General features: G+C 44.5%; 2 protein-coding genes across 2 annotated transcripts in view; one reads left to right on the top strand and one right to left on the bottom strand.

The window, feature by feature from the left end:
* LOC147623672 (arogenate dehydratase/prephenate dehydratase 6, chloroplastic-like) overlaps window positions 1–10,490 on the top strand; it is a 40,774-nt gene extending 30,284 nt beyond the window's left edge. The window contains exons 2-11 of the mRNA XM_086820260.1: window positions 3,470–3,537; window positions 3,607–3,699; window positions 3,946–4,146; window positions 4,648–4,728; window positions 4,872–4,967; window positions 5,098–5,175; window positions 5,459–5,548; window positions 8,852–8,925; window positions 9,071–9,152; window positions 10,103–10,490. Of these exons, the coding sequence (XP_086676386.1) occupies window positions 3,470–3,537; window positions 3,607–3,699; window positions 3,946–4,146; window positions 4,648–4,728; window positions 4,872–4,967; window positions 5,098–5,175; window positions 5,459–5,548; window positions 8,852–8,925; window positions 9,071–9,152; window positions 10,103–10,180 (941 nt within the window). The 3' untranslated portion in view covers window positions 10,181–10,490. The remainder of the gene's footprint in view (window positions 1–3,469; window positions 3,538–3,606; window positions 3,700–3,945; window positions 4,147–4,647; window positions 4,729–4,871; window positions 4,968–5,097; window positions 5,176–5,458; window positions 5,549–8,851; window positions 8,926–9,070; window positions 9,153–10,102) is intronic.
* A 13,307-nt stretch (window positions 10,491–23,797) lies between these two features.
* LOC147623671 (uncharacterized) lies at window positions 23,798–119,866 on the bottom strand. Its single transcript, XM_086820259.1, has 10 exons — window positions 118,180–119,866; window positions 117,855–118,034; window positions 117,607–117,744; window positions 74,961–75,029; window positions 43,867–43,908; window positions 43,671–43,766; window positions 42,144–42,251; window positions 25,203–25,295; window positions 25,016–25,095; window positions 23,798–24,889 (listed from the first exon to the last, which is right to left on the bottom strand). Exons 1-10 carry the CDS (start codon window positions 119,356–119,358, stop codon window positions 24,040–24,042), a joined length of 2,835 nt encoding a protein of 944 aa, XP_086676385.1. The 5' UTR covers window positions 119,359–119,866; the 3' UTR covers window positions 23,798–24,039.
* Between the last annotated feature and the right edge of the window lie 24,313 nt (window positions 119,867–144,179).

The raw sequence follows: 144,179 nt of genomic DNA, 5'->3' as shown, positions 1-144,179 counted from the left end.
CATTCGTGGATCACGGTCACTAATGATAGACGAAGGCAAACCATGATACTTGAAGATGTTCGCCATGAACAACTTCACTATATGATCAACTTTGATCGTCTTACGCACGGGAATGAAATGAGCCTGCTTTACTGAACCTGCATATGATAGTCCAAATGCCATCATTCCCTGTTTGTGTCCTTGGAAGATCAAATATAAAATCCATGGCAATGCTCTCCCATGGTCTATCTGGAATAGGTAAAGGTTGAAGTAACCTTGGTGTCTTTTGACGGTCAAACTTCACCTTCTGACATACGATGCATTGCCTAACAAAAGCATCAACATCTCTTCTCAAAGTCGGCCAATAAAAGAAAGTCTCAACTGCTTTTACTGTGGCGTCAATACCTCTATGACTTGCATACGGTGGAGCATGACTTTCAATCATAACCTTGAGTCGTAATTGCCTGGTAACACACAGTCTACCATGCATCAACAAAAAATCATATCCTTGAGAGTATAATGATCATGCCGCTGACCCTGAGACATCTGATCATAGAGCATTCCAAAATCCTCATCATGGACATACTGCTCTTTCATCTCATCAAGCTCATGATGATAAGCAAGTGAAACTGCTGAGACCTGTGGCTTGCGTGACAAAGCATCTGCCACAACATTCTTTTTGCCTTCCACATGTACAATCTGAAAGTGCAACATAGACAAAAGTTGGCCCAGCTCATATGCTTCTTAGAAAGTTTAGTTTGCGTGAGGAAATAACGCAAGGTCTGATGATCTGTCTGCACAGTGAAATCAGCCCCAAGCAAATAGTGTTTCCATGTAGAAAGAGCATGAATTACAGCCAACATCTCTTTCTCATAAACCTGCGAATGCTTCTCGGCATTCTGTAATATATGACTCTCATAGGCTATCACATGTCCTCCTTGCATGAGAACTGCCCCAATGCTGTTTCCACATGCATCACACTGGACAACAAAAGCCTTTCGGAGATCCGGTAGTACCAAAACGGGATCTGAAGTAAGCTTTTCTTTAAGCTTTTTAAAGGCTGCAATTTCCTGATCAGCCCATCTAAACGGAGTTGCCTTCTTTGTTAAGGCATGAAGGGGCGAAGCAATCTCAGCAAAATACCGTATGTACCGCCTGTAATAGGAACACAATCCCAAAAAGTTGCGTCCATAAATATCCTAGTGACCCTTTAAAGTTTATTAAACTTTCTAAGGGCCACCCAAGATTTGTTAACCTTAGAAAGTTAAAAACCTTGGTCCCCTTTCACACTTAGGGCTGTTCACACATATTACTTTTGTCCGGACACCCAAGTATGCATCTTTAAAAAATTTATCTGGCATTTATCTTGCTTACCAACCACCATGCTCACACTTATGCTGTTCCACTTTCACAGGGTCATGACAGAAGCAACCCCCCTCCCAAAGAAGGTGGTTGAAAGGAGGTGTTGATGGAAGAGTCAGAGAACAGCCAATAGTTCGTGGTGGAGTAAACGCGCAACCAATAGGTGACAGAAAATCCAGCAAACAGGAGGCAAAAACCTCGGCTCTGGAGCGGCGGAGACGCCGGTGGCCGGCGGCAGGCGGCGAAAACTGGCTCTAGGACGTCGGTGACATCGGTGGCGGGCGGCGGCGTCAAAGCCGGTGGAGGTGGCTTTGGGCGGCGGCGACACCAGCGGCTAGTGGCGGAGGCGGTGGCGGCCAGCGAAGGTGGAGGCGGGCGGCAGAGGCGGTTCTGGGCGGTGGCGATGCTCACAGTGGCAAGTGGCTCTAGGCAGCGGCGCTTCTTCACAAGGGGTGGAGCAGCGGAGGTCGGTGCTGCAAAGGGGGCTGCTGGTAGAGGGGAGGTAGAAAGGTGATGTAAAAGATAAGGCTCTTGCTTTTCTCGAGGGAGTTCTTCCACGCTCTTCTTCTATGAGCCTCCAAGTGTTTTTCTATGATCCACCAAGAGGGTGCTTGAGGGGATGCTTGCTTTTACCATGCTTTGCTTTTGTTTATCACTTGGCTTTTGCTTTTGTTTTAATAATAATTAAAGTTCTTGATTTTAACTTCAGGGCCTTGCTTTTTGGCCCCGGAGATGCTTTTTGAAAAAGCAGCTTATAGCTTTTTGACTCCGTTAGACGAGTTCTTTCCAACACTGCCCTTAGTTTTTTGGTCAACAAAGTTTGACTTTTGCTTTTTCTTGCTTTTTGACCCAGACAAGTGCTTTTTCCAATTCCAACTTTAGGAACCCTGTTTCCATGTGTCCATCATCCTATCTATGCGTCCGGGCATGAGTTCTATTATGTGAAAGAGCAGGGAGGACCAAATAGTTACATAGTGTTCAAGGAACAATCTTATCAGGTGGAGGAGAGGACTACGTTCGCACTGTCCTTCAAACGAAGAAGTAGCCCGACAGACAGAACCACCACTGACAATGACAACTCGACAAGAGGTGGATTCATCAGATGATGAAGAAGAGAAGTGTGCAACACCTCATAAGGGGCCATCTTCTAAATGGGCGAAGTAACTCTTGGATGGGAAAGCTCCGTCGGCAATCATAGAAGAGTTAGTAGCTGTTCGCAGATCCAAGAGATTAGAGGAGCAGAAGAGGGCCTTCGCTCACATTGTCAATATAGCCTTGATGCTTGAGATAATGAAAGTACAAGAGCTAGCCAACTTAGAGGAAGCATTAGGAGATCCAAACTGGAGGGGATCCATGGAGTCCGAGTTTGACTCAATTTTGAAGAAGTGCACTTGGGATCTTGTGGATCGTCTTGTAAAATGGAAGGTTATTGGCACCACATGGGTTTGGAAGGCCAAGTACAAGTATGATGGTACATTGGATAAGTACAAGGCAAGGCATGTGGCAAAGGGTTTTGCATAGGTCGAAGGGTTCAACTTTCAGGAGACATTCGCCCCCACAACTAGATTGACCACTATTTGTACAGTACTTGCCTTGGCCGCTCACGAGAAGTGGCCAATATTGCAGACGGATGTGAAGTCAACTTTTTTGAATGGCCATCTCAAGTAGGTGGTTTATGTGGCGCAACCACCTAGGTACTACTCGGTTCGGAAAACAAAGTTTGTAGAGTCTAGACTCTAGAAGGCATTGTACAGGCTGAAACAAGCCCCTCAAGCATGGTATTAGCGGATAGATGGTTTCTTGTAAGTATTGGTCTTTCTATCACTTCTTTGGAGGTGAAGAGCAAACTGATTGTGGCTAGTCAATGGGTGAGAATATTATCTTTCTTAATAGTCAATGCCATTTGTTAGTGGTGGGATTTGAACTCATGTGTGTTTACTCCAATGCATAGTGAGCTAAAATTCTATAAGATATTAATTGCAGCTCTAATGTGAAAAAGGTTTCTTGCATGAAATTTATATGACCTCTACCTTAAATTTATTTGGCATACACCCTAGCTTACTTTCTTTTGAATTTACATTCTGAATGAACTGCTTCATTCTAAAAGTTTTCTCTTGAAAATATTTAGGACCGCTGTCCACGGCGGATTTGGCACCACAACCTACCCATGGATCTCAATTGCGTGTAGCATACCAGGTATGATGGGCTTCAATTGTTTGCATGCAACAAGTAACAACAAAGAAGATGAGAGCTTTTTTGTTGCAGGGTGTGCCAGGTGCTTACAGTGAGGCAGCGGCAAGTAGAGCTTATCCAAATTGTGAGGCTGTTCCATGTGAACAGTTTGAAGCTGCATTTCAGGTGAAGAGGCATTCACCATGAGATTGTGTTTGGTAATGCTTCATTTCAAAAAGGCAAAACCTTTCATATAGATATTAGGCAGCGAAAGGGCATTATCTAAGGTTGAATTACTTCATTTCAAAAAGGGCAAACCTTTCATATAGATATTAGGCAGCGAAAGGGCATTATCTAAGGTTGAATTGATGACAGAAAATGAGTGCCAAATATTACTCTCTTACTGTGGGCACATTTCCCAACTTTTTGCAGGCTGTGGAGCTTTGGGTGGTAGATAGGGCTGTTCTACCCATCGAAAACTCTCTTGGTGGAAGCATTCACAGGAATTTTGACTTGCTACTGCGGCATAGACTCCATATTGTTGGGGAGGTCCAGCTTTCTGTGCATCATTGTCTCCTTGGTTTACCGGGTGTTAAAAAGGAACAACTTCGAAGGGTCTTAAGCCATTCTCAGGTTGGGAGAAGTTATCTATCATTTTTGAAGTTTAAAAACCTACACAAGCCTACACCCATGCCACTGTGCACATGGCCTCGTGCCCGCATGTGGACCCCTCTCTCTCTCTCTCTCACCCAGTGGTCGGAGGAGATGCTCCACCCGACAGCTTCTGATGGGAGAGATCCCCCGAAGATATAGGAGTGCCCCTCCAGTGGAGAGGCTCTTAACAGTTACAGATGTCTCAAGGAGCCACTTTGATCCCCTCACATCGAATCATTGTAGCATTGCACCACTGGCATTTTGGTCTCATAGACTCTTTGGTCTTTTGTAGACATTAATAGAACTCTCTCTCTCTCTCTCTCTCACACACACACACACACAATGCTTGCCTGTGTGCATGCAGGCACACACTCACTTGGTCCTCACTTCTAACTTGTCAGTTTTCCTCTATGTTTTAGAGGAATCTAATCAAAGGGCTTTGCATTGAAATCTATTCGCTTGTTTTGGCTTGATTTTCAGGCTCTTGCTCAGTGTGAGACTACGCTCTTGAAACTCAATGTTATTAGAGAAGCCGTCGATGATACAGCAGGGGCTGCACAGGTGCCTGCCTTTTGGCTAAATACCTAGTTTGATATTTTCCAGGGGCTCCCTTCAACATTTTGGTACTGCATGCCAATTTCATGAGGTGGCAAGCCAAAAAGAGCTTCATGATCATCGAGCAACTTTGTTTTCTTCCTTTTCAGTTTATAGCTGCCCATAACTTGTGGGATACAGGGGCAGTTGCGAGTGCAAGAGCAGCCGAGATCTATGGGTTGGAGGTTCTTGCGGATGGCATTCAGGTCTCTAATGATTTATTTGTAGACTAATCATGCTAGTTTTTCTTGCTTCTAACTAATTAAGCTTGTTATCACGTCTAAGACGGATCATCATCTCATTCATATGCCTGTGATGCATTGCACTGTATTATAGGATGATTTGGATAACGTCACAAGGTTCCTTATGCTGGCAAGGGAACCGATAATTCCACGTGTTGATAGGCCCTTCAAGGTGAACAGTAAGTCAATTTTGTCAACCAAATTTGATGGACATTATATAAACACGCGCGCGCGGGTGTGTAAGTGCATGTGTTTTTACGTGTTTTAAGATCAATGGTGGTGCTCATTTCCATTGGTTAAACTAAATATGTTATATGTGACAAACCATCGTAACTATTGGCAACAACCAGTGGTGAGGGTAGCTGAAAGGTCCTGTTGCATACAATGTGTGTAGGGACCTTGCTTTGTCTACTGACTAAAAGAAGACCTTATCTAACATGTGCTATTTTATGCAGACAAGTATAACTTTCACACTTGAAGAGGGTCCGGGCGTCCTTTTCAAAGCGCTAGGAGTGTTCGCCTTACGCGAAATAAATCTGACAAAGGTGATTACTACATGTGCTTTAGTTCTGGCATCAGTTTAGAGTTATGTCCTTAGTTTGATGGGTGTTTTTAAAAGGTGCTATCTTTCTCCATATTGCCCAATTCTCTTGTTGTTTATAAGTTAGATTGAATCCTTATCTCATCTGGGTGGTGTGAAGTGGTTAAAATTGGTTCGTAATGGTGGGAGGTTTCATGTTCTCCCCCATTAAGGCTGCAGATGTCATGATAGCTCCTGAAAAGCACCTAGCAAGGGAACAGGTTTTGAGTATGATGTGTGAGCTGATATGGCCTTGTTTTCTCTTGTTTTATGTCTTGAATCCATTTTGAGGGCTAAGTCCCTTGGTTAGAGAAGTCATTTGGCTTGCATCAAACCTAGTTAGGGGGGGAATGGTTAAGCTCTTGCATGCAGACTTGGTTGCACATTCGTACTCATTAGTACTCACTAGTACTCATTCGTACTCTTGCATGCAGACTTGGTTGCACAAGAATATGAAGCATAGACTGTACTAGAGAGAGGCAAGAATATGAAGCATAGAATGTACTAGAGAGAGGCAAGAATATGAAGCATAGACTGTACTAGAGAGAAACTTGGGTGACCGAGTCAGGCCCTGCTCTCTCATACTTAAAAACAGGAGGACATGTTCTCTGACTCTCTTATTGCCGGATTGATACTGCTCCCACTCCAGACAGCTTGTCAGAGCCTTGGTCTCTGGGGACTAGTCAGAGATGGGAGATCATCAGCAGCATTGTTGCATGGCATATGTGGCAGGCCTTTTGCAGCAAGGCCATCAAGGTCGCCTTCACCCCTCCTGCTGAGTCCATCCGTTCCATATGGACTGACATCATTCATACCCTCCACGGCCAGTGGGGGAAAAGCTACAGGAAAGTTCGGATTGCATGCGTATACGACGAGAGGCGTTTCTGTGCATATGGCGCCCAGTTCCCTTTCTCTCTGATTGGGATGGTGAGATCACTTGGCATTACAGGCCGCCATTATGGCTCTCCCCCCCAACCCCAGCCCCCCACCCCTTGGATGAGGTAGGTTCCCTCCATGAGGGGCCTGCCATGGAGGGAACCACCCTCCCCAGTTCCTACTTTGCCTCCTTGGAGGGTTCTAAGCATGTACATTCAGCCTTTGGCTGTTTGTTTTTTAACGAATAGAAGGATCTTTTTTACAAAAAACAAAGAAAAAGAACGTTCCAACCCACAATTGATCTTTTTACAAAAAAAAAGAAAGAAAGTTCCAACCCACAATTGATTGGGACATGAGTTTCTTGTGTATCATGAAGAATTTCCCAAGCTTGGTCATCATCTAAGGTGAACCTGGTAGCTCTTTGACTCCCATCATCTCTAGTATGTAGGTGACAAGGGCAACCCTAGTTAGTTTGCTCTGCTTTGTTCTTTGTCACATCAGTTTGCTAGCAGTTCTTATAGCATGATTTTAAATACTAGTTCTCATATCGTTGCCGCTCTTTGTATGGATGAGTTTTCTCAAGACTGTTTGCAGACTGTACCAAGGAAGATGCAACGGGTATGAAGAAAGAAGGTAACTACAAGACAAGCAACATGGAGACGTGGACAAGCAACAAGGAGACGTCTATTCATCCGACACTCCTAGATAGCTGCATCATCCAGCCGATTGGCGGACCAAATACAAAGTCCAATGGATACCGAAGACCATGGGTTGTTGCCTAGAGTTGTTCCAGATGGGTACTGAAGGAAGGCCACCGTTTCTGATCCTAAAAGAGAAGACCCTCCGAGAATTGATGCGACAGTTTACTAGAAGGATCCAGCATTGCTGACGGCTTGTCCAAAAAGCAGTGCCAACCCCGTCAACAAGTTAAGCAAGAGGAGCACGTGCATCCTACACGTGGATGCCATGTGGACATGATTGTACAGAGACAAGTGCAGGACCTAAGGTCGGACAATGTGCATTTTGTGCGTACAGGGGCAAGTTGCTAGTGCATTGCCAAGGGTAGTCAAATCAAGTTGTGCAAGTCCTAACATCATCCAGTCGTGCTGGCAGCACACCGAATATGTAACCTACTTTCAATGTAATCAAGTACACGATGTCTGTTCGCTTATTAGATAAAGTTCAGTGCTTGGACAACCCCGGTCAGTGTCTTGTTTAGAGGGCTGCGGACAGCCCCATGGGCAGCCAAACAGGCTCCCAGGACAGCCGGCAAAGTGGGTAAGGGCAGACCGCCCATGGGAAGCCCCTCGCGACCTTTTTGGGGCAACAACTAGCCCTAGTCAGCCAGGTTGGCTCGGCCTGCTTGCCAGCCTTATGGGGTGCTAAATAAAGGCTCATTGGGTCCTCTTCCTCATATCTCATCCTTGTGCAAGCATAACACCTTTAGGCAGTCCAGGACAGCCCGATTGAAGGCAAACACATAGGAGAAGAGGTCCAGTTCAGCAGCCAAAGGGCGACAGCTGAAAGCTAACACTAAGGTCTAGAAGCAAAACGCAGGCATCCATAGAGGGCCAGATTCAGGAGTCCTCTGGGCGGCTGGTGTGGACTTTAGTAGTGTGTTCCTACAGAGGAAAAAACAGATCTCAGTCTAGTCCAGAAGTGGCCAGATTCAGCCCTGATTGTACTCATTGCAGAAAATAGAGTAATAAAGCATACACCGTGAGCCCTCCAGTGGGTTATTCAAACCCTATCATGTACTGTGCAGTCTCTCTAGCTTCCGCATTTGACACGATTCCGTCTCTCCATATATCAGACATCAGCAATGTGATCCTCTGGCTACTCTCACTGTATGTATTAGGTTAAAACTTTCATCATTACATCTGGGTGGGCTAAATCAGACATCCATTAAGGCAAGGTACAAGTCATTTAACCCCATGCATGATGGGTATGACAAAATAAATATTAGATTTCCAGGTTGATACAAGGCTTATCCTTTTTATAGGAGTGTTTTTTGGTCACCTCATGATTGATCTTAGCTGTCTCAAAGAGGAAACAGTGCATGATTGGACATACTAAATCGTGATCTTTTTCTGGTTAGGTGATGATTAGATTGATCCTATGAGTTCATGTGAGTACTTGTGGCAAATGGAGGAGGAATTTATGTTGGATTTTTCATGTTAACATGGCAAAGTGTCATGTCAAAATTGTTTACTAATCACTTGTAGCATGGGGAGACTCCTATAAATCATCCTATGAAGCACCCTCTTCTTTTCACTCTAATCATGTTTCGATTTCTTGTAACATTTTCTCTCAACTTTGATTGTGGTCAGTGTTTTCCAAGTTATGGTTTGTGCTTTGGTTTGAACCTCCGTATGTTTTGGACTCTTATCAGATTGAAAGTAGACCCCTACGAAAACGCCCTCTACGTGTGGTGGATGATAGTGATAATGGGGCTGCAAAGTCAGTGTAAGCATAAAGTTTTCAAAAATATTTCACCCAACCTGATGGCATACTATAAACGTGCACCCTTGTGACTCTTCAATTAGAATTGCTCATAAATGCCATCATTGAATATAAGCCTTCATTAATAGGTTCTATTGGTTCCTTACAGGTACTTTGATTATCTTTTTTTTGTGGACTTCGAAGCTTCGATGGCAGATCAGCGTGCTCAAAATGCTCTTCGCCACCTTCAGGTTATTTTAATTTCTGGGTTTCAAGAAAGTGTTCTCTTTGTTGGCGGGCCCTTACCCGAGTCATTATCGCATCACACTGCCCAACAAGGTTAAAGAGTCCAACCGCGACACCTTCACCTACACACACACACACACACACACAAACATACATACATACATGTACATTCATGTGTGCGCATGTATGTATACACATACACACATACCTACATATATATGTGTGCACATACATACATACATACATACATACATACATACATATATATACACACACACATATATACATATATACATACATACATATATATGTGTGTGTGTGTGTGTGTGCACATGTGTATGTACATTGTATATATATGTATGTACATGTATGTGTGTGTGTATATGTGTGTTTGTGTGTGTGTGTGTACATATTATACCCAAACACACACACACACACACACACACGTGTGACACATATATATGCATATATAAAAATACATACACACACACACACATAGAGGCCTAACATTCACTCCACCATCAGATCGGTTCTGGCCTCGGTTCTGGCCGAGGCAGGTATCAACATTAGTTGATTTCTCTCTCTCTCTCTCTCTCTCTCTCTCTCTCTCTTTATGTGTGTGTGTATATATATATATATATATATATGTATGTACGCGTGTGCGCACATGCACACACACACACACATGCGTGGATGCACATGCATGCACACATATTATGTATGTACGTTCGTACCTCATATGTATTTGTGGGTATGTATATGTATATATGTACACACATACGTATGTAGGAATGTATGTATGGGTATATGCATACATACATACATATGTAGGTTTGTGTGCTCACACACAAAGTGAATATATGTATAATTAAAGAAAGAAAGAAGTAATGTTTGCTCTTCACGTCTCTTTGATTGTGGCAATGTTCATTGAAATGATTTTGTTTTATTTCCTTAGGAGTTTGCCACCTTTTTAAGAGTGTTGGGGAGCTACCCAATGGACATAACTCCAAGTAAGCCATTTCAAGCTCCATAATGAAGTTATAGGATCCAGAAACTTGGGTGAGTACAGCCCTGACCAGTGGAATAGGATGCTTCATGCCAACTAAAGAGTTCTCAGGAGGCATGACACTGCAGCTGTTGCCTTAACTCTTATAACCCCAAGCTGTAAAGTTACAAGATATAAAATACATTTTTAGCTTCACCATTTTCTTTTGGCAAAAAGCTATTTAACTTTTGTAGTGTATTATCATGAAATCTTATTGTGCGGACTACATTGTATGCCTATCTTGTATAAATTTATGTCATCAGGTTTTATGTAATTTTGGAGCTGCATTCTTCCAAGCCCACAAATTTGCCATGATCATTTTGTGTGTGTGTGTGTGTGTGGGTCGGTGGGTGCGTGGGGGTAGGGGGGGGTGAGAATTTTATCGAAACTGTGCAGACATGTGCCTTGAAGAGGCCCCTTTGTCTCAAGTTTTCTCCTCAGCAAGGAGAAATTAGCAGCATCTATTGAATGTGCAGCTATTTATTGAGCATGTGTGCATGCATGCATGCAAGAGCAAGATGTGTATGCACGTGTACAATTTCTCCTTTACCTTTCATGTTCATCATGGACATTGAGATAGTTGGACTTGGAAAGTTGCAAAAAACTTGTCTTTGTTGGATGCTTTAGTAACCTCTCTCTCTCTCTCTCTCGACCCTATAATGGTAAGGTGGTTGACTATATTGAGTAATTTGGTGGATCTGATTCCCACCTAATGCATGTTTTCTTTGGAATTCAGATGATATTGTGCCGATATCATCTTTTAAAAAGTCATTTAGGGGGGCCATGGAGATTCCGGTGACTGGAAAGATTTGGGGGATCAACTTCTTTTCAAGGAGTGAGAGAGAATGCATAAGTTTGACTTCGTAGGTGGCTGATTGTTACACCTATTTGGAATGGTTTTTTTTCAAGCGCTCCTTCCACCATAAGGAGAGTTACGGATGACCGCTTTTTGGCCCTCCTTATGTGGAGCCCCTTTTTAGGGACGAGACGTTTTTAGGGAGGACCGGAGTAGGATTCTCCCCATGTGCATCTAAAATCACTCTCTTTGTTACTATTTGGCCTTCCTAGCACTTTATCACATGATGGAACCCTTGCTAGGACATTGGACTAGTGGAAGAAGGCATGGGGACAAGGACAATAAGGTTTGCACATGGTAAAGCACCAGTTTTGGTCAAAAAGTAGAGAAAAGCAAAAAGTCAAATTGAGTTGACCACGAGCCAGGAGTATCATTGGCGATTGAGCAAGACCGAAAACCAAAAGTTGCTTTTTCAAAAAGCAACTCTAGGGCCAAAAAGCAAGGTCTTTAAGTTGGAAAAAGAAAAGCACAAAAGCGCTTGAGAAAAGCTAGTCTTATTTGAATAGTATTTTATTGTAAAAAATTGAAGAAGAGGAAAACAAAGAAAGAAAGAGTAAAACAAAAGCATGGCTAGCTTTTGGGCAAAAGCAAGACCCCTTCTCAGGTATAAAACAAGCATAAACATCTCTTCATCATCATCATCAAAGCGTGGAGTTTATTTCATTGCCGCTTCTTGTTGTTCGGAACGTCGTCGTCAACTTCCTATGCCATGTTATCATCAACTGACCGCACGTTGTATAGATCCGTACGAAACTGTCCCGTTGTTGTTTGTGTTGACTGTCGTTGCCATACTGGTATTTGCGTCAACTGGTTTGTCCCGTTGTTGTTTGCGTCGACTAGGTTGTTGCCATACTGCTGCTTGCCCCGACTGTCTGCTGTTGCGTTGCTATTTTGCATCGACAAGTTGCCACCGTGCTGCCATGCAGTTGCTCTGTACCGACATGCTATTGCCGTATTATCACGTTGACCTGTTTTGGTCCATACACCCCTGTACGGCCTTTTTAGGTTGTTTTTACTTCGAATTGGGTGCCTAATCTGTTGTTGAACATCATAAATTTTATCATCTACACTTATCATTTGTGTACCTGGTTTTCAAGCTTGGGGTACGTTGGATTTGGTACTAGCCCGGTTAGGGATCTTGTGGGCCATTCCCATGGTGTGCGCGGCAACGGGATCTCGTGCCTCGACATCAACTACGACATTGACATATTTGTTTGCTTTTGAATTCATTGATGTTTTAATCCTGGCTTTCGAGCCTGTGGATTGTTCTTGAATAAATTCTTGACAGGGGTTGGGGTTCCCCGCTCAATGTGTGTCATGTGCAAGGTTCTCTAAACATTACTCTCTCCCTCTCTCTATCTTCTCTCTCTATTTTTCTATATGTTGGATACATGGTGGAATTTGTTATAGCACGCCCTGCTGGGTTTACAATGGTATCAAAGCAAGATTTCTCTCGAGAAATCTTTTTTGGGGTGAGAGCCATGTCGAGAGTAGAGGACAACTAAAGGCCTAATGAAGGAAACAATTATGGGGCCGATCCAAGATTTCAGGATAAGAAGAACTATGATGGCAACCAGGGTCGTCGATCCATTACTCATGAGACCGTGGCCATGTCGCTAGAAGAGTACAATGATTTTTAGCAATTCAGGCGTTTGCTCAGGGATGAATTCCTTGCTTGGAGAGCCAAAAGGGAACATGACAAAAGAAGGGTTTGAAGACTTCATCAAGGATAGAGCCACCGACTTGAAGCTGCCAAAGCCTATCTTCATGTGAAAGGAATCACCATCGCGGAAGGATCTAGAGTCATGGAGGCTATTCTTGGGCCTGCTCTCTCAGATGCAGCCTCTTCGAGACAAGCAAGAGAAAGGAAGGCAAAGGAGCCTACAACAACCAGTAAAGTGGACTTCAAGCTAGGAGACGAGAGTGTCAAGTTCAATGCTTTCTATGGTAAGCGAGATACACAAAAAGCCTTATCTTTTATTAAGAAATTTGATGCTGCTTCTAGAGGAGAGGACTTGACTGAAAAGTCCAAGCTTCGCATGGTTCGCATGCACTCGAAGGATGCCGCCTTGAATTGGTGGCTAAAGGTGGTACAAGAAGGAACTGAGCTGAAAACATGAACTGACTGCAAGGTTATGTTCAACAAGAAGTTTCTACCTGCAACCTTTGAAGCGGCGGATGTGCAAAAAGAGTGGGATGAGGTAAAGCAGAAAGTCAATGAGAATGTGGCAACAACTTTTCAGTTGTTTCATTGAACTTTACTGCTTATAATCCTATTCCACTGCTAATGGAAATGCGTAAGTTTGTGAATGGACTTCAACCTCTAAGCTTATGCAAGGAGTGTATATGGCTGGTCTGAAATCTCTGGAGGAAGCCCAAGATAAAGCTTTGCAGGCTGCAGCTTTACACATGCCTTGGATAGTAGACAAGACGAAGAATGACAATTGGGAACCACCTCAAAAGAAGAAGTTTAAAGTCGGATCCTAATCGAGAATTGAGCCTCAAGAGAAGAAGGATAGGAGTGGGGATAAACCCCCACTCTTTCGAAGAAAATTGTCCCACAAGCAACTTGAAGAATTCAATGGGGCGATGGAAAGAATCTTTTGACCACATAGGAAGTTTGCTGCTACTTTCTTTGATGATATTATTGTGCATTCTAAAAATGAGGAAGAGCATTGAAAGCACTAGGATATTGTGTTTCAAGAACTGCGGATGCACAAGTAGTGTCCAAGGAAGGGGTCAAGATGGATCCAGACAAGTTCAAGGCTATTATGGAATGGCCAGAGTTGACTAGTGTGCATGCAATTCGAAGTTTCCTTGGCTTATGCTGTTATTATAGGAAGTTCATCAAGTGGTTTGCAGTGGTGGCTAGTCCATTGCATGATTTGACAAACAAAGCTGTGGGGTTTTGGTGGACCAAAGCTTAAAAAGAATCCTTTGAAGGATTGAAATTTCATGATAGCAAAGGACTAGTGTTGATTATTCTAGATTTGTCAAAGCCTTTTGTGGTTGAATGTGATGCCTCAGGAGATTGCATTGGAGCAGTCTTGAACCAAGAGGGCCATGTTGTGGCCTATGAAAGTCTAAGTCTTCAAGGAGCCCAAAAGACCGCACCCACGTATGAGAAAGAGTTGATGGCTATCTTTCATGCATTGAAGATTTGGAAGCACTATCTTATGGGTGTTGAGTGTGTTATCAAGACAGATCATCAGAGTCTTAGGTACTTTATGTCTCAACCTAAGATGCCAGAAAAGCATACGATTGGACTAATTATTTGGCCCAATTTCATTTCCAAATCATGCATACCCATGAAAAAGATAAGGAGGTAGAGGATGCATTATCTCGAAGACCCATGAGCCATGTGGTTTCTATTGGGTATCATATGGATTTTACTTTGATGAAAGATGTTTATGCTACTAATGAGGATTTAAAGGATATTTGGAATAGATTGTAGAATGGAGATTTAGTGACCTCCTATGTCATCAAGGAGGGTTTCCTTATGATGCAAACCCAGTTATGTGTGACAAAGGATTTGAGACCAAAAGTGATGGAAGAATGCCATGCTCCACCCTACATGGGGCATAGAGGCATCTTGACTACAACTCAAGCTTTGGAGAGATATTTCTATTGGCCTAGCATGAGAAAGGACATTGAGCAATAAGCTCGAGAATGTTTGGTTTTTCATAAGGTTAAATTTGATTGATGGACAAAGTGAGATTGCAAACCTCACTGTCTTGGATATGCTAAAGTGTTATGGATCGATGGGAGAAGTATTTGCCTTTGGTTGAGTATGCTTACAACAACACCGTTCATTCATCTATAGGCAAATCTCCTTTTGGAGATTATCTATGGCAAATTGTTGTTGCATGTACTTATAGAACCAAGGAAGAGATCTTCCATGCGCATATGTTTGTTTGAGACTTGGATACAACTTTTGCATAGGTTCGAAAGGCTAGTGAGACTTCTCAAGCAAGCAAAAGAAAGCTATGGATAAGCATAGAAGGTCTCATTTGAAGAAGGGAATTGGGTCTTGTTGAGATTGGAGAAAGTAAGACTTAGGAAGTCTAAAGTCAAGGAGCACAAGGACCCAAAGCTTGCTCCTAGGTATTATGGACCTTTTCAAATTACAAAGAAGATCAATGATGTATGTTATCGGTTGGACCTTCCAGGTCATTGGAGGATACATAATGCCTTCCATGTGAGTTTATTGAAACCATATACAGAACCACCCCCAGAGAAGCCCGTATTGGAAGATCCACTAGAGGTGAGTAAGAAGAGATTTTGCAAGTAGAAGAGATTGTATTTCATTTTGTGAGAAAAAGAGGAAATACAGTGGTCAGAAAGTTCCTCTTGAAATTCAAGAATTATTCACCATTGGATGCGAAATTGAGGAGTACTTCAAGGACTATCTAGAGATACTTTGAGCTTATGAGGAAGCGTTTGGTTCAGATGTATTTGAACCACATGCATAGACGTCTTAAGAACAAGACACATTCAAGATGGAGGGATTGTACCTCTAGCCCTCTTCATTGTATATATATACTGGAAGGTAATTGATCATTATTTTGCTTATGTAATGGTTAATTGGACATGCTCTAGTTTGGGTCGGTTCCATTCCAGATGACCCAAGGAGCAAGATTTGTATTTGGGTGTAGTGATGCCAGTTAACCCATTGGGTGGCTTTTGTGCCAGATGCCTTGGATTTCACAGTCGGGCGATCATAGTGACCAGATGGCCCAGATGACTATGCTGGATTTGATAGTTGGGCGGTTAGTGCGACCAGATGGCCCAGATGACTATTTGACAAAATTGAGCAGTCCGAGAGACCAGATGGCCCTGATGACTGTATTGATCATAGGGACCAAATGCCCCATATGAGTGGTTATGATTGATTGAGTGGTTTCCTTGGGGAGCCAGATAGCTCAGGAGCAGTTTCCAAAGGGACCAAATGCTTGACCATGACATGACAATCTATGAACAGGAGGATCTTTAAATATGCATAGCATATTGATGTATGTTTGAATTTCTTTGACTTTTGTGTGTTGTTCTTCATGCGTGGACAATGCTTGGATTTATGGCATGTGATATTCCACTAGGTTCCAGACTACCTGGCCAAGTACCTGGAATACCTAGTAGACGCGAATGATGCATACATGTTTGTTGACTACATTCTGTCTAATTTTTGCAGCAGGTAAGTATGGATTTGTTTTTTCTAACACATGTGATAGGTCATGAAGAAAAACCATAAAAAACAAGCCATTCATCGCCAAAGATAAGGCATTAAATGTTGCCCGATGCGAGCAGAGGACATCACAGATATGGGGAATGTCCAGATGCACAAGCTCACGAGATGGGGCTAGTGCTTGGAACATATACACATGCTTGGTACACTTGTACTCCGTAGTTGAGGACAACTGTGATATAAGAGGGAGGGAATGTAACTATTTCGCCTTCCTAGCACTTTATCACATGATGGAACCCTTGCCAGGAAACTGGACTGATGGAAGAAGGCATGGGGCAGGGACCATAAGGTTTGCACATGGAAAAGCACCAGTTTTGGTCAAAAAGCAAAGAACAACAAAAAGTCAAACTGAGTTGACCACCAGCCAGGAGCATCACTGCATCACTGGCAAGCAAAAGTTGCTTTCTCAAAAAGCAACTCTAGGGCCAAAAAGCAAGGCCCTAAAGCTGGAAAAAGCAAAGTACAAAAGTACTCGAGAAAAGATGGCCTTATTTGAAAAGTATTTATTGTAAAAAGTGAAAAAGGAAAAAACAAAGCAAAAAAAAGTAAAACAAAAACAAAGTTAAAAAAAAAGGTAAAACAAAAGCATGGCTAGCTTGGGCAAAAAGCAGGATCCCCTCTCAGGTATAAAACAAGCATGAACCTCTCTTCATCATCATCATCAAAGTGTGGAGTTTGTCATTACCGCCTACTGATGTTCACATCGTTGTCGACTTCCTGTGCCACATCATCATCAGCCGATCGTATGGAACTGTGCCTCGCTACTACTATCTGCGCGCCAACTACCATTACCGTACTGTTTATGCCAACTGGTCTTCTATTGTCGCTATTGTCTATGACAGTAGACCAGTAATGCTGTCTACATCAACTGGTCTACAGTCGCTGCTGTCTATGACAGTAGACCAGTAATGTTGTCTACGTTGACTGTAGACTAGTCGACGTAGACAACATTACTGGTCTACTGTCGTAATGTTGTCTACACCGACTGGTCTACTGCCATAATGCTATCTGCGCCAATTGGGGGGGCTGCCGTACGGCTGCCTACACCGACTATCTGCTGTCGCGTTGCTATATGTTGTATATGATTTCACCCACCAACTTTTGTACCACCAACTGGTCTACTGCTGTCTGCACCACCAACATATACAAAAGGCTATATACAAAAGCCAAAAATCAACCCACAATTAAGTATCGGTGCCAAGGCCAAATAGAAGACCAAAGTGTCAAAATGTGTGGGGGTCAAAAAGCCAAAGTCGCATGATCCTCGGGATTAAATGGAAATGATGGTGAAGTACCGTCGAAGACGAGGCTAACCATGCAACCACCTAGATCAAAGAGAAATCCAAGCCATGCAAACTCCAAGACAATGGTTGCATGACGACCTGGATCAAATGGAAAATCTAGAGAATCATTGTTAATGATGAGTCTAGCTATACATCCTTTTGTGTCAAATGGATAGCCATGGTACACATCGCGAACCCTTGAAATTAATATAGTAATAGCTCTTGGGTCAAAGGAAAAGCTCGCAAACCCATCCTCTTGACTATAGTGTAAATTTGACATCCAAGGTATCCCATAACTCATGGTCGAAATGTCGAGTAGTCTTGGCACAAATGAAGCACATTGTAGGCCAAAACTAAGATGTGCATTCACAAGATTTGCCACATAGTCAAGTACCATACATCCCAAGTGGCATATAATGCATCCAAAGATAAATGTCTTGGCTCCAAAGAACATAAGGTTGTGTCAATATCCATGGGAGAAAAATGAACATGACTATCATGCAAGAAGAAATGTGGACCAATGTCATCATCGCTCGAACCATCCAAAACATGGTCCACTGCATCATCCTATGTATGAGCATGATCCACACCATATCCTCATGTGCAAGACCATATATATGTGTATGATCATCCAAAGAAAAAGCATGATCAATAGGATCATCATCATTGAATGCTGATAAGGTAGCCACACATGAGAGAGAAGTATCATCCATCAAGTAATATACCATGTTGCCCTCATAGTCTCTAAAGTCATCATCATAGGCATGGCCTATCTCCATTAATGGTGTCTATATGTGATCCATATCCTCTGATAGGTCAACCGCCGTCATAATCATTGGATCTAAGAAAATATCTAAATCAAATACAAAGCACTCAAGATCCATGTGCATAATCCTGCCTCTCCTACGAGGCCTCACCTTAGTAAAGGCATCACTACCCTCATGTATAATGCCTGGCCGCTCAAACACATGAACTATACCCACACGAATGTTGCCAGAAAAGCTATGAGAACTAGGAGTAGTGGATGAATGATGAATGTCTCCACATGTGAACACCCTAGAAGAGTAGCCCAATACATTTAACACAAGAAAGTCAAGCCTATGCTCCTCATGGTTGAACATATGCTCATAGGTATCCCATGAACCCACATGTGAAGTATCATCAAACCATGTGTAACAAGTGATGTATCCATGTGTAACAATGGATGCATCACTAATCACATACTCTTGGGCATCCAGCATCATCAGTGGAATGCTCATAATTCTCTAATAGAACCTCATGATCATCTAATGCATCCAAATGATCCTTAGGAAGGTAGGTAGGCATAGGCGTATCATCATCCGTGCATCCATAAGTGGAATGCTCAAGATCCTCTAATAGAACCTCGTGATCATCTACTAATGCATCCAAATGATCCTAGGAAGGTAGGTAGGCATGGATGTATGATCACCCACGATGGACAGTGCCATCCCTGCCCTTGAGATCATGTCCACATGATCTAACTCACACTCAATACTGCATACATCGTCATGTGCATGTGAGTTAATATCATCATGTGCATGTGTATCATCATGTGCACATTTATCAATATCATCACGTGCATATTTGTGCAATACATCATCATCATCATCCATAGGGTAAAAAATAAGGAACACATATTATGGTCAAAGTAGAGATGGGTTGGCGAATCTTTCTTTGATATATCTATCAGGTAGAGTTTGTAGGAAACTTTGGTGAATGTTTGAAAATTTAAAGGATGTATACTCACTTTTAGTGTAAGTTTGGTAATTTTTCCTCTAAAATTTACCCAAAAAATTACTACCTTGGGCTAGTATATTAAAAAAGTCACCATTTTTTGGGTATAAAATAGCCTAAGGCTTTTGGAAGACCCTTGAAAATTAGCCTTTAGCCTTTAGGCTAAATTTTACCCCTAATTTATTCATCTACATCACAATACGATGAATGGATCTATCTAGGTGAATGGGGATCAATGAGATGATGCTAATAGATCTCATGGATGAGTCATAGAAACTATCAAGGCCCATGCGAACACACCACTATGATAGCGACATGTGTAAGCATGTACAACACATGTCCTTCAAGGACTCAATCTTGTCACAACATGACTCATAGACTACTCCCCCACGAATGAAAATCATGATCATCATCTGCCATGCAACCATGTACAGCAACACTAGTGATATCACAACCATGCATCATCCATCCAACCCAAACTTCTGATAGGTAATGCACATGGTAAACACGTGGCAACGTCGCCCACATCCTAAAACACCTCCAGAATGCATAAAAATCCTTAGCCTCAGTCAAATCTCTCAACACACTATCAAACTCCCTATTGATGGGGAACCGATGTCCTCATAACTACCACATCGACATACATGTGTAAGTGGGTGTCCATCAAAGGTAGAAGTGTGAAAGAATCTAGAAATGAGCTCAATATCAATGCCGATACATGAACAATGTCCACAAAGCACGACATGTGAACACCCCTCACAAAATACCCCAAGTGTGCTTATAGAAACCTATTCACTCACAGTGGGGATAACTTTAAGGCCACTAACGATATTAATTAATGGAGAGATGAGGGTTTCTATGGAAATACATATTAATGGAGGGTGGGGGGGTTCTATACATACGTTTCAAAGGCCTATTTATACTCAAAATGGGGATAACTTTAGGGCCATTATATTTCCTTGAACATATCTATGTTTATTTCTACTATTAATTGCTAGAATAGCTCATTACAAGTGCTAACAAAAACCAAGATGTTAGTTGAGCTATGGAAGAGCTTACCATTTTTGTAGGAGGCAATGAAGGGAAATTGGGCTTGCAAATGTTTTGTTTGAAGTCTTGGGCGGCAGATAGTATAGGATGTGTAGATTTGTAAGAATACCTTGGTGTTGTTAAAGATACCTATTAGAGAGGGGAGATGCTATTGTAAATTTTGACGTCGTGAGAAGAAAATCTATCTTTATATAGGCTATAATCTCACTAAGCATGGGAAACAAGAAAAGACAATGAGAAAACTACTAAGCTTCTTCTAAATATGTTTGATCACTAAGATCTTTAAGCCTAGCCATATTTCCTAAATCAAGCATGCTAATACTCATTAAGTTTTGCTAAGATCCTAGCCCTAGTGGGCTCTAATACCAACTTGGAGTTTACAAAGCCCAGGGTGAAGAACTTCATGATTGAAAAATTAAGATAATTATTTTGGAATCATTAAAATATTAAGACACTAATCAAGCTCGAAATACACTTATGTTCCATTGTATTATGAAACACTAATCAAGCTCATAACACACTTATGAGCCTCTAAGCATATAAATAGGCCCTTGGCCTTATCCTCCAACTTGACCTCATTAACTCCATCCTTGTTAATTGAATTCACACCAACCCATGTGACCCATGACCTCATCTAGTACACCTCATCCATAATATCATTTGGAAATTGCCTTTTTACAATCATCACAATTCTAAACTTCAAAAAATCAATGTTTAATCTTCACACACAATTTGTCATTGCCATTGAACCCAAATTCCAATATCTTGGAGTCTGGACTATGTAGATGTGGCACTAGATGTCTAAATAATAACCATGACACATTTTTTTATAGGTTCATAGGGCTGCTTGTAGGCTAGACTTTTCAAACCCAAGAATAATATTATAAAGCTCATTAAATGTGTTTATAGTGTCCTATAAATGTCCCACCTAAAGGTGCCAAAATTTTTCTCTAATCGAATTCAATTTTATGTATTGGGCACTTCTCAGCATGCCATTGGGCTTCCAAATTTGATCTAATCTAATGCATTTTTTTCCAAATTTGATCTAATCTCATCAAAATTTGGAGAATGAAGTTGGATGACTCTCACCTATTATTGTTCCCACCAATTGTTAGATTTGTTAAATCTTGTAAATTGGTTTCAACTTCTATGGAAAATTCCTCTTGGTAAGTTTTTATTGCTAATGCACTTTCCATTGTTATAGCCTCTACCAACACTATTGCTTTGTCTTGACTTGTCCTTTGAGAAGTTACCAAAATAGGTTGTCTGGTATTAATTATGAGAACCATCATCTCACTTGAACCCTCACTTTTCTAGATAAAACCTACTGGGGGCAAGAATTTTGATCATTTGCTCCCAAGTTTATAGCTAGAAGTAGGTTTTCATGGTTGCCATGAACAAAATATTCATGTTGTTGCTTTTTCTACCTAGTGACTCTAGCAAACTAACACATGAAGACTAACATACATACAAACCAGGATAGATGCTAAATTTTACACTTTGTGTGGTGCAAAACCCTATGAAGACTAACATACATACAAACCAGGATAGATGCTAAATTTTACACTTTGTGTGGTGAGGAGTTACCTAGAACCTTATGGTAATTGGTGTCTTATCCAAAGGGCTAAGAGCGTGAATGCTGAAAGCCTGTTGTTGATGATGAATCATTTTTGCCCAAAACAAAGGTTGAAATGATATACCGATGTGCTAAGACTCAATGCTCTCATTGATTGGCATCCAGATATGTGAATATGGCTGATCTGGATGCTTTGTTGAAAACCAAATCAATGATTATGTTGATGACAAGGCTGAGACATAGATAAAACATGGGTGGATTGGTGGGACAGTTGGCCGGCGGGCTGATGTGGTTCTCAATAGCAAGCTCTAACTAGATGACACTTGATTCCTAATGAACATCCTGCATGGTTAAGTACTTGTATTCGTAGCTCAATGTGATCCTAAGACCCATCCCCTTATGTTTGATTCAAATGCTCGATCTCTTAGTTCTTTTGCTTTGTATTCGTGCGACCCACCATACCCCCGTGTTCCCACGTTCAGAACCTGATGGCCTTATTATTAAATAATGTTATTCATCTTTTATGCCTCAATGGGTATTAGCTCTAAAAGGAAAACTATTATTCATATTTTATATGCCACATTGGGTATTTGCTCTAAAAGGTTTAACTCGCTAAGAATACATAGAAAAAAAGGACGACTTGTATGTGACCAAATACTCAGGAGTGCACATTTCACCTAGGTACCATACAAACTTTTGAAAACGAGACAAGGTATTGAAATAAGATGCCATCATTTTCCACTATAGGAGTGGGCAGATTATTAGAACCTTGTGCCTCCTTTTCGGGAGGCAAGTGCGCTAACTAGGTACCATATAAACTATCGATTTAAACACCCTTAGCACTATGCTACTCATTCTCAACTATTTACATACATGTTCCCACATTCAACCCATGGACTTGGCAAGGAGAAATATGGCCTTAATTTAGAATGTCCTCATATATTGTGCCTCATTGGGTATTTTCTCTTAAAGGTCACCTTACTAATGATACATAGCAAAGAGGGTAAGAGGGCAACTTGTTCAATGATTAATGATCTAAGTATTTACTAGGTGTGAACACTTTACCTAGGTACCATACAAACTATTTTCAAACATTACAAGGAGAAACCTCTTGAAGCAAAGTTAAAGGGAAATGAAAAACAAAATTAGATCTAGGTCCTGAAATGGAAGCCTCTTTCTTAACCCCCAATATTTTAGCTCAATTTTAAGTTTAAATATTTCTTGTTTTTTCACACAACCTCCAAAAAGCTAGGTGCCAGTTCCTGTGGATCAAATAAAGCCTATAAACCAAGGACCTGTAGAACCACAACCACATAAAGGAGAGCCAGGGCACCAAGGGATCAACACAGCACGACATTCTCATGCATTTTTAAATCCCATTGCCTTCACAAAGAGCCAGTTCATAGCCCCCCAAGGGCAACATATGCGAACAATTTAACGAGGTGTGGCATCCAAAATGTGTGGATGCTATAGGCATCCTCCATTTCTTACAGATTGTATATGTTATGTATCCACTTTGATCTTATAAGCCATTCTGACCACCTGTTTAAAGCAGTGCAGCTTACCCTTTTTTTTTTGCGAGGAAGTAGTTACATACCCTTTTGTTCTTTTCCCACCGGTTTATTGAGGTTTTTTTTTTTTTTGGGGGGGGGGAGAGAGAGAGAGAGAGAGAGAGAGAGAGAGAGAGAGAGAGAGAGAGAGAGAGAGAGAGAGAGGGTTTCGGCCTTCATTCAGCTTACCTTGCCTTTGTGTACAGCCTGAAGCTTTACACCACCTCCTTAACCATGTACTTCATCATTACGAGGGACTAGTTGCCAGTTCTAGTGTCATATAAAAGCACAGGTGAATATGAAAGAGCCATACTTATGGACGGTATACCAAAAAAATTTAATGGTGCTGACTTATGGCCACAGTGCATTGGCCCCAAATAAAAAAATAAAAATCCACTCCAACATGATTGTATTTTTCAACTAAATCTAAACACGTTTGATTTGACAAAAGCCAAACTATTAAGTCTCTGCACCAGTAGCAAAAAGATTGTTTTTGTCGAGCGAGGAATACAGAAAACTTGCAGTTGCACATGCTTCAATCCCTATCCGGGATATACGAGTTCAGATGTTCATGAGCAGCCAATGCAAGAGACTGCTTCTCTTCATGTGTACGTGGCTCTAAGCCTTTCCGAAACCTCTTCTGATACAACTTCAGAGGAAAATAGCCTGCAATGACCTTCTTTTCTCCATAAAGTCGGCCATGCAATGCATGTGCCGCTTTACAGGTAGATTCTTCCCGGGTGAACTCTATGTACACCCTTCCTAGATCAGAGTCGACTGCTTGGGAACTATGGTTCCCTGCGACATCAAGGGCTACATCCTCCACTTCCAAACCTGCTGAGAAACTTGGTATGCCACCATTATCTGCTATTGGTTCTCCTGACTCCATGCCATGCTCTGTTCCCGTGCTTTGCTCCTCTCTATCTGCTGTAGTTTCTGCCAACTCCGCACCATGTGGTGTTGTAACATTTCTTAGCTCTCCATTACCATTGTCATCTTCTGCCACCTTGGGTTGTGGAGCTTCACTTCCAAGAGTAGTTTCTTCTGACTCCAACTTCGCAGGTGCTACTACGCTTGGCAAAACCCCTAGCTCACTAGCAGAAAAGTTTAAAGCACTTGATGCTTGAGCAGGGATAAACTCTGCTTGTGCTTGATTGGATTCCGCAAGCCCTTTCGTACAATCCCCTCCAGCTTGAAGAAACTCACCTCCAATACTAGCAATATACTCGGCAAATTTCTTGTCTTCCTCTGTCGTGTAGACCCGTTCAGCTTGAAGCAGGCTTTCAGCATTTTCTTGGTCCTCAAATCCCATCCCTTCCGTCTCAATGCCCTCATCAGACCTCCCATCTGGCTTCACAACATGCATAGACTTCACCGTTCCAAACCTAAACAGCAGCACTCCATCTCATAAATCAAAACAGCTTCCTCTGCTTGCTCACTCCCTCTTATGGAGGTATGCATGTGCACAAAAAACATAAATAATCCAAAGAAAAAACATGCCTACTGTGTACCTTGCACATTCTAAACGCACATCCTCTTCAATTTCCAGAAATTCTGCCTCTGACATGGTGAGAGCTTCTGCTTCAGAAATCTAAATCCAAAACGAAAAAGACCAAAAAATGAGTAAGAATTTCAATGTATTGAGTCTAGATTATGAAACGAGAAGAAGTGTCACATGTGTGAGCTTCTGAGTGTTACCACGTTTTGAAGTTCCAATATCCGCGTTGGAGACTGCATTAGTGTCCTTGCGTACTCTGGAATACCATAAAATGGAGTCTCTTTCCCATCAGGCTGTAAAATATCATACACACACTCAGTGAAGTGAGAGAGAGAGAGAGAGAGAGAGAGAGAGAGAGAGAGAGAGCTAGCTAGCTGATAACACACAGACTTTATCACTATTGTATGCTTTTGACAAGGACTTCTCAAAACCAAGATGTTGGCATTCAAACTTCCTTGTTATTTTTAATAGAATCATCATTTGTCAAGTCATCAAAGAAGAGTGTCTCCTTTGTCACTCTTATGTGCATTCAATAACGAATCATTTGGATTTTTCTTAATTTCAAGAGTTAAGTCCAGCTAAAATAAGGATTACACCAAGGCAGGTTGGGTTGGTCATGGCAGACAATGGTACTATTATTGGATGAGGGCACCACACAGCAGGTTGGACTCACATAGTACTTGGGTCCTATTCTTTGGGTAGCTAGTTTTTTTCCTTTCATGTTTGCTGGCATACAGTTATCACCGATCACATGTATTACTTTTGGCGTCATAGACCCTTTGGGTCTTTTGTAGACGTAGCAAAACAGGAAGTCGAGAAGGAGTGGACAGTAGTGGGCAAGAAACGGCGAGCCTCCGCCCCACCCATCATAGTGGAAGAGAAGTGGAACATTATACACAAGACACTCAAAGAAGAGAAGCAGAGGAAGACTAAAGCCTTACACATTCGCGTCACAGGTATGGCAGAGGGTAGCTCTCACCCAAAGTAAATGCCTTAGAGCTATGCAAGAAACAAAAGGTGGAAGGTTCCCCATTTGCGGATGTATGGAAAGCAGAAAAGGATACAAACCGACCACGTCCACTTGTCCTCCGTTTCCATGACTTGGGGAGTCACCAACATTTTAGATACCAAGGTAGCCTTGAAGGGGAAGAAAATCTACTCGGACAAGGATTTGACCCCGAGACAGGTGGCACACAGGAAGGCCTCAATGGAGAAGGTCATGGCAGCCCATAAGGAAGGGAAGTGTGCAGTATACTGAGATGGGAGAGTCATCATTACGGAGAGGCGCCCCACCCTAAAATAGGGGCACGAGATCTATAAGACTACACGCATCAAGATGGCAACCTGGAACTGTAAAGGAAAAACATGCACATTGCAGAAGTGACACGCGCGTTGATGGCTGAAAAGAATATGCCACATTATTTTTGGGCAGAAGCAGTAGCAACTGCTGTGTACATTATGAACAGGACACCCACTGCAGCTGTTCATGGTATGACTCCTGAACAAAAGTTTACAGGCATAAGACTGGATGTGTCTCACTTGAAAGTGTTTGGATATATTGCATATGTACATGTTCTTGATGAAGTAAGAACAAAGTTGGATCCAATGGCAGAGAAATACATCTTCATTGGTTATGCTGAGTAGCTGGTATGTAGCAGTAGTGAAGGCAACAGAAGATGCACATGTAAGAAGTACTGATGTTGCACCACATGTAGAGCAGCAATCACAGGTGCTGAGTGGACCTGGGGAGTCCTCGAGCACTGGATCCAATGTTAGCCCATGGTCAGGCAGGTTGAGGAATGATGCATGTACACATGCATCACGGAAAGGGAAGGAAAAGATAGATCAAACATTTGTGCCTGATCTGTCAGCAGGTCACTCATATGTGAATGGTGACTCTAGTGGCTATGAGCAGAGCCTTGATAAGAAGCTTGGCATTCCGTCTGTGGTTACTTCTGGTGTAAGGAGAACCACGATTGTTTTGAGGACACCTGGCAGTGATCCAGGTGTACGAGGTGTTGAGATATCGAGCTCGTCTAGTGAGGCGGTGGCCACTGATGACCCGCCTGGGGGATAGGCCCCACACTTACACCACTGGCATGGTTGGTGAGATCTTCGGTGATATGCGGCCAGTGGGATGACAGGCTGTGTGACAGCCATTCTAGAGACTGGCATAGTTATAGCGCCAGCTCATTTAGTCGGGTTCACACTATAGAGAACCCGTGTATGTATTTGGTTGAGTACCTTTCATATTGTGTGTACTCTTATTCTTGTATATGGTGTGTTGAGTGTTGAGTAGAGAAGAAGAAGATTTTCAGCCTCTTACCTTGTGTGTTCTCTATTAGGGTTTTGTGAGTGTGTGTGTGCGCTTGCAAGAGCTCAAGCTCTCTTCCCCCCTGCATCTTTTCATGGTATCAGAGCCTGGCTATTCAGTCCTACGGACTAAAAATTTTGGAGCCGAAATCGCGTTTCGGGCACGTCTGGACCTCCGTTTTTCAGAAAGCAGGCTATTTCGAGCACTGCGGGTAAGTCATCGATTCTCTGCAGAACTCTGTTTTAAGAACTGCAGGAAGACAGATTGACTGTGCAGACACTGTGGGTGCTGCAAAGAGGTCTACAGTTGCCATTGGGTGTATGTATGCACATTGAAGTCACTGGTTGTGACATTTGAGAGTACTACAGCACCGCTGTGCAGAAAATACAGCATTTGTGCAGGAAAAACCAGAGTGCAGGTTCTGGTAAAATTGTGTGTTTGACAAGATGTCTAATGATGTCATAACACAGATTGTGGCTGAGAAGCTTGACAAGAATAACTTCCATGCTTGGAGGTTCAGGTTGACGAATTTCCTGATGGGAAAAGGCTATTGGGACTACATAGAAGGTGAGCATGAAGAGGCACCGGAGATACCGGATATAAATCCGACTGCTGCAGATGTGAAAGAGTTTAAAGACTGGAACCAAGGAGCCAGGAAGGTTATGTATTGGCTTTCCATTAGTATACAGGACACCATGATTGGGCACATTTAGGATGCCAAGTCCCCCAAGGAGGCGTGGGACACCTTGGTAAAGCTTTATGAAACAAACACCAAGGCACGTAAGATACAGTTGAAGAATGAACTTCATACTGTGGAGAAAAAGAGCATGTCTGTGAATGACTATGCGTTGAAGATAAAGGGTATTGTGGAATCCCTTGCATCTATTGGTGTGTCAGTAGATGATGATGATAAGGTGGAGGTCTGTCTACGTGGTCTCGGGCCACAATACAAGGCGTTCAAGACGTCTATTCAGACTCGGGAAAACATTCCCAACTTTACAGATTTGGTGTCTATGCTGATTATCGAAGAGAAGAACTTGGGTGAAGACCAACAGTCTTCACAAAGCAAAAACAGTTCAGAGCAACAGGCCTTCTACACGAGTTCAGGAAGAGGACAAGGTAGAGGAGGCCGTGGACGCGGTCAAGGAGGTGGCCGAACAGGTAATCAGAATTATGGCCAGCAGCAACAACAGTCCCAGAATCAACAACAACAACCACACGCAGGAGGAAGAGGCAAATTCAGAGGCAGGGGGAGTCAAAGAGGCCGTGGAAATTGGCAAAGGCAATATAATGATACACGTGAATGCTATTATTGTGGTAAGCCTGGACATGTGCAGTCAGAATGTTATAAGAAGCAGGTTGACATGCAAAATGGGAAAGTGCAGCAAAACAACTATGCATCCTCAAGCAAAAATAATGAGGATAATGAAAGGTTGTTTGTTATGCAGCATGTTGTGAATGCCATGTCTGAAAATGTTGATGCAGCACAAAAAGATAATGTATGGTATGTGGATTCAGGCGCTTCGAACCACATGACGAGTCATGGGGAGTGGTTCAAGGAGATGAAAAACCCGGAAAGACCAGGTTTTGTGGAAATAGGGAATGACACTGCTCATCCAATTGCCCACGTCGTTGGAGATGTGCCATTGTCTATGCAGGATGGCAAAGTGAAGTACCTTGCAGATGTACTTCATGTACCGAACATAACAAAGAATCTGGTTTCGGTTGGCCAGATGATTGAGCAGGGGTTGCAGGTTCGGTTTAACCCTGATGGATGTTATGTTGAAGATTTTAAAGACAAGTGCAGGTTGGTTGCAAAAGGCAACAGAGTGGGCAAAATGTTCACGTTGGATGTAGACATGCCTGAAATGAGTGCTGCGATGTTTGCAAATGGTTCAGGAGTTGTTGCAGACACAGACATATGGCATAAAAGAATTGGACATGTAAATGTGCAAAGATTGAAGTCTATGCAGACAAAAGGAATTGTGACAGGGCTGCCAAAATTTAAAGTGGAAGGTATGCAGAAAATATGTGAAGCATGCCAATTTGGAAGCAAACAAAGCATGTGTTTCCACGTAACAGATATGTGAGCAGAAATGCACTAGATGTTGTGCATTCAGATGTATGGGGTCCTACGAAGACCGTGTCTATGGGAGGCTGCAGGTACTATGTCACTTTCATTGATGACCACACAAGGAAAGTGTGGGTATATTTCATGAAGGAGAAGAGTGAGGTGTTTACTCACTTTCAGAATTTCAGAGTTTTGGTTGAAAAGCAAACAGGAAAATATGTAAAGTGCCTAAGGTCAGATGGAGGGGGAGAGTACTTCTCCAATGAGTTCTCTGAATTTTTGAAGAAGAATGGTATTCGGAGACAGTTTACATGCAGATACACTCCGCAGCAAAATGGAGTTGCTGAGCGGAAAAACAGGCACATTGCTGAGATTGCGCGAGCATTGATGGAAGAGAAGAATATGCCGCATTGCTATTGGGCTGAGGCTGTTTCTACAGCAGTATACATCATGAACAGGACCCCAACTGCAACCATACATGATGTAACTCCAGAGGAGAGGTTTACTGGCAGAAAACCAGATTTGTCTCATCTGAAAGTCTTTGGATGCATTGCATATGTGCATGTGCCAGATGAGCTGAGAACTAAGCTGGATCCGAAAGCTGAAAAATGTGTGTTTATTGGATATTCCCTTGAGCAAAAGGGATACAGGTGTTATAACCCTGCTACACGTGAGTTGAGGGTAAGCAGGGATGTTGTCTTTGATGAGATAAGCAGCTGGTATGCTGCTGAAAAAGAAGCTATTGGGGCTGATGTGAGTGGAAGTGTGGTTGCACACAATGCAGGTCAGCAATCACACTCTTTGAGTGGACCAGGAGAGTCCTCATCTAGTGGGTCTGTTGATAGACCATGGAGTGGCAGGTTGCGTCATAATACCAGTCCTGCAAATGTGATTAGTACATCACGTAAAGGAAAAGAGAAAGTGGTTGAGCCCCTTGGTATGCCTGACATTTCTGCAGGGCATTCTCATGTTGATGGAGAGTCTAGTGGCTCAGATATGAGCCTTGATGAGGAGCTTGGGATCCCAGCTATGAGAACACCTGGTGTAAAGAAGGCTATGGAAGCCATGAATGAGAAGCTGCGAAGATCTGGGAGAGTGAGAAATCCTGTGCAGAGATTTACCTATGATGGTTATGTGGCACATCACTATGCATATATGGCAAAGGTTGTGCAGGTTGTTGAGCCCACATGCATTGATGAGGCTATTGGAAATGTGTGTTGGGAGAAAGCTATGGATGAGGAGATGGATGCACTATATGGAAATGAAACTTGGGATTTAGTGCAATTGCCAGAAGGCAAGAAAGCCATTGGATGCAAGTGGGTGTACAAAGTTAAACATAACAGTGATGGAAGCATAAACAGGTACAAGGCTAGATTGGTAGCCAAAGGATATGCGCAGACATATGGGATTGATTATGAGGAAACTTTCAGCCCAGTTGCCAAGATGGCAACGGTGAGAGTTGTGATAGCAGTGGCTGCGTCAAAGCAATGGTCTTTACATCAGATGGATGTAAAGAATGCATTCTTGCATGGGGATTTGCAAGAAGAGGTGTATATGTTGCAGCCACCTGGTTATGAGGATGTGGGTCACCCCGAGCATGTTTGCAGGTTGAAGAAAGCCTTGTATGGCTTAAAGCAAGCACCAAGAGCATGGTCTGACAAGATCTCTGAATATCTTGTCACTATTGGCTTTCATGTAGCCAATGCAGATTTCTCATTGTATGTGAGACATGGTGATAGAGGGGTTGTGCTTGTTGTTATCTATGTAGATGACTTGATCATTACGGGGGACCATGATGCAGAGATCTTTGATGTAAAGATCTTGCTAAGACAGAAGTTTGAGATGAAGGATCTGGGGGAGCTCAGATATTTCTTGGGCATTGAGGTGATTAGGTCACCACATGGTATTGGATTACTGCAGAGACAGTATGGCTTGGACATGTTGTCCAAGTATGGTATGACAGGCTGTAAGCCTATTTCTGTGCCATTGGATCAGAATGGCAAGTTGAGTGCAGATTCAGGAGAGATCTTGGAGGATCCTACTATGTACAGGAGCATAGTAGGAAGTTTGATCTACATGACGATCACCAGACCAGATTTGAGCTATGCTGTTGGGTTGGTGAGTCAGTTTATGCAGGTTCCACGGAAACCGCATTTGGATGCTGTGAGATGCATACTGAGGTATGTGAAGTCTACTTTACATTGTGGACTATTCTATGAGACTGGGACAGAGATATGTGTACATGGGTACACAGATGCTGATTGGGCTGGTAGTATCTCAGAGAGAAGATCTACCACTGGATTCATGTTTTCTTTGGGCAGTGCTGCTGTGACTTGGAGCAGCAAGAAGCAGCCTACGGTTGCTCTATCGAGTACAGAGGCCGAGTACAGAGGCCGAGTACAGAGGAGCTGCTATGGCAGCATGTGAGGTAGCTTGGTTGAGAAAGCTACTTGCAGATTTGGGTCTATCAGTGGATAGACAAGTTGTCATTTTCTGTGACAACATTAGTAGTATACAGTTGGCCACAAATCCAGTCTTTCATGCTCGTACGAAGCACATAGAGGTCCACTACCACTTCGTCAGAGAGAAGGTCTTGGCAGGAGATCTTGACCTTGTTTATGTCAGCACAGGAGATCAGGTAGCTGGCATCTTCACCAAAGCATTGGGTACAGAGAAGCTCCGCAGATTCAGGGCTTCACTTGGTGTACATGAGATGGAGTTGAGCTCGAGGGGGAGTGTTGAGATATCGAGCTCGTCTAGTGAGGCGGTGGCCACTGATGACCCGCCTGGGGGATAGGCCCCACACTTACACCACTGGCATGGTTGGTGAGATCTTCGGTGATATGCGGCCAGTGGAATGACAGGCTGTGTGACAGCCATTCTAGAGACTGGCATAGTTATAGCGCCAGCTCATTTAGTCGGGTTCACACTATAGAGAACCCGTGTATGTATTTGGTTGAGTACCTTTCATATTGTGTGTACTCTTATTCTTGTATATGGTGTGTTGAGTGTTGAGTAGAGAAGAAGAAGATTTTCAGCCTCTTACCTTGTGTGTTCTCTATTAGGGTTTTGTGAGTGTGTGTGTGTGCTTGCAAGAGCTCAAGCTCTCTTCCCCCCTGCATCTTTTCACGAGGATTAGATACCCTGTGACAGGTTGAGATATGATGGATATACAACCCATCATTATGCTTATATGGTAAAAGCAATACAGGAGGTTGAGCCCACTTGCTTTGAGTAGGCAATTGGAAATAAGAAATGGGAAGATGCCATGGATGAGGAGATGGCAGCATTGAATGCAAATGCAGCATGGGAGTTAGTGCCTTTGCCTAAGGAAAAGAAGGCAATTGGATGTAAGTGGGTGTATAAAGCCAAGCACAATGCTGATGGTTCAGTGAGCAGGTACAAGGCAAGATTGGTTGCCAAGGGCTATGCGCAGACTTATAGCATAGACTATGAGGAGACATTCAGCCCAGTTGCAAGAATGGTAACCGTGAGAGCTGTCATTGCTATGGCTGCAACGAAGGGTTAGTCTTTACATCAAATGGATGTAAAGAATGCTTTCTTGCATGGTGATTTGCAAGAAGAAGTATACATGATGCAGCCCAGGTTATGAGAGTGATGCACATCCAGATTTTGTGCAGGTTATGCAAAGCCTTGTATGGCTTGAAGTAGGCACCCAAAGCATGGTCAAACAAGATCGAGAAGTATCTTGTTACCATTGGATTTCAGATATCCAATGCAGATTTTTCATTATATATGAAAAAGACAGATAGAGGGATCATGCTCATGGTTAGTTAGTACGAAAGGTACGATACGGTACGGTACTAATTGGTACCTTAAAATTTTTGAGGTACGGTACGATATTAGTACGTTTTTTGGAGGATCCCACTACATACAGGTGCATAGAGGGTAGTTTGATCTACATGACCATTACAAGACCAGACTTGAGCTATGCTGTTGGACTTGTGAGTCAGCTTATGCAAGCCCCTAGGAAGCCACACTTGGATGCGGCTAGACGGATCCTCAGGTATATAAAGTCCACAAATGATTATGGACTTTTCTATGAGGCTGGTACAGAGATACAGTTGCATGGGTACACAGATACTGATTGGGCTGGTAGTATTGCAGACAAGAGATCTACCAGTGGTTTTATGTTCTCATTTGGGAGTGTTGCTGTGAGTTAGAGCAGTAAGAAGCAGCCAATAGTTGCCTTGTCGAGTAAAGGCAGAGTACAGGGGTGCTGCTATGGTAGCTTGTGAGGTAGCTTGGTTTCAAAAGCTACTTGGTGACATGGGAGAGCCCATGGATAGGGCAGTTGTCATATATTGTGACAACATGAATAGCATATAGTTGGCCAGTAACCCAGTATATCATGCTAAAACGAAGTACATTGAGGTGCATTATCACTTTGTGAGGGAGAAGGTTCTAGCAAGAGATGTAGATCTGGTATATGTCAGCACAGAGGATCAGGTGGCTGACATCTTCACGAAGGCATTGGGCACAGAGAAGCTTCACAGGTTTAGGAGCTTACTTGGAGTGCAGTGTGTAGAGTTGAGCTCGAGGGGGAGTGTTGAGATATCGAGCTCAACTAGTGCTATGACGGACATTGATGACCCGCCTGGGTGATCGCTTCCACATCTACACCACTGGCATGGTTGGTGAGATTATGGGTAATATGCCGCCAGTGGGATGACAGGCTCTGTGACAACCATTTTGGATTACTAGAGACTGGCATAGTTATAGTCCCAGCTCATTTAGTCGGGTTCACATTATGGACCGACCCTTGTATGTTGTAGTAGTTGAGTACTAACCCATATAGTGTGTACTCTTATCTTTATGTTATGTTGGTTGAGTAGAGAAGAAGAAGATAGAAGAAAATTCAACTATTCACCTCTCTTGTGTCTTGCTCTCTCTGGTGTGTGTGTGTTACTTGCTAGGGTTTGAAGCTCTCCCTCTCCCCCACACTCTCTTTACGGGATTGCCTTGTCTCGCCGGTGGGAGTCGGCTTATTGGGGGCATACCGGCAAGACAGGAGTACGGGGGTCAGAAGGAGCAGGAGCCCTGTTTAGGTTGCACCTTCAAGGTATGATTAGCATAGTCAGGCGAGATGAGGATGACAAATATATGTGGGTTAGGCTACAGCTTACACCCACCAGATACATACATGTGGTGGTTTGCTACTTTGCACTAGATACTTCGCGATATGCTATACAAGATAGTCAGGACAAACTAACCACTCAAGCAGTGGAGAGGAAGGAGTCCCCTTATCATCATTGCCGGATGAGATCTCAGCCATGTTGGGATGAGGTGAAGCTCTCCTCATTGGGGACTTCAACGCTAGGACCAAGAGTGAGCACTCTCAGTTACATAGCTTTGAGGACCCTATTAGACTACAGGCACTTGACCAAGAGGGCACAGGATTGCAGCGGACTTCTCAGAACCCTAGAACTATCACTAGATATGGGAGGCACCCCGTGGAGTTGGGTTCTTGGCATGGTCACGTTATAATGAGATGGCAGTGGCCCCTATTAAGCGGACTCACAAGATTTCCATATAGTGGAGGATCCAGCACGGTGGATTATATTATGGGACCCCCTGAGCTTCCTTCACTCATCTCTTAGTTCACCATCCCCACATGCCCTCTTGGATCCTTCACCATTGACTATTGTAACATGCAGCGGAATTATGCGTGGATGAAAGGACCTCTCGCACAGAGTCTCACACCGCCTTCTGTATCCCGAGTTTCGTGAGTCTTTAGCAATCCACTTTAGTACTTTAAACTTTAAGAGAAAGAAAGAAAGTTGTATTAACGTCTTCAAAAGGCCAAAATGACCTATGAGACCAAAAGGTTACATCATATCCATGAGGTACATCATCCTGGGTACAAAATAGTAATAAAGAAACATAGCAAAAATCTAGAACTTTAAAATTTGATCTAGGTACGTGAGCAAAGAGCTCTCATATCACCCTAATACATCCCTCATGGGCCGCTGTGACATGGTGCTCAAGGTGGCAAAACTGAGATGGCGCGAGAAGGCCCTGCGATGATGGAAGATGATGGCCCGGATCCTCCTGTGGTGGCATGGCCGTGGGCGAGGGCGAGGGCCATGCGGTCTGGGACGTCGAGCTCTGCATAACTCAGTGGCTCTGTCGAGTGTCACACCTCTCGGCCGAGCTCCTGCACTAGCCTGTGGTCTGGGTATGATGGGTGGATCAGCCCTCGGAGTGCTGGTATGGAAGAAGTCGGTGAGAGCTCTCTGTGCTAGTCCTCGAGCAAGTACAGCTGATCTGGATCTCACTAAGGACAACCCCGTGTCTACGGAGCTCTAGAAGAAAAAGGCCCAGGCATCTCTAATCCAAGAAGTCCACGATCCTGGAAAAGTGGTCCGAACCCAGCTCGGAAGAGGCAGTGGAACCTCCCCTGAATCTCATAGTATACATGGCATTGGCATATGTAATGATCTTCTGTCTCGGGCTCTATGTGACAGAGCTGGCATATCCTGTCCTCTGGTGCGGCCGCCCTAGGCCCATATCTGGCAGTCTCCACTCTCAGTTGGTGGGAGAGAGAGAGAGAGAGAGAGAGAGAGAGAGAGAGAGAGAGATACACAGTATTGGGTCCCAAGTACTCACTGAACGACCCCTTCCTATTGCTAGGAGTATTTGCTTTATTTCTTTGAAGAGAATGAATGTAGCACTGACTTTGACGTGAGGACGCAAGACCTTTGGAAGACCAAACAATGGGCTAACTGCACATTGCTGTAGAAACCACAAAGATGACCAATTCGATGCCAATGCACTCTTCCAAGGGGCTGTAGGAGGGCTGCAAACTGTGGCTGAGAAAGGGGCTGATTGGGTACTGTTCTAGGACTGAATATGCAAGCGAAAGATGGCTGTATAAGCAGGCTGAGGATGATGCGTTTTTTGCAAGAGAGGAGCAGATGGATGAAGCTGTGTTTTCCGCAAGAGGAGCAGAGAGGGAGATGCGTTTCAGCTTTAGTGATGATCTTCGATCGATCGATCGATTGATTGCATGAATGAACAAGCGCAAGGTATATATATGCATGAGGGGGCTGGTATCAGATGGAGAACCGTTGTTTCTTTTATTATACATTGGGGCATGGTAAGAAGGATTGTCAGAAATGGCAAGTGGAGCAAGCCTCCAAGCAACCTTCTTCCATAGTTGTCACAGCATCTCCCGCTTCTCCAGCACCACCTACTACCACCAATGTAGTTCAACTCTTACCTTCTATGCATCCCATGCCACCCGTGGTATTTGATGCTAAGTAGGAGGGCGAGGGTGAGGCCACACAGAAAAGCCTAATGCGGCTTATGGCTTTGCCAAGGGTCGCCAGTTTGTAGTCCTTTTTTGACATGGGCAGTTCTGAGGACGCCATCTCTCCCCAGTTGGCTACCAAAATGAGTTGTACCTTAGTGCCCTATCATTTGGATGTGACGGGTTTACACCTGGTCTTCGCATCCACATATCTCAAAAGGCACATAAGTTGTCTTTTTAGGTTCAAAAGGTCTCATTCCAACGAGATTTGATTGTCGCACCTCTTTTGGGGTGTGACATGATCTTAGGAATCCAGTGGTTTCGCCAATATGAACCCATTCCCAATTGGGACCATGACACTTTTACTATCTGTAAAGGTTTTCCTAAGCCTGTCATGATTCGTAGGGATAGGAGCATTCTTGGCATTCCATTGATTTCTCATCTCCAGGCCCGACAAGCTATCTGCAAGGGAGCGGAAGAAGCATTGATTTATGTTCGTGCTCAAACAGCTTCTACCTTATTGATAGTAGCTGTCTCATTTTCATCTTCAGTCCCTCAGTTGGCAGATCTCCTTTCACGACATCAGGATATTATGCTTAAGGACGATCTCCCACCCTCTTGTCCCGAGGAACCTCCTAGCAAGTTTTCCTACCGTCTTTCCAAGACTTTAGAGGGCGAGCTAGAAAAGCAGTTATTTGAAAGGGATTATTCGGTTTATGACAGAGAGCTTTTGGGTGTGATCACAACGCTCAAACATTGGAAGCCTTTTCTTTATGGACGGGTTTCCATAGTCAAAATAGACCAACAAGCACTTAAGTGGCTCCAGACGGTGCCAAGTGCCCAGTGGAGTGATTGGCAAGCCAGAGGGAGTTAGATCTTCCAACTGTTTGGAGGAATGATTGAGTACATCACTGGTAAGGATAACCCAGTTGTTGCAGATGTTCTTAGTAGAAAGACCAGCATTAGACCATGCAGGAGTCTACCATTCTCCAGATCTCTGGAAAAGACTTGGATAGCATGAAAGATCAGTATGTCGATTCCGTAGAGTTCGGTTCTCAATACAGTTTGGTCCTCACTTCTCAGTCTGGCCATTATTTAGTGCAGAATGGTTGGTTGTTCTACAAGAACCATCTTTGTGTCCTTCGAGAAAAGTGCACAGCCCTTCTTCCTGATGCCCATGACTCCTTAGGTGGAGGCCATAGAAGTATCAATAGTACCCTAGAGAAATTGGAAAGGTCCTTTTATTGGCCCAAAATAAAGCGTGGTGTTTATTCACATGTTTAAGCCTGTAAGATTTGTCAAAAAGTCAAGGTTCCACGTATGAAAAAGGTTGGTTTACTTCCTATTCACGACGAACCTTTTATCGACATTTCTATGAACTTTGTAGGACCTCTACGAGCATCCATCGGATCCCGCAACACTTAGTGTTCTACCATCGTGGATCGCTTTAGTAAGTTCTGCATGCTCATCCCATGCAAGCACACAGCCACAACCAAGGACGTAGCCGGTGTGTGAAAATGGCACTTTTCCAGCTCAGGTATTGTAGCACCCTTGTCACCAGAGCTTGCACCACTACATCACTCGGGACAACAGCCCTCTCTGCTCTTCACCTCCCCTCAGGTACCGCAGCACCCTTGTCACCAGAGCCTGCATCACTTCACGTTCCGTTGCTCACTACCACCTTGGAGTGCCTGTGTATCCACCGACACAAGCCTTTGACACCGACCACCTCACGGAGTGCCTTTGCCTCACATCGACACGAGTCTTCGTCACCGACCGTGCTTCAGCTTCGACATCATCTTTGCTTCTGCATCGGTCTTCTACTTAGAGTCACCTCACGTCAGAGGGCCTCTTGTACATATTTTCACTCACCATCATATATATAGTCACTCACCCATTTCATGCTGTGTTGTTTTGCTCTGATCTCTTGTACATCTAGTCCTTTCGTCCTTTTGCCCTCACATGGTATCAGAGCTATCATGAGCAAAGGGATTGAAGACCTCGAGAGCACACATCATGGATTGTCTACCCCCCAAATTTCTCACCAGAAGTTGATTCTCCAAACTTTGATCTGGACCACAAAAGGAATGGGACTTCTTACTCAGTGGGGAGCCTCGTTCAAGATCTTACTTTGGGAGATGATCAACCCATCTACATCAACTCACCTTCACCACCTCTGTCTTCACGATCTCCCTCTTTGACTTTATCAAACTTTGCTTCCAGTGGGGGATACATTCGTTCTACCAGAGTGTTAGTGTGGGACTATGGCATCCTTCATTTTTCTCATCTTCTCTCATGGTCCCCTTTTTGGCCTGAGAGGGGGTGTGTGAAAATGGCACTTTTCCAAACCTAAAAAGGGGATTTTACTGTATTTATTAGGTTTTATTCTTGTTTTTTGGTCTTGCTACTGGCCGACATCCCCCCTGCACTGGGCCGACCAGCAACCCACCTACTATATATAGTATAGCCTCATCACCACATCATTGACCACATTAGGTACCACATCATCGTCTACACCTGCGGCTGGCGCTTGCACTACATCTGCTTCATCATCTTCGCCTCTCAGCTCCAGCACATCAGCGTTTTACATCAGACCACACCTTGGGACAGCATCCCACTCTCTGCTACAGTACAATACTTCAGCGTTTTACATCAGGCCACACCTTGGGACAGCAGCCCTCTCTGCTACAGTAGAGCACACAAGCGTTTTACATCAGCTCACACCTTGGGACAGCAGCCCACTCTCAGCTACAGTACAACACTTCATCGTTTTAATATCAATTCACTCTCTGCTACATCACATCTGCGTTTTTCTTCTACAGTTCACCTCGGGACAGCAACCCTCTTTGCTGACCATCTCACATCATCGGGACGGCAGCCCTCTCTGCTTATCTTCATTGACACCACTCGGGACGCCGGCCCTCTCTGCTCCTCACCACCACTCAGGTATTGTAGCACCCTTGTCATCGGAGCTTGCACCACTACACCACTCGGGACAGTAGCCCTCTCTGCTCTTCACCTCCTCTCAGGTACCGCACCACCCTTGTCACCAGAGCCTGCATCACTTCACCCTCCGCTGCTCACTACCACCTCGGAGTGCCTCTGCATCCACCGACACGAGCCTTCAACACTGACCACCTCACGGAGTGCCTTTTCCTCACATCGACGCGAGTCTTCGTCACCGACCGTGCTTCAGCTCTGACATCGTCTTTGCTTCTGCACCAGTCTTCTACTCAGAGTCATCTCACATCAGAAGGCCTCTTGTACATATTTTCACTCACCATCATATATACACTCACTCACCTATTTCATGCTGTGTTGTTTTGCTCTGATCTCTCGTACATCTGGTTCTTTCGTCCTTTTGTTCTCACAGCCCGCCTTTTTCTCAAACATTGGTACCCTATTTGTGGTTTGCCTAGAACCATCACATCAGACAGGGATTCCAAGTACACCTCGCATTTTTGGAGGGCATTATTCAAGAGCTTTCGTACCAAGTTGCAGTTGTCTAGTGCATTCCATCTACAAACAGACGGCCAGACATAAATCTACAACCAGTCAGCCTTCGATGTTCTTAAGTCATACTGTCATAACTAGTAATCCAAATATGAATATTATCTTCCATTGGTCCAAGCCATCTCAAACGATACTCATTCATCCAGTGTGTGTCGGACATACTCTGTATGAGCCAGCTTTTGGTCGCCGTTTCTCTTCTCTTTTGACAAGAATGGTGTCTCCATCTCTAGAGGCTAACAAGATGACGAAACTATTCTTTGAAATCATTTAGTCAGTTAAAGACCACTCGAGCAAAGCTCATGAAGCTTACAACAGACATGCAAATAAGTCTAGACGAGATGTCGAATTCAAGGAAGAGAATTGGGTCTATTTGTGTATCATGAAACAGAGATTAAAACAAGTGGGCAAGCGTTGTCCCAAGCTTTCTTTCTGTAGTTTTGGACCTTTTCCTATAGTTCAAAAGCTAAGTGATGTCTCCAAAAAGTTAAAGTTGCCTAATAGTTGGACTATGCATGATGTTTTCCATGTTTCTTGGCAAAAACTATATGTTGGTCCGGAAGTTTTGATGTTTCAGATGAGTAGCATCCAGACGTGGTTGATGAAGCAGAAGTCATTGAGCGTGAGCAGATCCTTCTTCATCATTGGAAGCATGGTTCCGGTGGAAGACTCTGACAGTTCTATACGAAGTTCTGAGATCGAGGTACCCATGAAACAGTTTGGCTAGGCAAGGAGTTCTTTCAGGAATACCCTCGGTTGTTGGCGGACTACTTGGAAGCCATGAACCTGCTGCCAAGCTAAGTAGGAGGGAATGTCACATGCACCCTACACTGTAGTGTATGGTGACAAGCTGGCTAATCATCAATGCATCTTGTATGTCATTAGGAACCCCTTTTCGGATATGATTTTGGCGTATGCCGTGGACCCATTGTAAGCCCCAGTCCGGGACATGTTAGGCACGAGCTACGTAAGTCTTTCCTTAGCCATAGAAGGAAGGTCAGTGAGTGAGTCAGTCCAGTCCCTTAACCCACTTGAAGAGAATCATGCATGTAGCAGTCAGTAGAACCCATAGGGTTTGCATTTAGATCATGGTCTGCATTGCATAGCATTCACTTCATATGCATATACACCATTGTTAGACTAGTCATTTAGCCACGTTCGACCCCTAGGGTCCATTCGGCATGTAGTCGGCAGCCTTAAAGCATTATAAACAGCATTATTAGCTTATTTATCAAGTCATGTATCATTAGAGCCAGCTGACTTGCTCTTGAGCAAACTGACCATAGTGGACAAATAATGTCATTTAATGCTTTCACACATCAATGGATAGCTCCCTCTCCACACTCACACCCCTGTAGCCTCTACACCCACTTTGTATCCACGATGATGAGCATGGTGATCCTCCATGATGAGGATGAAAATGATGATCCATACATATTTACATTTACCTAAGGAATAGTGTTAATTTTTCTTTTTTGTTATGTTGTCTTTTATTTTTCCATGATGAGATTCCATGGACACATTATACATCTTTTGTCTCATACACCCGTTAGGTCTTTTGCAAGATGTTAATATATCGTCTACTTCTTCTTCTTCTTCTTCTTCTCACAAACAAACATTTCCCAAATCTCCATTGGCAGGCCTTTCAAGCAAGTTTTCTGTTCTTATTCATTTCATTAAGCAGTCCAATACAACACAATGGTCAGCACTCTTTTTCATTTAGATCTTTACAGAAACAAAGAGAAAACAACACAAGAAACCCATAATCAAACTCCAGACAGGTGAACAAGGGGGGTTCATGTGCAGGTACTGTGCTCACATGAGGAAGGGAAAGAGGCGGCTGGAGTGCAAAGTAGTAAAATATACAATTCACAAGACCAATGGAGCTCACATCAAAGCCTCGTTACAAAAAGAAAAGCCCAATTCAGATTATCCTGCATGATGATCCAAACTATTTGTCAAGAAGAGCTTGCCTCTGAGCTCGCATTTGGTGTTGCCTGGACCACCGTGAGTACTTTATTCCCCAATCGCATCCCATTGAGTCCCACACATGCTTTGATAGTGACAGAAGGATCCAGATACTGCAACGCAGGGATCAGCATGGTGTCAAATTCATTATCAAGATCCACAGCAGTTGCATGGTGGACTGTCTAGTGCATTAAATTTTGCATTCAAATATATGTCTAAACTATAACTGGTGTTTCAAGCATGAGGCAAAAGAAAACACAAACCTCTTTTCCAAGACGAGGGACATGTAAGTGAGTAGGATCTTTGAATTTTACAAAAAGTCTTACAAAAGCCCTTTTCAGAAAGCTTCAAGCATGAATCTAGTAGAGTTTTGTTGATGTATATATATATGCCTAGATGAATCCAAGAACATGCCCAAATTCACCTTTTAGGAACATGCATGTTATATACTCATAGTAGTCAACCCACAAGACTATATAACTATCAACTCCATTATCCATAGTATGGACTAGATACTACGACATCCTCACTAACGTCATCAGTGCCCAATAGTGGGTGTAGAACTCTGTATCAAGATATGCTCTCTCTTTCACACACACACACACACACACACACACACACATAAGGGCATATATTCACACAAAGCCCTTCGTACTGAGTTTCTGTCAAAACTCCGGAGATGCAGGGAAGACTCAGCCATAATGAAGCCTAGCACTAAGGGAAGTAGCAAATAGAAAGAATTAGTACATCAAATAATCATGACTGTGGAGTAGTTTTTTGGATCTAATGGGTCCCCAAGCTTTTGGGTCAGTACAATGGTATCACATTATGTATGGTAAAGAGGGTGGCAGAGGCAGGTTGGGGGATGTCTCAGAGATCTATGGGGATGGGGTTGGGGATGTGGTAGAGCTTTTGGGCAAGGGTGTGCCAAATGAACAAATCTATGATGGGGCTGGGTGGCCTGCATTCAAGAATTATCTGCCAAGCTTCACTACTATTGTCACTCAAAGATCAGTAGAAGCCATCCTCAAAAATGTCTTCTTCTTACAACAGCTTAGGCATTGTAACATCCTGCACTCTTGGCGCTCAGTGATTTGTCCCGTTACTTTCTAGTGTAAGCTGCAGGTGTGTGATCTTGGACTCGTCATCATACCAACTATGTTGAGGCATGGATCCACAAGGAGGTTTAGCGGTAAAGTGACGTGTGGAGGAAGAGGTGGTCCAGGCTGTAGGCTTTATCATGTAGAATGGTGGTGAGCTTGGATGTGAGAGAGAGTATATATAAAGCCTATTGGTAATAGAACCAACACTCAACTTCCTTATGGCATCCAACAAGCATACATCGCTCACTAGGTTTACAAAATAAACCATAGGAGTAAAGTATTTAAAAAAACAAAACAAGAACATCCATTAGCATGTATTCATATGGCATAAACATGTGCAGAAGTGTGTTAAATGAACACATTCAATGCTTCAAGCAACATGCAAATGCTACAAATATTTTGATGTTTTCACTAGAAGCAGGTCCGCACCTCTAAAAAAGCCAATGCCTCCTTTTGGTTATTTTTCACGGTGACTTCCCAATGGTAGGCTTTTAACTGCCCAAAGGCAGTGACAATCTCCTTGACCTAATAATGACAATGATTGTGCATTTAGTGACAACAACTGCTTCAAGAATAAGTTGTTCCCAGTTGATACACATCATCCAGAGTACAAAGATAGTCCTACCTTATCAGAAGACAGCGTTTTGCAGATTCCTCCCACAAAAACCTGCACACAAAAAAAAATCAACAATTTTCATTATTACCATAAACAACTAATTATAAAAGAAATGGCAGACAAGTTAACGAAATAGCATGACCTTCTGCATGTATGTTTAACAATCAAGCATGAAACCTGTAACATGCGTGCAGAAGCCATTTTGATGTAGTCGTGCTTAGTACATGCAATTACTTGAACTTGAAGCGTTTAGGGCTAGAGGAGACAAAACACCCAACTGGGTCCCAACTACCCACTTAATAGCCCCCACTGCTATATTTGCTTGTATTACAAGATTAAATGTAACCTGTGCTTGCAACATAGACGGTGTCCCCTGTTGTGACTCCATTAGGGCAAACTGCATTTTGATCTTGGAATACTTTAACACCGGATACTACTAGTTCTGGACACCGGATGGCTGATCTTTGCTGTTGGAGAAAGATCTTGCTGCATATTTGAAGAAGAATCCATCTGTGAGGATCTTCTCTCACACAAAATGATACTGAACCTCGATGTGCTTAGCCCAGACATGGAAAACAGGATACTTGGCCATCCCCAAGCTGCTTTGGCTATCACTCTATTTAGTAGTGGCCTCATCCTGATCATATCCAACATCACCAAAAAGTCATGCTTCACAAGTAGCTGCAGATGCTAGCCAAGCATCTAGAGTCTAAATATCCTTCTCAATCTGAATTATTGTAACCCTCAAGAAGGGATTCTCTCCTCTAAGCAAAGCCAAATGTTGACATTTAGATACCTGAGAACACTCTTGAAAGATTCACCTGGGATCAAGAGGAAAACTGACTCTGCACACACCACCACCCTTCCCCCTTTTCTGCATGACTGATATCCCCCTTTTCTGCATGACTGATATCTAGCCTGGTGTTGGCTATGCATACCAAAGAGCCAATCAACCTGTATAAAGTATCATCAACCACAGAAGAAACATCTTGTGCTGAAGGTTTCTGACCTAGATTCCATGATTACCTGTAATGATGAGATAATCTACATGCAGAATAATCAAAGCAATTTTACTCCCCTCTATAAAGAGAGATTACAATCTGAAGGACTCCAAGTGTATCTTACACAAGAGAAGAACAAATGGATGCGATGATACTAGGCATGTGATGCGAGCTGTACAAAGCTTTCCTAAGTCAATAGAATTCTCCTATCCCTGAACCTAGAAACTTGGTGGCTGCTCCGATCATACAGGCTTACAGCATGTAGCCCTTTGTCAGCAAACTGTATCCAATCGAGATATACTTCTTCAATTATGGCTCAAGCTTTGTCTTGGTCTTACTTCTTTGCTTGGTCGCCATTGCGCTTTCCACCCTCCTTTGGCACAAATGCACTTTCATATCCTTCCTCCCCACTTCTAATTTGCCTCTTGTTGAATCACCTCTTCAAAAGTGAGAGAGGTAGTGCCAGATTGAAGTGAAGATTGACATAACAAAGCTCATAATGCTTTTGGAAAGCCTGTTCAAAAGCCTTATAGCCATTGATTCTAGTCACAAATCCTAGTCACAACTTTGCAAACTGCTACAAGCTGATGCCGCAAATCCTTCCTTCACAAGGTACTTGTTAGCCTTTGGCCTTGGTGTGAACAGCCTTACACACGGGCACTTTTTACCCTGTGCTAACAGGGTTTTTTTCCTGTGTGAACACACTCTAGTGTGTTGGGTGCTTCAAGGTTGTTAGAGGCGTCAGAGGCGTTTGGTACGAGGCGGGTATGGTACGCGCCTCGAAAGACTCGTATTTTTTAGAGATGTTAGAGGCGTCTGTTTATATATATATATATATATATATAGTGATAGATAGATATAATATATACAGTGAAAGTTGAGAGAGAGAGAGAGAGAGAGAGAGAGACTAGAGTGTGTATGTATGAGCCTTGAGGGAGGGAGAGAGAGGGTGTGTATGAGAGGGAGAGAAAGTGTGTGTGTGAAAGAAAGAAAGCTGTATTAAACGTCTGCAAAAGGCCAAAATGACCTATGAGACGAAAATAGTCCATCATCATCATCTGGATACATCATCAAGATTCAAGGGTACAAAGTAAAATGAAATGAACTGAAATGAACCGGTAGTGTATAGAGAGAGCTCCAAAAGTGGGTATAAAAAACATCATCATCCTAGTGTGTTTGAAGTTTGAACTTTGAACTTTGGGTCTTGAGAAAGGCTTAAGGGAGGGAGGGAGAGAATGAGGGAGAGAGAGAGAGTGTGTATGAGAGGGGCTGCCTTGGGCCCTTAAAGCCCCCGTCTAAAGACTCAAGCCAGCAAAAAAATAAAAAATAAAAAATATATATATATATATTTTAAATTTATTTTTTAATTTTTTTTTGGACACCTCGATCAGGCAGTCCTACGCCTCGTACGCCTCGAACGCCTCTAACTGTTAAGAGGCGCGCCTCGTAACAACTATGGGGCGCTTTAGCCTTGCGACTATTAGTACTTTGTACTCTACACATTATCATCAACATAGAGTACTTTCAGCTATCACATCACATCTCTCTCTCTGAGCTTCATATGTGCGCGCGCGCGCGCGCAAAGCATCTCCTCCCCTATCCAGCATTGGTAACAAAGCGTGGATTACAACTACCCGCCATTCAAAACTAGAACTTTCTGCCAGACGCCCGCCTACCCATTCAGATCAGGTCGCCACAGCTGCCCGCCTGCCTATTCAGATCTACTACAGCCGCCATGAAGAACACCATCGTCGCCTGCTCCAAAAGCTTCGCCCAGCATCGAATCAAAATTGATTTTGGGGATTTCCACATCGGCGCCACCATAGCAACGCCCATCCACCGACTGAGCCGCTTGCTCCACCCACCGCCATTGTTGCAGAGCAAAATTTCCAAACCAAAATTTTTTTTGCACAGCTATGTTCCTCATCCTTTGCCGAGTCTCCCAAGCCAAAGCACACCTGAATCGGAGCCCGTTTAGGGCTTCGAATCCCCTTTGCAAATTTTCAACTTCTCCAAAAACAAAGCTGAAGGTTAAATTTGGCATTCCTCGTGCTCTCTCTAAGTGCACTCGGCATCAAAATACAACATTCTGACACCCGTCTTTGGGGTCTGTTTTGGTCATCAAGCCTCTATTCATATAATTTTTCTATCCCTACACTTTGTCATCTCAACACATTTGCAGGTCCTTGTCATCAGTGAATAATTGGGCATCAAAGAAGCCTTCCTTTCAGTGGACATTGAGAGTTTGCAGTGCATTGTGCAACGAGCTTGGGACAGACTATCAATTACCTTTGAGCCATGTCTAATAATGATGTATTTGGGATGCTCTCTACCGAGGACAAGCTTGATGGGACTAACTATCCCATGTGGGCATAAAAGATGAAGCATGTATTGGTCGCAAAGAATTTGTGGGTATATGTATCTGGTGCTGAGTTAAGGCCTGCCGGTGCATCTGCAACTAGCACATCAAGGGGATCCACTGTTGGAACGAGTCATTCTGGTTCCAATGGAAGTGCACCACTTGCACATGTTCCCTCTACACAAGAACAACTCAGATGGGATGCTAAAGATGCGTAGGCTCATGCCTTGATTTCTCCCTCATGTAAACAGCAAGTCATACGTCATATCCGTTCATGTACTTCTTCTAAAAGTGCATGGGATATAATTGCCTCTTTATCTCAAATCCACAATGAAGCTCGTATAGCTTATCTACGGAAAAAGCTTGGCTTGGAGCATATGACTAATAGTGATTCTATGGATGGATTTCTCACCCGTGTTAAGGATTTGCAAGAGGAGTTGATCAATATTGATGAGGTGATACCTAACAGTTCACTTGTCTCTACAGTTCTCAATGGGTTGCCTGAATCATATCAAGAATTCGCTACCACTCTTCGCATCTTGGCGAAGAGAAATACAGATTTGTACACGTTTGATAATTTGGTAGCTCTCTTGTTACAGGAAGAGCAATCTCATTCCGGCCGAAACAACATGATTGCTGTAGATCAGGCTTTTGCTGCCTCCTATCATGGCAAAGCAAAATATGGGACTAGTTCTAGTGCTAAACCTAAGGGCAAAGCACAAGCCCATTCAGATCCTCCAAGTCTAGAGAGGAGAAGACTCACAAGAAGAAGAGATGTAACTATTGTCGGAAACCTAGTCATGTAATTGAGGAATGCAGGAAGCGTAAAGAGAGTGAGAAAAAGAAGAAGTAGCAAGGTCTTGCTGCAACTCCAGGTAACAATGCCGAGGAAGCAAATTTTGCACATGATGGCTATGCCTTAACAGTCACATGCAGTGATTTACCTGCCTCTTGTTTGTCATTATCGGATGCTCATTGGTATTTTGATTTAAGTGCTACAAAGCACATCACTTCGTGCAAGAAGTTGTTTGCTACCTTGAGAGATGCACCGTCAAGTGGTACAATTTTGTGTGCTAATAATACATCATATGCCATTAAAGGCATTGGCAATGTGGAGTTGACGTCATGTAGTGAGGACACGTTTACTCTTGCAGATACTTTGTATGTACCTGGAATTCGCCAAAATCTTATTTCTATCTCAGCACTTACAAAAGTTGATCTCAAAATCTAGTTTTCTAATCATTACTGCTCCATTTATGACAGAATAGATTCTGATGCACTTACGCTCTTCGGTACATTGTGCAACGGCCTTTACAAGCTTGACACGTATGACAAGAGTAGTGATTCTCATGATGATGCTATGGTTGCTTCCACATCACAGGTTATGAGTGACACCGAGCTATGGCATGCTTGGTTTGGTCACCTTCATTTCCCTTCTCTTATGCATTTACAACATCAGTCTATGGTCCATGAGTTGCCACCTATGCACCTCCCACACAAGCATGTATGCGAGGAATGTATATTGGGAAAGATGCATCGTCAGTCCTTTCCAAAAGATGACACTGTGTGGGCTACTCGGCCATTGCAGCTTGTACATAGTGATCTATGTGGCCCTATGAGGGCACCATCTGTTGTTGCTGGACATTTGTACTTTATGACTTTCATTGACGATTACACTCGTTTCTGTTGGGTGTGGTTTAAAAGCTAAATCAGATGCATTTTCAGCTTTCCATCAGTTTCTTCCTATGGCTGAAAATACTTGTAGCCATAAGATCATGACATTGCGTACAGATGGAGGGGGGGAATATTTGTCACATGAGTTTACAGCTTTTATGCAGTCACATCGTATTTCTCATCAGTGTACTACTCCTTATACACCAAAGCAGAATGGTGTGGCTCATAGTTTTTCCATACGACAACCATACGGTAAACGCATATGGGTATGGAAGTACAAAAAAAGTACGGTTCACACCTACGTTGGATACCATACGACACCCTAAATTTAAGGAAAAACATGCTACATATGACACAAAAACCAAAGAAACTTAAAACTGCAAAGATTTTGGGATTAGAAAAAACATAAATGATGTAGAGCCAGAATCCAAACTCCGGACTTTATATTATTGTAACTTGTTTACATCATACGTGTATGATCAATGATGTATCATGTAACATGTTATATAAGTAGGGACTAGGGAGTGTGGAGTGGGCAAATGCCAAAACTTGTCACCTATAGGCTGTGCCATGTGGACAAACATGAGTGGAAGCAAGCAAAAACATGGATGATGGAGTGCTCACTGCTCAGTGGGCATAGTTACCAGTAGTTTCAAAAACGCTTGATTTGAAACGCGTTTCAAAAACGTTTCAGAAGTTTCATATTTTTTTGAAATGGCAAAAAAAAGTTTCAAACAAAAATGCATATATATAAAGACTAACTCCTGAGCAGTGAGGAAAAACATAAGTAGCAAGTGGACAAAACATAAGTAGAGAGTGGAAGAATACTAAGTAACCCTACTTTGCTCGCTGAAGCTCGCGCTCCCCCCCTCCTCGCGCTACTGCACACCTCCCCCCTCTTCCGCCTTCGCGTTTGCTCTCCCCTCCCTCCCCCCCCCCCCGCCTGCTTTCGCGTTCGCCCCCCCTCCCCCGCCTGGCTGTCCTGTGCGCCCCAGCGCTGCAGCGCCCGCCGCCAACTGCTGCTGCTCCTCTCCTTCGCGCCCTCCCATCTTCCTTCAGCGCCCCGCCCCCCCATTCGCCGCCGGTGCCATATCTTCCCCCCCGCCCCCTGTTTCGCGTTGCTTCCACCTCCCCCCAAGGGCCCCCCTTTTTTGTCTTCGCCGCCTTACCTTTCCCCCCTTTTTTTTCCGATTTTTCCGTCCCCTAGGTTTTTCCCCCCCTTTTTTTCGTTTTTGCCTTCCTCCCTCCCTCTCCGCCCCTGTGTGCAGCTCGGCTCCTGCAGGACTCTCCGCTTCGCTCCGCCTTCGACCTAGCTTCAGACTCTGATGGAGGCTCCTCCCGCCCCACCTCAGAGGGACTCTCCCGCAGCCCCCTCGCCCGCCCCTGAGGATACCCCCATCAGGCTTTCTCTTTCGCAAGAAGAGGAAGCAAGCCTCACCGCAGAGGTGGAACGCCTCCAGGCACATTCCACCATCTGCCGTATAGTCGGCACTCGCCCCAGCAGAGGGGAGATTCGGGATCTTCTCCACGCCCGCCTTCTTGCAGATGTGGGCAAGATCCTGGACGTTCAGCTACTGGGCCGTGGTCACTACCAGATCGAGTTCGAGACTGCCCAGAGCGTGGCCAAGGTCTTAGCCATGAGTCCCCTAGACATCAGGGGTGCTCGGGCATTCTTAAGACCTTGGCAGCATGGCTTTGACCCAGCAGCGGCCGAGCAGGGAGAGCGCCTCTTCCATGTTACAATTTGCTTCCCTGGACTCCGCCGTGAGTACTTGCCGCTCCTTTCTAGGCTGGGAGCATTGGTGGGTTCGGTGCTAGAGACGGGCCCCACAGCAGCTTCAGTGGTGGCCAGAGCAGGTGGGCTACCTTCCGTCAGAGTTTTGGTTCCGGACATCTCCTCCCTTCCGAAGGTCATTCAGCTACCGAGGATAGGGGGGGGATGGATTGATCAGAGAGTGGAGTTCTCGGGGCTCCCGAACCAGTGCTTTATTTGCAGGCAGGTCGGCCATCTGGCCAAAGCCTATCCTCGCAGGAGACCCCGACCCTCACCGCAGCAGCAGGCCCTTGATGGCCCGCCCATAGATGCGGCTCGGCAGGCACCCTCAGGGACACCTGCTCAGGCCATAGAGACCTCGGAGTGGCAGCCTAGACAGGGGCGCCGTCGAGGGAGACAACCACAGCAGCACGCCCAGAGACCAATGCAGCCGCAGCCTCAGTCTCAGCACCACTGGGTTCCCGTGAGGAACAGCTTTGCTCCCCTACAGGAGGAGACCCCTGCGACGACTGAGGACCAGGAGATGCCAGCACCCCCTCCTTCACCCTCCCCACCTCCATCCCCCCCTACCGCCTCGCTTCCACGTTCGCCGCCTCCCGCCCCCGCTCCGGTTTCGGCAGCGGCTCCTTCTCCACCCCCCTCGCCCCCCCCCCCCCCCCCCCCCCCCCCCTCGCCCGCCTCAACTCCCCGGGAGGCTCTGGCAGTCCCCTGGCGTTCACCTGCAGTCCGGAGGGCTCTGAGCTCCGATCTTGATCGAGCACCGCAGAGGAGACTTACCATGCCGATTCCGGCTTCACGGATATCATCTATCCGCAGTCGGCTGAGTCGCCAAGGCACTAGACAGCGCTCGGAGGCTTTTGATTACTCCTCCACACGGCTTTTTGGAGCAGAGGGCCCCCATGAGCCAGCACCCATCCGAGTTCATGTAGTGATACCTCCGGCCCGCGGGGAGGAGGCACTTGACTCAGCGGTGGCCTTCTCGTTCCCTCTCTGTGGCCCATGCGACCGGGAGTGGACTCTGGAGCTCGCTCTTAGCACTTTGAAGACTCAGGCAGTTGAGTTTTCCCACCATGTGAGCGATCTGGAGGTGACAGATGTGATAGGCCGACTCTGGGAGTTGGCTCATTTTTTCTTGGATCCCGGGAGTGTGGATGCCTCAGGGACTCGCCATTTGGTCGTTCGCATAGTGGCAGACTTAGCACGCGACCCTGGATATGTATGCATATACACGAGGTTGCTCTGACTGAGCGAGAGGCAGTCGCCATGGGACACAGCCACTAGCGCCTGATCCGTGATTCTTGCAGCACACCGGGTGGGCAGATTCGTAGCCGCTCGGATGGGGACTATTCTCCATCCAAGCCGCTTGCGAAGGCCCGCCGTACGGCTGAGACAGCATCCACCTCAGCAGGTCATCCATGAGGATCATCTCATGGAATGTACAGGGCCTCGGCGGAGCACATTACATACGCTATCGTGGTTGCTTGAGGCAGGAGCTGCAGAGATGCCTGGTTGGTGGCAGTATTGATATTTTGATGATGCAGGAGCACCACTTGGGTGAGAGCAGGATCCGGAGATATGGTTCGGTGATGCCTGGTAGATGGGACACCTTTTGGTCTGCAGGGTTCGGCCCTTTGGGCGGACAGGGAGGAGTATGCATGGTCATTGCAGATGTATGGCGGCAGGCCATTGTGGGTCGAGGGATCATTGTGCCTGGTAGAGCACAGTATGTCATTCTGAGGATGCATGATGAGCTCTTGGGCGTGCTTAACGTCTATGCGCCCAACCATGCTAGTGCCAGAGCAGAGTTCTGGACCCAGGTTACGGATGCATTGCCAGAGGCCGCACATTGGTGTGTTGGGGGAGACTTCAACATGCTTGGGGACCCGGCCGATAGGGTGGGAGGCAGTCATGTTACAGTGCACGGCACGGAGCTTGCAGCTTGGGAGCGATTTTGCATGTCACTGAGGATCACTGATGCATGGCAGCATGGGGCCTTCTCCCGCTCTCAGGACAGTCTTGGTTTCTCTCGGTCGGATCGCCGACAGGGAGGGACTAATCTATCACGGATTGATCGCTTTTATGTGGGCGACTGGTTAGAGGAGCGAGGGGGCTCCGTTGGCATTCTCGCTGGCACCTCATTTTCAGACCATGTGCCAGTTATTTTGACACTTGAGGAGAGGACATGGGAGCCCAGCCTACAGTTGAGGATCCCAGAGAGGGTACTTACAGATCTTAGTCTCGCTGAGGACATTGAGAGGATCTGGCATGATAGTCAGTGCTCTGACCAGGATGCAGCAGGCCAGTGTGCCCAGGGACTCATCGAGCTTAGCTCTTTTCTGCACGCGGCAGCTTTGACACGGGTGAGAGAGACTCGCGAGCGGGAGCATCGGCTGAGACGCAGCCTTGCTTCGCTCCAGCGCCTTCAGGAGCAGCAGCCTGCATGTGAGTGGGTGGCGTCCCAGCTAAGCCAGGCACGCCAGGAGGTTAGAGAGGCAGAGGAGCAGAGACATGAGTTTTACTATCGCCGCCAGGCCTCTCAGTGGACGCAGCTTGGTGATAGAGTGACTGGGGAGTTTTTTGAGATCACTGGACCCCGCCATGCTCGAGCAGGAGTCCGTCAGCTTGGGAGGCCGGACGGATCGGTAGCTACTGAGCCCGGGGAGATCAGAGCCATTGCCACTCGGTTCTATAGAGACCTACTTTCAGCGGAGCCAGCCACTGAGGCTCGGGATGCTTGCAGACAGACTGTGTGGGTCCATGTGCAGAGGAGGGTCACAGATCGTATGCGTACAGTTCTGGGTGAGCCTCTTTCAGAGGTTGAGCTTGCTGAGGCCTTGAGGGTCCTGCCGCGCCATAGTTGCCAAGGGGAGGACGGATTGACGCCTGCCTTTTTTATGCGCTATTGGGATCTTTTGGGGCCAGGCCTCCGCAGGGGCTTTCAGTATGTTTTGGACACTGGGGTGATGCCACAGAGCTTTTCAGAGGGCTTGATCTTTCTTATCCCCAAGGGGGAAGGAGTATCAGATGATATTCGGCATTGGAGACCTATTACGATCCTCAATACTGTCTACAAGGTCTTAGCAAAGGCCTTGAGTTTGAGGATACAGCCCTTCCTGAGGGAGTTGATTCATGCTACCCAGACAGGATTCGTCAAGGAGCGTAGTATCCTTGACAACATTTTCACCTTCTGGGAGGCGACAGCCCGAGCTAGATTTCTTGGAGAGGACTTGGTCGTGATGCTTCTCGATTTTGAGAATGCATACAATAGAGTCGATTGGGGTTTCTTAGAGGGCACTATGCTTTGCCTGGGCTTTGAGCCAGGTTGGATTAGAGGGGTGGCGGCTCTGTATTCCACAGCTTGTAGCCAGGTGTTGATTGCAGGAGAACGGGGGCCGAGTTTTGAGCTGACCAGATCGGTCCGACAAGGATGTCCTCTCGCCCCGTTTCTATTTCTCTTCTTTGCTGAGGCTATGAGCATGTATTTGACGGCAGAGGAGGTTGGTTTGAGAGGACTCCAGCTCCCAGTCCGGGGGGAGGACCTGCTCGATGCTGAGTTTGCTGACGACACGGGCTTTTTTTGCATGGCCATGAGGCCAATCTTCTTCGGGCAGAGCAGTCACTCCAGGTTTTTAGTGCAGCTTCGGGAGCATTGATCAATTGGCGCAAGACAGTGGCCTTTTGGATCAGTAGCGCTCCCACTCCGTCATGGAGCCCAGACCCCGGTTTTAGATGGATTTCTCCTGGCACAGCAGTGCGATATTTGGGATGCCAGATTGGACTAGATTTGTCACATGAGCAGCAGATTGCCCCGCTTCTTCTGAGCATTCGGAAGAAGCTTTTGTATTGGAGTACAGCTCGGCTATCCTTGGCTGGGAGGGTGGTGGTGGCAAATCAGGTGCTTTTAGCGACCATGTGGTACATTACGTCTTGCTGGATCTTCTCGAGTTCTTGCATCAGTCAGGTACAGAGGCTGATCAGGAACTTTCTTTGGTCCGGACGGGACGGTCAGCCAGCTCGGGCAAAGGTTGCTTGGGCAGTTATTACACTTCCGCTGGCCCAGGGAGGCTTGGGCATTATAGATCCAGTCAATCAGAGTAGAGCCTTATTGGGGAAGCTTATTGTTCGGGGGCTGCTTCCAAGCGCTGAGCCTTGGAAAGAGCTTCTCTTGCAGCGGTTGCAGGCTCGGGCTCCCCCAGCAGGGGGCACTTGGGCACCAAAGATTCGATGGATCTTCATAGAGATGAGGAGGACAGGCCTCAGTAGAGGATGGGAGGACAGATTTGCTTTGAGCATCCTGAGAGCTTGGGAGCTGCTGAGACCGGGGCTCTCTCAGCAACCTCCTTGTGTTGAGGAGCGGGCCAGACAGCTGCTCATCTGGAGCCTAGCGGTTCGCACAGAGCAGGGTCATATGCTCGGTTCTCGGCCTCGTCTAGCCTGGGGACCTTTGGTGGCAGGCCCAGCACGTAGCTTTGGAGACTGGCAGGCCTTTTGCAGTCTCCCAGAGGAGATACAGGTGGAGAGGCTGAGTCACTTCAGAGGGGGGTTGATTATGAGGGATGACATTCAGGAGGCACTCACAGAGGAGTGGTTTACGCCTCTCGAGCTAGTGGCCCCACGGTGGATGGGAGCTTTTACACAGTTGGAGATCCTGATTGCTGTCAGAGCTTGCACTGAGGATGGCAGTTGCCTCTACTATGAGATTCAGGATGAGGGCAGACTTCAAAGAGTGGAGGTGGAGTCGCCTTTGGTTGCAGAGTGCACCTTTCAAAGGATACGGGTAGTGGCCGCCGCTTCTCGGAAGTGGCATATTGACCCAGACCCTGCAGATGTGCTCCCGGATTGGCGCATATGGGCATATGCAGCGCGCCCCTTGGCCCGGCTACAGTGGGACCCTGGTGAGTACGAGTGGCAGGATCCTTATGCAGCCCTTGAGGCCACAGAGATCACCTTTTTCTAGTATACTGTTCGGCTGGGGCGGCATATTTTGACGGCGAGGAGGATGGTCTCTCCAGCTGCAGCGGGGCATTGGCGGCTACAGGGACTTTCACAGGAGTTCCTGCAGGATTTTTGGAACCGGCTCTGGGCTAGTCGACAGGCCCACAGGATCTCGACTTTCCAGTGGCTGGTCGCACAGGGGATCAGCAGTTGGCACTTGGCTTGTCTACAGCGGTCTTCCGGCGGCCTGCGTCCGATGCGGCCACCCTATGGAGACACAGAGACATTGCCTTTGGGATTGCCCTCAGGCGCAACAGATTTCGCTGCGGATGCTGCGTATTCTGGCCCCTCTCTCTCTAGAGGGTTTGTATACGTGGGGTGCCGCTGCTTGGTCGACTTCGTCAGGGCCTGCTATGGGCTATGAGACGGAGCAGGACAGCCAGGCCATCAGATTCATTAGGGGCCAGCCTCGCCTTGTTCCTTCACCGGATTTCTCGTCCGCCAGCTGGACACAGGAGAGGGATCTACGATGGGAGCTCCTCAGCAGCCTCACCATCTGGTTCACCTCGAGGGCCCGATGTTTCAGGGCCTTTGAGGGGAGATTGGAGCCTCCAGCAGAGACTATTCGGGGGATTTGGCAGGAGTTGATCCACACCCTGCGGGGACAGTATGACCGCATCCAGGGTGACTCGGATGAGGCGATCTTGCGGCGCCAGGCCTTCCACACCACTTGGCGCAGCGGCCCCTTCTATACCCTACACGCGGGGTCCCCCCGTTGGCATTATAGGCCACCTGTTTGGCTTTTCCCCCCTCCTATTGTATGATTTAGCCCCTCAGTTCTTTGTACTGATGTTTGTACTTTTCAGCACCTAGGGAGAGTCTCCCGGGCTGCCTTGCTTTGTCCACTGCTCTGTTTTTCTTGCGAGCAGGAGAGGATCTTTTGTAGCCCTATGGGCGTCTTTATATAACTAATGAAAGGATCTTTTCTCGGGAAAAAAAAAATACTAAGTAACCCTAAGCCTCATCAAAGCTCCCCTCATCCTCAGCATGATCAATGGGGTCCTCATCCTCATCTACAAACTCCTCCTCCTCCTCCTCATCATCATCAAACTCATAAGCCTTGGTAGCAACAGAGCATGATGTCCCAACATGGCTAGAGGATGGCTGGCCAGCTGTAGAGGGTGGAGCAATCGAAAGAGGCTCCAAAGCCTCATCTGCCTCTGCAATAGTCTCTTGAAAATCTTACAAGGCAATTTCCAACATGGCTAGAGGATGGCTGGCCATCTGTAGAGGGTGGAGCAATCGAAAGAGGCTCCAAAGCCTCATCTGCCTTTGCAATAGCCTCTTGAAAATCTTACAAGGCAATTAAGTGCTCCTCATCTTTTTCTTTGTTAAGCATATCCAATGTCTCTCATAGCCTCTTTCTTTGATCTTGGAGATGAGCCTCAAGTTTGTGTGTATGAAAACAAGCTCAAGAGAGAAGAAGCCTGTTTCTTCTCTTAGTATGAATGAGAGAAAATGTGCTCCAATTTCTTTCACATGGGAAGGCACATGTGCCTTGAGAAAGCACCCTAAGTGCAAAAGCTTATAATTTGGGTGTACAAGCCCCAAATGTCTCCCACCATTTCACACCCTCTTGCATTATTTTCTCATCTTTTGCAATGGGACGAGCAAATGTGCCACTTTCTCACTTATACTTGCCCAACTCATCAATGAGATCTCCTTGCAAGGCCAAATCACCCTTAGTGTATTTTTCCAACAATGGCATCCATCCATCATGCACCTCTGAGTCACTATCTTGCTCTTTTCCTTTCCATACAGGGTGCAAGATATAGCCCATAGCATGCAATGGTGTGTGCATCATTCCCCATCTACCAATGCATAGATCTTCGATCTCTTTTATCTTATTGGCCTCAATGCCTTGCATGTTTTGCACTTGCTCTACCATACGATCTGTACGCTCATACATGAGACCCATGGTGGCTCCTTCCCTATCAGCCAATCGGAGAATCTTCAAAATGGGAGCGCATATCTTGGCAATGGTTCTTGCCTCTTGCCAAAAAGATGCAGAGAACACAATGTTTGACACCTCAATTGCCTAAGGGGTCTTTGATGCCTTCATTTTTACAAATTTATCATCAATCATCAGCTTGTGCACACCCTGCATACATCTCTCATCCAAGAGAGTAACCAGCATAATAAAAAAGTAGGCAAACCGAGTTGCAAAAGGCTTCACCAAGTCCTTCTTGCTGATTTTTCTAAACAATGCCAACATTGTGGACTTCCTTGTGACAAATGTGACAGCTTGAGTTGCTTGGTTTAGCACTTTCGCAACCCAAGAAATTTTGCCAATGTCCTCAAACAAGAGATCCAAGCAATGGCATGCACATCTAGTGTAGAAAATGGTCGGCCACTCGTGTTCAACCAATTCCCCAGCCCGAACGCAATTCGATGTGTTATCCACGCATACCTGCACAACATTTGTTGGGCCAACCTCAATGATAATCTACTTTAAATGCTAGAAAATAAACTCCCCAGATGCAAGAATACAGTGCCATGAATGGAGCATGCAAGAAAATTTATAATAGGTATGTACCTAGTGTCTGACCATCCATCAGAAACAATGGTACATCCATATTTTTTCCATTTCTCGCGCACACCCAGCCATGATCACTAGGAGTAGAATATGTCACCTCAAGACTATCATCATCTCCATGAACAACATGTGTACCACCCATATATGCATGATCATCAACACATGTATAGACAATCTCGTCATGAGAAAGTCCTCTCTCGTATGCATCAAGATCCACATCCTTCAAGTCCCAATAGTCAAATAATAGACCATCAGTCGTCCAATCCAGACTCGAGAATGGATCACTCAATGCGTCACTCAATGCATAATTATCTAAAGCATAGTCATCACATGTATCATCAACACATGAGTCATCATCCCTTGTATCAATAACAATTGTATGCACATCTAAAACATCCTCAATGATAATGTCTTCATGATCTTGCGGCATCATATCATGAGCTGAAAATGCATCAATCAAAGTACTTACGAAAGCAATCCAAGCATTTTCATTTTCAATTTGTGTATTCTCATTGACCACAAACACATTACTTGTCGAGAAAGAGCCGGTATCGAGGTATCCTCATTTACTTGCTATCCACAAATTACAGCAAGTGTCTCATCCACTTCAACACCCACAATGTGTGCATAAAGACCCACATAGTCATACTCTTTGCAATGACCAGATGTGATAGTGAATGGAAGCCCTCTTTTGCATTTCTCAAGCCCAAATCTTGCAACATTAAGTGCATAGTAGATCTTCTATCCCCACTCAAAGCAAGAGGGAAGCCAAGTGTGAACACCAACAATTCACATATATTACCCCTCTTTATCCTAGCTACACTTGTAGAGATTTTAGCATCAATCATTGCGCATTGCCTCCCTCCAATTACTCCCTTTGAAGAAAAGAATGTTTGACTGTGTCTCATTGCTAGGCAAGGGGAAGTATATTGTTGATCCTTCCATTTTTTTTTGAGAAGACAACCTTATCCTTGATGCCTTTGAACTCATCATCATCCTCTCGGGCATTACGCATGCATGGCCTCATGGGTGGATCATCATGATCCCAAGACTCATCCACATGTGAAAAATCGAAAGCCACGTGCGTGAAGTAGACAGAATGTGTGAAGGCAAACTCCCAAAAGATAATGATTTTGGTGGCAAATTTTCTTTATTGCCCAATTGCACACGCTCATTGCCACCCAAGTTCTTGTATTGATTGAAGAAGTCTCCTAGTTGTAAAGAACTCAAGACTTTTCCTCGATCCATCACATTTACATTGCCTTGTGTAGGTAACTCTTCCACCGGAGCTCTTTGCTTGTGGATGGAATACCCCTTGAAAGCTTCAAGCAATGACATGTGATTCCAGTTCATACTTTCAATCAAAGTAGCTTGGTTCTTGTTTGTATTCTCAACCAAGCTCCCAAATGCATTGGCTTGTTAGGCTTGATTTCGGCGGTCGATTGATTAAAGCATCATACGCAGCATTTCAAGCATTGTTTGTGTATCATTGCTTGCCGGTGTCACTTGCACACTTAGGCTAGCATGCCCACTTACATTCACATGAGAGTTGATAACCGGCTCATTGTAGTTATGCTCCAATCCCTTGTCAATGTATGTGCCCTCTTAACGTGAAAGCACATTACCCATATTTGCAATCTCTTCCATTTCTTTAAGTGACATCTCTTTTGCCTTTCGAGGTCTTTCCCCTAGCACCATAGCTAAAAATGATAAATTGGATGTATGAGGCTCAAAAGTTGTCGAAAATTGGAGATCTTGACATCTATGGATAGCCCTAGATGCGTACTGGCCAACTATGCCAAAACAGCAGAATTCGTACATGCCCTAATATTCTCTGTTTTAGGGTTTCTATTACGCTGCTGAAAATGAAGAATTGCCCCTAAAACCTTGAATATAGGTCGGAATTGGATTGGCTTGATGGATTGCTATGGCTAGTACTACCCACCCCCCGAACCACTTTACTTCAGTCAAAGGCTAGGTTTCTCTGTTTTGACTTTTAAGTCAAAGTCAACTATGTTGGTTGACCTAGCAAACGACTTCCAAATCAAGTGCTTTTTGGTTTGTTGGGAAGTTTATGACATATACAAACCACCCATATGCTCAAATGTCAAAATTAAATTGCTGTTTTTGGCAGGGCCAAGTTTTGACCTACCAGTGACTCTTGCCGGTTGGAAATACAATCGGTGTCCGAATCAGGCACTTGAGTGCTCCAAATGTAGCTCTTGGATAGTACTTTCAAGCTATGTAAACCACTTCAAATCAACCCCAATGGTTCCGGACTGAATTGGTGTTTTGTGCTACTGCAGAAATTGCCAAAATTTTGGTATAACCTCCTTCGTATTTAGTGCCAAATCTCAATGAATAGAGGCATCAAATCATATAGTCAAACTCATAGCATCATAGACTATCCAATGCCCATAGTAAATACATCCAACCATTGTTACAAATTTTCCCAGTCTTAGCAATTTCTCACCGCAAAACCATGCATGTACCCATTCATTGCCAATCCTTGCATTTGCATTTGCCAATGGAAGTCTTGCCACTTGGTGATGATTGATTTGATGTAGCGCGTTGATGCTTGCTGATCTCCCGGCCAAGCTCTTACCAAGTTTCAATGCGAGACAAAGGTTGAGACCATGTCTTCACCACCTTGTACCTAGATCCCTTTCCGTACCACTTTCCCACGGCACTCACGGCACTGAAAGTTCATGACACGGGAGAAGCCTCGTTAACGCAGAGTCGGAAACGCGAGACATCGTTTACATGGAGTCTAGATATGGGTGAAGGTCACCATGGAAGCTTGGGCATGAGCTCCAACTCCATTGGTTTGTTGATCTCTTCAATTGGCTTCTTCAAGGACACTAAATGCACATTTGAAATGAAATGTCCATGCACTTATGCATAAAGATGTCCAAAATCAATAAAAATCGACCTCAATGATCATAGCTTCATGCATGAGATTCCTAAGACATCAAGCAATATATGGAAAAATTAAGGAGATTAAGAGGAATGAGATTATGCATTGGCTTCAATGAAATCGCCAAAAGAAACCCTAATCTTGAAGATTTCCCAAAAATCCCATTCTTGTCAAGAAACCCTAATTTCTTCCCCATTATTGTGCAATAAGGGTATGGATGAGTAGAGAAGAGCCATATGCACAACTCTAATGCCCTGGATTCCCAAAAGTATGAGTGCAAACCCTAATTTTCCAAGAAACTATAATTTGTAAGAAGAGGCCAAAATGCATGTAATCTCATGCTTTTGCTTAAATAATCGCATATATGGGTGTAGAAAAGCATTGAGAAGATGAATCTTTAAGTAATTTTTCCAAAATGTAGAAGGAAACCCTAATTTTCATGGGAAACCCTAATGTCAAGAAACATGAGAAATTGAAGCATTGAGATGAAGTATGACTTGCTTACACTTTAGAGAATCTTTCCCAAGCATTTGGGTAGCCAATTTTGTGAATCACAAGCTGCAAGACCTCATGAAGTAGTGCGCAGCCAACGGCAGCCTCACGGGCAAAAATCGCACAAGATATCATCACCATGTGAGCTCAAAATGAAGCTCTTGCTTCACCTAACCAAAACCCTAAGCTATGGCAAGCCTTAAGCTCAAGATTGAAGCTCCATGGCACTCACAAGACCAAGCAAGAAGAGGAAGAAGAGAAAAAACGTGAGGCACATAAATTTTCCCTAATTCTTCCCCCAATTTTGGTCCCTTGGGTACCCCAAATTTACTCATATTTGGTGCAGAGTCCAAATGTTGGCCAAAATCTCCCAAAAGTTGACCGAAATCTACCAAAATGAACTCAATCCAAGGTCTCCATCACTCTCCCATGCCAAGAAAAAGTTTCCAACCATGAAATAGTGAGAAATTTGAAAAAAAATCAAGAAAATGCTAGAAATGGATCAAACGCATGGCTCTGATACCCATGACAGAAGGAAGCAAAGAGAGAAGACTTGTTAACGTGGAGCTAGGAACATGAGACATCGTTTACATGGAGTCTAGACATGGGTGAAGGTCACCATGGAAGCTTGGGCATGAGCTCCAACAAGACATCGATGTCTATAGAGTAAAATATGATCAAAAAGTACAATGCCCATGAGCCCTATGCCTAATATAGCCCAAGGCCCCCATCCCCCATGTGCATGTGCATGTGCATATGAAATCTACTTCATTACATCTGCAAAACTCGACCAGATCTCTGTATAACACAGCAAACATTCCAAAAACCTCCTGTGCAGATAAACGACTAAGGCCCAAGGTGTCTCCCACAAGCAGACACATACAAGGTCTGTCACACAGAACAAGAAAACGCACATAGACATAATAAAAAGTTCATGCTTTTTCAGTAGATATGCAGTGATGCCAAAATACCTAACCATAGCATCTTCTCCGCTCACCTCTAACTTTGCTTTGTCTTCCGCCATAAGTGTCCTATACCACCGGGCCTTGGAAGACAAAGAGTAGCCCAAAGGTAAGAACCTAGAAAATCAACGCAATGGATTTTCTCCTCTCCTTTTGGAGTGTTTCTAGCTTAATTCCAGCAAGTCTGGCTCTGATACTAATGTAAAGCCCCGAAGCTAATAGACCCTTCAATTAAACATAAACTACAAGGAAAGACGTAGACATCAGTACTAGCTCACTGCCAAACCATAGAGCCATTCAAGCTCACCCACGAGCACACAGGGATAGTAGCATCTGAGACATGGCTCCAAGTGCTAAGTCCTTGGCATCCCATACCACCAGTGCACACCAGCACACAGTAGTCTCAAGGCCTTGAGTCCAGATTTGAGTAGATCTTGCTCAAACTGACTCATAAAGTCACTTATATAGGCCTCCTAAACCACGAGCCAAATATAGCATATGTATCATAAAAGCTACTAGCCCCCCACCTAAGATGCCTAACCCCTAGGCTATGGTTAACCTAATCTGAAGGTCTTAACCCTGATTAGCCTTGGGACGCAACACTCTCTCACTATATCAACTTGGGGAGAGGGGATCGGTTGAGAGAAGTCCTCTCTGTAAAAATCTATGGCAATGGCACGAATCAACATACGGACCCCGTCTCTCCAATGACAAGGGCCTATCATCTCAAATAACTCCATAGTGACCATGTCTCTTCCATATGTCCAAAACGAGGCGCGAGCACGGTACCTAAACTCCACCCACCTATCCTCAATCAAGCAGATCTCTGTGCACGTTGTCTCCATCTCGGACTCCAACCATGGGGGGTTGTCTGGGGTCTGCTCTTTGAGACGCTAAAGGGAAGCAAGACTCCTGTGAAGGCTCCACTCCTGCTCTCGGAACAAGATGAGCCAGTGTTGGGCTGCCCTCTAAGCTAATCTCCCGAAGGCTAAGGTGAAGGTCTGCTCTGCAGCTAAGCCTTGCTTGAAAGAGAGAGATCCCATATCTCCTCAACACACCTGCCAATCTCAGGATCCTGAATCAAGCTCTCTAGGATACAAACACTCAGTTGCCTCTCTGATCTCCATGGATCCTCCAAGTGTAGGAGAACTTGGGCGTGGTCTCAAGGTGCCTGCAATATTACCAATCGTGTCTCCACGACTACAAGCCCACTCATAGAATCTATCAGTTCCGGAAAGGTTAAGTCCATGCATCCTCCTATAGCAAAGCAGAGGCTCCCAGGGGTGCGACCAAGCTCAAGAAGGTGACAAGGGTCCTACCCTTTCATGGTGAGACTCAACTCCTCTCACACGGAGTACTATACTCTGGATATAGTGTCTAGCCTTGCTCTTTGTCTACCCTCTAGATCCTCTACGATGTTGAAGTCCCCACCCAAACTCCAGAAATCTGCCTATGGGAGGTCTTGCCACACTAGTATCCAAAACTCTATCCAATCTGCTGCCCTGTTGGGTCCGTAAAGATTGATGATCTTGCCCAACCTTGATGACAACTCACTGGGCTCTACCCTGCAGAATGGTGCAGGAATCCAATACTAACGACAGCCACTGCTCACTGACTACGATGCACACGCCTCCCTAGTTCCCATGGGACCAAAAGCGGGCAACCAGAAGGTGTCTTTGTCCTTGCAAGACTTTCCCACATCCACGCGTACGTCTTGCTGAAAGATGATGTTCCTGAAGGAAACGAAAATCCACTGAGACTCCAACAACAGCTCCTGATGAAAATCCACTGAGCCTCCAACCACAGCTCCTGATGAAGGGCCCCCCTTTTGATATGAAAGCAAGGTTCAACCAACCCGTGAACGTTCCAAGAAATGATCCGCATTGCTAGGGCTGGGCGGAGTGAAACTTGCTTGGTGCACCCTCAACTTGGAGGGCTTTCGGGGACGGTTTGGAGGGGGAGTAACTGTGGTCTGTCCTAGGCCTGAGGCGAGCTAGGTGGACCCTAATCCTACCTTCCATGAAGGCCCACTCTGTTGTTTCCCTCGTACTCTGGGCTCCACCCATTGCAATAGAGGTAATGGTGTGTCGGTGTGAGGGACATTGCCACTGAAACGTGTAGGAAGACCGAGAGGATCACCTCTAGGCTAGAGGGGTCAAAAGTGCCATCCTTGGTCTAGTACCCTGACCCTCCTAACTCCATGCGAGCCAGAGGCGAGAATACCAATGAGACACTTGTCTCCAATGCGGTGTGAGAGAGTGACTCCCTGAGAATGGTTCCCTCCACACCATGACCCGACACCAAGAAATATTTGGGAGGGTGCCCACTCATTAATGAGTGTGAACCTGCAACCTTATAAAAACAAAGGTTAAAAAGAATGCTATAAAATAAACAAATGCAATACACTTACCACCTGTTCACACGCAACAAAACTCGTCAGAAGACAGAGCAAACTTCACGACTCACTGGCAGGCGTCCCTGCTCAGTAAGTGGCACGTCAAACAAGCAAACACAAGAATACAAGTCACGCGAAGACAGTTCCAGGCATGCAAAACATGAATGCATGAGCAAACAGTATCATGGACATATCTCCCGTTCATGGAACAAGTACTAAACATTTCTGTCGGGCACAATGATGGCACGACAGAAAACATAAATCCCGGTCTTCCTATGGAGTGAACTGTGACAGTCCATAAGTAAGACACAGATCCAGGCACGAGCCTCCCTATGGAGTGACAGTCCCATAGGCAAGACACGGCACAAATACTGGCTCTTCCATGGCGTGACAATCCCATGGATAGAACACAGTCCAGGTCATACACGGGTGGCACCAGTCTGGCTCCCGACCATACGACACCATCCTGCTAACACACGGGTGGCACCAGTCTGGCTCCCGTCCATGTTATGCAAAATACTAGCCCCTTCACATGAGACACCGGCCTGGCCTCAAGTGAACGAGACACAAATCTGGAGATGGACCAAATGGTCGGCCAATTGGTGACATCCCCCCGGGCTTCTAAAGAGTTGTCCTCAACTGAAAAGCCTCAAGATAAGCATGCAAGAGCTGTGGGTAGTCAACAAAATAATTCTCATTTACCCACTTTGCATTAATGGGCAAATAGTTCTTGAACTTCACAAGGTATCGCCGGGAAAGCTTTCCTGCAGGTAGCTTTCTCTCCTTGTGAAAGACAATATGTTCTAGCTGGAGGATCTCCTCAAGCTCATCAATCTCTCGCGGATCTTCTGTGACAGGCTCATCAGGATCTGGCCCGGCATACTTCCGCAAAAGACTCACATGAAATGCATTGTGAATCTTCCAATGACTAGGTAAAGCAAGCCTGTATGACACTTCATTGATCTTTTGAATCACCTTGAAGGGTCCATAATAGCGAGGAGAAAGCTTAGGATATGATTCTTCTCGTCTTGGCCTCTTCCGAAGCCTAGCTTTCTCAAATTTCAACAAAACCCAATCACCTTGTTTGACTTGCATATCCCTTCTATGCTTGTTAGCAGCCATTTTATGCTTATTTTGTGACCTTGCAATGGCTGTCCGTACCTGTGCAAAGGCTACATCCAAGTCACGAACATACTCATCAGCTGTAAAAATCTCATCCTTTGTACGAAGGATGGGTGGCAAGACCACTCTGCCATAAATAATCTCAAACGGGGCCTTTCCCGTGGAGGCATGGATCGTATTGTTGTAGGCAAACTCAACAAGTGGAAGATACTTCTCCCATGCAGTCTTTTGATCTGCCACATAACACTTCAACAAATCCAACACGGCTGAATTTGCAACTTCACTTTGGCCATCCGTTTGGGGATGATAAGCTGATGAAAACTCAAGTTTAGTGCCCATGTTATCAAATAAAGCCCTCCAAAAAAGGCTCGTAGCCCTGGGATCTCTATCCCCAACAATGAATTTAGGCATACCATGATGCTTGAAAATATTAGCAAAAAAAAGCTTCACCATATAATCAACTTTAATGGTTTTCTTGACAGGCAACAAATGCGTTTGCTTGCTAAACCTGTCCACAATGGTCCAAATAGCATCATTCCCATGCTGGGATCTAGGCAAGTCCATAATAAAATCCATAGTAATACTTTCCCATGGCTGCGAGGGAATAGGTAATGGCTGAAGCAAACCTGGAGGTTTTTGCCTGTCAAATTTCACTTTTTGGCAAGTAATACATGCACGTACATATGCCTCAATGTCTTTACGCATGCTTAGCCAAAAGAAATATCTCTCAATCATGCGTGTAGTTGGCATGATACCTCTATGACCAGCATAAGGTGGAGCGTGACATTCCTCCATAACCTTTGGACGCATATCCTTCACCACACATAAGCAGTTATCCTTCATAAGATAACCCTCTTTGATCACATAAGAGGCATGTGAGTGACCAGCCATCAAATCAGTCCATATATGGCAAAAATCAGCATCCAAATGATACAAATCTCGCATAACAGATAAGTCTCCATGAGAGGCCACTGAAACTGCAGCCACATAAGGCCTCCTGGATAATGCATCTGCCACCACATTTTTCTTTCCCGGAGTATGCAGAATCTGAAAATGAAACATGGAAAGAAAGTTTGCCATTCCCATCTGCTTCTGTGAAAGCTTTGTTTGAGATAGAAAGTATCTCAAGCTTTGATGATCTGTCTTGACTACAAATTCAGCCCCAAGAAGATAATGTTTCCATATCTTTAAGGCATGAATTACAGCCAAGAGCTCTTTCTCATAGATATCCATATGAAGCTCAGCATCATGCAAACGACAGCTTTCATATGCAACCGCATGACCTTCTCGATTTAGGACAGGCCCTATACAATCGCCACAAGCATCACATTCCACTACGAATGACCTCTGCAAGTCGGGAACAATCAATACGGGTCCACGTATGATAGCATGCTTGAGTTGCAAGAAGGCATCCTGCTGCTTTGGAGTCCATTTGAAAGTGGTTTTCTTCTTTGTGAGATCATGTAGAGGGGTGGCTATCATAGCAAAAACCCTGGATATGTATGCGCAACTTCCCTATTAGTGGGGTAACCTGCACCTCTTTACCAACAAAGGCAGCTTCTGCTTCAATTTGAGGTCCCATGTTCTCAACCTCAATACCCAAGGCAGTTGCCATCTGAATAGAGATGAAGTTATCGGTTGCACAATCATCAAACATAAATAAGGCAGGCTGATCCTTGATTTGACCCTATGCTTTGCATACCATCCGCTCTTTTGCGGTGTTTTGTGTTTCCCTGCACATTGGGAACTACATGCACATTAGCCTTGGTTTGCTTGTCCTCATGCCTTGGTTTGCGGTCAGGGCATTGTCTAAACATGTGCTCTTTGCTCCCCCAAGAGAAACATTTCCCCTCCTTGGCATATTGCTCCCTTTGCTCGGGGGTCAAGCCAAATTTGTTCTTCTTTGGCCCATGATCTTTAGATGAGGTATTTTCAGCTTTACCTCCCTTCTGGATCTCCCGGAAGCTCTTTTTAGGTGGCTGTCCACCTTTTTGCAGATTTGGGACAACCTTATCTTTGCTCTTTGAACCCCCTTGATCTTGTTTAATTTTGAGCACCAATTGCTCCGTAGCAAGAGCAGAGGCTATAAGCTGTTGCAAAGTGTGTTTCGGGTGCAATTCAATGCCCGAACGATAAGCTGGTTGCAATCCGCAGCGAAACTTCCTCTTTCTTTCATCCTCAGTGATTTGCATAAAAGGAGTTACCTCAAGCAACACTTTCCAAAACTTATTGACATACTGTTGCACACTTTCATTATCTCTTTGCTCAAGTCTATCCCACTTTTGAGTGAGAGTTTGCTCCGCATTAGGTGGCAAGAACTGGGCATAAAATCTGTCCTTAAACTCTTTCCAAGTGCAAATGGGATCTTTGGTGGTCTTTTCAGTGATCCACCAATGAGCAGCGGTCCCCTTCAAGAACATGCTAGCATGACGTACTTTAGACTTCTCAGTGAAGTCCTCATCACTAAAAGCAATATCAAACTGTGCCACAAATGCTAACACCTTGGAAGCATCATGCTCTCCATGAAAAACATCAAACTTAACGGACTTGTCACTTGCTATAAATTCCTTGAGCTTTCTGGGATGAGGCTCATGGTCCTCTCTTTTTCTTTTCCCCTTATCCAACGGGGCAACCCTATCTACATGGGCTCCATGGGCCATCATGGAAGCTTCATGAAGCACGGTGGCATCATGTGCTCCACGAACCTGAGAATCAGATGCATGTGACCTTCCTGCATAAGGCAATGTCTCTCCATGAGACAACTCAGTAGGCAAGGCTCTTCTAGTGGCAGACCTGTCACCCCCTCCATGGGATACATGCCTTGAATACATGTGACCATCATGCCCTCCATGAGCACTAGTATACCTATACCTGTCAACCTTTGTGCCTTGTGGAGAAGATGCACGACGAGAGGTGGCTGTCACCTCTTCCCTTTGCATAAATGACCTCAACCTTTGAGATGCGGGATCTCCATGCTTCAAGCGAGGTGGATTTCTGAATTTCAGCTCTCCATCTTCCCCCTCTTTGATGTCACCTTTGCGAAGGAGGTAGGAAACTGCCAACTCCCTTGGCTTCTTGCCCACTTCTCGTGCCATGGACTCAAAAGTCATGTCCACCATTGCATCGACTTTCCTTGCTTCCATGACACTTTGCACATGGGGATCTTCATGCAAAAATTTCAGCTCTTGCTCTTGTGCCTGCAAAAGCTTTCTCATATACTCCAATTCAGCCCTCATTGCATCAGACTCTTCTTCTTGCATAACTGTCTTTCCACGAGATAGTTGTCCCCTCGAATCACTATCATTCACCCTCTCAAGGGGCTTGTGCCTTCCCTGCAAGGCATCATAACCACGCGAGGCACTTGATGGGCCCCTCGAATTAGGCACTTCCAAAGGGTTGCCTTGGCTGTCCATTTTGTAAAGTGTGCTAGAAGCGGGGTGTCCAAAACACAGATTCGTTTCCCCACTAAGAAGAGGGAAATGACCGTGCTCTGATACCAATGAAACCGATCCCGTCAAGTGGGAATAGACTCTGTTGGAGAGGTCGCCTGGCGGACAGATGACCCAAGGTGGTCATGCACAGCCGCATATAAACAAGAGGAGGTTCACTCCTGAGCGATGGAGGGACATACCACGAACAGCTGGCCGGCCCACCTGTTTTGCATGGAGGCGGCCAGTTCCAAAGGTTCCAAGGTGGGGGGTGGGTAGGTGGCCATGCACCCACCCCCACACACATGATTAAGTGAGGGGTTCCCTCCCCACCATGACCCATACGTGGGTGCCCATAATGGGTGCCCACCCTACCAACGACACCAAGAAATATTTGGGAGGGTGCCCACTCATTAATGAGTGTGAACCGGCAACCTTATAAAAACAAAGGTTAAAAAGAATGCTATAAAATAAACAAATGCAATACACTTACCACCTCTTCACACGCAACAAAACTCGTTAGAAGACAGAGCAAACTTCACGACTCACTGGTAGGCGTCCCTGCTCAGTAAGTGGCACATCAAACAAGCAAACACAAGAATACAAGTCACGCGAAGACAGTATCATGGACATATCTCCCGTTCATGGAACAAGTACTAAACATTTCTGTCGGGCACAACGATGGTACGACAGAAAACATAAATCCTGGTCTTCCTATGGAGTGACAGTCCCATAAGTAAGACACAGATCCAGGCACGAGCCTCCCTATGGTGTGACAGTCCCATAGGCAAGACACGGCACAAATACTGGTTCTTCCATGGCGTGACAATCCCATGGATAGAACACACTCCAAGTCATACATGGGTGGCACCAGTCTGGCTCCCGTCCATACGACACCATCCTGCTAACACACGGGTGGCACAAGTCTGGCTCCCGTCCATGTTATGCAAAATACTGGCCCCTTCACATGAGACACCGGCCTGGCCTCAAGTGAACGAGACACAAATCTGGAGATGAACCAAATGGTCGGCCAATTGGTGACAAGTGCCCTGGCTTGTGGTAGTAATGACGCTTTCCTTTCTTCTTAGTGTCACCCTGTGACAAATCCACTTTGTCTTTGTCCTGGAAAAGTAGGCTTGGTCTCCTCTGCTTGCATCACCCCTAGATATGTTCTTCCTTGCTTGCTTCTCATGGAGAGGTAATCCAACCAACTCCTCAAAGGATATAGGATTGCCTCCTGCTCTCATAGAAAGATTCAGACAAGTATGGAAACTCTGATAGGACTCACGTAAGGAGTTAAGAGTGGTGGTGACCAACTTTCTGTTATCAACTACCTCATCTATATTCAGCAGCTGTTCTTTTAGGTTTGTTACCTTGGTAAGATGATCTGCAATGGAATCAAACTCGTTCATGGTCAAGTTGTCCCAACTCACGTATCAGGTACATGACTTGTGCTTCATTACGGGACTGAAACATGGTTTCGAGGACCACCTAGGCAGCCCTTGCAGAGCTGCAGGATCGGATGTGAGGAACAATTGATCACTTGACTGAAAGAGCAATCATGGCCATTGCTTGGGCATCATAGGTATCCCACTGTGTTTGATCTTCAGTGGGTCCAAAAGGCGGTGCTGAAATGCCTGACACAACTTGTGCCACAGTTTGAGTCCCCCTTGACGCTGTCGAGGAGGTGCCAAGAGTTGGTGCGGCAGGACGAGGCTCTTGCCCCGTGACAATCTCCCATAGCCCCTTGGCTATTAGCAAATTCTTCACCATGAAGCTCCATAATGAATAGTTGGAACCATCAAGCCGATCTTCAGTTGTCATGAACCCACTATACCCGGAAAGTTTAGAGGAGGCAGCTCACGATAGTACAGAATTTCCCAAAGCTAGAGAGGGAACTAGGAATAGGAGAGCCCCCTCTGATGTGACCTCTTGGGAAAGTAAGAGAAAGAGAGAGTTACGGGAGTGTGCACACAAGGCACCGAGATATCACGGGATTGAAGGTGTGATCGCCGAAGTATACTAAAACCAGGGTGTACACTTAAATCAGTTAACACAAGACTCCAGGAGTGTTGCACAAGAATATGAGTGCCTAGATGATATGCACGAGTACAAGAGTGCCTATGGATGCTTCCACTTCAGAAATCTTCCCCTTATGAACAAGAATTCCCAAATATGCAGCGCAAAGGCTTTGAATTTGACAAAAAAAGTGTATGAAAAAGAGAGCCCCAAAATACATGTACCTCTGCGAACAAGATGTAAGATGCTGATGTGAGTTGATGTAAACGGAAGGGGCGACTGAACACGGAAAATCTAATCAATCATCAAATCTGAAAATACACATATGCATGTCAGATAAAACAAGATGACAAATCTGCACAGTACACCACACTAGGAGCCAGAAGATGGGCTGAACCCCCACCCCCCCCCCCTCTTTATGGTTAGATTACCAAAAAGGAGTCTGCTTCCCATACAACTTTGTAGGTGCCCAGGGTTCACCACTGGCTGCACCTGTTTCTTCCAATACAATATGAAAACAAGAAAACATCACATAATCTGAATTTGCTGACAATTCTCAACACAAGTGAGCATTCCTGGCATCAAGCACATGCGGGACAACCACGGACAGCCCATAGCACTCACATCAGCCCGGGACAACTCAACATCATCATCTTCCTCCTGTCTGGCTCATAAAGCAAGTCGACCAACCCTCAAAGGCTGTTTTCAACAGTCGACCAGCCCTCAGTAGCCACAGAAGAAAGCGACCAGCAATTGTGCACAAGCCTGCAAACCTCCGGTCGGAAGGAAAACTGTCTAGAAGCCCACGACCAGCTCTTCCTCCCTGTTTTTAACCTCTGTCCAGCCTCTATTCAAGCTGTAAATCTCCCGGCCATCAGTGGAGAACATGCCGAAAGAGTCGGCCAACTTCTCCCATGCATCCGGTGAACTTCAGTCGCGATGGATGGCTGTAGAAACTTGCCAACAGGCTGAAAACCAGCCGACCAGCCCTCATGCACTCTTGAAAAGCATGCGCCCCCCTCCAATCTAGAGTTTTGTCAATAATAGAGGCTTCCCCGTTGAAAATAGCCCACACGTGTGCTTTTTTGGTCCAGAAAGGGGCGCCTACATGAAGGGAGTCCAAATAATGTCCAGTGCCCGGTCTTTGGCCGCCACCTGTATTAAATAAGTCCTGCTCAATGTGTACTCACTTATAAGTTGTCCGGTCACTTATAAGTGAGTGTGAACCTGCATCCATAATTATTAACATGTGAACTCATAAAGCTGTAAATTGAGTTTTTGGGAATACTTACCACCTGCAAAACAAATGTAGACCACCTATCAGTCCCAAATAGGTGTGCACATACACGTCCGCAGGGTGCCCAGGCGTCCCTGGCCCCATGGACAACATAGGCAGAAATCTCAGCATTGTCCAAGCAAACAAGACAAGTCATCCAAAGATAAAATCAAAGTCATGCACAGACGAGTGCAATTATATTGGAAGAAACACCCATCTGCTCAGTTGTATCCGATAAAATGTCCAGGGCTCATGATCCTTCCGGAACCTTCCCAGAACATAAATACACAATATCTTCAAGATAGCTAGTCCCAGAGACTTTCATCATGTCAAGCTCCATGGCCATACATTTACACCATGTCAGGCCCCACAAGCCACACATGTACTATCATGTTAGACTACACCAGCCATTCATGTACTGTCATGTCAGGCTCCATATGCCACACAGACACACCATGTCAGGCTATACCAGCCATACATGTATGTCATGTCAGGCTCCGCATGGCACACATGAACAATAGAAAAATTTGAAGCTGTAAGGAATTTTGTGACATTTGATCATCTTCTTCTCTCTTTCCCTCAAACGCACAAGACACAACAAGGCTGTGGACCGAGCTGAGGTTGAGCTGTGAGCTGAGCTGGAGCTAGAGGAGTAGCTCTGGGTGAGGCACTGACAGCAATCTTAGAGGCGGACAGTGGACGGAGCTGGTCTCGGAGCCGACTGAGGCGCGGACAATGGGTGCAGGCCGGCTAAGGTGGCGGAGAGTGGGCGCAGGCGCCACCTAAGATGAGAGTGGGCGTAAACGGAGCAGACCTACCACCAGCTGAGGTGGTGCGCGCTGCAGTCACATATGATGCCACCACATATCCCTTATGTCAAATATGATGTTACCACGTACACCTTCTAAGAGGCTCTTCCACACAAAAGACTTATACATACTAGCAGTTGTTCACACACATTGGAACTGCTTAATTTAAGGCCTACATACAGTGCTCGTTTACACAACCACCAAGCACTTGTTTGTTCCCACATTAATCACTATTAATACTTGAAACGGCTCACAGTCCTCACTGTCATTCTCACTGTTAGAGATGACATTGAGGGGGAAGGAGAAACCACTGAACCACTAGCAGGGGCGACGGAACGAGAATGGAATGTCACAAAGACTCGGAGAGGGGCCACAGTCTCTAAGAACTCGCTTGCATCCGCCGGAAGACACTTGCAGAAACCATAATCCACTAGCTCCCCCCCATGACATTGGGTTGGCTGCGCCAAACGATTCTCGGGATAGGACCACCACTGGAGAACCAGCAATCGTCATCATCACGGGGTCGAAGGACTAATGGATCAGGCGGCGCACTAAACCGGACTGCTGGCGCCAGGAGGATCAGGTGCGGCGAGGGGGCAACGGACATGAAGGGGTAAGGCAGGAGGAGAGGGAAGGGGAGAGGAAGGAGGGAGCGAGGGAGCCCCTGAGGAAGAGGAAGCCCCCGAGGAAGGGGGGGGGGGGGGATTGCCTACTCAGGATCCTCCAGAATCAAAATCTGGGCAGAGGAAACTAGGACCTCCTACTGTATATGAGGGGCAGCCGCGCTATCAGGACCCTGGTCCTATGCTAGATGCTCACAATGGTTACCAATAGGTAACAATGCCTCATGGGGTCCACCTACATGACTCTATGTCTGACAATGCCGACCAGCCCGCTAGACTAGCTGCTAGTGGCCAACATCCTCGCCATGCTGAGTCTTCTGCTGTGGAGATGGATGGGGGCCGAATGGTTAAGCCTGCCAGTCCCTCGCACACCTTGGGGGGGGGGGGGGGGGGGTGATGTGGATGGAAGAGACTGCCTATCTCCTCGTCTCTAGAAGAATCCAGGTGCGGGGCTAGAGGGTGTCCTCTACCGGCCTGACGTTGAGGACAAGCTGTATCCATATGTCCCATCTGAAGCACTATCGGTGGCGGCGTGAATAGGTCTCCCTCAAGGCTAGAGGCGCAATGAACGCAGGCAGAGCCCTCGCGGAGGCTATGCAAACTCGAATGGTGGTTTTTCAAACCTAGAATAAAGTTTGTTGTCCTTCAATTGTTCAACCTAGTGCTCTTAAACCACATTACTGTACACTTTGCACGAACAGACAAATGGATAGAAGGATACCTTTTGCGGAGAGTCGGGCACAACACTTGACACCATGTCAACAGCTGATGCATTGTCCACTCCCCCATTCTGCACCACAACAGTGATTCTCTGAAACCATACCCCTGTTGCATGGGTGTTGTACCTTAGAGTTATGAAAAGAACTCACTTAACTCAGTACCATGGCCAGGTGTAATCGCTTTAAAAATAACTTTTCTAAAATCCAGCCCAGGCCCCGGGGCATTCATACATAGCACCAAAAACAAAACAGAGGAACATTCACAAACAATATTATTTTAAGCCTTCCTTTTTTACATTTCACAAATTTATTCCTCAAAATGAGAGTTAAAAAGGCAGGGGAACCCAGAAAAATAGATAATTACGATCAATCATTAGAGGATGTGAATATAGATAATATGTCTAGGGTTCTCTCTCTGATAATAAAGTCAATGCGAACCTCAAATCTCATGCAACCGCCATTACCTATCGATTCATCTCCCAAAGATCGTCTTCTCTACACCACAATAATGATGACAAGCGCTCCTCACACGCAAACCTCGCATGCAGCTTTCCTTCCCAAGCTCAGGTGCACAATTGGAAAAGAAGATCCCAAAATTATTAAAAGAAACTAGCATGGCATGAGTTGAGTTAACTACCCAACCTTTATATACCAATTAGCCTCCGGCGGGTGCCCTAGTTGTAAACAGACGAGTTCACACACTTAACTCTTGCCTGTTATTTGGTCGTCTTGCATATAAGCATCAATAGGCCCTCTCTAGCTGGCTTAGCTCGGCTATGAACATGGGTTTCCTTCAGCTACTTGCCTCAAACCAGCATTCATGCTGTCACCAACCTCATCAATTATGACATGTATTTACATGTTAAATATGGATTAGACGATGTCCTTGAGACTTTGGTATGGTCCTGTATGGATTTCATGAACGGTGTCCATGAAGAGTCAAAAAAAGACATGGCTTTGTAGGCGCTGCTGCCCATGAGGAAACCAATGATGACCCGTCAAGGAACCTCGTAAACAGGATGAAAGATTGGTTATTTTCCAAGACAACAATTGCATATGCATGGTTACGTGCTGCTTGGACATTGATGGTTTTGTAGGCAGTGCTGCCCATGAGGAAACCAATCTGACAACAACGACCCCTCAAGGAACCTGGTAAACAGAATGAAAGACTGGAGATTTTCCAAGACAACAACCTCATATGCATGGTTGCATGCTGCTTGGACATTGATTTGTGCATGTGAAACTCATTTTGTGGCATGTACATTGCCTGGTGTTTACTGCATGTGAATGTCCATGGGACCGGGGACACCTAGGCACCCTGTGGACGCATGTGTTGATCTATCTAGAACTAAAGAGGTGTCTCTTTGGGTTTTGTAGGTGGTAAGTGTCCACACATGACACAGTTTATTTTTTTGAGCTTGTTTTGAGCTACATGTACACACTATATTAAATGAAATTGTGAACCTTTCACAAGAAGAACGGGCAGTATTCAAAAACCCAGGACACATATTAGCCAAGGGCACCTGGAACTGGGCTGCCTGGGCACATGGGTTACCAAAATTAGCTAGAACACCAGAAACAGCAACTGTACCAGCTATTGTGGGCTGTAAGAAGCTTGGCGCACACACATTCGAGGGAGGAGGTTGCCTTCATGCTCGTTTTTCTCCTGGAGGCTGCTCTACAGGCATACCACCAGCTCTGCTACACATTATGCACCTATTGGTTGCCGCCTTTGTGCAACTAGAGGTCGTTTTTATGCTGGTTGTGCTTTACAAACAGCCATACAGTCCATACAACCTGTTTTGACTGATGTTGAGGTGTATTTCCTTCACATGTATGCTCCAAGGTGCTGATTTTCACACCTGAACTTGTTGAACGAGGCAAAACAGATTGGTCAAAGATATTTTCAGCCATCTTTTGGTTTCCGAAACTTCATCTCCTGGTGATTGTATTGTACCGCCTGTTCTAATGGTTTCCAGGCAGCATATACTCCACACGTGTGGGCTGTGCTACTGTCAACTGATTTCTACTCCACATGTGTCGGCTGTGCTACTGATTTCAGATATATATCTGTTGATCGAAGCCAATCACGCTCATCAAAGCTGATTTCAGAGGCCAAATTTTGGTCAAAGCTGTCGACCTGCTTGGGGGATCACATCTAGCGACCCCGACCTTGCTTCAAGTAGGATTTGTTGAGTTCAGACCATGTCATCACGAAGACGCTGAAGCAACGAAAAATTACCACCTGCACAAACAAAACATGAAAGATTTGTGTACTGTAATGAGCAAGCCAGTCCAGCATCACCATGCCACAAAAGCCTTGACACAGATGGTCCTGGCCACTATGTGTTGTCTACTCACCAGCCAGTTGCTTTGCTGTTGTAAATGCTGAATATCCTCCTCCTATCCCTCAAAGGGTGGTGGATGAGCATTATCCCTCAAAAACAGGTTGGATAAATGTGGTTCATGATAGGCTTCTTGCTCCAAAATAGTTGGTAGTTCAAGACTGGTTACGACAAACCCCCGGTGGTGTACCGGACAAGCATAGGGATACCGTAAAGGTATTCCTACATGATGAAGCAAGGCCATTCTACCTCTGAAGACTTTGGAAGCGTTGGAGAGTTGTGACCGGCTATCATGATTCATAACCATAAAAGCGTATGTGAATCGTGTGACCAGCTCCCACAAGTTTGTGAGTACTTGATTCCGTGACCTGCTGTCACGGGAATTGGACTTTGAATGCTTTAAAAAGTTGTAACCGGCTGTCATGATTGTTTGAGTATGCATACATGATACCCTGTGACCAGCGAGTATTCTTGGGTAGGATTCGTGGCTGACTGCCATCGGAATCCTTGGCTTGTTTTCTTTACGTAATTTTGATGTACTTGAAAAATTTGGTACACATGGGTTGAGAACTCTCTCACGCTCATGCATCTTATACAAGGACAACATGCCTTTCCATAATAAGATACTTTCAAGGGAGAGATGGACCCATCTCCGACCTTGAGTGTGGTATGTGTTATGTCCCATGTCCAGACATAACGAGGCTAGCAAAGAGGCTGACCGGACACTTCATAATAGTGTGCACTGTATTATGGGCTATATAGTTGGACTTGTGGCTGTTTGTGAGAGAGTGGGGGAGCATGGCATGGGACACACATGCCTTGAGGGTGCGGCTATGCTAGGTTTGTGCATTTAGTCTCTAGTTGGGGGGTGGCTCATCATTATATATCGTTTGGAGCCTATGGCTGGGTGGCCAATGCTAGCCGAACACAACCTATGCCTTCATCAATGTATTTGGTATTTATGTACGAATGACCATGGATTGCAGATGCTTGATTATACTTCATGGCTATGTCTATGCATGTGGATCTTGGGCGGACACATAAGTAGGTGGAATTCTTACTTGGGATGTTTTCATTTGGTATCAAAGTTCGTTTTCATGCAAGAAAATTTTTAGCCTTTTTTTCTTCCCGACTGGCAAAGATTCTATGCCCAAGAAGACTCCTGAGGAAAAAGTTAAGGAGGACATCACTGGAGGTTATCTACAGCCGGATGAACAGACACAGTATAGGACAAAGAACCGTTGTTTCTTCTATCACACTGTGGGACACGAGAAGAAAGATTGCACTAAGTTTCAGGCTGAAAAGTCTGCTAAGGCATCCACTTCCACAGTAGCAACTGTCGCCGCCTCATCCACACCTCCCCCATCAGCCTCAAATGCCATGCAGCTCTTACCCTCTCTGAATTCAATGCCACCAGTGGTATTTGATGATAAGCAGGAGGGTGAGGCTGAGGGAAAGACAAAGGCTCTCATCCGTGCTATGAACTGCAAAGGGATAGCAGTTCATTGTCCTCTTTGACATGGGTAGTTCTGAGGACGCCGTCTCTCTGCAGTTGGCCACCAAGATGAGTTGTACCTTGGTTCCTTATCATCGAGATATGGACGGGTTTACCCCTGGTCTACGTACACACATTACTCATAAAGCTCAGCAGTTTGAGTTTCAGGTTCAGAAGGCCTCATTCCAACGGGATTTTATTGTGTCCCCTCTTTTAGGGGGTGACATGATCCCCGGGATCCAGTGGTTTAGACAGTATGAACCCATTCCTGACTGGAGGCACGACACTTTCAGTATTGTTGAAGGTTTTCTTGAGCCCATCATGATTCACAAGGATCAGAGCATTCATGGAATTCCACTCATTTCCCACATTCAAGCCCAACGAGCCATTAGAAAAGGAGCAGAGTGTGTGTTACTTAATGTCCGCTCTCAGTCTAATGCAATTCAAATAGCACCACAATGGTGCAGCAAATGGCTAGCCTTTCGTCTCAATATAGCAACATCATGCTGCAAGACGACCTCCCACACCTAGTAGACCTGAAGACCATCGCATCGAGTTGGTTCCTCGTTCAAAACCTCCAAGCAAGTGCCCCTACCACCTTTCTAAGGCATTGGAGAGGGAACTGGTGCAGTAGTTAGCCCAACTACAGAAAGGAGACGATCTGCCGACTATGCCACACAGAGGTTGAGACGGAGGAGCATTACATATGCCACTGCCCAGTATACTATGAGATCCGCAGGAGGTTTCACTATCTATTTCGTGAGGGGATTCGGTCCACTCTCCAAGATCATTGACTTCCAGGACCAGCGTTGCCTGGGCCTCTTCCTGCTTGAGCTCCACAGACACAGGGACACCTTCTTAAGAGAGCCTCGGCCCCAGCCACCCCGCCCCCTCCCTCGCCAACCAACCATCACCAGTTTCTTCCGGACCTAGGAGGTGGAGGACACCGACATAGTGGATCTTGTGGACCCTCCACGAGCTGCTCTGGACCTACCTCACCCGAGAGGAGTTACCTCAGACCGAGCCTTTGCACTCCAACGTGCCCGACGCCCTCGGCCCCCCCATCGGCCACGATCACCCTCATCGGCTCCAGATCCAAGACATGCTCCACCGCCATCGAGCTACCTTTCCACGTGACATAGCTGAGGGAGACCTCTCGGCCATACTCATCAGCCCCATGCTTGATATTTTGGGGAGTGGTATACCATCTACTCGGAGCTGATGTTGCTCTCATGTTTCTATGTTCTTAGTATTCCATGATGAGTTTCCATGGACAGTTTTGAATCACCCCACTGAGATAGCTATGTTTATGTTTTCTTTCAGTTTTATTTTCCATTCCATGATGAGATATGCCATGGACATTATTGTATCACTTTGGTCTCATAGGCCCATTGGGTCTTTAGTAGATGCTTAATATATCTTTCTTTCTTTCTCTCTCTCTCCCCCCCCAAGTCTATATCTCTCTCTCACAAGGCTCTCTCAGCCGTACCTCCTCGGACCCCTACACAGGCTGAAATTTGATTCGTTTTGTGCTTGAAATATATATTATAACTCTTGAGTCGTCTTGACATTTCTCCATTTTCTTGATTGCTTTTTGTGCATATGCCATAGATGCCACGTGCACCATGTTCCATATGGGTAAGGCACACCATCATTCAAGGCACACCCAACACCCTAGGTGTCGGTCGCTCCAACACGCGCGTGTGGAAGTGCAAATATTGTGGAGGAATATTTACTAGCACATCCACTCGTGTTATTATCATGTTGGCCAAGGTACGGGAGGCGGCATTGGACCATGTGCAAATGCACCACAGGAGGCGGTTGATGAGATTCGGCGGGAAAACCCACGGATCTTCCTCGGATCACGGCTTGGTAGGGCTGGTAGAGTCGTCATTGAGGATGAGCAACTAGATACACCTGTGCATATGGGCCCATCAGCTGTTGGAGGGCCAACATGTTCATATGTGGGTGGACAGATGTCACAATCACACTCAATGGAAGGGCCATCCACAGGTTCAGGTGCAGGTCCTAGCCGAAAGAGAGCTAGAGTAGATGATGGACAGTCTCATGTGGAGGATATTGCATGTGGTAGTGCAAGACGACACCATCAGGCCACTCTACGTGGTACATTGAACCAATCCTCGTGGGTGAAGGAGAGGCAGCAGAAGGCAGAGATAGAGATAGAGCGCACTCTCATTGAGTGCAATATCTCTTTCAATATCCTTCGCACAGATCAGTGGAAGAGAATGATTAAAGCCGTCTCCGATGTAGGTCCATGTGAGAATTGGAATGGATTAGACTACCAGAAGATGCGGACAACCATGCTAGAGGATGCGAAACAGCGCATAGGGAATGCACTAGAGCCAATAAGATCATCTTGGAAGAAGCATGGTTGTAGTATCATTTCAGATGGATGGAGTGATGTGCGGAGAAGACATATCATCAACATCCTTGTTTCTAGTTGCATGGGCACATATTTCTTGCATGCAGTGGATAAAGGCAAGGCAAGGGAGAGGATTACTGCAGCATTCATCTTCCAACACATCAGGCAGGCTATTACCGATATTGGCCCAGAGAATGTGGTGCAGGTCATTACGGACAATGCGTCCAACTGCAAGAGCATGGGAGAGATGATTGAGGCAAAGTTCCCATCCATTGATGTACACTGCTTGGACCTCATGATGGAGGACATAGGGAAGCTTTGATGGGTGAAGCCGGGGTTGTGGATGAGGCCGTACGCATCACTACCTTATTTAGGAAGAAACACCAAGCATTATCTAACTTCCGATCCCACTCACCCTTGGACACGGTGCGGCCATCCAAGACCCGATTTGCCTATATGTATCTTGTGCTTAGCAAGCTACATGAGGTACAGGATGCACTTCGAGCCTCAGTGGTATCACCGGTAGGGAGGGAGATGCGTGATTCGACCAGTGAGCCTACTCGATACATCCAACGCAAAGTGTTGGATCAGTCTTTTTGGTTTGATATTGAGGGCTTAGCAAAGCTCCTCAAACCCATGTATGTCTTCATCCGATTCTGCAACATGGAGGGCTCTACACGGGGACTCCTCTATCATCATTTTCATCGGATGAGAGAGATGGTGTCATTAGTCACCTCGCCGACTATCACTCCTACCAGGTATATCCAAGGACCAATATCTATTATGTGATATGGTTTATGGTATGTGCTGTAATTTTGGTTATATGATGTACTTACTATTGGATATCTATTTTGGAATGTCAGACGTGGCGAGGTAATGGCCATTGTTGACTCACGATGGAGTTTCACGCATCATCCCATTCATGGGATTGCAGCATTACTCCATCCAATGTTCAACAAGGTCGACCTCCAAACAGACACGCAACTCAATTTGCTCAAGGATGCTTGTGTGTCTCAAGTGCTTAGCTATGATGACATGGTGACCTTCGATGAGGAGTTCGTCGTCTACCGCAATCGGGTGGGAGTTGCCTTTGGCAAGTTGAGTGCCTCAGCAGTTCAAGGGCAAGTGAAACCACTTACGTGGAGGGACATCCATGGATACGAGGCCAAAACTATCTAGATATTGGCCTTTAGATTGCTATCTCAGGTTTGTAACTTTAAAGTTCTTAGTTTGTACAATGCAGCTAATGTGTAATCTTGTCTTGACATTTGCCAGTGCTATGTGGCATGTGCAGAGTTGCTCTACTAGTGCATGCGAACGGAATTGGAGTGCATACTCTCTTGTGCACACCAAGATCCGTAATCGCTTGAGTACTCAACAGTTAGTAAATTACTTGCCAACTCGAAATGTTTATTATTAAACTTCATTATGTGTAACCTCATGAGCATTGACTCTTGAGTCCTAATGAATGCTCATGATCATTGAGCATTGAGTATTGACTCTTGATATGTATTATGTGCCATGTCACATGTGGCAGGTGGATTCCTTTATCTTCGATAGGCTCCTCGCTCATACTAGTGATGCGGAGGCTCAGCTTCAGGAGGACCGGTTGCGAGACGAGCAGGAGAAGATATACCGAGAGCTCCACAGAGAGCTTGAGAGCATAGATCGCAGGGTTACACATGCTCGATCACGAGCTATGAATATTGTAGATGTTGATGCTCATGGAGCTTCTACTAGCAGTCCAGGTGGTTAGGGCCGTCATGGTGGGCGAGCTCGAGGGCAAGGCCGTGCTCAGATAGCTCAGCAGCGCGAGTCTCTTGCACATGATGATGATGATGATGGTCCCTTAGATGAGGGACCCATAGATACGAGTGACGCCATTCCTATAGTGCCAGTGGTCAGAGAGCCTGACTATGACTCGGATGGCAACATGTTGACAGATGGAGATGTTTCTTCAGAGTCATCATCTGGTTTAGATGAGTAGCTAGCTGCTATTATAGTTTATAGTTACTAGTTTTTTTTTGGGTGACTAGTCTAGACCTAGTCTAGACGTTGCTTTGTTTGTCAGGCCCAACCTCTTAGTTTGAGGAGCCTAGTCTCTAGGAATCAGAATTGAGATCATATTCTCTGTAGTATCATGTATGACATATGTCTATAGTCTTATGATTTCGGATTTATGATTTATCCATGATCCATCTCACTTTCATCTATGTTCATTGTTTGATTACTTTATTTGATATTTACACTTGTCATTGTCACTTGTGACTTGAAAGTTGTAAGTTGTGCAAAATTGAAATTAAAGGTTGTATAGTATTAGTAAGTGCTTTAATGTTCATTGATGAATCTTCAAACTTCATATTTCAAAATTTTATAAGTAAACTATAAATTTTGTATACATATATATCTCACTACGTTTGGAATCTTTTTAGCACGTTTTCCAAATGTACTAAACGAATCATTCACTACGTTTGGAACCACCTTGTTTGACCGTCATCCTCACCTTTTGCCACTCCCATTCTGTTTGTCTAGAAGAAGGATAAGTCCGCTCGCTTATGTGTGGATTACAAGATGCTCAACAAGCTAACAGTGAAGAATAGATTCCCATGCTGAGAATAGAGTACATCCTAGAACGACTCAATGGTGCAAAATTTTCTCTAAGATAGATCTTAAGAGTGGCTACCATCAGGTTCGGAAGTTCGTGGCCGACATTCCAATAACTGCCTTTAGGACCGAACATGGCCACTACGAATTTGTGGTGATGCCCTTCAGGCTCACCAACGCACTAACGACGTTCAACAAAATGATGTCTCTGGTTTTTTGGATTGGCAAATGCGTCTTCATCTTCTTAGATGACATTCTTATCTTCTCAAGGACTACAGAGCAGCATGAGCAAGATGTGGCACTGATTTTGCAACTCTTGCAGACAATGAGTTGTTTATCAATGCCAAGAAGAGTGAGTTTGGAGTATTGGAAATTCATTACCTAGGAATCGGGATACATCATCAGTTCATCAAGTATTAGCCTCGATCCTGAAAAGGTACAGCCCATTCTTAGTTGGGATGTTCCCACTACAGCCCAGGAAATCCGCTCATTTGTGGATCTTTGTCAGGCCTACAGCACACACATGGACAATCTTTCTGACCTTGCAGCACCTTTCACGGACTTACTCAAGGGCATAAAGACACGTCATCAACAAGTGTTCGTCACAGGCAAGACTCTAGAGGCATTCCAGGCAACGATGAAAGTTGCCTCTGAGTCTCCAGTTTAGGTGATTACCAATGCCAGTAACCTTGCCATTGGAGCTGTTTTACAACAAGATGGTAGGCCAGTGGCTTATTATAGCCACAAATTGAATAACACCGAAAAGAATTATTCAGTGAATGACAAAGAGCTCTTGGGGGTGATGACCACTCTTAAGCATTGGAAGCACTTCCTTTACAGGAGGGACTTCACAGTTAAGATAGATTACCAAGCACTTAAATGGTTGTAAACCATGCCCAGTGTCCAATGGAGTGACAGGTGGTCCAGATGGAGTCAATTGTTCCAACAATTTGGGGGAATGATTGAACACGTCCCGGGTAAAAATAACCCCGTTGCCAATGCTCTTAGTCGAAAGGACACTATTCAGACATTGCAGGAGTCCATTGTGCTAGAAATTCAAGGCAAAGACTTGGATAGTATGAAGGCACAGTATCCATGTAACAAGACAAATATGACAGAGTTACTTATGTTGCACATACAGTGACTCCCACATTTACTATGGCTAATGCAGAACTTTGGCATGCACGTTTTGGGCATGTCAACTTTGGCAGCTTCATGCTTTTCCACAGACATTAGATGGTTTCAACGATGCCACCGTTAGAGACACCACCTAAACAAGTGTGTGAGGGATGTCTTTTGGGCAAAACCATTCCCCACAAATGGTTCAGTCAAGGCTGTCCATAAATTACAGTTCATACATTCTGATGTTTTGTGGTCCCATGAGGACACCATCTTTGGGAGGACACATGTACTTTGTCACATTCATTGATGAATTTTCAAGATATCCACTAAAGGCAAAGTCAAATGTGTTTATGTGCTTTCAACACTTTGTCTATGGCTGAGAATGATACAAATCTGAAAATTTAGACCCTACGTACAAATCCCGCCGCGGGACGGGGGGGGGGGGGGGGGTACATGTCACATGCTTTCAATGCTTTTACACACCTCAGCGACACGGTGTGGCTGAGAGAAAAATTAGGTCTCTTATGGAGATGGCACGATGCATGGTTAAGGCACAGAAGTTGCCACACAAGCCCTGGATGGAAGCTATTTCATGTGCCACATATGTTCTTACCAAATGTCCAACCAATGCAATTGGGACAATCACACCTTATGAGGCTCTGTTTTAAAGGAAGCCCAAAGTTAATCATCTGTGGGTGTTTTAGTGTTTGGCTTATGTTCTTGTGACCGAGGAACACCGTACCAAGCTTGATAACAAGGCTGTAAAAATGCATATTTGTGGGATTCAACAAGGAAAGAGGGCTGCCATCTCACTACATGGAAAATTTTTGTCAATAGAGATGTTGTGTTTGTGGAAAATTCAGTTCAGCTCATGCTAGATTACAAAAAATACTCAGATGTAGCCTCACATGATATGTTTGAGGACTTGCTTCCCATATGTGTTTCAACAAAGCCATCCGAGGATCTTGTGCCTCGGAAAAGGGGCTATAAATCATCCATTACCGCATGATAATCAGCCTGATATAATTCCACCAATTGTTCCGACAACTGTTGAGGATGTAGCTGGAGATGAAAGGACAGCCATACAAGAAGCAAGGGCTGTCCCAAGATGGCTGTTGGAAACTTTGCAAGATAGGCGACTCACAGCTCCACTCTCTCAAAGAACTAGATTTGTTGTCAAAATGTTTCCAATAGCTATGCTAATTATGCCTGATCAACGCGTTGTGAGATGATTAGGAGCTTGTATCTTATGAGGATGCACAAGAAAGTCCGCATTGAATGAGTGCCATGGAGTGGGAATTTCATTCCATACACTGTAATGACACTTGGGATTCCGTTGACTTACCCTATGGCAAGAAGGCTAATAACACAAAATGGATTTACAAACTCAAAAGAAAGTATAATGGTACCATTGATAGGTACAAAGCAAGACTTGTGGCAAAGGGTTATGCTCAACTGAAGGGCAGTGATTATGACGAGACCTTTGCTCCCACTTCACGCATGACTACCATTAGGTATGTTATTGCATCGACAGCTCAATCAGGATGGAAAGCGCATCAATCGGACATCAAAACCGCTTTTCTTAATGGGGATTTACATGAGGAAGTATATGTCTCGTAGCCCATTGGTTTTGTGATGCATGATCGGGAACACAAAGTATGCAAGTTGAGAAAGGAACTCTATGGCCTCATGCAAGCTCCTATCTTCGAAAGGATGCAGAGAATTTGATGATACTCATCCTATACATGGATGACATGCTGTTCACAGGCCCTAATGATAATCAGATTTCAGCTTTCAAAGCTGAATTACATGTGTCATTTGAGATGACAAATCTAGGTCCGTTGCATTATTACGTGAGCTTACAATTTTTTCAACGTGATGATGGCATTGTTTTGTTGCATTCCAAGTACATTCGGGGGTTGCTAAAGAGGTTCAATCTTGAAGATTGAAAGCCCATTGCATTGCTTGTTAAGACAGGTGCTAGGCTTAGTCTCCAGGATCCACGTGAGCCATTTGATGTCATAATCTACAGCCAAGCTGTTGGATGCTTGATTTATCTTAGCAATATGAGGCCAGACATTCAATATGGGATCTCACACTTGAGTAGATTTACGCATAGCCCAAGTGTCACGCTCTTAAGCATGTTTTCCGCTACTTACAGCAGCACCCAATCTCTTGGATTGCTTTCTGCCCGCGGGGGGTGATATTCACCTTCATGCTTTCACTGATTCCGATTGGGCTGGTGGTTATGACACCACGATGTCCACTAGTGGGAATTGCTTTCATTTAGGTAATTCAAACATTTCTCGGTTGAGCAAGAAGCAACCAATAGTGGCCACTTCAAGTTGTGAAGCTGAGTGCAAGGCAACATTCAAAGCTAAAGTTGAGTGTGTATGGCTCAAGAGACTTTTGGTAGACCTCTGTGTGGGACAAAAGTTAGCCACACCGATTCTCACTGACAGTCAGAGTGCTATTGCAGTAGCACGAAACCCAGTTTTTCATGCTTGTACTAAAAACATTGAGGTGCATTACCATTATGTCAAAGACAGGCTACATGCAAGAGAGAAAAGCCTTGTTTATGTCTCTACACACAACAACATTGCAGATCTATTCACTTCAAAGATTTCCTCAAAGCTTTGGGCTTACTACCTTTTGAAGATTGATCTACAATTACTATGTACATATTCACATCATGACTACAAGGGAGACTTGTAAGTTTATAGTACCGACTTGTGAACTCGAAGACATAATTCTCCACATACAGCACTTTTTACCTTTGTATATCAAAGGGTTTTTCCTCTCCTATGTGAACACACCCTTGTACTTCGTACAAAATCTTTATTATCTCATCATCATGTGTGCATCATGCAAGCTCGCTCTAACTCTCTTTTTTCGCTCTGCATTCTATGCTCCATTGTTAAACCTAAATCTAACCCTAAACCCAACAGCATCTCCTTGGATCAGTGGGTCTCGGTCATCTAGCTCACTGCACTTGAACCGCTCTATCTAGAAAGATGTCTTTTAGGCAGGGTAGCATCTATGGCACATGTGATGTCACTATCCGTGTTGCCTGGTCCGTCAAGGCTATCTTGTGGTCGTTGGCAAGGACATCCATCCTCGGTTAGATGAAAGAAACTCGTAGTGGTGCGCTATGAGATAACTGGGGTTTGCCTAATGCCTCTCTGAATAGCTGATCTCTGTGGCAGCGCAACTCTATTAGGTAGAGTCCCAAGCAAGCGTGAAATTTGAAGCCTTCAACGGGTTTCAAAGGCCTATAACCTTAGTAGGAAGATAGAGAAAATATTTGGCATACAAAAAAACTCAATCAAGAATTTTGGCCTTCACACCTTGAAGGCCGTACATTATTTGATTCATTCAAGAGAAGGCGAGTCTCAACAGCAAGCCTTCAATTTCTATTAGAATGAAGTGTAAATGCTATTTTTCATTTAATATTTTATACTATATTTGATTTATTATTTTTATATACAAGTTTGGCAAGTTGATATGAATTAAGTCATAGCTTACAAGTAATATGGCTATATGCAATTTTTGGAGTTAACTTACTACTTATAAGTGACAGAACGTTTCAAAAAAACGTTTAGAAAAAGACAAAAAAATTTGAATTTTGCAACATTTAATTTCAGGCGTTCTTATGAGTTATGTGACTCATGAGTGCAATTTCCAACGCTTCCTAGAGGCTTGATGAGGGTAGCATATACTTAAGCCACTATCCAACTTTCCAAGTCATTTGCAAAGTTGCAAGTTGCCTTCCAAGTTTCCAATTCCCCGCTCAATTTTCAAGGTACTCAACTTACTCACTTAGCATTGTTCAGTGTTCATCCTCATTGTCTAGGCTCTCAAATTTCAATCTTCAAGAGCTAGCAAGTTGTAGGTTGTACAATGTATCCTCTTTGATCTAAATCAAGATTCAAAAGGCTTGCTTCTTCGATATTGGAACTACATGGAGGCTAAAGGTTCAGAACATTGGGCTACTCAAAACTCTTGGAACTTGGAGCTAGAGGCTAGAGGAGAGCACGATAATAGCTGAAGCTTGAAGGGGGCACATCAACTCGAAACTGGAAGCTATAGGCTGGAACATTTGCACAAGAACTCATAGCTCAACGGTACACCGTACACCATATAGCTGCTTATTGACCTTGTTCGAGTGTGTTTAAAGAGACTGTGCGTGCAATATGAAATTATGAATGGTGGCTGGCAGGCTGGCAGGCTGGCAGCGATCTTCTTCATTTTTCCTGTAGGCCTCCTCCATCTCTTGATTCTTGAAGCTTTACATTAATAGTAGCTGAAACCGGACAGGACCCCGAAACAATGAACAGACACTTCAGATGACAGCAAAGATATGAAAACATGGCGGAAATAACCATAAACAATATCAAAACTCAACACTGAGCCGGAACAGCCGGCCCCCCATAGCAACTACTTTATTCGGATGAATAAAAGGGTTACAACCAAACCAAGGTGCGGGTGTGAACAAACACCAAATCTTTCCACCAATACTTTAGAGAAAACAACTCAGCTCCCAAAAGGTTGACCAACAGTCAACAAAGAGAAACCCCTAAGAGCAGGCCCCAAACCAGCCCCTGGGATCCACACGCGTGATCCTGAACTGTACCACTGTATGGCTGCTGCACACAGTCTGTTCTCAGCACCTGTACGGCTTGCACCAAAGAAAGGGTTTGCTGTACTGCCGGTGTAATCTCTGTACAACTGTCGTATGGATGGGCTGGAGTGCTGTACGACTGCTGCTCCTCTGTATGGCCTTTGCAGGAAGAGATTAAGCTGTTGTACCCTGTATAAGGCCTGCGCAAGAGGAAAAGGGCCGGACAGTAAGCTATATGGCTAGTGAAACAGGAAGAAAAGGCCGCCCGTCTGCAGAGAAAAGAGGCTGCCCAACTGCTGTGGAGGAAAAGGAGCTGCCCGCCTGTAGATAAAGGGGCTGCCCGACTGCTGTGGAGAAAAGGGGCTGCCCGATTGCTGTAGGCCCCTGTATGACTGCCGGTAGAGAGAGAGAACAAGGAGAAGGTGTCATCTGTAGATGAAGGTCCTGTACGGCCAGCAAAAACCAGAGAGTCGCACAGCTGTCCTCTCCTCCCCATAACAATCACATCCCTTCTCCCCCTTCCTCCTCTATTTTCAGCATGTGCTTGCTTTCCCCTTAGCTAAAAGTGCCCTTCCCTCCTAAAAGTATCCAAATTTGTGCTTTATATAGCCAATCACTCTATAAATGGCCCAACTTGCCATCTTTAGAGTCCAAATTATAAAAAATGCCTCATAAAAGGTAGGCCCCTAGCTTTTATTGACTTTTTGAGCCATGCCTAAATACTAATATGTCCACCCCTTTGCTAATAGTGTATGAGAACACTAACTCATCACTTTAATGATGAAAATCCCATGCCATCTTTGTCCAAATGCCATCTTCCAGGCCAAAACCTTGCCGGTTAATGCTCCCGCTTTCTTTTGTGTGGAAAGATCCTCGTTCACACCTTGCTTCCACCTAGTGTATAAAACACTGGTCGAGACGGGTGAGGGACCAAATGGTGACATCCCCTCCGTCTTATAAAGCAGTTGTCCGCAACTGTATAAACCTGACACTACTTAAATATCCTTAAAGAATAGCAGATCCACTTCCCATCAATAGTATTACATAAGTCCAGCATTAAAGCCATAATTCCATATCCATGATCCTAAGTCAAATATGGGCACAAGAGCCAACCGTATCAAGAAAGTGTATCCATATCCTGAATCAATAACTCTGATAATAACCAAACACAGGCACAAGAGCCAACTGTGTCCCAAATATCAATAAATCCATAAGCTGCTTTTCTGAATGTTCAGGGATGCTGAATCCTTCCCAAAACATAAGTACGAAGTGAGCACCAGGGTTGTGTCATGTGCATCATAGATGCCATGGACATTCTCAGGGCTAGATCCAGACGAGGCAGCCAGATAAAGAGTATGAACCAGGTAGAACCAAGATGATGGAGCACAGAGCACTTTAGGCAGTGTAGACTGGAGACAGGCGTGGAGAGCAAACTGAAGGCCAGATGGCTGTCGGCTGCAGGAAAAGGTGTTGCTGGCTGCACACAAGGCTGTCGGCCGCACACTGAAAAGTGGTCGGCTGAACCAGAGGACAGGGGCAGCAGCAGGTGCCAGAAGGAGGACCAGTCGGCTGTATTAAATAGCATTTACTGCATTTAAGACTGGCCGACCAGCAGTCGGCCAGTCTACCAAGTGTCCAAGGGACCTATAAAAGGCACCAAGTGCTCATTGTTATGACCATTCACTCCACTAGGGAGTGGGTCTCAATAGTAGAGGATTTTGGGTGTTCACCACCTTTTATGTAAGGCAGCCTATGGCTGTACATTTAGGTACCTTTTTGTACCATATGAATATACTGAATTTCCAGCTCTCTCTCTCTCTCTCTACTCTCCCTTCTCTCTGCGTTTTTGCATCAGCATGTTCTAAGTGGTGTTTAGGGCTGAAAGAAGACTCTCAGAGCTTCCGCATGTTACATTGCTATCAGAGCATCAGGCTCAGCAAAGCTAAACACTGATTCAGTCCCATATGATGGTGTACAGGTCCAAGGTACAGGAAAGTCAAGGCAAGGAACACAGAATCGAGAAGAGATCCCAGGAGGTTTGTTGGTGGTGTTCCACAAAGCCAAAGGGGATGGCAGTCCTGTGAGCCAAATAGGTTCCCGGGCAATGGTCCCAAGGGAGGTTTATCCTCCAAGGGTGATGTGAGAGTGCCAAACTCATTTCTCAGGAAAGAAGACCAAGACGGTGTTCAGAGTCAAGGCAGGAATGGATTGTGGACTCGAGGAAAACAGATGCATAGATCTTCTTCAGAGACAGAGTGGTTTGGAGAACAGGCCGGGTTTTCAAAGAAAAAGGGTTGCCAGGGATGGATGATGACAGAGGGACTTCGGGACAAGATTGGGATGATGACAATCATCCAAGAGCAGGTTGGAATCCCGTCATCAAGTTTAGCAAAGGGGGATGTCATGTGCATCATAGATGCCATGGACATTCTCAGGGCTAGATCCAGAAGAGGCAGCCAGATAAAGAGTATGAACCAGGTAGAACCAGGATGATGGAGCACAGAGCACTTTAGGCAGTGTAGACTGGAGACAGGCATGGAGAGCAAACTGAAGGCCAGATGGCTATCGGCTGCTGCAGGAAAAGGTGTTGCTGGGGCTGCACACAAGGCTGTCGGCTGCACACTGAAAAGTGGTCGGCTGAACCAGAGGGACAGGGGCAGCAGCAGGCGCCAGAAGGAGGACCAGTCGGCTGTATTAAATAGCATTTACTGCATTTATGGCTGGCCGACCAGCAGTCGGCCAGCACACCAAGTGTCCAAGACACATATAAATAGCCAGTGTGCTCATTGTGTTTGCGATTCAACTCTTTAGGAGTTGGGTCCCTAGTATAGGAATGTTTTGGTGATGTTCACCTTTTCAGGAAGGCAGCCAAGGGCTGCAGATTTAGGTACCTTTTTGTACCATTAGAATATACTGAATTTTCCAGCACATCTCTCTCTCTCTACTCTCTCTCTATATCTGCGTTTTGCATCAGATGGTTTTCCAAGAGTGTTTAGGGCTGAAAGAAGACTCCCAGAGCTTCCGCGTGTTATAGGTTGCTAGTCGTGAGAAAGATCACACCATGTCAGGCTGCATCTGCCATACATCATGTCAAGCTGTATCTACCATACATGTACTGTCATGTCAGGCTTCATAACCCATACATGTTTCCGTCATGTCAAGCCTCACAAGCCACACATGTCCTATCATGTCAAGCTTCACAAGCCATACATGTCCTGTCATGTCAGGCCACACAAGGTCTGTCATGTCAAGCCTCACAAGCCATACATGTTACCATGTCAAGCCTCAAAAGCCACACATATTCTGTCATGTCAAGCCTCACAAGCCATACATGTTACCATGTCAAGCCTCAGAAGCCATACATGTTCTGTCATGTCAAGCCTCACAAGCCATACATGTTACCATGTCAAGCCTCACAAGCCACACATGTTCTCTTGCCATGTCAATGGGTTCACACCAGAGTCCTTCCTGGGGATCCATCCACATACATGCAAAAGACGTAAACTCCTGTTGACATGTCAATGGGCTCACATCGGAGTCCTTCCGAGGATCCATCCACATACATGCAAAAGGACTGTGCCATGGCATGATCGATGTGAGAAAATCCTTCTCCGCAAAGCCGCCAAAATAAACACATGTTCACACAAGTCAAGGATGCTCAACTGGCATGCTGTTGTCCAGGATAGCCATGCATATCTTCGACCAACCCTATAAGCGTAGAATGCCTACCATGTTGACTTCGAGACAGTTCATAGACTAGAATCAGCCAATCCATGATATTGATAAATGATTTATAGTTTTGTAACCACATATGCGACATATTCTGTAACCACATATGCGACATATTCTAGCGTCCCATACCACTAGAATATTCCCCATATGAGATCCTTGTGTAGGCGACAGTTCTAGCATCCCACACTACTAGGAGCCTCCAATACACAAGATCAAAACCATAAACTATTTATCAAACCATAGAAAAACCTTTTCTAGAATCAGAATGTTTTCCAACGAAAACGATTTCAAAAAAAGAAATTTTCCTGAAACACATCTCAAAATAGATATAAGAAACACTCTCCACTTGCATCAGCAAGGGAGTTTAACATGTATACAATCCAAAAAATTGGCAAAAGAAAAGCATTAAACATAAATACTTATCTCGATAAAAAGCTTGTCGCCAATATATTTATGTACAATCTAAATTTTTGGGATAACATCCCATAAATATCGAGGAGAAAACCAAAGTCCAGAACATCCAGAAGAGTGTCTAAGTTTCCTCCGAAACTTTGTTCCTTTCTTGGCCGGAACACTGGCTCCCAGAACAACAGTCGGGTTTGGAACAACCCGTTGGTCCATCTTCCACCAGAGAAACTTCCGTCTTCTGTTCGTTGTGCTCCTTCCGAGCCATTGCCTCCCTAAAAGAATGCCTGTCTCCACCTCGAACAATAGGTAGTTCCGGAACAGGAGCCATCTTTCTCTTTCTGGAAGAATACCTGGAAGCTTCCTCGGAAACCAAAGACTGATGAGGTTCAACCAACCCCAAATCCAGCTTTACCTAATACTTGCCCCGTGCATCAAGGACAATATCCCCTTCTTGAAGAAGATAGTGAAAAGCCAACTTCTTGGGATTCATTTCCAGCATTGATGCCAAGTCAAGAAAAACATTTGTAGTACTAGTCTCCATAACCCTTTTGCTTTCCATAACTGTCCTCACATGAGGATCTTCCAGGTACATCTTCAAATTTGCATCCTTTTCCTAAAGTTCTTGATGAAGCTGTCTTGTCAAAGAGTTATGATGGTAAAGTTGTGCATCGATGATCCGGATGTATTGTTCCACCATGTGTTCGAAAGTTCTAATCCTCTCCTTGTGTTCCTCGCAACTTTGGGTCTTGTCCATAGCCATGCCTCGCGAGACCCCCCTCTGGCGTGACTCTAGACCGCGCCACATCACACCAGCGAACCCGACGCCCCAGACTCCTTGGACCTCACCAGCAACACAGACATCAGCCCCAACTTGAGGAGATCTTGGAGAGGCACAGACCCACCTTCCCACGCCCGGCGGATCTGCAGAGCCTTCTCCAAGCTAACCCCATGCTCGATATCCTTGACGGCCCCGTCCCCCTACCGGGGGGTTAGCTCCATAGGTTGTATGATGATGGTCCCACTTTGTATCATATGGCTCGGATTTGACATTCTCAGCTCATAGCTCTCGTCTTTGTTTTCTTTTGTATCATGATGAGATTACCCGGTCACTATTGTATCACTTTTGGTCTCATAGACATACTGGGTCTTTTGAAGACGTTTAATATAACTTTCTTTCTTTCTCCCCCCCTACCTATCTCCCTCTCTCAAGCTCTCTCCCTCCCAAGTCCCGCCCTCTAGGGCCTAGGCTCTCCCTCTCTCAAGCAGACATGTGGATTAGACTGCAGACAAGGTGTTATACATTGCTTTATGCTACTTCTCTCCTAGAGGATCGAGATATATAACTTTCTTTCTTTCTCCCCCCCTACCTATCTCCCTCTCTCAAGCTCTCTCCCTCCCAAGTCCCGCCCTCTAGGGCCTAGGCTCTCCCTCTCTCAAGCAGACATGTGGATTAGACTGCAGACAAGGTGTTATACATTGCTTTATGCTACTTCTCTCCTAGAGGATCGAGATATGCCATGACAGCAGAGGAGGAGAGTAGAGGGGAGGAGGAGGACACAGGGCCATTGGGAGAGTCACCATATGCAGCCCTTTCAGATGAGATCATACACTACTCCAACCGGGGGAAGTCCTCCTTATGGGGGACTTCAATGCACGGACACAGAGCCGACAGTGTGACATTTATGATTTCGAGCACCCCGAGGTGATGCACACACTAGAGGTGGAGGACACGGGAGCTTGCAGGATGTCAGAAGACATGGGGCCGGATAACACCAGATATGGTCATCACTTACTTGAGCTGGGAGCGCGACACCATCTCGTTATTTATAACGAGATGAGACAGTGGCAGGATTCAGGGCATTGACATGCTTTCCACGATCAAGGGGGGGTAGCACAGTGGACTACATCATGGGGTCCATGGAGACCACACAGGCAATGACATCTTTCACCATCCCCCCCTGTCCTATTGGTGCGGATCACACGTATCTCTTACTGTCACTGGCGAGCTCCACACCAGCACCCACACAGCCCACACAGGCATCGCATACAACTTTCTACTTCACCCATGACTTGGCAAACATATATGAGCATCATGTATATGACGGGCTATTAGCCTATTCCAGATGGATCCCCTGTCACCTCTAGACACACTCACCACCCAGCTGTCATCTCTACTACATACGGCCGCCACCCGCAGCTTCCCCCATCATACACACATTGCGCACACAGATAGATCTGGAAGCATGCCCCAGAATCGGTGGTATGATGATGAGTGCAGAGAGCTATATAGACACCTCCGTGCCCAGAGAGCACTGGGGACCATTACACAAAGATAGGCGAGCCGACAGATGAGGACCCTCACACGCCGTAAGAGGCGTGCATATGAGGAGGCACAGTACTGGGATATATACCACCTACTCATGAGCAGAGATGCAGCCACTGCATGGCGCAGGATGAGAGAGCCTCGCCCTCGTACCCCGATTGAGGATCCACACACATGGCACACATATGCAAAGAGCCTCTACCATATCCCTCAACAGCCGCCCATACCACAGCCACAGGAGTCCCACCCTACCACCTCTACTTTCTTTACCGCCTCGATGGTAGAGAGAGCTATCCGCCGGTTACAGCATGGGAGATCGGCTGACCACACAGGTATACAGAGTGAGCATCTTATTTATGCAGCTGATACACTGGGACCCTTTGTTGCTCACCTCTTTAATAGGGCACTAGTGGAGGGCCTACCAGCTGAGTGGACTATGCACACCATCGTGCCTCTCCACAAAGCGGGAGACATGCTAGACCCCAGCAACTACAGAACTATCATGATTGGTCATACATTGGCCAAACTTTATGGCGCAGTGCTCGAGGCAAAGTTGAGCACATATGCAGAGAAGGAGGGACTGCGAGCACCAAGGCAGGTTGGATTCCAACGAGCTTTCTCCACTATTGACCATATATTCACTTTGAGATGTTTGATTGACCAGGCTAGGGTGAGGGAGAAGAGATTATACTGCTGCTTTGTGGATTTCTGCAAAGCATTTGACACGGTGCCACGAGAGAGACTCTTCCAACGCCTACAGTCATTGGGGATCCCATCAGAGATGGTTTGGGGCATCTATGCTTTATATGAGCAGGTCCTCGGGCGCATACGATGCCCCGGGGGGCTATTTGATGTTATTGCTAGCACCATAGGTGTGAAGCAAGGATGCCCACTCTCTCCTACACTATTTGGGCTATACATTGATGAGGTGGCTGACTTCATTGGTCATGGTGGTGGGGACGGGGTAGACATCTCAGGTACCACAGTCCACATTATGCTATATGCAAATGATATTGTTCTAGTCTCTGAGTAGCGGATGGGACTACAGCACCATCTCCATGCACTTGATGACTTCTGCACATAGAGGGGGCTTACAGTGAACCTTGGGAAAACCAAGGCCATGATTTTCCACACCTCAGGGCCGGTTCGACGACAAGCCATCTTCACACTAGCAGGAGGATAGGTAGAGGTGGTAGACTTATATGTGTACCTGAGGTTCTTGTAGAGATCGAGGTTGATGGACTATCCTTTCTCCCAAGAAACCAAAGAGCTCTCTGATGTCTATCAAAACTCCATGTTCTATCCGTAGAGCAGATGCCCTTGAAAAAAGTAAGAACACCTTTGTCAAGGACTAGGCGAAGGTTTCATCCTTGTGCAATGGAAGAAGGGTGCGTGTGCAGGGATACCGCATATACCTGGATGTAAAAACTACTGCCCTAATTGCCTCCTGGAGGTGCCCTTCTGTTGCGGTTTGTCGTGATGTATTTAGTCTGTGTTGTCTACAATCTCATTGGCTACGTTTTTCTGAAATCTAGCCGCACTTATGCTCTCCCAGATCTAGGCTTTAAGTGCTCACCAATGGACCCCCCTGGTGCACCTTCTTCCACTCAAGTCTTACTGCATTTGAAGCACCAACATGCCGCCTTGCTTGCTTGTTATGTCCGGCCTTTACTTGGTGTGTTTGGCCCTCCTTCTTGCCCATTTGTTGAGTGCCCCTTGCCCACACAAGAGCTATCTCTAATACAGAATTTGCAAAACATAGCCTAAATGAAAAAAATGCAAACCAAAGTGAAAATGTAGATGATGATGGGGTTCTTCGTGATTGATCTCCATGCCCTTATGAGAAACCTCTCTCGAGTCTCAAGCTCTCTCTCTTTGGCAATGAGGTCCGGAGGAAAGGAAAAGCATAAGGGTTTCGCCTTATGTACCACCACCGGTGAGAAACCCCCCGGTAATTCCGGGTCATGGAAATGGACCTGCAACTTTTGCGGGAAGGTTTACACAAGTAGCACCACGAGGCTCCTTGCATGTGTGTCCAAGCTTGGTGGGGAAGTTGTGCCGTGTAAGGAGATTCCTCCAGAAACTGCATATGGTATAGTAAAGAGGTACTCGCTCATCCGCAACCAAGGCAAATGTGGACGTGGAGAAGCTTCCATGTCTGGTACCTCCGCGTCCATGTGTCCTTCCCCCACCCCATTCGGCTCCGGCTCCGCCTCGGCTCCAATTTCCAATCAAAGAGGCCAAGGAGGGAGAGCTCTCCGGCAATGAGGCAAACCGCCATCGGTGCAAACATAAACAACATCACATATGTGAAGGCGAAGATGAAAGCCACGAATGATTGCAATCTCTCCTTCCATGTGCTCAAGGTCCCACAATGGCATAAAACCGTGAAGGCCATTGCGGAGGTGGGGCCATCCCATGGTGCATGTGACAAGTCTATTGTAACTCCAAGTTGGGACGAAGGGATTTCACAAAACACTTGACTATTACTGCAATTAAACACTTAAATCGGCCATAGCCTTAAACATATACCACTTAATTTCACAAAAATGTCAGAGAGAGATATGCACATCTGACACCACATAGAGGCCGGAATGGGCCGAATCCTCCCCACCTCCCCCACCCTTCCTTTTGAGTATTTATTAGCCAAGGAGAAAAATATCATGTACAAGCTTTGGGGGAGCACACGCTCCATATTTAACCACATACAACCATGACTAATTCATAACGCAGGCTGTCATCAAAAAACCCGATGAAAATGCCAAGAATATGTATATTCCGTGTGGATATCAGCCAACATAGCTTATCCAATAGCCCACATAGTTATCCATAAACCCATATGGCTGAATCATAAGTCCATAAAGCTGTCCATAAGCCCATCAAGTCGAGCCAGAATAATGTGCTGACAAGAAAAAAGGAAGTGGTGACACAAAAAGAAGCTGAACCGGCCGATAAACCCAAGACGCCAAGCTATGGTGCAACAAGACTTTAATAAAATTTTGCATAGGCCACCTCTCCAATGTTTCCATTGCAAGATGTTCGAGGAAGGAGGAGAATATCCTCTGTGTCACTCAATAAATTTTGTCCTAGAATCATACGGTAATGAATCATAGGCCCATATAGCTGTCCATAAGCCAAAATGTCTAAGACACAATACCCCATGGAAATAGCAAGTGACCAATGGCTCAATTTCATGCCCAATGGCAATAGTAAGAGTAAGTGTCAAATGGTTGTCCATATAACCAAGACAAACGCCCAATGGCTAAAAATCATAATACAATGATTAAATACGCTTTCCTTCCATATTTCTTCGTGATGGAAGCCTTGAAAACAATCTCCAACAGCCGGTATGAGAGAGAGAGAGAGAGAGAGAGAGAGAGAGAGAGAGAGAGCATGTTATGTACCTAGCACTAACTCTTGGGGTTAGGGACTAATCCAAGGGGTTAGGAGGAGAGCCTTGAGATTAGGGCAAGCAAGCTTGGATGGGTGGCTAAGTTTCAATATTAATAAATCCTTGGTTATTGGCTAATTATAATTGGATGGTTCTAAATAGCAGTAATTTGTAACTAGATGGTTATTTATAGCGATAATAAGTCACTATATAAGTGAGTCTTGGGTTATTATTATTCATTGTGGTCTCAACCTGGACCAAGAGGCTTACTCCTACCTTGGACATGGTGGTTTAGAGGCGGTCTTGCTACTAAGAATCCCTTAGGGCAAGCACTAGCGGTATGGGACACCAGGGCTAACTGGCTTGGCCTATGGGACATGAACCTTAGCCCCTGGCTTGGGGGTGGTTGCAGACGCGACCTTTGGGTGGTGAGCTTGCCTCCACCCTTCTATGTTGTTTGAACTAACCTCGTTTGGCCTATGAATTAGGGTTGACTCCTAGAGGGATCTTACAAGTGGTATCAGAGCAGACCTAATCGCAGAGGCAAAAAAAAGTAAGGTGTGTATGTCGTATGTTTTTTCAAACTCACCTAATCCAAGTATCTCTCAGACGCCATGATCTATGCTTTTGATCTTACAAAGAAGTAGGTGCTTTTTACGGTTTTTCTGGCATGTTTTGTTTCATATGGTTTCCAACAAAAGGAGGAGAAAGGGGGAGGGATATGCATGATGTGCAAGAGAGGTGTGGTCCCGGGAACCTTATAGTGAGAAACCCCCAAGCTCTCTTGTTATGCTTAGCATTGCAACAGGTTTCTGTGTCTATCTTCATGTAGGGTGCATCATCGAAACATGGGCTGTAGCAGGGCTTACACACTGATGTTAGCTTGCAGCCAGTCATGTGAAACGTTTATGTACGGGTCGAATGAGGGAGCAGAAAGCGCTGGCATGTCAGGCTGCATTCTAATCAGGTTACATATATGTTGGGCTGCACGTACTCTATGCAATGTTGGGCTGTGTGCAGACAGAGTCGGGAGTGGGCTGTGTGCATGCTGTGCGCAGAAGTGAAAACAACAGCATGTCATGAAGCTGTCTTGGGGGGGGGGGGGGGGGGGGGGATGTAGGTAGTGCTTTATTTTAAATGAAAAAAAGCATGGAAGGCTTTAAATTTAAAAAATAAGCTATAAGTGGGGATCAGTTATTTTTAAGGCACACCTAAAAAAAGATAGCTTAGTTTTGAAAGTGAAAAAAAGCACTTGGGTGTTTTTTTAAAAAGCTCCTAAAAGCGAGGCCAAAGACCTCTTGTCCTCAGTGCCTGACGAAAGTGATTGAAGGCAAACTCAATCGGGCCTTTGCCTCTCGTGCATGTAGCACAAATGGGTCGTCTTTTTGTATGCTTTTCTCCAGGATTTTCTTGCATAAGCTTGGGTTACCTCTTGTTTTCTTTGACATTCAGAACCGGAACATAGATTATTTTGCAGCAGCAGACCTTTTCTCTCTCCCCTTACCATCACTAAGACACTTCACTGCAATGATCATTTATGGGAGCCTTAGGAGGATGATTCTCAGCCCATGCAGGATCATGTGGAGGTGCAGCACGAGGTGGTTGATGGGGTAGAGTAGACTTACTTCGTGGTGCAAATAGCATTAGATGGTTAGGGGTCTAGTTGAGCGCTTACATGCCAGAGAGAGTTGAGTTAAGACGTAAACTCACTTTTTGGGCGGATTTCGAGACGTACTTTCGAGATGAGTTCCTCCAGAGGGAGGAGGAGAGCTTGATGTGATGCCCAAGTTTGCAGACTTGGGTATGCAACACATGTTTTTTCTTGACACGTATGCACAGAGATTTTGGGAGTTGCAGTCTCAAGCAAAGCACATGGATTCCACAACTTGGTGTGGGTTTTTTATCTGTGAATTGTCGCAAGAGTGCACAAGCTCCAGGTGAAGAGGACTCTTAGCAAAACACTGAAGATGCCATCCCATATGCTAGTATTAATGGGAGATGATCACCGGCCAGATTTAGAATAACAAGAATGTTTCCCGGTCTGTGTGTTGGATTGTGCTGAGATTAGGAGAGAAATTCCTTATGACTGTCGACACTCCTACAACAAGTCATCCGGGGATACAGCAAACTTATGAATTGGTAAAACGGATGTTTTACTAGCCTTAGATGTAGGCAGAAGTCTAGGACAATGAGGTGAAATGTCATCAATGACAGGGGAATATGGTTGAGGCTGAGCGCCTTAGAGCTGGAGGGTTGTTGCATCCTCTAGAGATTCCTTTTGGGAAGTGGGAAAGTATTTCCATGGATTTTATTGTTTATTTTGGTTGACTTGATTTGTCAAGTGTGTAGTCCTTAGAGACTCAGAGTTGACAGGATTTAAACCAGAAGCTCCCGCCACGGCCGCTACAACTAATGTTTTATAAAACTTATGGTATGCGGGCACACGAGCAATGTTGAAGGGAAGATTACATTGATAGAAGAACTGATGCTCGGCGATTTGTGCCTCTTGCTTTAGCATTGGGGCATACTGTGATACAAGAGTGCTTTGTGTCATGTGCATCCCGCACTTGGATGCCATGTAGACATATCTGAACAAGAAGGTGCAAGACCTGGAGTGGAAACTGGTCCCATGTGAGCCCAGTCCGCAACGAGTCAGCCGGGGTTCCACTCTATGCGTCCCAGGTCAGGTGTGCATTGTCCTGCACATGAAGCAGTGCCAGTCCATGCTGTGAGTCTCCCTCTGGAATGATGTCAGGTAATCTGATTATCTGGTCTGCGACCAGGTGCCAGGTTCCGAACATCTATGTAGGCATGTAGGTTTGCATGTAGAGAAGGGGCCAGCCCATAGGGCTACCCCAGGGCAGAGCCTAAAGCTCTTGTTGTGGGCATGGGGGAGGTGTAGAACCACCCCCAAGGGGCCAAGAGGGCCCCAAGCTGTGCCCACCAAACTTGGCTTGAGCTGGAAGGGCTGTCGGCCAGCCCTAGGGCCTCTGGACAGGTAGCCAACAAGGCCCCGGCCCCCAGGCCCTGGACAGCCTGTCAGCCAGGTGTGGGGCAGCCCACACAGCCAGCACATGGGCTGTCCAGCAGTCCAGCAGGTGTGCTTGGTGGCCAGCCATTTCATTGGTGTGAAAGCAATGGATTAACTAGCATTTATTGCTATTTTATCTGGTCGTGAGAGTTTATGCTACAGGCCGACTTGTGTCAGCTGGCCGACTGGATGCATGAGGGGGTGTAAATACCCAATGCTGGAAATCAGTCCAGTATCTCATTATTCACAAGGGATTGACGCTTCCAAGGGCCAGGACAGCCAAGGGGACAGCTCCAATCAAGGTGAACATTGAAGGTCAAGATTCAGTCTTTATTTTCTGATTTGCATCATTCTAATAAAGCAAATACACCATTTGTGGTGGGGACCCTACCGAGGGTATTTGGGACCCAATACTATGTCCTCTTCTCCCTCTCTCTCTCTCTCTATTTTCTACACATCTTCAGTTTTGTGCGTGTTATTCTTGTCGTGAAAGATTGCTGAATTTTGAGCATTGAAGTTACCGATTCAACCATGAAGCTTCCGCATGTTACACTCTGATTACCATGCGAGGATTGTCTACCCCTCTTTTCTGTGAAGACTTGAAAGGGTACTATGCTTAAAGGCATAGGAAGGAGTGTGTCATGAGTCTCATCGAAGGGAAGATTTGATAAAGACTCACCCATATGAGGAGAATCTGCCGCAGCCACACATGAGGTGCTCCATCCATAGCGGTGGAGTGTGAAGGTGTACCAGTACCTCTTGATGCACTTTGCGGTTGTGAACTCACACCACCAACATTTGATGAGCTTGGTGTTTGTGAGCTTGGGGCCGATGGTTGCCTGCCTCCTCTATGAATTTGCTTTGCAGCTAACTACACACTCCTCAATCCGCTCTCAAGGTAGTGGAGGGTGCATGAGTGGACGCACTTCTTGAAATTTTTCCGCCGAACCAGCATGAGCAAGAAAAACGGCCTCGCTCACACGACAGCATCCATGTGACCCTTGCTTTCCCTCCCAAGTGAAATGAGCTCTTGCACAGGTGCTACTACCACACAAGACATCTCCACAATACTTGCACACTACACATTTGGTGCCGGAGGTCCCATACTTGTGGATGAATATGGTGTCATCCCACACATTCCGGGTATGGTCGTTTCTATTGCGGCAAGACATTGTGGAATTTGAGGTTAGAAACATAGATTTATGGGATTAAAGGGGAAATTTGGAAAAGGAGAGGAAGTGGAAGTGGAAGAAACAAGGAACGAGGAGAAAAGGGGAGGAAGTGTAACAAGGGAAGAAGGGAGAAGAAGGGAGGAAAAGGGGAGGAAGTGGATGAAGGAGAAGAAGGAAGTAAGGAGAAGAAGAGGAAGGAGAAAAGGAGGAGAAGAAGAAGGGAGAAGAAAAGAGCAAGGAAGAAGAGGAGAAGGAGACTTGCAAGGGCAGTCGGGACTCGGAAATGGAAGGAGAAGGCCATGGTCGACCTTGTAAACCAACCAGCAAGGTCAAGGGGCGGATGGCGGGCAGGCGAGCAAGCGGTGAGCAGGCCAGCACGCGAGCACATCGTGGGCTACGATCTAGCGAACAAATGGCGAGAAGGGGCAGATTGAAAACGCGAGTACCTTTGGAGAGAAAAAAAATCGAAAAAAATGGAACTTCATACTTGGGCAAAATATGCTTGATGGAGAAGTTTCTAGGTTTCGTAGAGACATTTCGCCTCAAAACGTTTCGCAGTTTCAAAATCGCGAAACGCGTTTTTTTGTGACTCTAAACTAGTTCACCTTCTAATCTTCCTTTTGTGTGCTTAATGCTACAAGTTGAGTACAAGTCAACTAGATAAGTTGGTCTATGTGAATGCAAATCTTCGGCTACTTGAGAAGCCCAAAGAACGTGATGGGACCATTGAGGGAGCAAAGGTTCTCAAATAGAAGGTGAAAGAGATTGACAGCATGGTGATCATGAAGCTAGAGCAAGGCATCGAACGTGGAGAGCAGATCGACCTTACCTTCATTCAGAAGCACAACGAGGAGGATCTTGCATATGATTTCCTTCGTGAGGACAAGGAACGCTTCAAACGGGTCGCACGAGCCCAGGCTAAAGCTCTTCTTACTGCTCCTGAGCCAGAGGATGTTGATCTTGACTTACCTTCTCCTCCAGATGTGGCGTGTCTCTTAATGGTCAAAATCAGGCACTTGCTTTAGTGCAAAAGAAAGTTTAGAGCCGATGCTACTCTTGCGGGAAGAAAGGTCACTTGGCAAAGGATTGTTTGTACAAGGAGGACAAAACCAAGGTCAAGGACAAGTCTTCATCAAAGAAGAAGGGCAAGGACAAAGAACAGGAAAGTGACTCCGATTCTTCTACTTCCAATGCTCCCAAAGCCTTCCCGGCTCGGGACGGTGTGCTTCTCCAACCATAAGGACAGGTTCCCCCCCACGTGCAACCAACCAGAGGAGGCTTGTGGGCGGGAGGGGGTTGTCTCTTCCAGATGTGGCGTGTCTCTTAATGGTCAAGATCAGGCACTTGCTGAAACCGGCCTTCAGAAAATCTGACGGGCAGTGGAACAAACACTCGCACACAAAACACTTCATCACCCATGGGAACCTGGAAAAGGAAAACAAACAGGGGAGCTAGAATGCTCCTGCAAATAGTACAAGGACACCGATTGGCCCCAAAACGCAGTGGCGCCCCTCGCGGTATTTCTTTACTTGATCAAATATGAGTACAAAGTACAACTTGTTGAATCCTTTACCAATAGGATCCCTTTTAGCTTTTCACCCAGGACTTTCCAAATAAGATCTCTCGCTATTACAGCAAAGCATTCCATAGAGAAGGCACATCTCTACGACACCTCCCTGCTTGAAAAGGTCTTCTCCATCTCAACCATGGATCCCCACGAACCCTTTCCCAAACAACAGTAGGGCTGTACCAAACCATATGTCCTTCCTATAGTCACAGCCTGCATGTAACCTCGAGAAAACTAGAACCTGTTCACATGAATCCCGAGACATGCTTTCCACATGAACCAAAGACCTGTATCTGATAAACCTTAGACCTGTATCCATAAACTATAGGCCTGTATCCTCGATACCAAAGTCCTGTTTCTTCACGAAAGACCAATGTCCTGTTTCCATAACAGATAAATCCTCATATGCATCATCCAATCACGATGCCAAAAACCCAGAGAGAGAGAGAGATGAAGGACGTGTCAAGCCATCCTTGAATACACATAGGTCCAAGACGAAGAGCAACACACATCTCTTCCTTGTGCATATATAGCCTGATCCTCTGTATCCTAATCTTGTAAACAAAACCTGCTTGCGAAGAGAGAGAGAGAGAGACTCCTTGATTGTTCGCCCCTTGGTGCCTCCTTCAGCTCACCTTCTTGAGAGAGAGAGAGAGAGAGAGAGTCCCACGCTGACTGCTTCCACACATGCAGTCACCTGGCGTAGATAGCCTCCCATCTGACACTCGTCTGGCATCCCAACTATCTGCAGAGAAATTCATGCTTGACGCCTACCTAGCTGTAGCCCATTGCTGGTTGCCCATAGACGTCGCCTGGTCGCTTTTTACTTGGTAGTAGCCCATGCTCAACCACCTAATCACCTGCCTGGCTGCCCATGCGCAGCAGCGCCCTGTTGTAGGCCATGTGCATCAACACCTTGTCATCAGCGCCCAGCAGCAGCAACTTCCGACAGTAGTACACCCGATGGCGGTGGCTGTACCTGGCGGCGGCGGCAGCGGCGGCGGTGGCAGCTCTGCACCCGGCGGCCGCGGCCGCGGCTGTACCCGGCAGCCCCATACCTGGCGGCGACACCAACTCCCCATGCGTAGCGTCCCTGTACAACAGTGCCACGTAGACCATCGGCCACCCTGAAGATCCATACGGCGAACTCCCGCGGCTTCACCACCACCCTGCTCCTTCGAATCTCCACCACCTTCCCTTATATAAAGAAAGGATGCGTTTTTCATAAAAACGCCAAAAAGCAAAGTATTAAAAACGCATGCTTTTCAAATAATATTATTTTATTTTTTTTAAAATCATCAAAGGTTTTAAAAACCTTATAACTTTTATAGTTCCTTTTTGTCCCCTTTCACACTTGGGCTGGCCTCCAACATGGGTTTCCTTTTCACATCTAACTAATGCATGTCCACACTGTGCGTCCTGTGCCCATGCCCGTGCCCACCTGCTCATTGTCCAGAGGGAAAAACACAGGGTCGTAACACTTGCTTCAGTGCATAAGAAAGTTCAGAGCCGGTGCTACTCTTGCGGGAAGAAAGGCCACTTGGCAAAGGATTGTTTGTACAAGGAGGACAAAGCCAAGGTCAAGGACAAGTCTTCATCAAAGAAGAAGGGCAAGGACAAAGAACAGGAAAGTGACTCCGATTCTTCTACTTCTAGTGCTCCCAAAGCCTTCCCGGCTCGGGACGGTGTGCTTCTCTAGCCATAAGGACAGGTTCCCCCCCACGTGCAACCAACCAGAGGAGGCTTGTGGGTGGGAGAGGGGACTGTCAACAGCTCCTAATATTGGTATATTTTATTTTATTTTAATTATAGCAGGCAAGGTCAACTTTGGTAGCTATAGATTGAATGCATTTCAAATTCATTGCTTGGTGTGGCAGAGATTATAGATTGGATGTGTTCCAAGTTCATCGTTCGAGGTTTTGGGACGTGATGTATCTGTTCACAATCCGCTGTTGGGAGATTATGGGCGTGGTATGTCCATCAACTCATCTTTCTATACTTGGAGTTCACTGCACAACACTGGTGTGGGAATTCGGAGCCAAGCAGATTTCTTTGTTGTTCATGGTGACATCATGTTTTGCGGAGACAAGTTGGCAGGTGCATCTTCCGTGGTTTATCCAGTATTGGAGTGTCCATGGTCGCGTCTTCATCAGCTTTTCTTCTTCAGACTTTTGCACACTATGAGCTGCAAAGGGGGTGTTAAAATATGTGCATCTCTTGTGTTGTGCGGGAACTGGGTCTTATATAAGGGTAGGCCACTTTATTAAGTTGTTCTTTATTAATACTAGTCGTGAGGCTTCATGTAGGTCATGGTGCTTTATGGCTACCCTATATAAAGGCCCCTCTCCCCTCTTCTCGTATCCATCCATTGTCCAGTGCCCTATCTTCTGGCGAGTATTGCCCATTGTAACGAATATCAAGGTGATCTTGTTTGTAATCTCTCTCTCTCTCTCTCTCTCTCTCTCTCTCTCTCTCTCTCTCTCTTCTTGTTCATGCTTCCACCTATGAACATCAACAATTACTCCGAGCTGGATTTATGCAGCCCTCATGCTCGCCCTTTGCTACACCTATCTTGTTTGTGCAAAAGAAAGACAAGTCCACACGTTTATGTGTAGACTACAGGGGAATCAATAAGCTCATAGTGGAAAACACGTTCCCAATGCCCAAGATTGAGTATATTCTTGGGCGACTCAATGGTGCAAAGTTCTTTTCGAAGATAGATCTCAAGAGTAGCTATCATCAGGTTCAGGTTTAGATCTTTATGACTGGCATTCCAAAACAACTACTAAGCAAGACTTGTGGCAAAGGATTATGCTCAACAAAAGGGCATTGATTAGATGAGACCTTTGCTCCCACTTTACGCATGACTACCATCAAGCGTGTTATTGCACTGGCAGCTCATTCGGGATGGAAAGTGCATCAATTGGGCATAAAAACCGCTTTTCTTAATGGGGATTTGCATGAGGAAGTATATGTCTCACAGCCTCTTGGTTTTGTGATGTCTCATTAGGAACACATGGTATGTAAGTTGAAAAAGGCACTCTACGGCCTCAAGCAAGCTCCTAGAGCTTGGTACGAGAAGATACATGCATACTTGATTGCTCACAGGTTTCAAACTAGTTCAATTGAGAGTACCCACTATGTTCAAAAGGATGGACAGGATTTGATGATACTCATCCTATATGTGGATGATATGCTACTCACAGGCCCTAATGATGATCAAATTTCGGCTTTCAAAGCTGAATTCCATGCGTCCTTTGAGAAGACAAGTCTAGGTCCATTGCATTATTACTTAAGCATTCAGTTTTTTCAGCGTCATGATGGTATTGTTTTATTGCAATCCAATATATATATATATACCTAGATGAATGCAAGAACATGCCCAAATTCACCTTTTAGGAACGTGCATGTTATATACTCATGGTAGTCAACCCACAAGACTATATAACTATCAACTCCATTATGCATAGTATGGACTAGATACTACAACATCCCCACTAACATCATCAATGCCCAATAGTGGGTGTAGAACTCTGTATCAAGATATGCTCTCACACACACTCTGTCACCAATTGGCCGACCATTTGGTCCATCTCTAGATTTGTGTCTCGTTCACTTGAGGCCAGGCCGGTGTCTCATGTGAAGGGTCCAATATTTTTGCATAACATGGACGGGAGCCAGACTGGTGCCACCCGTGTGTTAGCAGGATGGTGTCGTATGGACGGGAGCCATACTGGTGCCACCCGTGTATGACTTAGACTGTGTTCTATCCATGGGATTGTCACGCCATGGATAGAACGGTATTTGTGCCGTGTCTTGCCTATGGGACTGTCACTCCATAGGGAGACTCGTGCCTGGATCTGGATCTGGATCTGTGTCTTACCTATGGGACTGTCACTCCATAGGAAGACCGAGATTTATACTTTCTGTCGTGCCATTATTGTGCCTAACAGAAATGTTTAGTACTTGTTCCATGAACGGGAGATATGTCCATGATACTGTTTGCACATGCATTCATGTTTGCATGCTTGGAACTATCTTCGCGTGACTTGTATTTTTGTGTTTGCCTGTTTGACGTGCCACTTACTGAGCGAGGACGCCTGCCAATGAGTCGTGAAGTTTGATCTGTCTTCTGACGAGTTTTGTTGCGTGTGAACAGGTGGTAAGTGTATTGCATTTGTTTATTTCATAGCATTCTTTTTAACCTTTGTTTTTATAAGGTTGCAGTTTCACACTCATTAATGAGTGGGCACCCTTCCCAATATCTCATGGTGCCTTTAGAAGGGTGGGCACCCATTTTGGGCACCCACGAATGGACCATGGTGGGGAGAGAACTCCTCCCTTAATCTTGTGTGCGGGGGGGGTGTGTGACATGTGAGGTCTTTGACCGTCGTAAACACAACCTTAGTCTAACTAAACTGCACTTAATGATGCTTAAGAAAGACACATAGTGTCAATGCAATGCAATGCAGCTATATTAGATGATGAATGCGGTTACAATGAGATCTGAATAGATCTATGATGCTGAATATGCTGCCTATATGCTGAATATACTGATATGCTGTATGAACTGCTGTCCCACTGTCTTTCCCTTGTCTCCTGGGAAGGAAACGCTGAAGGGATGGCTTTGGGACTGAAGCAATGCTGATGTGATGCTGAAAACACAGATGTTCTCCTGTTACCTGGGAAGGAAACGCTGAGGAGATAGATGCGTTTGCTGAATATGATGGACTGATCGCTGATGCGTGGCTGAATATGCTGCTCCCAAGGCTTCCTAGAGGAGAAACGCTGGAGAACACTTTGTTGAATGCTGGGATCTGAGATGTGATGATGCGCTCCTATTTATATGAGGGAACAGGTGCTGGTCGGCCATCTTGGCTGCAGTCGGCCAGATGCAAAAGCCCACGACTGGGATAAAATACCATAAATGTCATAAAAGGGTACAAACGCTGGTCGGCTGATGTATCCATGCTGTCGGCTGATGTAAACAAGCTGTCGGCTGCCTCCACAAGCCCCAAATGCTGGTCTATATGGCTAATGTGATGCTACCATGCTGAATCCAACTCATACCATGTGGTACATGCTGAAAACATTCATTTAAATGTCCATAAAATGCCTGATAACTCCTAATGATGTTTATGATGCTAAAATGATGCCATGTCACTGTACACCTGAAGGGTGTGCACGTGACATTCCCCGCCGCTGCTAAACTGTTGCTGGGTGGTATACCTCGCAACCTTCGACTCCTCTGGGGATCCTTCTCCTCCGAACCACTGCCCCTTCTGTCTTCTGCTGCCGGGACTGAGGTCGTCTGCAGGAGTGAAATCCTTTGAGCCAAGACTCTATGTACTGCGGGAACTGAATGGCAAATGCTACTAAAACTGCTTGGAAATACCTGAGTCACCCCTGACCTGCCTGTGGAAACCTTTCACCTACCATCTCCGTCGTTCCTGAAGCTCTGAACCTCCTGAGGCGATGTTGGAGCAAACTTCCGTCTTCTGTGGAAGAGAAACCCCCTGCTGCTGCCAGTTGAAGCCCAAAACTTATGTCCTCCTTTGATGATGGATGTCATTCTGTCCCAGAGAGTTCATGGGCAAACATGTATGCCTTGCAGATGCAAGACTGACTGCTAAGATGACTGTTATGCAAGCCATGTGCAACCCTATATGCTGTGCAAGAATGCAGATGGATGGATTACTAATGCATACCTAAGGGAAAATCCCTAAGGGTGGCCTGCAAGATTTTGAGAACTGGGTTTAACTGTGCGGAAGCGATTAACATGATGTCTGACTGAATGACTGATGGAATGAAAATGATCTAAGGCTGGTTACCCTGTAACGCTCTGATACCAATGTGACATGTGAGGTCTTTGACCGTCGTAAACACAACCTTAGTCTAACTAAACTGCACTTAATGATGCTTAAGAAAGACACGTAGTGTCAATGCAATGCAATGCAGCTATATTAGATGATGAATGCGGTTACAATGAGATCTGAATAGATCTATGATGCTGAATATGCTGCCTATATGCTGAACATACTGATATGCTGAATGAACTGCTGTCCCACTGTCTTTCCCTTGTCTCCTGGGAAGGAAACGCTGAAGGGATGGCTTTGGGACTGAAGCAATGCTGATGTGATGCTGAAAACACAGATGTTCTCCTGTTACCTGGGAAGGAAACGCTGAGGAGACAGATGCGTTTGCTGAATATGATGGACTGAATGCTGATGCGTGGCTGAATATGCTGCTCCCAAGGCTTCCTGGAGGAGAAACGCTGGAGAACACTTTGCTGAATGCTGGGTTCTGAGATGTGATGATGCGCTCCTATTTATATGAGGGAACAGGTGCTGGTCGGCCATCTTGGCTGCAGTCGGCCAGATGCAAAAGCCCACGACTGGGATAAAATACCATAAATGTCATAAAAGGGTACAAACGCTGGTCGGCTGATGTATCCATGCTGTCGGCTGATGTAAACAAGCTGTCGGCTGCCTCCACAAGCCCCAAATGCTGGTCTATATGGCTAATGTGATGCTACCATGCTGAATCCAACTCATACCATGTGGTACATGCTAAAAACATTCATTTAAATGTCCATAAAATGCCTGATAACTCCTAATGATGTTTATGATGCTAAAATGATGCCATGTCACTGTACACCTAAAGGGTGTGCACGTGACAGGGTGCATGGCCACCTGCCCACCCCCCTTGGGAACGTTGGAGCTGGCCGCTTCCATTCCATGCAATCAAGGTCGGCCGGCCAGCTGTTGGTCGTGGGGCCCCTCCATGCAAATCAGGAGTGATCCTCCTCTTGTGTATAGGCGGCTGTGCATGGCCACCTTCTGGCATCTGACCGCCAAGCGACCTCTCCATCGTTTACTCGCAAAACGGCTACACCCAAGTTCTGATTTTCGACGCTGGCCCACAGGCGAGTTTGCTTGCTCTTGCGCACACCTCTCCTTTCATCTTGCTCTGCAGGCGGCTGCGCACAGGCCACCATCCTCTTGCCTTGCAGGTGACTGTGCCCAGGTCCTCCCATCCCTCTCGCTTTACAGGCGGCTGCGTAGATTCCATCTCTCTCCTTGCTTTACAAGCGGGCGCACACTGGCGACTGCAACTAGACGGCTGTGCCCAAGCGGCTGCGCACAGGTTCTTCTTTCTCCCTTGCCTTGCAGGCGTCTGCATACAGGCTTCACAACAGGCGAATATTACATCCCATACTACGGGGCAATTGCTCGTTCTCCATCCTCAAGCTCTCAAGCTGGCAGCAACAGCATTAGTAAAGACTTCTCTTTTCATATGTGGGTGCTTAGTACTACTGAAGGCCATATCCATTAGTTTACAAGGTAAGTGGATTGAGATTCAAGCAAAGGTCTTTGGTGTAAATCTTACAAGGGATACTCTCTGCTCCCATCACCCGTTCGGTGCCGGGTAGTCCAAGCTTCTGGAGAACCACGGTCCATGAGTGCCGAGATCGGGAGAGCCAGGTGTTAGTACGGGAGCGCCTGTTTGTGCGTAGTCCTGGAACACCAGTGGGGCGCTCTCTGCAGATTCCAGTGAAGGCACAGGACCGTAGAGATTAGACTTCTTCCAGTAGATCGCTCTCCTTCGAACGTCTACTTCAAGTCTCTTGTTTGGTAACTGTATTCATCTCAGTTGTACATGGACATCATCTGGTTATTGAGGTTGAGAACATGGGACCTCAAATTGAAGCAGAAGCTGCCTTTGTTGGTAAAGAGGTGCAAGTTACCCCACTAATAGGGAAGTTGCGCATACATATCCAGGGTTACCTTGATCATGAGCATTTCTTGGTTGCACCACTTAATGGATGTGATGTACTGCTTGGCAAGCCATGGCATCATAGGCTTGAGCCCCGCAAAGAGTACAAGACAAACATGATTTCTTTTATGCATAGAGGCCGCATGCATGTCATTGCTGCCGGCAAGGAAGGGGATTCCATCCCACTTGTATCTCACATCCAGATTAATAAAGAAATGAAAAAGAGTCTTTCTGCGTACTTGGTTTTTGTTCGTGATAGCATTATACCAAGTCATCAAAATGTGGATGCTTTGACTCACGATAGGCTGAATTTTCTTCATGCATTCAACGATTGTTTTGCTGATGCATTGCCACGTGAATTACCTCCCCAAAGGCTTGAGGATCATCGCATAGATCTTGTGCCAGGCAGTTCTCCATCTAACAAACCCGCATACCGTGAGTGCCGCACAAGAAGAGATCATGAAGCAGGTAAATGAGCTTTTAGAGAGAGGTTTGGTTCAACCAAGTTCCTCACCTTATTGCCATCAAGAATAGATTCCCAATCCCGCGTATTGATGACATTTTGGATAAGCTTGATGGCTCGCCTTGTTTCAGCCGTCTTGATTTGAAGAGTGGTTATCACCAAATACGAGTGGTGCCACAAGATGTCCACAAAACTGCATTCAGGACAGCTTTTGGATTATATGAATTTTTGGTGATGTCTTTTGGTCTCTCTCACCAATGCCCCAGCCACATTCAATCGTATGATGGATAGTATATTCTGACCCCATCGCAAATTCACAGGTGTATTCTTTGATGATATCTTGGTTTTCTCCAAGAATGAGCAAGAACATAGAACTCATTTGGTTACAGTGTTCGAAGAGTTCCGGAAGCACAAACTTTTCATTAATGCCAAGAAAAGTGAGTTCTTTCTTTCAAAGATACATTATTTGGATCACATTGTATCCAAGGATGGAGTAAGAATGGATCCTGCCAAGATAGAAACCATTCGGAATTGGCCAGAGTTGCAAAATGTACATCAAGTACGTAGTTTTCTGGGATTATGTTCATACTATAGGCGTTTCATAAGGCATTTTGCTATGATAGCCACCCCTCTACATGATCTCACAAAGAAGAAAGCCACTTTCCAATGGACTCCAAAGGAGCAGGATGCCTTCTTGCAACTCAAGCATGCTATCATATGTGGACCCGTATTGATTGTTCCCGACTTGCAGAGGTCATTCAGTGGAATGTGATGCTTGTGGCAATTGTATTAGGGCTGTCCTAAATCAAGAAGGTCATGCAGTTGCATATGAGAGCCGTCGTTTGCATGATGCTGAGCTTCATATGGATATCTATGAGAAAGAGCTCTTGGCTGTAATTCATGCCTTAAAGATATGGAAACATTATCTTCTTGGAGCTGAATTTGTAGTCAAGACAGATCATCAAAGCTTGAGATACTTTCCATCTCAAACAAAGCTTTCAGAGAAACAGATGAGAATGGCAAACTTTCTTTCCATGTTTCATTTTCAGATTGTGCATACTCCGGGAAATAAAAATGTGGTGGCAGATGCATTATCTAGAAGGCCTTATGTGGCTGCAGTTTCAGTGGCCTCTCATGGGGACTTATCTGCTATGCGAGATTTGTATCATTTGGATGCTGATTTTTGCCATATATGGACTGATTTGATGGCTGGTCACTCACATGCCTCCTATGTGATCAAAGAGGGTTATCTTATGAAGGATAACTGCTTATGTGTGGTGAAGGATATGCGTCCAAAGGTTATGGAGGAATGTCACGCTCCACCTTATGCTGGTCATAGAGGTATCATGCCGACTACACGCATGATTGAGAGATATTTCTTTTGGCCAAGCATGCGTAAAGACATTCAGGCATATGTACGTGCATGTATTACTTGCCAAAAAGTGAAATTTGACAGGCAAAAACCTCCAGGTTTGCTTCAGCCATTGCCTATACCCTCGCAGCCATGGGAAAGTATTACTATGGATTTTATTATGGACTTGCCTAGATCCCAGCATGGGAATGATGCTATTTGGACCATTGTGGACAAGTTTAGCAAGCAAGCTCATTTCTTGCCAGTCAAGAAAACCATTAAAGCTGATCATATGGTGAAGCTTTTTCTTGCTAATATTTTCAAGCATCATGGTATGCCTAAATCCATTGTTGGAGATAGAGATCCCAGGACGACGAGCCTTTTCTGGAGGGCTTTATTTGATAACATGGGCACTAAACTTGAGTTTTCATCAGATTATCATCCCCAAACGGATGGCCAAAGTGAAGCTGCAAATTCAGCCGTGTTGGATTTGTTGAAGTGTTATGTGGCAGATCAAAAGACTGCATGGGAGAAGTATCTTCCACTTGTCGAGTTTGCCTACAACAATACGATCCATGCCTCCACGGGAAAGGCCCCGTTTGAGATTATTTATGGCAGAGTGGTTTCGCCACCCATCCTTCGTACAGAGAATGAGATTTTTGCAGCTGATCAGTATGTTCATGACTTGGATGTAGCCTTTGCTCAGGTACGGACAGCCATTGCAAGGTCACAAGATAAGCATAAAATGGTTGCTGACAAGCATAGAAGAGACATGCAAGTCAAAGAAGGTGATTGGGTTTTGCTGAAATTTGAGAAAGCTAGGCTTCGGAAGAGGCCAGGACGAGAAGGATCATATCCTAAGCTTTCTCCTCGCTATTATGGACCCTTCAAGGTGATTCAAAAGATAAATGAAGTGTCATACAGGCTTGCTTTACCTAGTCATTGGAAGATTCACAATGCATTTCATGTGAGTCTTTTGCGGAAGTATGTTGGGCCAGATCCTGACGAGCCTGTCACAGAAGTTCCGCCAGAGATTGATGAGCTTGAGGAGATCCTCCAACCAGAACAGATTGTCTTTCACAAGGAGAGAAAGCTACCTGCAGGAAAGCTTTCCAGGAGATACCTTGTGAAGTTCAAGAATTATTTGTCCATTGATGCAAAGTGGGTAAATGAGGATTATTTTGTTGACTACCCACAGCTGTTGCAAGCATATCTTGAGGCTTTTCAGTTGAGGACAACTCTTTAGAAGCCCGGGGGGATGTCACCAATTGGCCGACCATTTGGTCCATCTTCAGATTTGTGTCTCGTTGACTTGAGGCCACGCCGGTGTCTCATGTGAAGGGGCCAGTATTTTTGCATACCATGGACGGGAGCCAGACTGGTGCCACCCGTGTATGACCTGGACTGTGTTCTATCCATGGGATTGTCACGCCATGGATAGAATAGTATTTGTGCCGTGTCTTGCCTATGGGACTGTCACTCCATAGGAAGACCGAGATTTATACTTTCTGTCGTGCCATTATTGTGCCTGACAGAAATGTTTAGTATTTGTTCCATGAACGGGAGATATGTCCATGATACTGTTTGCACATGCATTCATGTTTGCATGCTTGGAACTGTCTTCACGTGACTTGTATTTTTTTGTATTTGCCTGTTTGACGTGCCACTTACTGAGCGGGGACGCCTGCCAGTGAGTCGTGGAGTTTGCTCTGTCTTCTGACGAGTTTTGTTGCGTGTGAACAGGTGGTAAGTGTATTGCATTTGTTTATTTCATAGCATTCTTTTTAACCTTTGTTTTTATAAGGTTGCAGTTTCACACTCATTAATGAGTGGGCACCCTTCCCAATATCTCATGGTGCCTTTAGAAGGGTGGGCACCCATTTTGGGCACCCACGAATGGACCATGGTGGGGAGAGAACTCCTCCCTTAATCTTGTGTGTGGGGGTGGGTCCTTGGGAACGTTGGAGCTGGCCGCTTCCATGCAATCAAGGTGGGCCGGCCAGCTGTTGGTCGTGGGGCCCCTCCATGCAAATCAGGAGTGATCCTCCTCTTGTATATAGGCGGCTGTGCATGGCCACCTTCTGGCATCTAGCTGCCAAGCGACCTCTCCATCGTTTACCCGCAAGACGGCTGCACCCAAGTTCTGATTTTCGACGCTGGCCCACAGGCGAGTTTGCTTGCTCTTGCGCACAGCTCTCCTTTCATCTTGATCTGCAGGCGGCTACGCACAGGCCACCATCCTCTTGCCTTGCAGGTGACTATGCCCAGGTCCTCCCATCCCTCTCGCTTTACAGGCGGCTGTACAACTTGCAGGCGGCTGCGTAGATTCCATCTCTCTCCTTGCTTTATAAGCGGGCGCACACTGGCGACTGCAACTAGACGGCTGTGCCCAGGCGGCTGCGCACAGGTTCTTCTTTCTCCCTTGCCTTCCAGGCGGCTGCATACAGGCTTCACAACAGGTGAATATTACATCCCATACTACGGGGCAGTTGGTGGTTCTCCATCCTCAAGCTCTCAAGCTGGCAGCAACAGCATTAATAAAGACTTCTCTTTTCATATGTGGGTGCTTAGTACTACTGAAGGCCATATCCATTATTTTACAAGGTAAGTGGATTGAGATTCAAGCAAAGGTCTTTGGTGTAAATCTTACAAGGGATACTCTCTTTGAGACCAAATGTAAGGCAATTGCTAAGTGTATGACTCCAAACTAGGTGCAAAACAGAGATGGCACAGCACTAAGCAGATATAAACTCAAGAAGCATCCCAAACAGTTCACTGTGTGCTACAGTTATAACCCAAAAAAAAGGAAATCTTGAGGCAAATCAATTGTGATGCAAGTCATTGAATGAAGCAACAAAGCTTACTGGTGGAGGAATGTAATCCCTAGGGCGCCTGATTTTCAACGTGGTCCCATGCAAGGTAATTCCATCAAAAGCGAGCCCAGCAGTTGCATCCTCTGATGTCAAAAACTCAGCAAAAGCATAGCTTTTCTCCACATTTACCTTTTAAAACAACAAAAACAACCATCAAATATTTTTTGAAATTACTGTCAAATGTAAAGGATGTTACAGAGAAAATATGATCTCTTGCCAAGAATGAGGAATGTACTTACCATACAATTGATGCAAGGCTTTGTTCCTGCAAGATGGTTGGCATTGACAGAGAGCATGGCAGCATTAATGAACTCTAGAAGTTCTCCATCAGAAACTGTAGCCGGAACATTGCCTATGTAAAGCCTCCTTAAATTTCGGGTAGCCTGTGTAAGGCTCACAGCAGCCAGAGCAGGATTCACCTGAAAATTTATGTACTAAACTGAAGATTGTCTACATACTAGGAAATTCAGCACAATAACAGGCTCTATATATCATGTGGAGAGTCTCCAGGAGTAAAGCATCACACAAAGAATTCTACAATTGACAAAAAGACAAAGAACTGACCGTCACTAAAGAGGAGACAGAAGCAAAAGCTGCAGCCTGCTGAGCAGCAGCTTGATGTGCAGCTGCCATGGCTGCTGCAACACCACTATCCATTCCAGCAGGTGGCAAATCCCAAGCTCGGGGTTTCTTTCTTTCAGGGGACCTTGGAGGTGGTGACGGTGTCTTGATGGCTGCATCTGATCTACGCCTTCTAGGAGAGTATCCACCCAGCCCAGAGCGCCTGTACCTATTTGATCCATCTTTCTCAGTTACGTCGCTACTTGCCCGATCCCTTTCTTCTCTATCTTTATACTGAGGTGAGGGAGACCTGCCCCACTTGCTTTTTGACCTGGGAGACCTTGAAGATGATCTAGCCCTATTTGCGACCCTTTGGTCGCCGTCGAGCCTTGCCCTCTTGCCATCCTTCTCTCTGTCGATTTTACTAGAACTCTTGTGATGGTTAGATTTGCTTGAATCCCAATGCCTCTCACGTCGATAAAACTCGTAGTCCGAGTCTTCATCTGCATCATCATGTCTAGAGCCTCGAAAGATTGCTCTTTCAGATGTGCCACCACGGCGCTTCTCCTTCCTGTGAAAATCACTATCATCATCCTTCTCCCATTTCTGTGACTTCTCTGATTTCTTCTGCCTTTCATGAGATTTCTTATCGCCCACATTTTCATTCTTCCTCTTGCTATCTTTCTTATCTTTCTCAGACTGTTTGACTTTGCTCTTCTCTTTCCTCTTAGACCCCTTTCTGTGGTCCTTGTCCCTTCTTTTATGTCCATCCTTATGCTTTCCACTTCTTCCCTTTGAATCCTCCAGAGACGTGCCTGTCTGCTCATTCTCTTTGAGGACTTTCTCGCCAACAGGTTTCTCAGGTTTAACGTCATCGTTTGCTAAGTCGTCCTCTTCATCAGATATGTGCATGTCCCCTGACTTGGCTTCCGTGGTCTTGATGAAGCTTAACTCCTTAGGAGACACTTTGAGGCCACTGAGATCTTTCCCCAGGCCTGAAAAGTCTTTCTCCGATGGCTCAGATGCATAGCCACCATCGCTGGACCGCTCACTCTTGTCTGAATCGAAATCAAAGCTCATGTCCTCGTCTGAAGAAGAAGTTCTGCTTTTAAACCTCTGCAGGTTCTTGTATTCACCGTGCCAGCCTCTGGTTCTTGCACACGAACCCTCGCCGCTGCTCATTTTCTTGTAAAAGGAACCTGTTTGCGCAACAGATAGGCAGTGCACATGGCCGCAATTTACATCGTCCCTTTGATCGCCATGTTCACGCTTTCTGTGATGTTGTCGGCATTTTATTCTTCAAAAACCCTAGCCTGTTCAGAATGTGTTGGCAGTGCGCATGACCGGCCTATGCTCTGCCATGGTCAGATTCTCTGTAAAGTTTTCAGCATCACTGAGTAGCTTCAATCGTCTTCAAACCCTGAAAAACCTAATTCGCGGTTCAACGCAACAGAAAAAAGGCTGAACGTTGTCGCACTTCAAACCATTCCTTCGCTCTGTGTATGTTCAAGTTGTCTACAAAACCCTAAACCCGAGGGAAAAGCTAGGTAAGGCAGAGTGACTAACACATGCCAATTTGCAGAGCAAGAGAGCTCCATAATTATGTGTCAAGAAGCAAGTTAATCTTTTCACACATCGCTCCTGGTCATGAAAGAAGTTTAACCACTTCTCTATAATTATTAATTCACTTGGAGAAATAAAAATTTGTTCTATCCTTGTAGTTTTTTATGAGATCTAGAAGTGTTAGTTCCGAGAGTTCTTCTGAAGTGTTGCTTCATAAAGACTAGTCAAATCATAACATGCTCTTTGTGTACTTGTATGCCTTGCACTTTGTTATGTCTTAGGGGGGAGCTTCAAAACCAATTTGGAGGACACAAGCCACCCTCTTAAGGTTGGGCAATGACCTTTCCTTAAGGGATTGACCGTTCAAGAGGTGCCTTTCACGCAAGCATGTTTGGGTGCCTTCCACGTGCTCGATAAGTGCAAGCTAGTTATACGAGCAACAAATGAATAGACCATCCTAGAGACACTAAAAGAAATCAACACGAAGTTGGTCATGAGTTGGTAACCAACTCAACACCTAAGGTCAACGAGAAGGCAAACATGTGAAGGATGCTAGGAAAGTAAGGGCTATATGGAAGAATAGCATTAGCACTACACATGTTTGCCTCCTTTCATCTACCTGGTTGTGAATTCCCCCTTGGCTTACATTACCAGCATCCTTGGTATGGATACTCTTATTCGTCATGCAAGGTGTAACATGGGCTAGTGGTTGGGTGTTAGGAGAGTTAATTAATAAACCTTTAAGTGCATGTACATATAAGAGAGTGTTGAGCCAACAATATGTGGATCTAAATCTAGACCACACCTTGAGGCAAATAATAGGGGTTGTCAAGTGTGGTATATGGAATAGATTTAATATATTCATCTTTGGTGAAGTGGTTTATGGTTTGGAGGCCTAGTCCTCAAGTATATAAATGATCTAAGTAGCCAACCATGCTCTTAGATGGTCATAAGTTATCATGCCTAACCTACGTTGGTTTGGTTTGACAAATACTTTTCGTCACTATGTGTATATTTGTGCATTGTGTTGGTGCTCTAAATGCTTGGGAGTGTGGATATAGCCATAAATGGATGTACCATAGGGGTTTAACTTTTAGCTTAACCTATAGATATAAGCAAATGTGATGATCTTTCACCTTGGGTTTTGTGTAATTAAATATTTCCTTTTTGTTGCTTACAAGCTTTTATGTTTGCAATTACATAGTGAGTTAGAAGAGAAAATCATCAATGACTCTCAGTTAGGGAGAGAAAGATTGCACAATAGCTACAAAGTTGCTACTAGAAGTCAATACTCCACTCTTGATCGCAAGTCCACATGTATGTAAGCTATATGGTGATGTTCACCTTTTAATGCACAATCAAAAGTGGTGTTACGAATCAATACTCCACCCTTAGCATGTTGTGTCCCTAGCTCTTAGGTTTGTTAGGCCCTCTTTTTCAAGAGCAACCATGTTTGAGTATAAACATCCCAATTTGGACATCAGATGAGATTATGTGGTCCTTGGCTAGGCTCATGAACAAATACAAGATGTGAAATGAATTCAAATTCTAGACATGAAGCAAAATTTCCAAACGGCAAAGAAACAAAACTTTGCTTATGAAGATAGCCTTTATTCACATCATGAAGATATCTTCACATGTGTTTTTTCATGTGTACAAATAAAACTAGTCATCCATGCCATAAATGAAGCATCGTTCACGTGCGTGAAGAAACTTCTTCATGTGTCAAATTTCTCTTTACTCGTGCATCATTTTGTTTATCTAACGATCATGAAATTGGCTTAAAAACAAGCCATGATTAATCTAGTGCATAATTGTGCAACCACTTCTTATACATGCCATGACTATATTTCTCATATTGTACCTAGGCTACCTTTAGTTAACTTTATGTGCTTTATAGTTGCCCTAGCACTTCTCATAATTGTGCTTTTTCAGCTTCTTCCTTTGACCCAAATTTGCACTTATTAAGTTATCTTCGTCTATTCTTAAATTTTACCTTTAACTGCTTAGAGCTCCACTGCTTTGAGCTTATGTTGTTACCTTTAACTGCTTAGAGCTCCACTGCTTTGAGCTTATGTTGTTACCTTCTCCTCATTTGTCTTTGTGAGTTCCAAGTCCTTTACTTTGAGAGAATCCATTAGTTTGTTGGTATCTATTTGTGAACTGCCTAGTTCTGATCCATGAGATATGCTAATAATATGTTTTAATCTATAAACGGGGGATTTTTTATAGTGAGCATTTTCTAGTGACTGCTTTTTGGGAATCGAGTGAGCAGATTCCAAAAAGATTCCCTCCCCTCTCCATCAAGAGAGAGAGAGAAGTGAGAAGAGTTGGGGAGAGATTCATGACATAAGTTTTTGAGAGGGGGAGGGTGAGAGAGAGCTTCATGGAGTGAAAAAAAGCAAAACATGGCAACATCACATCCTCTACACGTCGAGATTATTGCTTCAAAGTGAAAATAAAACCATGTTCATTCATGTACAACTTCCAAATACATCACATCCTCTACATCGAGGGGAGGGCGAGAGAGAGCCAGAGGGAGTGAAAAAAAGCAAAACATGACAGCATCACATACTCTACATCGAGGTTATTACTTCAACGTGAAAATAAAACCATATTCATTCACGTACAACTTCCAAATATAGAAATGTGAAAACCATCATCTTTATTACTATGGGCCTCACTTGTCCTTCGTGGTGAAGGCACAAAGTAAGTGTTCGTACCCTTCCACGCTTCGCAAAGACACACTCAAACGATTCATCATGGGGTTGCCAGCAAGACACGCTCAGACGATTCATCAATAAAACTATGGGCTCGCCATATTGCAATTAAGCCCACCACTTTGGCCTTCAATTGAGAAATAACATCATCATTACTAGAAAGCGGAAAGGATGTGAGACCTTTCCATGCTTGTGGACCATCTATGGTCTTTTTCACAACCTCCACGTTGGTGGCCTCCCTCTTGATAGGCTTAGCAACAACTTCAATGATAATATTTGATGAGGCCATCACAAACAATATGAAGGAAGGTTTAGGGTGTGTACTCTACTAACAAGGCTTGTGGGCAACGATGATTAACAAAGTGCTATGGAGCTTATCTCTATATTTATAATAGTGGGAGAGATGTACTCTACTGTTGCAACAAATAAAATAAAAACACATTTTGTCTTTTTTAATGTTAATAATAAAGGCATCTTTTTTCGAATTTCTACACCATAATAATAAAGGCATCTTTTGTACTTTTTTGGAGAAGAGCGAGTATGTAATTTTAGATAAGGGTTTGTGTGCTTTGTGGCCAACCTTGCCTCTCTCTTCTCTCTCTAGCTCGTCGTTCCCCTCTCATTTCTCTATTCTAAAATACCATACCTGCTTGAAATTGCACAACAAAAGATGTCCCAAGGGGGAAGATGGAGGGAGGGGGGGGGAGAGAGAAAGATATTGCACAATTAAACCCTCTACAATGAGGTTGCTTTCACTGAGGTTACAAAAGTTCCAAAATACTACAAAACTAGTGATATTCCATGCATTCAATTGTCTAAATTAGGGTAAGTTCTCCTATAAGATGAGGCATTGTAAAGCTCAAGGTCTGATAGGATAGGCTGTGGATGAACATGTTCTCGTTCTGGCTCAAGCCTAGCACACGCAAATAAATGAAGTACAAGTTCTTAAATGCAAGATACAACTTCTTCTTGGATTCTCTATCTGCAAAAGCTGGACACGTACAACACGGTTCGTCTTTCACATGCATCATCCCCGTGTGATTCGATCTTAAAAACTTCATACTTGTGCTCCAGTCTCTGCACTTCTTCAACCACCGTAGCTTTCATTTTCAAAGCTGCCTTTATTTTTTTTGCCGCTTCCTCTGATATCGACGTACGGTACTTGACTCTTATGCCATTTCGCATGCATGAGCCACCAGTCTCTGTGTTAGTAGTGGACCCATATGATGGTTCTTTGGAAGTTGCTGTTGTAAAGAAACCTTAAAGCCCCACCGCTACTCGGTGGGGTGGGCATAATACCATCTACATTGTTGCTCTCCACCTAGTATCCACCTTCCCATAATGAATATACCTCCTTGTCTTTGAGGTTAGTTCCTATAGCAACTGACCATATCTTGGGTGGTGGATTGGGCTTTGGGTCTATGTTGGTATCCACAATATAGCAATGAAGCACGTGGTTAGGGCAGAACCACATCCATTATACTGAGACCTTTAGGGTGCTTGCGATAGCCTTCAAAAGATGGTCTAGGCACACCCTTCACAGATACGGCTATGTGTTGCCCACACCTCTTACCCCCACGAGGCTATGTGTTGCCCACACCTCTTACCCCCACGAGGCATTCCGCTGCATGTGACCTTGCTGCCATGCATGACCTTCGGATTGCCTACATTGCTTCATTCACCTTACGCTCAATGACACTACACTCTATGAAATCAGTTGTTCTTTCTAGAGTACTGCTTGTATCATGCTTCTTAAAATTGATCTTCCATGGCCTCCCAGCATACTTGTGGTCTCGTACATGTGCGTTATACTCTGGTTGATGCATGGCCTCATCATCAATATCAATGACCACAACTGCCAGTCTCTTGTAACGTGCATTTTCTTTGTCATCACTCGTGAGAAGTGTAGGTGCCTTATACATGGGTGTTCCTTTAGTTGCTTGATTAACTGTTTAGACCACTTGGGCTGGGCTTGTAGACAACCATTCTTTTAGTTTCTCCAAGCTTGGTCCTCTCCCTATGTGCTTGCCTTAAGAGAGTAAGAGACTACCTTAGTGCTTTGCAAAATTGCATTTTCCATATCAGTAGTACATGCATCATAAAGAGAAATCTTGTGTCCTCTGGAAGCTAACTTCCATGCTTACTTTCTGCTAAGTTTGTTCTTGGGGTATTTGGACCATCATTACTTCTTTATATTGTTCTCATGACTGAATCCCAATGTGCTATGCGCACCTCACACTAGCTCAACCAAGAGTTCATTGTTGCTAGCATATTCCTATCCATCACATGACTGTTGCGCCACTATTGACGTATCAATTGAGCCTCCACTGATGCAGCTTCACTGGTAGGAGCCATGCATCACTTCTCACACATTGCTTTGTGATCTTCTTGAGATGTAACACACACATAATTTGTTGTGTGGGCAACCATGCTCTGCTCCCAATGAAATAGGCAATACCTCTCCCTATTTATCATGGCGTTATGTTTCCCACCATCAAACTGCATTCTAGTTGGCCTGAGCTGCATTCTAGTTGGCCTGAGCCTTGTCTGCTATGAAACCAAAGAAATCTTCCCTTTCACAACCATGGTTTGCCATCACTTCATTAATGCATTCCCAGAACAGACATTGGGCCTCTATATCCTCCTCTTTCATTTCACATGTCGCAATTGTTAGAAGATCATGCATGCTGTGTGAAAACTCTAGTCATTTATGATGTAACACACTTAACCAACTCTAAGTACTTTTATACTCTACATTCGTAATATGCTACCTTGGATCATACACATGACAAGCCATGGTCACCTAATCTGATGTTCATCGGGTGTGGTCAAACTATATCCACACATGTCGCAGGTCGCCAAAGCCGGTCCATCGCATTCGATTCACCAAATCCAATCATGGTGGACATCTTGAAAACAAAGCACTTCTCACCTGAGGATCCTTGTCCCCGGAACCTGGTTCCGTGGAAGAAGTCAGAAGTGCACTCTTGCTTTAGCTTCAAAAGTGCATCCAAGCCAAAGCTCTCCTTTGAAGGCTTGTGCTAGACTATAGGACTGACCTCCGAAACCTAAAAATCATTTTGTTCAAATTTCACACTTAGCTTATGTAAATTTTAATAACTATTTTATAAAAACATAATTGTTCAACTAAATTAGCCTACCACCTGCTATCTTCCACCACCAGTGATCCCATCTTCTCTACAATGTTGATGAACTCTTGTTCCACGATGAAATGTGAGGAACCACCAATCTTACACTAGCGTTGCCATTACGATTTCTTTGGCCATATACATTTGTATGTTCCTTGCCCTGGCATTGTGATCTACTCCTAGCACCCTAGACACCATTTTCTTTGTCCTATCGCTTAGTGCCTTTGATGTGCCGATGTGTATGCTATGTTGATGGAAACCGATGTGTATCATTAATTGACTCATCGTCTTGTCGGAGGGCATCACATAATAGATGTAGCAATGCGCATCGTTGGCACTGAGCAGTAATGACAAAGGAGCTTTCCAAACGCATTGTTGCACTTCTCTCCATTCATCGGTGCCTTTAGCATGCTTCCAATAAAATGTGATGTATTTGACACCCCGTGGCTTATTAAACGCGGGCAAAGTTCATTAATACACTTCAAACTACCTAGGAAATGGCTTCTCTAACACACTCCAGGGAAGGCAATATTAGAGGTTATGGCTTTGACAACCAGCGGGGGATCATATTTATGCTCCATGGAGTCCATTCCTGAATGTGTTCCCATGGTTGGTAGGAACTCAAATGCAATATCACCATTATATTGCCTAGGAATCTCCATGGCCTTGATAACCTCTTAGCATTCAACAGAATCTTTTTTAATGTGTTTCCCTTCTTCATGCTCCAAAGGTATTCCAAGATGCTCTTACCATCTCCTCAGCAGTGGTTGGGATAAGGGGTTTACATCGGTTTTGTTGTTATCTTGTAAGGGGCTGCATAAATCTACACATTAGACTGAGTTGGAAATCCTCTGGGCGAGCTATCTAAGATGGCTATTGGTTGTGGGATTGAGTTTAACGAACCATCAACTATTGTGGAGTAATTGGTTGAAAGAGACTCCTCAAGTATATAGAACTCCTTCTCCTCATGATTAGAGGTTGCCTCTAGAGGGACATGCAACTCTTGGGACCCAATATTTACTATTGCCTGCAATGAGTGGGGAACTACTTATTCTTGTAAGAACTTTGCACTTACGAGAACTCGACCATTGCTGAAACATAGATTCTTCTTAGAAGATGGGAATGTAATTGTATAGCTCATTGTAAAGAGGAACAAAAAAGAAGTACACAAGAACAAGAAAGAATGACACAACAGGTACCAAGTACATACGAAATGAATGGTGATGAACACTCTTAAATAAGTTGGCCGTTTTTAATTTGACCGTTTTAAAGTAATTATTATTTTTGAAAAAATATTAATTTAAAAAAATATATATGTGATATATATATATATTTTATTTTATTTTATTTCAAAAATGAGCATCTCTCTCTCCTCCCTCTTCTCTCTGTCTCCCTCTCTCCTCCCTCCTCTCTTTTCTCTCTCTCCCTCTCCTCCCTCTTCTCTCTCTCTCCCTATCCTCCCTCTTCTCTCTCTCTCTCTCTCTCTCTCTCTCTCCCTCCCTACCTCCCTCCTCTCTCCTAAAGGATTAAGACATAATTCCTTGCTCATAAAGGACTCAGATGGGCCATCTTCCTAAATAATAATATGTATAAAATGACATCAAGTTAAAGCTTAGAAGATGTGCCAATAGAAACTCATAGATATCTTCCTTGTCTAGAGAAACACAAGAAAATAAAGATGGAATGTCAATAAGAGGCATGATGGGTTAGAATGCCAACACTCGCCCTCACGCGCCCTTAGCAAACACCCGCCTTCATGCGTCCCCCCTCACAACGCGCGCTCTTCCTCCACGGACTCTCATTCCATGTGGTCTCTTTCAATGCAAAATGTCTCCCCGGATGTGATTGGAATCGAAAGGCTTCACCAAAAATCAAGACGAGATTGTAGCATTGCAAAGAAGTGGGCATGTCCTGAGTGGCCACATCAAGTGAGGTAACTAACACCTCTCAATTTGTAGTTGGCTTTAGGGGCTACTTCTTCAACGCCTGCCAACAATCGTGTTGCCCAATAGTAGTGCGACGATTGCCAAAGAAGAGGAGTCCATAAAGGAGAGTTTCAGCCAAGCGATTGATTGACACATCTCCACGAATTGGATGGAGGACCACTTGGTTGATAATCTTAACCGCCTTCCTAGAGTGCCTCTTTGTCAATAACAGGCATGATGGGTTAGAACGCCAACACTCGCCCTCACGCGCCCTTAGCAAACACCCGCCTTCATGCATCCCCCCTCACAACGCACGCTCTTCCTCCACAGACTCTCATTCCATGCGGTCTCTTTCAATGCAAAATGTCTCCCCGGATGTGATTGGAATCGAAAGGCTTCACCAAAAATCAAGATGAGATCGTAGCATTGCACAGAAGTGGGCATGTCTCGAGTGGCCACATCAAGTGAGGTAACTAACACCTCTCAATTTGCAGTTGGCTTTAGGGGCTACTTCTTCAACGACTGCCAATAATCGTGTTGCCCAGCAGTAGTGCGACGATTGCCAAAGAAGAGGAGTCCATAAAGGAGAGTTTCAGCCAAGCGATTGATTGACACATCTCCACGAATTGGGTGGAGGACCACTTGGTTGATAATCTTAACCGCCTTCCTAGAGTGCCTCTTTGTTGCCTCCTTTGCAAACTCAGTAATCCGTACGAATGCGGATTCCATCAAGGGATTAATTAAAAGCATAGAAGATAGCACATACTAGTCAATGGCGGCATTCATTATCTCTGAGGGATTCCCTAGCCAAGAGCCCTTTTAACCGTCGAAGTGCAGATGGTCATGACCTAATGTTGTCAGTAGAGTTTGACACGATACTAGAGCAGACAGAAGAATGGGAACACATGGTTGGGAAGATGTTTGTTCCCTGGGATGACAACCATCGACTCAAAGCATGGCAAGAATAGGCAAAAACAAATCGAGTTGAAAGAGAGAAGATTCCCAAGGTGATTTGTAGAGTGGTCCAATTCCTTAAGGAGGAGGAGGCAGAGTTCTTATTGGTGCTACGAATGATAAACAAGTAAGTGGATTTTGTCTTCTTTTTAGATTCAAATGAGCAAACATCTTATATGTCATTATTTACCTTATTTTATATGCATGCAAAATTGCCATGGTCACTACTATTCATGTGTCGAACACGACAGCACATGATATATTTATCATGCAGCAGTGTGTGGGCCTTGCCGATCCATAATCATTGTTATCAAAGTTCAATGACACATATTGCGCATGGGCCGAGAAAGCTATTACTCATTGGGGACCTAACAGATCGAAGTGGCCAAAGCTTCCCATGGCACTCCTCTCACAATTGGTTTTCAAGGTATGTGTGTGTCTCATTCGTAGACCACAATAAAGCCATGTGTTGATTTTCAAATATGTTTCTTAAACATTGCAGTCAGAGCTCGATGCCACGTACCAAGCTAAGGTCAATGGCTTGCCTAAGTGAGGAAGTAGAGAATACATTTTGAATACAAAAATGCTCGACAAGAATTACAAAGATGCCCTAAAGGAGACGGAGGCGCTATTTACTAAGAAGGGACATGAGCTAGCACAAATTACCAACCTGGACTGTGGGAAAGAGTTTTTTAAGAAAGTGATCTCCTACTAGGGCTAGGGTGAAAGGGCTAGTAAATTCACTACTCCCAAGCTAGCTGAGATCGCTCGAGCACATATTCCAAATGGAGAGTAAGATCTCTAACTCTTTGGACGCATTAAAATATTTTTTATACGTGGGTAGAAACATAATGCTAGTTCACAATGCAAGAAATGTAGGCTCCTTGACATATTGGCGGGTGGCAAGTTTGCTATGAGGGACCCCCACATTATGTCATACGACAGAGCTTTCTTCGTGTGGATCCATTGTCATGTGTACTGGTTCCAATTAATTGACACTCTACAATTGTACGACGCGAAGTTGGAGACGGGCTCACTCGACGTAGCTGGCATGCATGAGAGAGCCACAGTGGAGTTTGGGGTAGGTATCACAAATGCTCTCAAATCTTACAAGAAGACTCACTTTGAGAAGGGTTCGTAAGGTGGAAAAGACAAATGTGTGCTACCTTGGATCCTGACCAGCAACAACCACACCTGCCGTGCACGGCACGACACCTCTTGTACAGGTATGTAGTAGCATGCCACAAGACTATTATTGTTATTTTATCACATTACATGGTGGAGAAGTTTTTATTGTTATTTATTTTGGTTTCTTAGAGAATTTTAATGTTTCTATATTAGGTGGTGGAGAAGTAGCGTGTGAAATCGGGTATGTATTCCCGAGCACCCTTTAGGTAGTGCAGTCCAAGACAGAGGAGATAAGATTATACCCTGAGGAGTGGATTGACAAGCTACGAGGTAGGGACACTTGGATATTGTGCCCATGGTGGATAGACTACCAAGAGGGGGAGGCTGAGCAGTTTCATAGTATATTTCATTGTGTAGGGTAGCACATTTGTATGAACTATGAAGCTTGTTTTTTGGGAGTTTAAAGTTTTTACGTTGGTTGAATGCAGGAGAGAAGAAGGGCAAGAAGCTTAGCATCGAGTAGAAATCAGCCCCCGAGAAGAAGGGCCAAAAATCAACAAAAAAGCTTGTTTTTTGGGAGTTTAAAGTTTTTATCTTGGTTGAATGCAGGAGAGAAGAAGGGCAAGAAGCCTAGCACCGAGTAGAAGTCAGCCCCTGAGAAGAAGGGCCAAAAATCAACAAAAAAGGAGCCTCCATCATCCACACCGTGACAAAAACGCCCAAAAAGAGGTCACGGCCATAGTGGGAAGGGGATGACATTAATGAGGATGCTGAGGATAGCCACTCTAAGGATGATGATCATGAGTCCCATGCACAGGGTGATGAGTAGGTGAGCCCACATGGTGAGAGCAAAGAGTAGGGGTCGGAGAGTTTGAAAGAAGATGACACAGCCCTCTTGCGATCCTGTAAGTGAACTTAACATGTTTGAACATTCATTAGTTCATTTATTGAACAACAGTCATGTATTTGGTATTGTCTAAATGAAGACTATCATCCACATGTGGTGGACCCTCTACACTTAGTTCTCGGCTCCAACATTGGTCACCTCTGTCTCACACTTTTGGGAAAGCAAAAACACAGGTATGATCTCTAACTCGTGCTAGTGCCTCTCTCCATTTGTCATCATTATATAATTTGCCATGTCCACTTATATGCTTTGTTGTTCCAGGAATCTTGCAGTATTGCAACGATTCATGAGATCTCTGAATGAGGTGGAGAAACATGGATGCCTTCAATAGCCTTGGAGGCCTCCGCTGTGTGGGCCTATTTTCCAACAAATCTCTCTCTCTACAAGGACGAGGTTGTCGTTTCTTGATGGAATGTTTTTAGGGAGATACTTTTATACTTGTTGTAGAGTTCCTACAAATCGATGGCACTATGGTGTGCACTCTACATGCGGAGCATCTGGGGATTGCAGTGCGAGAGGCAGGTACTTGGAACTTCACATTGCGAAGGACTTTGTTCTTGCGCTACCCACAATACTTGTATATCATGTTAGAAGATGGCCAAGAAGAGGTGAGTGAAGGAGAGTGGCTTTTCTTAAAAGTGAAGTTCAATGATTTCCCTAGTGTACTTACTAGTGTGTGCACATAGGCCACTGTTTTGGTCATCACCATCTTCACGCACCCCAGTTAGAGTACGTCCAGTTGTCCAAAGTATGACAGGTGGGGAGGCGAGGTAGTTGCAAATTGTTCAGGTTTCGAGGTGGACGACGATACTGTCCTGGATCCGAAACCACAAGAGGGAACCTTGCCATACCAGTTGGATGCAGACGAGAATCCCATGTTAGATTTTGTTGAGCATAGCGAGCCTTATGCTGCAAGGTTACAGCACTCACTTAAGTATAATTCGATTCAAGTAGTGTAATCATTATATAGTCGTTGTCTTTTATATTGCCGTCCATTTATATATGCCAATTATGAGGTTGTACTATGGCAGGTGGTTACTTGAGACGTTCACGGATCGCAAGGATGTAATCCTAGATTGCTTTGCCGGTGCTGAGACCCTGGCTCAAGCATGCATGATACTACAATGACATTACATCAATGTGGAGAGCGACGAGGTGTGCCTTAGTTTATGTCCACGACCACTTACGTATGCTCATGAGAGATTATTTGGGTCAACAATTTTACAAGGGTGAGGTCAGTGAGTATGCTCGACAAGGGCGTGGGGGCATCATCTCCACACGTTTCTCATCCATATCCCCCACCTGCCGCCCTAATACCCATGAGCCCAACACAGTCAAGTGCCTTGTCATGGCCACCTGGTGTTCCAAGGGAGCCCCAATATTAACATGTCATGCCACAGATATCACCCATGGGTTCTTTTGCAATGCCCTCATCATGGGTACCATGTGTCGAACTTGCGAGGCTGCTATTCCCACTTGCACCTCCACCATTTGGTAGAGCTCCCTACCCCATACCACCTTCCTTCTTCCATCAGCACACCTGTGATGTCCTTATTACTGATGTATTTGACTCACTTGTAATGAAATAAATATATTGTTTTAGACATTATTGTGATACACCCTTGTACACTCAAATTATTTCAATGGCATTGTTATTAGCTTTTGCCGTAACTATTTAGGTAATTAAATTGACAATTGAGAGAGATAGAGCAAGATGGATAGAGATCTCAAGGCCATGAGAGAGAGTGTGAGTTAAAGAGAGAAAGAGAGTTTGAGTGAGACCTTAAAATAATTATTTTTGTGCTTAAAATAGTTATTTTTATGCTTAAAATAGCTATTTCTATGCTTAAAATAGCTATTTCTATTTCTGAGAAGTTATAAACAGAGATTGCCATGTTTCAATACTCTTCTTCTAGGCACACATCCCATCCCATCCTCTTATATCTTCATATTGCAATAGGCTGGGCATAAACTCTTTTATCATGGCTTCATCTAGCAATCTACTACTAAGTTTGCAAGCATCTTAAGTAAAGCTCCTCAATCTTTCATGCATCTCAAAGAAAAGGAACCTAGATCGAATGCCCTTATGGAAGCACGGACAATAATGTCTTAACTGGAGCTCTATAAGACGTTCACAAAACAGATAAAGCGGTAGATCTTGCATACAAGAACATGCTAGAGGTAAAAGCAACAAGCCATTGGGATATGGAGAGTTTTTGGCATCATTGAAGAGGCAAAGGAGGCTCCTCTTCGAGTAGAAGTTTCCACCTTCATTGCAAATTTAGGGTAGACGGAGAAGGCCAAGATGATAGTTGAGGCCCAAAATGCTTTCATATATTGTTGCATGTGTTCAACATATTCATAGGTGTTTGTCATAATATGCTATAGTATTGCAATTTTTCTTTGAAATATAACGAAAGGTGCATCTCTCTATGTTGCATGTGTTCAACATCTCGTAATGTTGTGGTCTAGTAAATTTGCTTTGGAATATAATGCAAGTTTTAGATCATAATATGGTGTCTTTGTAAATGAGTTGCAATGATAGTGGCCCATGGAAGTAAAGAACATTGTGTACACACATACTTTCATGTATTGTTGCATGTGGTCAACTCGTAGGTGTTTGTCATGTAATGTTGTGGTCTTGTAAATTTACTTTGGAATATAATGGAAGTTTTAGATCATAATATGGTATCTTTGTAAATGAGTTGCAATGATAGTGGCCCATGGTGTCTAGTGCAAAATATCTCGTAGGTGTGCAGTAGAGGGAGAGGAGTAGATGGATACAAGAAGGGTAGAGAGAGAAACCGCTTGCCTCAGCTCGCCAAAAAATGCTCCCCAAGAAGGGAAAAAGCGCTCTTGCTAAAAAATGGTCGCCAAAAAATACACCCATTCATAACCCACTTTTCATGTGTCTTTGTCGCATGATATTATTCATCAATGGTTTTGTAAGAGGAGGTTAGGTAGTGCTCAATACCTACTAACATTGAGGTCAACACACCTTGTGTTATTTCTATGGATATGAGTGGGAGATTTGGCATTCTCAGACCTTCATGTGTCAGATTAAATATCTTTCTTTTATCATCCTCTTCATCATCCAAGCTACTTGCATCTCCACATTTTTTCATGATGTACTTGCAGTTGCATATCCCTGAACCTCTAAAGCCATGGGCCTTAGAGGTAGAGAAAGAGGCCATGCAAGAGCCGATTGCCCTTATGCCAACACCCATGAACTTCCAAAAATACAGGTAAGTAATAGGAAGAAAAGGTCAAAGAAGTCCTCAATCAAGCCAAAGCCACAAGCAACAATGACTCTAGAAGAAGAAGAAGCTAAAGAAGCACATGAAAATATTCTTGAAGAACCAGGTTCTCCATTAATGTCTTCCTTACAAAATTTTAAGATTGCACTAGCACTAATAACTATTGGATATAGGGTTGCAGGAATGCACGCACACACACACACACACACACACACACACACACACACACACACACAGAGTGGAGAAACTCAAGAGAGCACACAATGAGATGATAAATAGATAATGAATGTATGCTGTACAAAGATGATAAGTATACCTCAAGATGGGTGTGTACTAGTATGGGGGAAAAAACCTCCTAAAGAGGGAAAAAGTGCCCTAGCTGGTCCTAGTGTGTTCACACACTAGGATCACACACATCACTATCATATTTGGCAGTGATGTGTTCACATGCATCACTACCAAATATGGCTACACTATTTTTTAGCATTCCTTGGATTACCCAAATGCTCTATATCAATGTGTCCCCTGCATTGAACAATGGAAGGAGAGTGTTCACATGCATCACTACCAAATATGGCTACACTATTTTTTAGCATTCCTTGGATTACCCAAATGCTCTATATCAATGTGTCCCCTGCATTGAACAATGGAAGGAGAGTGTCAAATATGTCATGCGAATATACATTTTGTTGTTTTTTACATGAAAGCAAGGGTAGAATTGCATCTTCCAATACATATGTCATCCTTAAACCGAACCACTAAGCTAGTCTTAGTAATATTAGAGACAGATAACAAGTTCTTTTTCTTGATCCCTGGTACACATAATACATATGAAAGTGTGATTGTTCCACCATTTGCAAACAGTGAGAACAATTTTACCAACGTCTTTTACAAGGTATGAGGAGTTGTTTGTACATGTTACAACAGTGTTTCCCTGTGGAGCAAAAGCAAGTGATGACATGTACATCTGTGGGGGACATCCATGCATACGTCATGCAAAGGATCATAATTGCATTGCACAATGAAAGCCCAATCATCATGTGCATAGTTTGTCGATTCTTTGTTTTCTACATTAGATGCTGATGCATCAGTTACTATAGCCATACATGAGTCTTTCTTTTTCTCCTTCTCCAGCCGTTTCCTACACTCATTACTAAGTTTCCTGCAATAGTTGCATTTTTCCTTTTTCTTTGGCTTGTCACCTTCCTTGTCTGTAGGCTTGCCCAATTACTTTGATTTTGGCTTATAACTACCCTGAGGAAAGGATTTACCTTTGCCTCTTTGTTGACTGCCAGCAAAATCTTGATCTCTTGTACACATGACAGATCTGTTTTTACTGGATTTCTCTTCTTGCAAGAGTACATAAACCAACTCGTCAAGCTTTAAGGCATTTGGTTTACCTTTCATCATGAATTTGATGGTAGAAACCAATCTTTGATATGAGTCCGGCAACGCATTCAAGATAGTAGGAACCAATGAACTATCATGATATATTTCATCAACACTCGCCAACTACTACTTAAAATCTTTGATCTTTGTAAGGAGAGTGTCCATGGATTCTCCCTCATTCATATGCTTTGACTCTAATTGCTTGCATATATAGGCAACACGTGCTTCATTATGTACCAATGATGCAAGTGTATCCTCTTGAGCACGTTTAGTAGTCTTGCATGACTGAATGTGAGGAATGACACTCCTCTTAACTGACAAAGCAAGCAACACATGTGCTTAAGCATCTCTTCCATACCACTTTGTTTATTCTTGTGTAGGAGGTATACTATGCTATGGTAATGCACCATGTGAAACAGAGTCCGTGTCTGCAGATGTGTCTTCTGCATCATGTTCATCAAAGGAACTAGAACATTTCTCAATACCAACCACAACATTCTATAGCCCTTTGGCTACAAAAATACATGCTACGTCATATAGGATCATAATCGGTAGTTAGTCTCATCAAGCTTATCCTCAACAGATAACATCCAAAATACCTCACTATCTGTCATTTTTGATAATACCCAAGCAAGTAATCACGCAACTTGCAAAATGTTGAGTGCTCTTTGATGCAATTAAGGTGGCTACTAATAAGGTCGCTGACAATGGTGGAGACCTACAAGGTGTATAAAAGAAATGCAGAGTATAGTGAGTAAAAATTTTACTCGTAAAGATGCAGAGATCGTTGTCACGCTGAAGTGAAGCTCGTAGATGCTTTCTCGTGTATCTGCACACCCATTTGTAGTAGATCTGACAAAACTACTGCAGAATCCGATAAAGAACAGTGTAAATCCGATCCTCGAAGATGTCTACAGAAAATTGAAAACCGCACGAATGGCCACCAAAACACGTTTGAAACAAAAATCTGGCCGTCAGATTGTAGTACAAAGTGTTTCACACTTCACGGTCCTCTTTCTTCTCCCAAAAGGGCTCCTTGATTCGATTCAAGAAGATAGGCGACTCGAGGTGAAGGGTAGGCAGCAGCACAGGGGTGAGAAGTGTATGCTTTGATTCCAAATATTCTTAACCAACAGTAATGTGTAAGTTAAATGGTCCTTTAGTGATCATAGATTTTCTCTATAATATAGTTGGTATAACGTAATCATAGATTTTCTCTATAATGTAATTAGTGTAACTAATTAAAGAAAAAATAGCTTATCTTGATTTTTTAATAAAATAATTGGTTTGATGATTGCTCTAAAAAGATCCATGGAGTAGTTGTATGCTAAAACTTTGCTTCTTGATCTTCACTTGGAAATTTCTTGCAATATGTCCATCCTTGTTGCACCATTTTGTATTTGTGATTTATTGCCTTTACTATAGCCACTTATATGGCAATGATGTGTAGATATAGTCTAATAATGGATTGGGGCACTTTTTTCCTCATCATGAGGTTTTTTCTGTCGATACACTCTTATAGTGTATAACTGACCTTATCATGTCACTTCACTTGACTTCACTCATTCTTATCAATCTACTTTGAGTGTTGTGCTTCTCTCTATCTTGATGCATCTGTGTGTGTGTTGCTACCTTTGTCTCCACTCCAACAATCGATATCAAATTAGGTTCTCTTGGCCCTTACCCCCTCATCAAATCACCTCCTCAGGCTGATCTTCTGATTATCTTAGATTGAGCTATCCTCACACTTCAACTCATGATGAAGGGCAACCCCAATGCCCTTATGTTTAATGAAGAGCAATCCTGACAAAATGAGCTAGTATGTGTGTGGGAGATCATGTATTCATTGCCAATAAAAAAGATAAAGGCAAAGACTTTCTTAGGGTAGTTACAAGCCAAAGGTAGAATCCGCGCAGTCTTTTAGTAAAGATGATGAGAAGGGGGGGATAAGCCTAAGAAGAAAGGCAAATGTAACAATTATTAGAAGCCAGGCCATTATATCAATGAATGTAGAAAAAGGCTGGAGAATCACACAAGGATGCATACTATAAGCAAGTAAGAAGGTAAGAGCACAAGAGAAGAAGAAAGCTTTGCATAAAGAAATGATTAAATTCTCCCCATACACAAGGGTTTTGCTCATGTGGTCGCTTAATTTAATTGGGTGTCCACCATTTCCTATCTCTATTCATACATACAAGCCTTATGGCTAGGTGATTGCTATGTCATTGGTGGGGGCCCATGGCCATACATAATGGGAAATGTTATTAGGCTAGTGTTAATCACATTCCTAATGGTGGTTAACTGAGCGGTTAGCTTAGGTGGGCCCATCAACATATTTTTCAAAGGCCGTCTAAGCAAAGCAAGTGCTCATTATTCATCAAGTTAATTTAAAAAGGGTCACTTGTAATTTTGAACTACCCGAGTGGGTTTTTTAGCACTTCATGTAATATTTAACGATTTTTTTTCGCTCAAATGAGCATATCACGATGTAAACAAGGGATGTCCAAGCTAAGTGTAATGCCATCATCACATAAACATGTACACTAGTAGGTGTAGAGACACATAGTTCTCATTTTTACACAATGGCCACCCAAGTTTGGGTGCCCGACCACTTATAAATTATGTATAAATAACACTGTAAGGGATGAGAATAGACACTTCCCTTGTGTAATCTTAGAGCTCTTGTGTGCCTCTTGTTATCTTATCCTTTTTCTAGTGTGTGTGTGTGTGTGTGAGAGAGAGAGAGTATGTGAGTGTGTCTTACAGGTTATTCGATTGCACCACCATGGCTATGGTGGTGTGTGTGTGTGTGTGAGAGAGAGTATGTGAGTGTGTCTTACAAGTTATTCGATTGCACCACCATGGCTATGGAGCTATGAGTGGGTATGTCTGAGGAGTCAACATATCAAACATCATTGGTGATAAGCGGTGGAGAGTGCATCCACAACTAGCTATTACAAGTGGTTGGAGAGCCTCCTTAGAGAGCTCTAAACGGGTTAGCACAAGCATCCCCATGACAAGTATGTATTTTTTCCTTAATCTTAAGATTAATCTCTCATCGTCGTTAGTGTGGGCATAACACTTATGTGAGCATTTCCTTGGTGAGTGGGTGGATAAGCTTAACATTGGCATCAGAGGCACAATTTCTAACCTTAGTTGTATGGCATTCTTTGAGTTTCTCCTTGCATTTTCTTTCAATCTAGTCCATTATGTGTGGATAAAAGAGTGGAATAAGCTAAGGAAAGAGAGTAAAAGAAGGAGATAAGGTTATGGAGATTTGTTAATTTTTTTTTCTACATTTTTGTGTTTGATATTTTTTTTCTACATTTTTTAAGAGTAATAGGAAAGTGGATTTGTGTTATTGTGCATGATTTTTTATTTGTGTGAGGATTTTTGAGTGTCGAATGAGTTTCTGTAAAGATTTGCTAATTAAACCCTAGTATATCAAATAGTCTCTCATTTTCATCAATCTAGATGCATTTAACCTTGCATTTCATACATTTTTCATAGGATTAGTGCATTTCTTAATTTTTTATTTTTTGAGCCGGGGTCAGAGATGAGCAAGCTCATCTCTGAGTCTCGAGCAGAGAAACGCATTTCTTAATCACTCTATAAGAGTGATTAGTGAAGCTTAATTGCTCATAGCTCTTTTATTTGGACTCTAATACAAAATCTAAGCATAGATTTGGAATCAAGGCATTGAGATTGAGCTATTACAAGCCTCAAAACCCTCTTTACTCACACTTGAATTTTCAAGGTAACTAATTGGGTGATTAAGGATTAATTAATTTTAATCATTAATAAAGGAGTTTGGGACCTTATATGGATGGAGATGGAGTTTATGATTGCTAACATTTATGTTTTTATCCATTCCAACTATGTTTAAGGAGATTTGGGAGTATTTGCAGCAGGTATTAGCTCTCTCTGTTTTGCATAACAGTGAGTAGAAAGAGAGCATCAGGAGCTTCTATCTCCTTAACTGGGCTTCCAATGGAGATTTCAACTTCATATTTGGAATCAGGACATCAAAATCTATAACCCCCTAATCACATTTTAGCCAAATTCTACCATAAAAATGTCATTTAATTTTGTTCATGGCTGAAAATCAAGTGTATTTTGTGTCTTTTGCCTTGCTTGTAGCTTAATTCGGAGAGGGTTGTGGGACTAAGGGAGCGGTGGAATCACTTGCTACTAGGACCTTTCATAGTTCAAGCACCACATTGGTAAGTTTAATTAAGTGTCTAGGGCTACTCTCTTTGTGAGAAAAGTATTTAGTTTGAGGGCATTCCAACCCCTCAAACACCACTTCTTCGTTGCAAAGAGAGTGGCGTCTCATCTATCCACCATGAGCATAATGGGTCGATCTGGGTAACAAGGGCTCTGATTTAAGCACCAACAAAGACCCGAGGATGACATTCTAGGCATCTACAAGTACACAGAGAAATGGTAAGTTTTGGTAATCATCTTGAACTTCCCTATCACATGTGCCGTTTAGCAACATACTCTTTCAGATCATTGTTGCAAGTCCATTGAGCCTCTAGGCACCCACATAGTATCTAAATGTTACCAAAATTTGAAACTTTTATCTTAAGGATTAACATTTCGGAAGAGTGGAGACTTGCCAGGGCTTGTAAGCAAGTGGGAAGGAGTGGACAAGCAACACTTGAAGCTTGGAGTTCAAGACAAAACAACCTTCAAGATCGACATTTGGGAAGTGCTAAAGAGCTTTGAGAGGAGGTCAAACCCCATAAGTAAGACCTAGACCTTAACTTATGCATGTTTTTGCTTATTTCTATCATCTCTAGGCTTACACTTATCAAAAGGAATAACTTATTGAAAGGGGGTAGAGATAGGGTCAGGGGGGAATTTGTAAAAGCCCTTTGGAAAGTTGAGTTCCCTGTACTATAATAACTTTTGATAGAGAATCCAAAATTGCATAGTTGGTGCAAATTTGGATTCCTTGTTTTTTGTAGATAACTTTTGACTACTTGAACACCCAGTCGGAGTTTGGGAATAAAATTTATAGTATGTCGAAGTTCACCCTATCTCGGAGGGAGAAGTCAAAGTCTGTGGCCTAGAGAAGTCCACATTTGGTTCCTACAGACACTCCAGGTATCCAAATTTATTTCTGATTTTTGCTATTTTCTATGGATACCTAGGGCTACCTCCCTACCAAGTTTGACCCCATTTGGCTAAATTTGAAAAATTGTTATTTCTAGCATACTGGTTGGGAAGCAGTTTGAGGTTGGCTATAAATAGCAATTGAGGATGTCTAACCTCAGCGTCAGGTACTAGGCTTGTGGACCTCATAAGGTACTACAACCGTATTAAACCTTAAAGTCATTCGACTTTAGCTCCATAGTCCCAAGTTTTCTTGCTGGAATTTGTAAAGGAAGCAAATCTTGAAAGCCCTCTTCTAGGAGAAGTTGAAATTTGGCTCTTGGGGCCAACCTACTCAACCAAGCAGACAAGACCTGGTACATGGGTAGATACTTTTATAGGGACTACATGCCTAGCACATCAACCCTACGAAAAGTTGTCTGGAGTGTGAGCCGCGACTGCACTAAAACTTCTCTCAGACACGCTTTGATAGTGTAAAAACCTCTTATGGGAGAAGTTAAAGTTTGGCTCTATCTCGCAAACCACTCAACCATATTGAACAAGGCCTTGTATGAGGCTAGAGAATAGTTGGGCCTATCCATAGTTCAAATCAAGTCTCACTTTCTTCAACCGCAATGCCCTATAGCACTTGTACAAAATAGGGTCAAAAGAAAACAAAGGAAAACCCTTAAAAAGTTACAGTATCCCAAACTGCAATAACTTTTGACAGAGAATCCAGTTCTACACAATCTTTATAGATTTGGATTCCTTGTCTTTTGTAGATAACTTTTGACTACTTGAACATTCCAATTAGAGTTTGAAGTCAAAAGTTGTGGCCCGATCAAGTTGACCCTGTCCGAGAAGGTGAGTTCCAGGGGAGCCTTCATGTTTGGCTCTCACAGTCATACCAGACATCCAAACTTAGTTCAAAATTTTTCTTGGTGTTACTAACCTAAGGACTAGGGCCCTACAAAGTTTGGTCCTAAACTACCAAAAATAAAAATTTACCATTTTGGGCTTCTTGGGCCAACTAGGTAAAAGAGAGCTACTATAAATAGTAAGGGGGAACCCCAATCAAGAATTTAGGGTGCCAAGCCTATTGACACTAGGGTGGACTATAACCATAACTAGCCACGTGTAGATTAGACTCTTTAAGACCTTCGCTTAGCGTACTCCAAAAATGGACCTTACACTCTTACTTGGCTGAAAATTTAGTTCATTTCGGACTCATTTTCAGCCCATGTTCACTTGATTGTTGTTCCCGGATAAAGTATTGGTTCGGAGCAACCAATTGGTTGGCAGCAGCTCTTACTTGGCCCTATAACCATGCTTAAGTAGAGTTAGCATTTTGCTGGCAGTAAAGTGAATACGAGCTGGTTAAAAACACTTCCTCAAAGGTTTTGAAATTCCTTGTTTAATTCCTATGTGCAAACCGGGCATCTTCCTATGGTTAATTACTATTTTTAGTAAATTGGAGGGAAGGACCAATAAACTGACAAGATCGAAGTGTTGGGGTTATTTTTAGTAAATTGGAGGGAAGGACCAATAAACTGACAAGATCGAAGTGTTGGGGTTATTTTTAGCCAAGACTGAGGGGAATATAATGAATGTTACTATTGAGGACCCTTTGTTTACGCACGTACGAGATTTGCATGAAAGCATTCAACACAGGATCTTACAACTAGTTCTTGGATCTTATTCAAAGGCGACACCTTGTTAGTGGAGTGTTATCAACAGAGCACTTGACCAAGGCTGGGATGAAAACCTTGTGTATATCCAATTATGTTGCATTCTTGGCCTTGTGGATCGAGTTGAGTTCAATAATACACTTAACTGTAGTTATTTTTGAGATTGGTATATGGGTGCGTACATTCCCGATTTTCATAGCACTCCTTTCGAGGATTTCGGGCCACCATTCTTGAATTTAATCAATCGGTTACCCTTCACTTTTGACGAGGCTGATAGAAGAAATACAAGAAACACCGAAGAAATAGCTAAAAACTAAATCATAGAGGATTGATTCTTGCCTTCCACACCAGTAGGGAAGAAAATTTTTATTTGTTGACGAAATTCCCATCTCAGTTGTGACTCATAGTAGGCACTAACCTATGCACCTGTGAAGTGGTAGGGTGATTGTTGACTCTTTGAGAAGCACATGGCACAAAGCTTCACATTCTCCTATGAGACAGGTAGCAGCGCAAGCTAGAATTAATTAAAAGCAGCTCTACTAGGGCCACAATTAATCTTGGGATATCTTAGTGAGTCGGATCGCTCTTCCTTCTTAAGTGACGATTCTTGGTTCCAGGAACTCATTCCTAACCAAGAAACCGAAACTTCTAAAAAAGGAAATAAAATGTCGCGGGGAATGCTTGAATCCTTTCCTTTGAGATCCCTCAGAAAACTCTAAGCAAACCAATGCCACGTGAATGGGCAAGAGTTCCTACAGGACATGACAATATTGAAAAGACACTACATGGCTTCCTTAAGCAAGCATGTGTATATGATGAAGCCCATAGGGTCTTTAATCTAGTACCTTGTGAAGGATCTTGCAATGTAATTATCTTGAATCTCGTAGTTTTGAGGATTGAAAATGAGATTTGGGATTCTATTTTTACAAAGATGTTTGAGAGAACATGTCTCTTCCTTGTAAAGAACATGAAATCAAGCAAGTCACCACGGGCGGTTGAGCTTATAGAGCCAATGCTCGTGAATTCCCTATTGTACATGACTCCGTGCCAACGAAATCAGGATTTGGTGAATCATTACCTGGAACTAGTAAAGGTAAAGAAGTTGTGCAAGAGGCACAATCCAAAGGCCCCTAGGGTATTGGTGCAGCCAGTGGATTTCCAGAGTTTACAAATACTCCAGGATGCATCAACCCTGAGTATGCATCTGTACTGCCAGTTAGTGAAATGGTAAGAGAAGAGGGAATTCACATCAAAGGAGAGAAGGGACCTATTCCATATTCTTATGTTCACACAACAGTACCTCCTTTCTCATATGGTGACTTTACCTTTTCCCCTACCTTTGTAGCTAGCACGTGACTACCTACCACATTTGGACTAATCCATATGGCTCAACCTATTGGGAGTGGATCTACCTCCAAGATCTAGAGTTCCCTCTATCATCAATGCCTATCCAAGTCTAATATTTAGCTATAAGAGTGGGATGTTGTTGGGGTAATGTTACAAAGCTGAGGCCAATTTCAAAGATGTTTTGGAACAGAATGCAAAATGAAGACTTGGTGATGTCTTATGTCATCAAAAAGGGGGTTTCTTTTATATGAAGTAAACCCATTTATGTGAAACAAAGGATTTGAGGCCAAAGTGAACAAAGAAATGCCATGCTCCACCTCTTATGTAGGGCAAAGAAGCATACTGACTATAACTGAAGCTTTGGAAAGCTACTTTTATTGGCCTTGTATGAGAAAGAACATGTTTGAGAATGGTTGGTTTGTCAGAAGGTCAAGTTTGATCGACAAACACCAGCAGGATTAGTGCACCCATTAAATGTTCTATGGGAGAGTATTGTTACAGATTTTTTCTTTGGATTGCCAAAGTCAAAGAATGATGATATTTGGACCTTTTTCAAGATACCAAAAAGATCAACCATGTATGTCATCGGTTGGACCTTTCAGATCTTTGGAGGACACATAATGCCTTTATGACAATTTATTGAAACCATGAACATGTTACCCCCAGAGGAGCTTGTTTTGGAGGATCCACCAAGGGTGGAAGAGCTATAACAAATTGTGTTCCATTCTATCGAAGGGTCAGTAAAAAGGATGTATTCCCATGCTTCCTAATTACCTAGAGAGTGGTGAGAACTCTGAGGATGGGTGTGGAAAAGAAAGAGGATTCCCACCAGTGAGACGACGAGGTCTATGAGATTTCCAAGGCTTGCTAGAAAGG

This window comes from Cibotium barometz, chromosome 26 (genome assembly GCF_041138505.1).
Source record: "Cibotium barometz isolate CiBa-2024 chromosome 26, ASM4113850v1, whole genome shotgun sequence".
In the NCBI taxonomy this organism is placed as follows: domain Eukaryota; kingdom Viridiplantae; phylum Streptophyta; class Polypodiopsida; order Cyatheales; family Cibotiaceae; genus Cibotium; species Cibotium barometz.
The sequence above is the reverse complement of the archived record's forward strand: the minus strand, read 5'-3'. Positions and strand labels throughout refer to the sequence as shown.

Excerpts from the sequence above, each read along its gene's own strand:
- LOC147623671 (XM_086820259.1), bottom strand. The coding sequence starts at position 119,358 with ATGAGCAGCGGCGAGGGTTCGTGTGCAAGAACCAGAGGCTGGCACGGT. Across the intron at positions 118,035-118,179 it reads CTGTCTCCTCTTTAGTGACG|GTGAATCCTGCTCTGGCTGC; the intron begins GTCAGTTCTTTG and ends ATAAATTTTCAG. Across the intron at positions 43,767-43,866 it reads AAACGCTGTCTTCTGATAAG|GTCAAGGAGATTGTCACTGC; the intron begins GTAGGACTATCT and ends TGTCATTATTAG.